Here is a 134,516-nt window from a genome sequence, read left to right as displayed (position 1 = left end):
CTGTCAGTGCTCTTTGGAGGGAAGACAGGGGTGCTAAAAGGTTTCTGTCCCAGGCCATAGGGCACCAGGACACCTGGGTCCATTCTGAGCGGATTCAGAGACTGCTATTTAGCCATCTCCTCGGCAATTGGGGCTATTTGAGGAATTGGGGTCAATTATAACCAGCCTTCACCTGTCTTGCTTCCACAGAGAACTGGAGCCAGATGGCAACCTGTAGGACTGGTCTCTCCCATTCCCATTCCAACTGGACAGAGGAACTTGGAGCTTGCAGTGTTACAAACCACCGTTCAACGTTGGTTTACATACAATGACAGAGGTGGAACAGGTGAAAAGGAGACATCCTCCCCTCTGGTGCAAGTCTATCTGCTTAATATCTTATACAGCAATAATCTCAGTAGATGCTAGGAGGCTGACCCCAAGCATCCCGAAATCCCGTCTCGGTTGTTTCTGCCCAAATTACAAGGCTGGTAAGTAAGTTTCAGTGATTCAGGCTGGAATTTCATGACCACTTTGAGATTAAATCTGCCGTAAATCTGGACATGTCCAGCCTGCAGCTACTCAAAAGGGTTTTTCAATTGTACAAGTGGATTTAGGGGGGTGTGTATGGGAATTAGGGTCTGAAATTCCATTTCTGCTTTCAGTAATCTCCCTAGCAGACTTCATCAACACCGTCATGTCTTGCCCACCAAATTCCCATGATGTGATGTCAATCTTTTCTTTATTATTGTTCTGATTAATAATACTGTTTCATACTGCATTGGAGAGCATGGTAGACTGAGCTGAGCCCGTTAGCCTCCCCAGGACCTCCTGTCCGCTCCTCAAAGTGTCTCGATGGCATTGGATCAGGGAATCCTTTCGTTTTAGGAGAGCCTTACAAAAAAAATAGGTGGTGAATTATAGCAGGACCAACAAGTCTGTTATGGCAGGACAAACAAATCTTACGCAGAAAGTGAAGCATCTGAATTTCCAAAGTAAAACTTTGGGTAATGCTGCTGGAGAATTACAAGAGCAAGGACCAGAGGGACCTGCAGTTTTGGTGAGGCCAAAACATGTGGAGGGGAGTTATAACGCATGCCCGCCTTTTGATTCAAAGCCATGAAATCTCTGGAGGAGGCAAAACTACTGGTGACCCTCCAGCTGGTGAAAAAGCAGGGTTGGTCTGGATGTTTGCCTTTCTCTGCAGTACTGTCTATGCATACGTCACACAAATAATTCCTTCCCACTGCCAGTGTCTTACTCTTTGGTGTCTCCTGTTCTTTCTCATGGGGTATTTGGGTGCAACTTGTCAGGTGTCAGTACACCAGAGGCTTCAGATTTTTGCTAGTAATTTTAGAAGAGCCAAAATTTCATCTGTGTGTCTGATTTTCTCCTGCCCTCTTGTGTTGTCATTGCACCCTTTGCAAATGTATTTAACCAGAGCAACGCTGTCTGGCACCTTGTGTCCTCTTTTTCCCTGCTGCCAAAAGTGACATAAGATGCAGTGGCCTTACCCTTAGCACAGACTCATCAGCTCTTGGATTTGCAAGCCTCTGGTATGATTCAGCAGCAGATCACACACTCACTCTGCCCTTTCAGGGTGATGTGCACAACAAACGAGCAAAGTAAGTGAAACTGGCCCAGTGCTCCCAGCTGAGGATCTGACCCACAATTTGATCATGGGTGTGCAGTCCAGCCTTCCCCATGCCACTCGAGCCTGGCATCTCCCAAACAGCCGCTCTCAGTTGCACAAGAAGAAACAAAAGAAGAGTGGAAGAAGTGAAATTAGCACCTTCTTTCTCAGGCAATGTCCCACTTGCAGTGGCACTTGCAGTGACATTGCCTGGACCCAGAGAGGCTGTCACTGGAATTAGTCTTTGGTCAAAGAATGTGAGATGTTTTTCAACAGTTTGAAAAATGTGTCAGTTCTGAGGAAATTGTCTTTCCAGCCTCTCCATGTAAGGCAGCCTCGCCATGCCCTCGATCGTGTTGGTTGCCCTTCTCTGGACTTTCTGTAAACTCCACGTCTTGAGACATGGTGGCCAGAACCGCACATGGTACTCCAAACACGGGCACATCGAGGTTTTATACAGCAGCAAAGCAGCACCCTCTGGGTTATCCTCAATACCACCTGCCTGGTGATACCAAATTCTCTTGGCTTTTTTGACTGCCACCGTATATTAAGATAATGATTTCAGAGAATTGCCAGTGATGACTCCAAGGTGACGGTCTGTCCTTAGCCACTCTACCAGAACTCTACCGGTTCTGACTTCAGCACTGTGTATGCATGGTTTAGATTACCTTTTCCTCGCTGTGTTAATGTTACGTACACTTAGAGCATTTGCCTGATTTTGGCCCACTTATTTAGTTTTGTGAGCCCCTTCTGGAGTTCCTCACTATTGGTGCAGTGTTTGAAAAAGAGCCAAGTGTCATCCTCAGACTCTCTCAGAAAGAAGCATTTTGTTGGGCAAGAATCAATTTACCTTTTTATTCCATTCCATTATAAATTCTGAAGGTTTCTTGCCTTCATTCCCTTTAGGAAGACTATTTATTTATTCATTTTTAGTTTCACTGTTTTCCATTAAATCAGAAAAAAATGGTTTTACTGTACTCTTCTTGTAACATCAAGTCTTGACATGATTCAACAGAAACAGATTTAGGGGTGAAATTTTGTTTCAGAATGTTTCCATTTTTCTTGTCATGTCCACATTGATCTGGAATGGGGAACGGGGCATAAAAGGGAAGAGCCCGTGCTCTTTGGGTTGCTTCCCAGCAAATGATTTAATTTATGAACACAAAGCCAGCCTTGCTCTCCTTGACAGTGTCCAGACCTCACCACGAATCACAGGTGTAGTTAAAAAGTAATTGGATAAAACTACTCTATAGTCCCCGTGAGTCCTTTCAGCAAAGTGTTTTCTATGAACGTGAATGAACTGAGGTCTGAAGAGTGAAGGAAAGCCAGGAGGAATAAGCACTTCTATGTTAGCTGGCAAAAGCTGGAACCAGCAATTTCAGCTCTGATTCTCTCCATCTGCCAGGGGTGCAGCACTGAGATGAAATTAAGGTAGCAATTTGGTCCTCTGCTGGAGGGAGGGTCGCAGCGTTTGGACAGGGTGGTGAAAGCCATTTGTGTTGCTTTATGCAAGACCAAGTAAATCAGAAGGTTTCCCCATCTGTGATGAAGTTAGAGCAGAGGACATTGCACGAGCAGAAAGTTGCCACCAGCCAAACCCGGCTCCTTCCAGAAACTTCTGTAGCACTTCTTGAGCAGAAAACGTACAAGGGAGGTCATGTGTCACTGATCAAGGGAGAGAGTCTTCTCTGAGGCCGCTCTTCAGCCCTGACCTCAAACCTTTGGGGTAGTCCAAGAGCCATTCCTGTCTGGGGTCCCAGTAGTCCATGTTTCACCATCTTCATCTCTTAGAAACCCTCATGAAGCCACACTGGGTTACAGCCGGCCTTTAGCACTTTGGAGGGCTATTGCTTCCTTAATTCCTTGGTGGCTGTCAGCAGAGCAGACAGGCCTGACGTGATCAGGAGAGCATAGCTTCCTGAAAGGTCCCATACCAGACACATCCTTGCATGGCTGATAGGGTCTTTGTGCCCCTGCAGGGCCAAGGTTCAGCATCACCCTGGCCAGAACCAGATTGCTTGAAGCAGGGCTGGACCAGATGGGTTGCAGCAGTGGCAAGCTCAGGCGGCTTGGATTATGAAAATCTGTCAACTTGCCATAGGAACATGGAGGGTTTCTGTTGTGTATGTCAGGACTGTGCCTTATAAACGGCAGGAATTGCTTATATAAACATTGCAAATTCCCCTTTTGAGTTTCGTGAGTTTGTTGTGTGAAAGACAATGGGAATTTGGTCCAAGGGAATACAGAGGGTTGGGAAGTTGCTGTTGTCGTTAAAACCTCTTTATTCCTCCTGTGACCACCAAGCACGAAGAAACCCACCTACAAAAACATTCACCTCATCTAGAAAGCCTGCTGCCAGGGCCCCAAGTGCACTAATAGACCTTAATGACCCTGGGCAGCCTCACCTGGGGGTCTCCACCCCCTCCCTCTGCCTATAGGCTGAGGAGCTCCATTTAAGCTCAGTCCCTGGGCTTGTAGTTTTCTTTGAGCTTTGTTGTGGGTGGGTGTGCTTCTGGCTTTGTCTACTGCATGGCTCTGGGACCTGTGCTGGAGGTAGCCTGTCTCCTAGGTGGACTTCTCAGACCTACCTTGTGGGTTTGTCTCTATCTCCTGCTCCTGACTGGATGCTCTGGGTGGACCTGGGACCCGACTGCTTGCTTTGCCTCTTTCAGGACTGCTGATGGACTCTGCTGGGATCGCCCTCAGCCACTGGTTTGACCTTGCTCTTGGAGCAGCCCTGCTCTTGTTCCTCCCTAGCATCCCCTTCAAGATGAATGATGTTCAGTAACAAGGAGGACTAATGCCACTGGAGCTGGTGGAGTTACATTGCAACACAGTTAGAGTTTGGCACTGTGGTCACGCAGCTCTGATGGGAGTAGTTGCAAAGATCTGAGTAGAGTACTGCTCCATGGATGAGATCTGTGTTTCTCTAGAGATGCTTCAGCTGCTGTTGGGTGAGACAAAGAAGAGACAACTTACAGGACTGAAGGAGTTATGAAAAAGTTAGTTTGGAGGACCAAATCAGATTAGGAGTGCCTTTTCTGTTCTGACTCTGAATATCTTACAAGTTTAAATAGAAAAGACAAAAGGCAAGAAGAAGAAATATGCTCTGGACTTATGCCCCTCATCTGTATAAATCAAAGTACTGTGCAAAAACTGGCAGCAGTTTCACTACATTACTTATGGAGGAAAGTGAATCAAAAGATCTTTAGGACAATGTGTGGAGGATTACAAGTAATCAGATTACTGCAGTTGTTCCTATTTTACATTTTAATGAACTGAACTACCATGGTTCAGCTGATGTTCAGTAATTCACTAAGCCACACTAATGAGATCATGTGCCGGCATCCACCCATACCCTTAAGTGCAGTGATTTTTTTACTTGGGACCCCTAATGTCATCAACAAGCTTCATGGGAGCTGGGGCAGATTAATAAACTGCCCTGAGCATGGTCTGCATTTGCAGCTGGGATGGAGTGAGTGGTGGTGCTTAAAAGGAGGGCTCCGCAAGAGCTGGGTGCTGCAGAGACCTCCTTACTTGGAGCCTTGCTGGAGGGCAGTGAGCACGCATGAACCTTGACTCTTTGGACTTAGCTGGTCAAGATGATGGTGCTCAGCCAGGCTTTTGGCAGGGAATGACCCACCTGCATGAGGGACAGGTGAGGTAAAGCTTCTCTTGTGCTTGTTTGGGTGATGGGGTGGGTCTTGCTGGGTAAGGGTAAGTCCAGCAGCCCCAGAACTGGGGAAATGCGCTGGGCAGGCTGGGGCTGTGAAATGTCGGCATCCTTGCCCTGCTCTATGGGGTAAGCAGCAGGTAGCTGTATAATGGTACAGGTTGTCTGAAAGGCTGGCTGTGTGTGCTCAGCTGGTCTGTAGGCTGCAAACCCAGCAGCTGAGCCCTCTTTCCTCCTCAGACCTTCCCCTAAAGTCAATGTTTGGCCCCATCTGACTGAGCTGGACACCCGCTTCCCCAAGGAAACCACCTCTTCTTCCAGTGGACACAGGTAAAATGTTCCTGACCCAAAACCCAGCATGGGTGTGATGATAATTCCCGCTCTGATTAGCACAAGGGAGCATTGGAACCGAGAGCAAGTGCATTGTGGATCTTGAACTTACCCAGCCAAGTACTGCATGTGTCCGTGCCCTCAGCTGCCTATGGGTGCTGTGGGGCCCTTGTCTTGGCCTGCGGTGCACTGGCACTTGTGGCACTCTCCCTGGCTGGCATCAGCAAGTGCTGCTGCTGGGGCTGGAAGACCTCCAGGCTTTGGCAGGGAGAAGGTTCAGAGCCAGCCTCGTGGTTTTGATGAAAGGTGAGGGCAGAGACCTGGAGGAATGCCAGCGGTGGGAAGTCCAGCCCTGTACACCTCTGGTCATTCCCAGGGCGGATGGAAACCATCTGGTACCCTTGAGACTGCCTGTGGTTGCCCCAGAGCTGCCACCCACCAGTGTGGTGCCTCCACGTGGTAGCGGCAGCTCGTCCGATGCCCTGGCCAGCCAAGCCACCTTCACACCAAGGGGGTCATGGGCCTGCACCTGAGAGTCTTTCTCTTGGCTCTAGCAATACCAGCTGCTGTTCTTCCCTCTGCTGGACCCTGTCTTTGAACTTGGGCAAGTGTCACTGGAGCAGTGCCTCTCGCACAGTTCTTCTTCCAGCTTCTCTTTGCAAACAGTGCCAGAAACGCTTTTACTAAGCGAAAGCGAAGACTGATGTCATCCCAAGTCTCTGTGAGCCAGGGAACTGAGCAAAGGCCTAGAGTGCCTATATCTTAATCCAACTGTGGTTGTTCCTGCTTTCAAGCCCTTATTACCTGCCTAATTCTGTGCTAGGATATTGCTCAGACATCTAAGGAGATGCAAGCTGGCAATTTCAATGCACTCCTAAACATCTCCAGCAAAACACCCGCCGGTGCCAAGCCCTTGGCTCCTGGCTCCTTAACCTGTTTCTACTAAGTAAGGAGATTTCCAGGGCGAGTCTGACTTGGCCCTGCAGGAGGCATCTTTTCTCCTGCCAAGGCTTCGGCTGGAGCAAGCTTCTCCTGAGCTGTCACTCAGGGAGCAGGAATGCAGGCGAGGCTGCCCTGTGGTTAGAAGGACTCCACCCCAGAGACAGAGGTAGGCGCCCAGGTACCAACACTGGAGACTTGGGGCGCATCCAGGGTTGTTGATGACAGGCACTGATCTGTTTCGTAACCCTTTGCCTGCCTGCCTGCCTTTGGCTTCCTTCTTTCTGGCTGTAACGATACCCAGGCGGTGCTGGCATCTCGGATTTGCCCTGTGCTGGGGTGGTGGTTGGTATGGGAGCAGTTGTTGGATGGGGCATCTTTAATGGAAAGCCAGTGATAAGTAGGGATCCAGTCCTCCTTCCTCTGTTCCCTGTGTCTAGAGGATGTTTCCCAGCTGGAAATTTATGTTTAGGGGAAGAGGTCCCTGTGCTATTTTTGTCCTGGAAGGCTGGAAAACTGTAGTGTGCTACAGCATGAATCTGGTTTGTTGTTTTGTTTGGGGTTTTTTTTTTTTCTTTAACACTTGGGGTTTGGGTTTCATGTTGTTTGTTCTGCTGAGGTCTCTTTGGAAGGCTCAGAGTCAAGCCAAAGATGGTTAACCTAGGAGTACTGTACTTTAATAGCATTAATTGTCCATAAAGCGAGCAAACCCAGTGTGTATCTTCTTCCTTGATGAGAGTCCTAGCCCAGGAGTTTTGGAAAGTCTGACCAAGTAAATGTTTCCCTAGCTCAGTCGCCCAAGTTTCAGTTGCACCTTTCTTGTGATGGCAACATCCCACTGGCCCCCAGGGACCCACGCAGCCCCAGAGGAAACCTGTTGATGGGCAAGGCTGGGGCTGGAGTGAACAGCCCAGCTGACTGGGGATGAATCCCAATTTAATGCCAGGGCCTAAAGTGTGTTGTGACCTTGTGTGCTCCTTTTGTCTCTAAGCCTCAGCTCTCCATCTCTAAAACAGGGATGGCTTTTGTCTGTCCTCCTTAGATGCGAAGTCCTACTCGATGTCACACCAGTACGAGTCCTCAGCTGGGGCCTGGAGACTCTACTGTTATCAATGTCCCATTGGTTGTTTTTTTGAAGTTGGACTCGATGATCTTAAAGGTCTTTTCCAACCTAAATGATTCTATGATTCTATGTAGCCTCTATGTGCTTAAGTATGGGGAAAGATAAACCTCTCTTCATGAAGCAGGGCAGGTGTCCTGCTTGGTTCTTCCCCTTGCAGATCCTGAGTATTAGGAGAACTGAGTTCTAGATTTTGGCCTGTCTTCCTAGCTGTTCTCCTTGCGTATTTGCTTAAGGTATCCATCACTGCAACATCTAAGTCCTTGCAGAACAGCTAAAGACTTGTGATTGGTCTTTGAATCTGTCTTGTGTGCTCTGAGGTGATGAATCCCATCTAGACCATGGCTATGTCAGCCCTTCCAAGGCACGTTAAATACACATCGCTGATTGTTTAAGGGAAGGGTACAGATCTTGCTTATTCCTTGTTTCTCTCCTGTTCCAGGTTTACAAGTCATGTCCCTAAACAGGCTTGTCCTCCACCGCCTCTCTCCCATGCTGAGAAGGTAACACATCAGTTTGTCTCCATGTGGGCTGTGAAGCTGTTTCTGCTTGTGTTTATGGAGCATTTTGCAGCTTGTAGCAGCAAAGTGACACAGAAAGGGGAAATGATGTTATTCAGGAATTTGTAGCTGTAGGTTTTGGGGCTTGTTTCTATTGGAGAGATGCTGCAGTGTGTCTTAGCCTGGTACTGTATCCTAAAATGCCCTTTGCAGGGTTTTCTCTGCTCCTTGAGGCAAAGCACTCGTCAAAATAAGGGATGCCTGTATCTTGCTGACAGACGCCAGCGTAATGCACTGACAGCCCCCACGTTGTGCCTACAAGCAGAGTGGCCTATAGAGAGTCACTGACGTTGAAGAGATTGTAAATAGCTGGGGAATGGGCTCCTTGCTCCAGTTTGCAATCAAATGCTCAAAGCCCCGTGCCCACCTTGCTGACCCTTCCTGACCCCTGTTGCCTAATGATCAATGTCTACAAGTCAAGAAAGTCCTCTGGAGACAAAGAGGAATTTAGCTCTGCAAAATGTATAGTGGCATGAGAGCTATTGGACTCATTCAGGTGTGCGCTGCCAGAGGACTGGGGCCCCAGTGCAAGCAAGAATTATTTCCTTGGGGCTGGCATGGGCGGAGTCTCAGTTCAGATGCCGTAGCAGTTCTCCTGTATCTCTGTCCTTTTGGCCAATCATTGCCTTTTGAGTGGTGTCCCAAGGATGTTTCCCATGTGCTGAACTGCTTTGTTCAGAACCCAGTGGAAAGTCTTTAAGATCCCCCTTTTTTCAAATGCAGCTTTAATGAGCTTGTGGATGAGGCTTCCTCCATCCCTAGTGTGGTCATCAAACATGTTATCGGACTTTTTATCTGCGAGGATGTATATTGCAATGAAAAATTAAAAATCAAACCCACCACCAGCACAAAAGACTAAATCCAGGCCATTAAGAAAGCTCTTGGGAGAAGTCCCAGTCCACAGGAAGGTTGTTGGAGGGAATTTACCTTCTTTCATCTTGGCTTTCCAGTGCTACCTCTGACGCGAGCACCGCCATGGCCTGAGAGCCCCTGTTGATTTTAAGAAGGAGCAAAAGCTACTGAGCTGAGTGTGGGTGGAAAGGGTTAACTGGGAGTGAACCAGTGAAGTCCATTTTCAGTCCGTAGACATTTAACTGCCCAAGGAAATAGCCAGTCTTCACGGTGGATGGTGCTGGCTCTGTTTGGATGGGGTTTTTGAGCAGAGCTGTCCTGCTGCTGCCGCCCTCATTTCCATGGGCATGTCGGGGTGACCCTGGCTCGGGGCCACGCCAGCCAGTTTTGGTGGGTATGTTGTAAGCCCTGTAACTTACAGCACGACCTGCTCCGTGGGCTTGGCCACAAACCCTCGTCCCGGGGTGATGTCATGGAGGACATCGCAATGTCATCTCATGCCGCAACATGCTTCTGCTGACACAGCTTGACGTCACGTGGGCACCGTGATCTGTTGGGCACAGCCGAGGATGAATGCTCTGCCCTTTGCTGGAAGCGTTATGTCAGCCAGAGGCCCTGCCAATGCTACCAGGGCAGCAAAGCCTGCATTCGCACCAGCAGCACCTTTTAGCTTGCCTGGTGCTGACACACCACTTTGAGAGCTGCCTGATGATTTGTGCTGCTGCAGCTTGGGTTTCTGTTTTATCCTCGCGACCTGGAAGCTCCATCGAGTGCTTAGTCCTGGGTTGGCTAGAGGATGGAGCAAGGGCAGCTGAGTTTGCTCAGTGGGAGCCCTTTGCATGGCTTGTGGTTCTGCAGGTGGGAGTTTTGCTCAGGTGAGTGATTGCTTGAGTGGCAAGGCTAGCCTGCTGCCTCCTGGCATCACTTGCCTGGTGGTGGTCTGATCATGGACACCACTTTGGCTGATCTTTCTGGGAGCATCAGCTGCATGTCACCCGACAGCGCAGAGCTGCTATCTGCTGTTGCATGCAACACCAGAGCCCGTTACTCCATCATTGCTCCTGGCTTACAAGTCCACGGCTTGTCTTGGGGGGTCCTTGTTCTTTATTAAAGATCATGCTGAATCAAGCAGAACTGGAAGCGAGCGGATCTCCGGGGGTCATTGACTCACATCAAAGGATTCCTCAGAGACCCCTGAAAGTCTGTGTCAATAGGACTCAGCGATTCTTCACGGCAAAGAGCCTCTTCTGAGTTCCCAGCCAGGCTTTCTGTTCAGTCCCTCTGCTTGGTCCTGTGTCCTTGTCAACAGCAGCTGGATGGGTGACTCCTCTCTCCCTGCTAGGACCCTCTGCTGGGAGCGTCCCAGTACCTACAGCTCCCACTGCACTTTTTAGGGTGTCTTTGTTCTGCTCAGATAATCACAAGGAGCTCTTTCTTCTCTCCGCGTTCTTTCATTTTGTTCCATTTCTTTATCTTGAGAACAAGCAGGCTATTCATCCCAGGGGAGGTCAGCTCCAGACCACCTACAAACCCAGCATCTGCAGGAGTGGCCATGTCTCATCAGCCTTTTCCTGTCAGCAAGGGCACTGTAATGTCACCTTGGGCATCCTCTTTTCTGACTCTCGTGCGGTGCAGAGCTGAACACCAGCCACCGGCTCAGAAGGCCCCTGGCTTGCCAGGAGGAGTAATTAGGACATCAGTGTTCTACTCTTCCATTAGGCTTTTGTGGCTCTTGGGGGGTTTTTTTTGGTACACTGAAGAGGGTTCAGCTGGTTCTTTATTCACCTGCCTTGCCTCGCGCTGGCAGGCCCACCCCATGCACCAGTACTTTCTGCTGATATCTCAAGTCCCGCCAGGTCTGGGAGCTGCTGTCAGCCTTGGTGTAGTCCTGTGCCCCAATGTAGCTTCAAACATCGTGCCCGGGCGCTCAGCCACCACGTTGTCCTCTGGTGCTTTCAGGATCCCAATGACTGTATTCGCTCATGGCCCCTCATTTTTGCATATTTTTTGGGAGAGGGGTGTTTAACCTTGAGTATGAGGAACTTGTGCCTCCATGTGTGGGCTGTGTGGATGTACCAGCCTGCTTGGAGCTAGCTTGGGGCTCACTGTGTGGTGTAGACTTGTCTTGCATCTAATTAGAGCCTCATTTCTCCCCTTCTTGTCTGTCACTCATTCCTCTCTTCCCCTTCTGCCTTCAGCACAGGCAGTCTAGTGAGAACAGGCTCCAATGCTGGCTTCCTCAGTCATTTTAAGTCCTGTGGTGCTAAGCCTTGCCTATAAGCTAAATGTGACCGGGGTTTGCAGCGGGCCAAGTGAAGCTTGCCAGCTAACACCTCTCAGGAGGTGGGCTTGGCATTAGAGACCTCACACTAAAGAGACAAGTGAGGCACATGAGTGGATATACCCCTTTCTTCTAGGAGTTTGAGAAACTCAAATGCAGATGGACTTACATCAGGCAGCTTGTAGCAGAGCCTTCTGTTGAACCTCTGTCCCCATGTTCCCTGAGAGCTGAGCGTATGGTCACTCCTTGCTGCCATCACTGGATGATGCCTCGTAGCTGAAGAGGGAATGCAAGCGGGCTGCACCGTGGGTCCTCAGTGGGGTGTAATATTGCCATGTTGTCAGAATATTTTGCAGAGAAACCTGTGTTCTGCAGGTAATTAAGATTTGGCTGTGACTGCTTTAGACATAAGAACATGTGCTTTGTAAACTAGGAAAGGATTTTTTTTCCTTGGGTGGTGTCATGACCTGGCATTATTTAAAAATGATTTTGTATCTGTGATTATTATTACTTGTATAATGTTACAGGCAATTATCTACCAATAATTATGTTGAATAATACCAGAAAGAGTTTATTTAACATAAACATTTAGAAAGCTAAACACTATGGATAAGATAGAGCCCAAGGGCTCAGGACTGCTGGATTTTATTTCCAGCTTTGCCGCTGGTCTTCTATACAGCCATGGCACTCAACAGATGTGGCTTCTGCAAATAGCTTGACTTCAGGGGGAAGGATTTTTGCTCTCTACCATCAAATGAGCCAAAATTATACTGCCAAGATTGAAAGGAGCTTGGATGATGCTCCACTGCCCCAATAATGCATGTGAAACATCCTAAGGGATCAGTTCTGAGGTGTTAGTTTCTTCTTTATAATAATCTAACACTGTAAAACACAACTCAAAGTCACTTATTTCAAAGTCAGCTCTGTTGTATTGCTTCCTTTTCCAACTCCCAGCCTACCAGAGCACTTTAAGAATCTGCAAAAGTTGATGCAGAAAGCCTGTGGAACAATTTGCACAGGGACCTATTTGTGTGTTTGAAGCTGGGCAGAGAGCTTGTCTGACAGAAAAAAAAAAAAAATCAAGGATGAAACAGTCACCAGAAAATTGACAGACATGCCTGGAAATGCCTTTAACCCTTATTTACTGTAGGGCTTGCGGTTTGAAAAGCCTGGAGTCTCATTTCGATGGTTTGGTCCCCACTAAAATTACAGAGGTGGGAAGAAACCACCCGACGAACCGATGGGCTCTGACAAACAAGCCCAGAGGAAAGGGGTTCGTTCCTGGGCCTGCTGTGCAAATTAAAAGCAGGTTTAGAGCTAGAGTTTATGCTTGCTCCTGCGATGATTGCAGTGGGCAAAGAGAAGGAATGCACCACTGGTGTCTCCAGAGCCCACGTTAACGTGCCAGCCTCTGCTTACATGGCACTGCCTTGCTGTAACTCCTGTGGGTGTGGAGTCCTAGTTATTTTATCAGAGGGACAGATTACAATTTCACTGGCACTGGAGTAAGCAGGAATAACTCACTGGAGATGATGGCATTGCAGCCTATGAAGAGTGGAGCCAGACTTGCTGTTAAAAACTCTTGTGAGTCCTGGCCTCTTGAGGTGCCACCATGGTGCAGAGCAGGGGAAGGAGCCCCGCACGTCCGTGTTCGTGCAGAAAAGGAAACTGAGGAATAAGAAGCGTCTTGCACAAGATTGCACAATGTGAAGGAGCTGGCAATAACATGCAGGTCTCTGGCTTCCCAGCCTTCCTCGAGGCAGGTTGCTTATGTGTTGTGGAGGGAGCCTGGTCTTGTTTGACACCAAAATCCACAGGAGCAGAGGAAAAAGTAGATCTGTCAGCGAGAAGCACCACTGCAGGGATGACCCTTGTCTTGGAAGCCGTATGGATTTGAAGGAAGACCTTGTGGCTGAATATATCCCCATCTCCAAGTGCATGAGATCGTGAAGATAGCGGGCAGTGGGGAACAAATACATCAGCCTGGTTTTTGGGGTTGTTTTTAACCATGAGCAAAATGCTCTGGGCTTTGCCGCCGTGGTGCTTTTGAGCAGCAAAGCAGAGCAAAACCACTAACTCCGAATCCTGAGGACTTACCAGGGTGGGGTCCGTGTGTGTCGCCTCTTTCTTACTAGTGAAAGGCAGGAGAGATCCAGCACGAGTGACAGCACCACAACTTCAGTCTCCATGTGACACTGCTTTGGGGTCCTTATAGCGCCCAGCCTGTATGCAGCCCAGGCTCTTCCTCCCTAAGCATCTTGGAGCCCTTCTGATGTCGCAGGCATCTAGAGACAGCTGCAAAGTAGCTGTTTCCTCTCCTTTTTGGGACTGGGGAGAGGAAGGAGGCTTGGAGCAACGCAGCTCCCTCATGGTGGCCTCCTGGGGTGGGGCAGGTTTTAACAGCGTGCCAGAGTATGTGGCTGTCCTTGGACATGTTTAATTTCCCATCTTCTCAGCACAGGGAAGGCTTGAATCGCCCTTTAGCGGTTGGGCACAGAAGGGGAAAGATCATTAACATACAAAGAGCTCTTCTTTCAACACCAGCGTTGCAAACTTCCATGATTTTAGCTCTGTCTCATTGCATTTGTTCTGTGTTGTACTTGGATTTGGCTTTTTAAAAGTCCTTGTTCTTGAAATTGGTTAAATGCATCAAAATCTCAGCTTTTGTTCAGGGCTCCTACTCCTGTGGCTGCAGAAGAAAATCACAGCTTCTAAAGATGCTACAAGTGGTGATCCGGCACAAACGCAGCATCCCTTTAGCTTATTTCTGATTCTTGCCGTATTCAAACAAATCTCTTTGTGAGGGGAAGAGGAGTGTGGGAAAGTTGTCACTTCTGATTGCTTACGACTGGCAGACTCGAATGGTGCCTGAGCTGCTTTGCTTGTTGCCACGGAGGATTACCACTTCAGCAGCATGGGTGGAAGTGGAAAATGCTACTCTCTTCACTTTTTAGCTTGTCTACTTTCCCTCTTTTTGTGTCACTCTCCCATCTCAAGGAATTAGGTTAGAGATTTGTGTCCACTCCTGGGAACATAGATAAGGGTTGGATTGGTATGGAGAATTGCTGCCTTCCCCTCTTGATTCATGCAGGACAGACGCTTTGCTGGGTATAAGATAACTTCTTTGGCTGTCTTGGTTTCTCAGGTGGGATTTGTTTATTGCGATGGCAAATGTTGGGAGTTTGAATCCCATTTTGTGTTGGCATAGGGACAACTGGGTTGAAGGTCCTGATATGGACCCATTCCATGTTTCTGCTGAAGATGCGACCCATTTAAGATCAGGTGTTTTGTGGGTATTGCCAAAGCTATTCAGGTTAAGCATCTTCATGTGTTCTTACGGCGATTCTGACAATGGGCCTAAGGGGAAATAGGTCAGGTACTTTGAGATCTGTGTCACTGTGTTGGCTGGAAGCATTCCTAAATGAAATCTGTGAGGAGATGCCAGAGTGCTGACCCATCACCTGCCACTACTGCAGGCTTCTCCTTCAGACATGTTGTGTTCTTCATTGGCAAAACAGCATAGGAGCTCGTTGGCGCGGAGGTACAAAAGGAGAAAAAACGATGCCTTCCCCCATAACATTTGTCTGCAGTCCTGTGAGCCTGACTCACCTTTTCAGGAATCTGGTTTAATCATTTATGCAGCTTCTGAAGGGACAGGCAGGAGACAGCATGAAAGCATAACGCCTTTGAAAAGTATTGCCTTTAAAGCATTTGCCTTCCAGGGGATCCTGTAGTAGTTGCTCCAGGGCTGTAATGATAAATGACACCAAAGTTTGTTCTAATTCTCTGTGGTTTTGCCTCTCGCTGGGCTGTTGAGATCCTGGCAGTGTTTGGTGTCTTTGCTGAAAGTCCTCTTGTTCTTGGCATCGTGGGAATCATAATGTTATGTGAGAATCTCGTACTTTTTTTTTCCCCCCCAAAGTAAATGTTAGTGTTTGGAATGGAGAGGAGAAAGAATTGGTTTAATACTCTTTTCTTTGATGCCTGTCTTTGATATGTTCCTTGCACCCAAAAGGCTTTGGTTGCTTATTGAAAATGACTGTTTTCCACAAAAAGTGTAATTTATTTGTTTAAAATATATATACAAAATGTAATGTATCCATTTTTTTGAATTGAGGCTGAATATTTTGTTACTGGTAGTTGATGTATCTTTGCTGTTCCTGCTCTCCTGTTTCCCATCTTTGCCACCATTTTAATGATAAACTTGAAATAGGAAAAAAAAAGTCAAAGTTGAGCAATTAGAAAGGTGTTTTTTAAGCAGAAATTTCAACCAAAATAATCTTAATGACCTTTTTCAGCTTTCTTTAACCAGAAGTTTTGAACCAAAGATGCCAGCCAGCGCAGCTCAGCTGTGCTAAACACGCAGGGCGTCCTTCGCCAGGCTGTTGAGTGCAGGTGAGTCCTGTGGTTCTCCTCTCCTCCCACGGGGACCTGCAGAGCTTGTGCTGCCCCGTGTCTCCACACAGGGTCTCCCTAGCCTTGGACAAGGCAGCCACTGCAGAGACGTTAATTAATCTCCATTTAGATCCGATGCTTTGGCCGTGGTTCTACCACTGTAGTCAGCAGACGTTTTGCTGTCAGCTCTAGTGGGAAGGGGATTAAGTGTTTAATAAACTGCAGGAACCCGGTGGTTTTCCAGTGCATGGGCTTGCACAGCTGTTTTTTTCTATAGCAAGGGATTTAAAAGCATCACACAAACCAGTTTTCACTGTGGCAGTGTAAGAGATGCATGGGGACACAAGTGTCAGTGCTAGTAGTTAGGACTCACAACCAAGGAGAAGCCTTCCAGGGCTCAGCTCCCCCGTAGGAGCCTGCAAACCCAGCTCTTGAGGGGGAACACCAGCTTCTTCCAAAGCGCTTGGGATTCACATGAAAACTGAGCTCTCTAGAAGATCCGGTCACCTTGAGGTCGTCAAGTGGAGCTGAGCTACCTTTAAGCTCCAATCCTGGGACAGGAAGGGGAAGCAGGAATGGAAAGGGAGATTGAGGATGGCAAAGGGAGCCTGTAAAGGAGAGTCAAACTCGAAGGAATTTGCCATTCCTTCGTTGGGAGGAACAGAGGGACTAAATGAACTCTTCGAAAGGATCAGCACCATGTGTACCTCTTTGGGAGCGGGAAGCATGTGCTTCTAATTTTTCTTGCTTGCTGTGTGCCAAGGGGATCTGTTTCCCATTGACTCTTGACCCTTCAAAAGAAAAGGGAAAAAACAGAAGAGAAATACCTGGCCAAACTAGTGCTGTTGAGGTCCATGGCAAAAATCCCACCAGCTTCAACAGGACCGTGGTTCAACCCAGAGAAGAAAAAATCCTTTCTGAGCTAGAGCATTAGAAAAATCTCTTGTCTTGGTTTGGGACACTGGCTGGACTGGAAGTTGTCATATTCCCAGCTTATCACAGTATGAGATCAGGCCCACCTAGAACTGCTCTTAATAAAAATGGATAAAATCCTTTCCTTTTCTGAAGGTGGAAAATTCTCTTGGAATGTGTGTGTAGTATCTAGAACAACAGACATAGTCTTGGAGAGGACCTCACTGGGAAATGGATTTGCTGTCCAAATAATATTCCTAGGTAAAAAAAAAAAAGCAAAGATCTAAAATCTTTTTTGCAAAACAAGTGCAGAAAAGAGAATTGTTTGGGTCAGTGAAAGTGGCCTTTATTCAATAAATTTGAAATGTTTAATTTAGAATGATTTTTTTTTAAAGTGTTACATGAAGTAGAATGAATAGGAAAAATGAGAAAGTGTGTTGAGAGGAAAGAACTCTTTCTATCCTACATTTGGGCCATTCTTTCCTGAACAGTCCTTTGCATCCTTTTCAGTCTCCTGTGAAAGTCTCTCAGGTAATGGAGACTTTCTCCATTTCTTTTCAGAAACTTCCACAACAGAGAAGCTCTGACTTGCACCCTTCCTTGGCTTAACCTTCTACCTCTTCTCATTATGTTAAATAATCCCCTCTTTGAGCATCATCACTCTTTGAAACTTTGACCTGCCTTGTAACATATCCTCTTTCAGCTTTCATTTTGTTCGTGTCAGAAAACCTCACTGTTCTTCCCTTGTCTGTGGTCCTTCTCTGTACCCGTCCTGGTCTGAGCTACCACCTCTGATGGTAACAGTGAGCTCTCCCCAGGGCACACCATGGTGCCATCAGCAAATTGCATTTTTATCTCTGTCAGTACCTTTACTGACGATATCGGAGAGGATTTCTCTCAAGGTCTTTTCCTGAAGAGCTCACTGGCAAATCCTCCTTGACCCGAGATTCCTCTTTCCCCACCACTCATCATCTCACTTTTGGCACTTCCATGCCCATGTCAGATTTCATGTGCTAATCCCCTTCTCGGAGCCATATGGCAATTGTTGCTATGCTCACTGCAGTCTGGATGAGCTTGTCTGTGTTTCCTTTGCTTGGAGTTGGTGACTCTGATAAAAGCTTTTTGGTAAGTCTGGCATCATCTTCCCCTGTTGCATTTTATTCCAATTTCTATTTCCTATGCTGTTTTGGATTACTCTTCCAATATAGGCTAGTGTTTGCCGCCATCAATGGATTTTCTTCCTCCTGAAATAAGAGTTGCAAACCATATATTGCTTCCACTTCCGTGTGATTAATAGGACCTTCTCTTCCTTCCCAAAATGCCCATTTGGACTGCCATAGCCAGGAGCTGTAATAGGAAGAGTTTGAGCAAAAACAACCCTAAAGCAGTGAAGGTAGCAGTAAGATTAGGTTCTCTGCTGAATCTTGCACAAACGTTAAAGCCACAGTGGTTTCCAGTGTGTTACTTGTTACACAGAAATATGAGTAAAGGGTGCCATGAACTGGCAACATGAAGGTGCTTCTTGGAGGTTTGCAGTCAATCCCAGGTATGTTCTGCCCCTTTGTAATACCTATATTGAATTATTTCAAGCAAGAAACCCCTCTAATTGCTTTGGTAAAGATTGCATGCTCCTTCCGCTCTTTTTTTTTTTTCCCCCCTCCATGAGTCTCTGTTGTTTCCTCAGTTGTCCCCCAGCAGGGACTCTTCCACCAGCGGAGCTGGATGGCTGCATGACTTTGGTGTCAGGTGGACCATGAGGTGCTTTTTTGCCAGGTTCCTGCCTGATGACAGGTGACTCAATGCCTCAGGGCTTGCAAGGAAGCCAACGAGCCAGCATCTGATGAAAGAGCCCAGCGTAGAGAGGTGCGAGGGGAGAGAGAAGAGGAGAAACCTCGCGGGATGCGATGGAAGTGAGTCATCTGACAGGTACTGCCACCGGGCCAGTCTGTAATTAAAGCTCACCTCGCCTGGTGTCTCCACTGGAGCATATGCCAATCATTCCCTGTGGCATTTTCACACTCCTTATCTGTCAGCCTAGAAATTACTTTTTTAGATCAACTTTGAAGGCTTAATTCTGGCAGGGAGACACAGGGGGCCAGACAGTCTGCTTTGCCACAGAGCGCCTTGCAAGGGGAGAAGCGATTGTTGCTTTGTGTGGACCAGATTTTCAAGAGATGGGAGCTGGTTTTTCAAGGTGGGACCAGGTTTTCCAAAGTGCTTGGGTCCTGGCAACTCCCATCATGTTTTTAAAAATGCACCTGATGAATTGCAGCTACTTCTTTAAAACCTCAGTGGGAGCCAAACTCCCTAAAAATTTTGGGACCCCAAAATGCATGGTCATGCAGAATGAAATGGTGGTAAGCGCATGGACATAAAATTCCTGTGATGGCTTCACAAGCTGGCGGTGAGTCCTCTGACCCACCAGAGTCAGTTATTTTGCGTGTTGCTCGGTCTCTCAACAACATACCTTCTGCAGGCGGCTTTGTGATCCCTTTGCAGATGGACCAAGTGCACTGTTACGAACAAGACTGATTAGCGAGATTAAGTTATACTTAATTAAGAAAACAGTTGATGGATTGGATTCAGCTCTTTGGCAGTGGTATCCAGGGGTGCAGCTTTGATAACATCTGTGGGAATTATGCCTGAGCTGGGGTGAATTAGGGATCGAATTCAGATTCTTATGCACACGGTGATGCTCTGAAATCAGGACCAAGTGAATGCCTCCTACTCTTTCAAAATCCTTTTGGCTCCTGTTAAATTAATGAAATGGGAGTTTTCTGATTTCCTATACTTGACTAAGAAAGGGCTTTGACGAAGCATGCTAGCAAGTCTGTGTCCCTGTCCCACTCCCCAGATGAGGTGCACATGTTGGGCAGCACAAACAACTCGCCTGGGATCACCCAAGGATTCTGGGGCAGAGCTGGACCAGAGGCCCTTTCCCCAAGCCAGCCAAAGCCTTCCTCACTGATCCTTTTCTCCTAGGAGGGCGGATGCTATGAATCCAACTGCAGGCGTGTGCGATGCACATGCACACAACCCCCCTCCCTCACGGGCAGTCGCTGCCTCCTGCAAACACACGAGGCTACGCTCCCCAGCACACACGCACACCCACGCCGAGTGCCCTCTTCCAATGGCCTTGCACGAGCACCCCGTGACTCTGTGCCCAGGAATGCTGCCACGGACTGATTGCCTGCTGGGGATTGCATCAGGCCCATAAACTTGTTCTGCACAGGATGAAGTGGCTTGGTGACACCTGCTTGTGTGCAATGTGGCACTTCTCCGGGGATGGCTGGTCACCATGGGCTTGGGAGAAGGGAGGTGAGGGTTCATTCATCATCCTGGCACAAGCAGCATGGGGTGATGTCCTACCAGCCTCCACAAGGTTTTGGGACCTTTTCCACTCCTCCCAGAAGGGGTTTCCCCAGTCTCCAAGATGTCTGCAATTTTTCCAGTTCTCCAGCTAGGAAGATGAGACAAGTCTGCTGAGCTAATCCAGCCCACATGCCTTAGGCTTTCTTGTCCTTACAACTCCAAGCCCTTCCTTTTTCTCCTTAAAAAGCTAATAGAGCCCCTGCTGTTTCTGCTCAAGGTCACTGGGCTGTGTTCTGACCTGGTCCAGCCTGCTGGCCTTTTATCTCTAAGTGATGCTTGTCCCAGGCCAGGGTGTCTCCCAGGGACATCTCAGCAATGTGCAGTCAGACACAGCCAAGTTTGTGCTGCTTCCCACTTATGCCTTGTGCGTACGTAGCATTGCCCGGAGACCTGTGTGATATCAGGCCTGGTTTCACCTCCCTCCTTTCGCACATCTCTCCCTGTCTCTGCCAGGCATCCTGCCTGCCTTTGTAGTCAACTGCGAGAGATCAGCATTTCTAGGGTTTCAGCTCTCACTAAGCGAGGTGCCTGCATTAGGCTGGGTGAATTACCAGAGCCCATTTCTCTCTATGGACTGTAGACAGAGCCTCAGGTGCTCTGCTCTCGGGTGCTCCATGCTCAGATGCAGACATTCTTACTCTGAACATCTAAAGCTGGGTGAAACAAACACCACCCTTTACATTTCCCACATACATTAAAGGCTAAGTGGCTGATAAGGAACCTGCTAGATTCTAGCCTAAATTTTTTAATGTCCAATTTATACAAACCTGTCCTTGTAGCCACATTGTCCTTCAACTTTACGTTGCTTTTCCACCCCCTGGCTACTTGGGCTGTGCCTTTCTTTAGTAGAACAAGACCATTCCCTTTTATCTCTCTGTGAAAGCCGAGGACTTCTAGCATCTTCCTTGTAAGAAGGGCTCTTCATTCCCTTCATTGCCCTAGTTCTCCACCCCTGATTTCTCGATCAAGGGTAACTAAAAGAAGATACTGTATTTCAGATGAGACCCCCGCAAAGCTGTGTGGAGGGAATACTCCTCTATTTCTACTGGAAAAGTTGAGCCTGGTCATCCTAGGATTATATTACCCCATGCACACTGCTGCACCATGCTTGGCAATTCACGGTCATCCTAGGGCTGCAACACGCACAGTGATTTTTCTCTCTTTGTGCTGGAGATGATTACTATCCGGCCCAATCTGAAATGCTCAGTCTCTTTCTGACCTAAGCCTTATGCCTGGACAACTTACCTCCAGGTGGAAAACCTTATCAGGAGTTACCCAACAACCTGTGGAAAGGCAACAGGATTCAGCCAACTCCAGGTCTGTCTTTAAGAACCTCTTGATGCAAGAAAAAAAAAAAAAAAAAAAGTGCTGAGAAGCCAAAAAGAAAATATTTTTCAAAACCGTGTGACCTTTGGGAAGAAATCATTCCAGAAAAGAAAATGTTACAGTGTAGAATGAAACAGGCATCACATTTGGCCAGACTCGCTGAAACAAAATACTCTGACAGCCCTTGAGTAGCTGGGTTTCTGCATGGGGCTGGGAGAGAGATTTGTTCTTTGCTGTTTATTCAGCTTTGGATTTTGGGAAACGTCAACATCATTTTTTTGTTTCCTTTCTGAAAGAGTTAGAAATTTCAAAATCCTGAAACTCTTCCCAAAATGAAACAGCTGGTTATTGCTCAACTCTTTCTGTTCCTACCTCCGCCCTCCCGATGAGTTATACAGAGGGTGTGACATTCTGGGATCACGTTGATCCCCAGGTTGCTGGAAAGGGCCACTTCCAGCAGCTTCTCCCGAAGTAGGGCTCAATCCCGCAGTCAGCTGGTAAACCTGTCGCTGCTGAAAAGAACATCTCTTCCCTTGGCCCAGCAGCTCAAAGGTGCAGCTCCCAGCAGCATTGCAGAGCCAGCTACTGAAGTTGCTCCCAACCCCACGTTATTTATCTGCACGGACTTCAGGGCATTGGTTCTCATTTCTGCCAGTGTAAATAAGAGCCAAATCAAGCTATTAGTGTCTCACACCTCAAGCATTAGGGCTTTCTCTGCGTTCGTAGAAAAGGTTGAGGTTATTACCAAAGAGGTGAAAATTAGATAATAGCTGATGTCTCAAGGGTGCCAGCCATCCTGGTCTTAAGTGATTCCTTATTTCAAGCACATCATAATTCGCTGGTGACTGCTAACTGGAGCCTGGTGTCTTACTTGCATTTATGGGCTGCTAGCAGATGATTATAGAAAATACAGTAATTAAATAAGTACTTCGGCTGGGTAGGTTTGGCCTGGGAAAGAGTAAAATTAGACGAGGCAGTATGAGCTGTTCCAAATTGTGAAGTCTGATTAATTTCACTTTCTTTTCTTGTAACATGTCCAGTAATATTCAGCGGGAGGAGGGGTCACCCAGGAAAGCCTCTGACTGGTGAAATAGAGCCAATAGGCTAAAACGCCCCGCATGTTCTGGTGATACTTTGCAGTCCCGTTCTGCAAGGTGCAATACAAGCAGGAGACCTGCAAGCTTTGGGGGCCAGAAGCAGTCCTAATGGCGAGGGAGATGATTTGACCAGAGCTGTGCAGCAGATCAGTGGGAAGCCATGGGCGGACCTCAGATCTGGCTCCATCAGCTGGGCAACGCTGCCTTCTCAGTCCTGTTGCCTACTCCCTTGGCCAGGCAACTGCTGGGACTCAAGAGTAAAAGTGGTTTGGGGGCCACCTATTTATGATATTTTATGACAGTGTCTCTTCAGGGGAAGCTCAGGGAAGCTCGCTGCTCTTCCCCTCTGCGTTTTGCATGCAGTGCTCCTCTTCAGCATAACAATTTCCAGCAGAGCCAAGGCCAGGGGTTGAACTGGCTCCAACCAGTAGGAACCTGCAATTACCCAAGCATCTACGGGATGCCATCAATGCAGGATTCCCTTTGATGAAGCGTCGTATCCAGGTAACCTGTTCCTAATCAAACAAGACACCTTGGTGTGCAGGAAAGGGCACTGCCGGCCATTCCGGGTGCTCCGGGAGTGTGCTGTGGGCAGAGCAAACAGGAAGCCGAGGGATGGACCACTGAGAGCCACTCCACCTTTGCCCAGGGGTGTTGGGCAGGTCACGAGTCACTTAGAGCAGGTCCTTCTCTCGCTCTGGCAGTGACGCATTGTTTTGAACGAGAAATTCCAAGAGCGTTGATAGTCCTTTTGCTTTAGGGACAGCGTCATTACTTGAGGTTTTTGGGGTTAAATCCACAAAGGTGCTGACCTTCCTCAGTCTCAGGAGCCCTACAGGATTTGGGGCCAGGGCTCACCCTATGAGCATTGGGTGTTGGAGGTGCCAAAGGAAGGAGGATGGTCACCAGAGCCTTCCTCTTGAGTAGATGGAGAGAGCAGCCATTCCAAAACATGTGTCATTGCACTTAGGCTCTGAACCACCCCCTTTGGTGGAGGCCACCTCTCTTTCTTTCTGCAGCCCATAGAGGGAGCTGATGGTGCTTTGAATCATCTGGCATGAAATCTGGCCTTGGTGCTTACATAAGAGTGGGATGCCGAAATACCTGTATGGCTTGGGCTTTTTGGAGCCACCCATGAGGCCTTTGGTCTCTCCTTGCCATGCGGCTCTTGCAGCATCTCATGATGCTGGTGCAGAGGGTTAGATAAGGTAACTGAAGGCGTTAAAGAGATGCTATTCAACATCTGTTCAGACTGCCCACTCTGGGGTTCCCTTCTCTGTTTGGGTTTCCTTCCTCTTCCTCATCCAATCAAGAGATGGACTCTTGACTGAATCTCTTGGAGGACTGGGTCTAAGGAGAGGAGATGTTCTAGATCCCAGAGGTGGAAAGATGAGTGGTATTTGAATATCATCCCTGCCGGAGCGTGATGAGATTCCCTCAGACGCGCATAGCTGCTGAAAACACTCAGGTTGAGACATGATGCAGCAATCCTAGGAGCACTTCCAGCAGACTGCCTCTTGGGCCAGCGTGCAGGGAACTGAGTCGGGGCCGTCGGAGCTAGCAGCAGAAGCTGAGCCAAAACAGCCACAGCTGTTTCTGGGGACCGACGAGCTCTGCAACACGGACAGGGACAAGGGTCTTCCACAGTCTCCTTGGGGATTGCTGCTCTAGACTCTTTCACTTGCCGATGCTTTGCTGTTCTCAGCGCCTTGCGAGTAGGGAAGGGCAGACATCAAAAGCTTGATGGGAGCATCCAAAAGTTCATCTGAAGCATGCAGACCTTTAGCGTTTGTAACGGGAAGTTGGAGAGATTTCAAGCACTCTCATCCCACCTCCTGGCGCTTCTGTTTCTGGTTAAGGCCAGACATAACCACAAGAACAAGCTTTCTCACGGTGTTTCAGCACATTTCCTGTTGGTCCTGGAAGAAAACTGGAAGAACGTTTGAAATTAAGAGGACATCTAGCCTTTGTAGAACCACAAAGGCTCTGTTTTGGAAATAGGCACAGGCTCTGAGTGTTGGTTAGGGGTGAATGAGTTACTTTCTTGAACCAGTTTGCACCATTCCGGCTAATAAGTGTCCCCCTGCCAAACAAGAAGAGTCAATTTTGTCTTATGGAGGAACGAGTCATGGTCCTGCAGTGCTCTAGTGAGATGGGAGCAATCCCGGGGTGCTTTGGGAGATTCAGATGGAGCAGCCTTGTGCAATGGGTGATTCTGGAGCCTGCAGAGGGTCAGAGGTGGGTGTGAGGATGGAATAACATTGCTGCGGAGGCAACGTCCTCCATCGTGCTCTCATGCAGGCCGGTGTTTCCAGGGAGGTTTTGTCAATCTTTTTTACTAGAGGGTATTGGACTGCATGAAGCAAAGGGCCATGAGCAGAGCTGGTTGGAAAATTGTGTATGTGTGTGGTTGTGGGGAGGGGACTGCATGGAAACATTTCACTTTGGGGAAGAGGAAGACATTTGAAAACGTTTTCATCAAACTGTTTATGTCAGAGAACATATGGGCTTTCTTCCAATGCAAGCTGAAGTTTGCCTGCATCTTCCTGAGATTGCTTTTGTTGTGACAGACATTTGTAATCAAATTAAATCAAACCACAGAAAAAACAGCCAACAGGAAAACCCTTCAGCTCAGATCACCCCTTGGTCTCAAAAGCCCTTGGAGGATCCTTGTGTCGTCGTCCCTGCTGGGGACTGGAGCATGAGAAAGAGGCTTTGGGCTGGGAAAAGGCAAACTGAGATCGCGCCGTGCCTTGCTGCCACCATGAGAGGTGAGCTGTGTCCATGTAGACATTCAGCCACATCCTTTTTGTTCCATCAAGTGCATGCTGCCCCTCTGGATGTAGTTTGGGGCTCATGAAGGAGCCATACCCATTTTTTTTGTGTATTTTGTTTGGGATTTGAATCCTCACAATCTAACCCTTTTTTTTTTTTTTTTTTTCCCCTGAAGATTAAACAGCACCACACCAGAGAAGTGTAGACAGCCAGCTAAAGAGTGTTGGGACACATCAAGAGAAGGATCAAAACCACGGAGCTGGGCTGGCATTTAACATCATCTCCCTATGAAGGGCAGGTATAGTTTACTTTCCCTGTTTTATCTTTGCTAAGTCTTAATCATGGAGTTGCTGCAATTCCTTCCATGAGGTTAAGTCAAAGGAAATCCCCAGGTCAGGTCATCCATCCTCTGCACTACGTTCTGATCCTATGCCTGTTAAATCCAGAGAGATGTGAACTGGGCTCAGCAGTGGGATTTCAGCTGGAGGCTTGAGTGCGAGCACTGCGGGATTGACCTCTGCCTTGTCCCTTGAGCATGGCAAGCCAGCAAGGGTGGAAAGATGTCCAGGTCTGTGTTGCTTCAGAAGGGGTTTCCACATCTCACCTTTCTCCCTTGAGGAGCTGTGTTTAGAAAAGTCAGAGCCCTGCATTTGATGGCAGCTGGGAACTCGGGTCCATTTTGTGGAGAGAATGTGAAATCTCCATTGCTGGCAGTCTGAGAGGGTCTGGAAAAACACCCGTCAGGCAGAGTTGTCCCTGCTTTGGGGTATGTGATGAGCAAGGCAACCTCTCGCATTCCTCCTGTCCAGCTCCATCCCTTCGCTACCTTTCCTCTGCTCAGCGGAGCTGCGCTCCTGACAGTGCTGCTCTACGTGGCGAGGCAATGCAAGATACTCACCTTGCCTGCTATAAACCTCGGGTCCCTGAGGACAGAAAGCCCACCTGATGCAGCACGCTCTGCCTTTGCAGAGGGCAGCTCTCCAGCTGGACTCACTGCGGACTGATGTCCAGCCAGAGATACCTCGCTAAGGCAGTGGGACAGGGTAAGGGAACTTGACCAAGACCACACAGGGGCTAGCAGCCTTGCTTGGAGTAGATCCCAAATCCCTAGGCTAGTTTGCTACCCGCAGGGCCACGCTACTTCCCTTGGGCAAGGGGAAGTTTCCCTGGGACAATCCTTTCTTCTTGTTGGCCTTTTTTTTTTTTTAATTAAATTAAATTAAATTTCTGTAGCATCTTTTTTTATTATTCTTATGTACCTTAGGCATTGCTCTGAGTCCATCAGGGAGAGTTGTATAACTCACTGAATAGACAGGTTGACTATCTGCCCACTACTCCTCCCTTCCTTCCCCCTCCTCTCCTCCGGCCACCCTAGAGCTACGCTGCGCTAAATGTGCTTCAGTTTCATCAATCCCCAAGCTGCACATCAAAGGCTGCGTTTGCTTAGCTGCGCGCTTCCCTGGCAGGCTTCAGGGATTAATCACACCCGAGCCTGCGTGAAAAGCGTGACCCTGTCACACTTGTTTGTCTCGGACAGGACAGGTGCTCTTCTGGTTATCTTGCAGCAAAACTAACTCGGCTGTTGGCCTTTATGGATGTGCCATTTCCAGTTTTATTTCTTTGGGTTACCAGCCACAACCGAGGCTGGCTGGAGGTGCCATACAAGCATAGTGGAAGATGCCGTTACATGTAGTTAATGAACATCCTTGATTTATTCGAGCTGCTGTAGCAGCCAGGAGTCCCTGGTACAAACCAGTGTCCTGCCAGGCTAGGTACAGTGCAAGCAACAAGAAGCGATTTCTGCCCCTAGAGCTCTGTAGCCTGGCAGAAAATGAGAAAAACAAGTGGGTACCTCCTAGGGAGCCTAAAGAAATCATGAGACAATAACGCTGGCTGCATGATCAGTGTCTGTCTCCATCCACCCCCAGAACAGGAGCTGTCAGCTTCAGAGGCTTGCTGGCCACCATGCGAAGGTTTAAAGCACCATTTGGAGAAGAGCGAAGCCTCTGCAGAGCAGGCTGGCACCTGGAGACGACACTTGGGAGTTGCCTGTGTGCTGGTGACAGCCCTGCACCGCCAGAGATTTGCATGGGCTGTGTTTGTACCCTCAGAGAATGAGAATCGGGAGCCAAAACTGCAGCTGGATGGAAGCAAGGATCCTTTCATTAACTTCAGCTGCTGCCTGGGTATGGGCTGGCGTGGAGCTGACCTCTGGGAGGGACCCAGGGAGTCTGCTCCGGTTTGTTTGGGTTGCACCGCCTTCCCTCGTGTACTGAGTGGCCTTTCCCGTAGCCTCCTGTGATAGCAGCAGTGCTGCAGGGTGAAGAAAGCTAAACTTCACCCAGAGTGTGCAATTTGTTCAGGATTTTCCTGGGGGTTGACCCTGCGAGTGCAGAAGTGCTCACGGAGATTAGCAATGGGATCCTGGTTTGAGTGGGATTGTAGCCTGTTTTTTTTTTTTTGATCTCGACGTCATCTCTGGCAAAAGCATTAGCTCACAGTTGCAGAAAGAAAACCCCAAGAGAGAGCAGGGCTCTGTATTGAGAAACAGGCACTGCCCCAAGGAGCTTGCAAAAAAGCTGGGAGGGGAAATAAACACAGCAGTGCTGGGCTGGGATTGCAGCACACTCCCCGTGGCCCCGTCCGGCTGCCTACACACGGGGCCCCGGTGCCCTCCTGGCTGCTTAACGCCCAGCACTGGCCTGCGCCGCGTCTGCGCTGGGCGACAGAGAACACCAGGGCCCCAGATTTGCGAGGGAGGTATCCTGCAGTAGGGAAAGGAGACGCCACGGACGTGAGGCTGAGCAGATGTGATGATCTCCGCTGGCTCGAGGCGGTCTGAGGACGGAGAAGGCCTCGGTAGCTGGAGGACCTGTCGCGGTTAGCAAGGACAGGGCAGAGCCGGTCATTTCCAATGTGCCTGCCATGGCAAAGAGCTGGAGCAGCCGGCTTGCAAAGTTGGAGGGACGTGTGGGACACTCTGCCCCAGGACTTGGGGGCCACGCGGCCGTGCCGGGGGAGAGGAGACACAGGGATCTCTTACGGGGATGTGGCTTTGGAGCAGCACAGCCTGAGCTGCCTGCGGTATCCCCGGGAGGATGCCTGGGTGCTGCTAGGCAAGGCCAGGAGAGGTCCTGCAGGATGCAGGCAGGGGAGGATTATGGCAGATGAAGTCATACCTATGGCCACGGGAAGGCTGTGCGGGATGATCTTGTTCCCTAGCTAATTTCCAGCTCGCAGTTTAAATCCTCTGCGCTTCCTCTTTCCCTTGACAAGATAAAGATCCTGGGCATGCAAGGGTGAACACCCTGCCATTGCGTCCTCTTCCACAATCAAACCAGGCATCGAGTGATGCCTCTCCCCGTGCGCGCCATGGGGAACAGGGAGATGACAGGGGGAAAGAGGAGGTGGCTGCCTTCCTGTGGGTGTGTTTTCCAGAGCAGGAGAGAAACCAAGACGGATCAGACACCAGCCAAACAAGGTGACTACGTTGTGAGGAATGTAGGCACAGGCTCTGTTCGTGTGTGAGATGCAGAGAGAAGATAGAGGGGCAGCTGCAAAATGCTTTTGCCAGCGCAGCCACGACACTGGCTTCTGAAAGGCAAGAGGAAGGGTCAGTGTCAGCATCTCCATCCAGAATGAAATAACGTGAAAGCGGTGCGAAACTCATTGCCGCAAGATGCTATTGCTACCAATGGCTTGGTAGGGCTAATAAAACTTTTAGACAGGTATTGAGATAGCAAGAACAGTGAGAGTTTTGAAATAGTAAGTCATAAAAAGATGAAGGGGTTGGGTACAGATAAAATCCTCATGCTTGAGCACGTAAATGGCAGCGCAGAAGATGAAGAGAAAGGCAGGAGCTTATTCCAGGGCAGGTAATCCCCAAACCACTTCCTTCAGGGTTCCCAGAGGAGGAACTGGAGGAATCCCAAGTCTCATCCTGGAGTAGTTCTCCTCCTTTGTGAGATTTTTCTGTGGTAATATTGGATTTATTCTCCTGGGTCCATCTGTCCGCTTCTCTACAATGAAACGGGTCTTGGTACCAACGTGGCAAAGCACGGTTCCCTCTGGGGTTGGGGAAAAAAAGACATTTGTGCAGGACTTGTAGGGAGTTTGTTGTTGGGATAGAACAGAATCATAGAATCGTTTAGGTTGGAAAAGACCTTTAAGATCATCCAGTCCAACCATTAACCTGCACTACCAAGTCTACTCTAAGCCAATCAAGGGTAGGCCAGACTAAACCATGTCCCCAAGTGCCACCTCTGCCCGTTGGATGCCTGTCTGTGTCAGCGGGGGCTGAGGCTCTTAACAAGCCTGCGAGGGAACAGGCCAGCAAACGCAGAGGGAAGGCCTGAGGTTCCTTTTCTCTGGAAACCAGGCCAAAAAAACGGTGTGCCCCCCGCCTGCAGAGCCAGCAGCGTGCGGCTGGCTGGAGATGACCCTGTTTGTCCCAGACAGGGGCTTTGGAGCTGGGACGTTCCTCTCTGGGCATCAAAAAAGCCCTGCTTGTCCCCTCGGACGGTTTTGGGGGGCAGGTGGCACGGAGAGATGAGCAGAGCAGCGGGTGCTGCCCGCACGGGCGGGCGATGGGCAGCGGGTGGGGGCAGCACTCCCCGAGGCATGGTGGGTGCTGCCTCAGGCAGGACCCCCGCCTCCGCTCCTGCCGGTGAAACGGCGAGAAGGGGCCTTTACTCTGCCTCTGGCCTCCCCACAGAGCTGAGGAGACGGGGAGAACTTTCCTGTCTTTCTCAAAAGCGAGCAGTTTGTCATGTCCTGTGTTGTGTGAGTGTTCACGCCTCTGCGCGTGTCCCCGTGCCCGATTCCCAGCTGGGGACCTGCTGGGGCCATTCTGAATTCGGTTCAGACGCAGCCCGGTGCGGAGACGAGCCGCGCAGGTACTCGGCCCCATCCGCCTTTGATCTTAAGCTCTGTCAAGAGCGATGCTTTGGCAGGAATCTCGCCCATCAAGTACCATCCATAGGCGGCTGCAGTGTCACAGCCGTGACCAAGCCCTGACAGCTCCAGGAGCTGAGGTGTTGCCAGGTTTAAGCCAAGCCTCCACCTTCTGCCCTTGGGCCGGAGGCAGGCTCCTTTCTGTGCTGTGCAAGAGCTCAGGGCTCCCTGCTCCTCTGCCTGGGGAATTCGGGGGTCCTAGCGGCTTTCAAGCGTTGTCACAGGCTGGAGGAGCTGCCGCTGATCCCCCCCATGCCCTGGGTCTGGCCGTGCAGGCACCGACCTGCTGCCGAGTCCCGGCTGGGGGCACGAGCCGCTGCACGGTCCGAGGTGCTGAGGAAGAGGGTGGGATGCTGCTGCCCGCGCGGAGAGGCCGAAGCTTGCCCATCGCATCCTCAGATGAGCCAAGCCCTTGCTGCTCCCTGTGCCGCCCGGGTGTGGGTGCCACCGGCGTGCCCCTGGGTGCCACTCGGGTACCAGCACCCCCGTGCTGCTTCACACCCCCCCATCCTCTTCCCAGATAATCCCGAAAGCGGCCTCCTTCCCTCGGCTCGGGGTGGGGAAGCCGCTAGATGGCAACGTTACCTGCAGCCCTACCGCCTCTCCGGCGCGGAGCAGGCTGGTGGGTCACCTCGGTGGCGAGGGTAAAGAGAACGAATTCCCTTCAAATCGCTTCAATTCCAGGTCATTGGCTTTGCCTGTAACAGCAAACGGGCTGCAGCGTCGTGAGGCGTCACCTCACCGGGCAGAGGGTGACGGCGCCGGGGCACGCGTCCTCGTACGCACATGTGTGTTCACTTATACGCATGCCGTCACCCCTGAAGACTCTGTTTTCCCTGCAGAATTTCTCAGGCAATCCCCAAAGCGTCTCTTGCAAACGTGGCTGGGTTTGACGCTGAGGAACGGTTTGGTCCGTGCAGCGCGTCCAGCCCTCGGTGGCCGGCAGAGACCCTTCAGCGCCCGCTGGTTTCTGCGAGTTGGTGTCATTGCTGTGGCTGGGAGCGCTGATTTTGCTGGTGGTGAGGGCTTTTAGGCATGACCGAATCAAGCTGGCTTTGAACCAGCCAGCGCAGGAATGCACAGCACCGTGTAACCTGCTGGGAAACACCCCGTGCCTTTCCCTGCTGCCTTCGGTTATCGTCGCGGCGTGTGTTATATCAGTGCCATAGTCAAGCCCTGTTACGCTGAAGGGCTTTAGACCCGACAGGTGGGTAGGGCAGGTGCGAAAAGCCACCCAGTGTTAACCCGGGCTTGTTCCCTTGGAAAGGCTGGGAAAAGGCTGCCGAGAGCCCGGCGGTACTGCAGGCACAGAGCCCGTCTCTGCTGGGCCACGTCCGACTGGCCGGCAAGTACCTGCAAGCAGAGAAGTTACCGACCTCAAGCCTGCACCTTTGTGTGCCTCAGTTTCCCCACATGATGATCCTTCTCTGCTTCCCTTTAAACAGGAAGAGGAAGAGGATGGAAGAGCGTGGTGGCACGCTTCTCCAAGGCAGCCAGCTGGCCTGAATGGAAATGCTAATTAACTATCCATCACATCGGGGCCACAGTGCACGAGGAAATGAAACCACAGCATGGCATGGAAGAACAGCCCTGAACAGCAAAGGGATGTGCTGTTCACCCAGGGAAAGATTTATGGGAGTCCTGAGTCGGAGCTCATAGTCCTACAGCTGGTAATATAATAAACACTGGAGGATAGAACCGTGTCTTCCTCCGCAAGGCTGCAGCGCCTGGAGGAGATGGACCATGGCGGACCGGGATGGGGAGGGAGGCAGGAGCACTACCCTGCCCACTGCTCTGCTCTCGCCCCTGAAGTCCTCCAGTTCCAGTGCGATGCCTCCAGGTGGTCAATATTATTTTTCTTCCTTTTTTTAAGGCTCCTCAGTCTCGACCCGCTGCCGTTCAAGCTCTGCAAACTGCAAGTGTGGAAAACAGCCTTTGTCATAAAATCGCCCACGTTCTTCCAGCTGCAAACCTTCCCGCTGTGTGCCCCGTAGTCGGAGCCTCCGGGAGGAGCCCCGAGGGTGAGACACCGCGTGCTGCCGGTCCCAGGAGAGATGCCACCACCACAGCACAGGAGAGGTGAGGTTTGGGCCACGGGGAAGGAGCGGCGGCCAGGAGGTCTCAAGACCCAGGTGCCTCCTCACGGCTCCTTTGCAGCGGAGAGCATGACGCTGCTCATCCACCAAGTCCTGCCCACTCTGACCTCTCCACCGCCCTGGCAGGGTTGCAGGTCTTTCCAGCCTCTGCGCCTCCCTGTGTGACTAACAGAGCTGGCCGGCTCCCAGGGGTGTCAGTCCAGGACCCCAAACAACCCCAGGGAGCCAAGAGGAACAGGAAAGCCCAGAGTCTCCTTCTTCATCACCCTCCTCCTCCTCACCGCCTGCCAGCTGCCTTCCTGGGCCAAGGGGTGGCCCTGGGTGGCCCCGTCTCCCGTTGGCGCAGACAGGAACGGCCGCTCCCTATTACTCACGGGGATGATGTGGGGGGATGCAGGGGCGGAAAGTCAGAGCAAATGGAAAGTGGGCGCTTGCCGCTGACCTTGTCGTCCCGTGGCCGCAGCTGGGGCTGAGCTCAGCCAGACGCCACGGGTGGCAGGCGGCTGGCGAGGGGACGCGGTGCTCGGCTGCGAGCTCAGCTGTGCATCTCCATGCCAGCCAGGGCGGGCTGCTGGGGGACATGGAGGGGAGAGCAGCCGCCGGGCCCCCGTGTGCGCAGGCGTGCACGCGTGGCAGAGAAATGCACCAGCCCGTACACGCACGCACGTGCGTGCAGAAGTGCCTTCAGCATCGGCCCATGCAGAGCTGTGCTCGGACACCCGCGTTCAGCACCCCTGGGTGTCTGGCACCCGTTGGGGGGATGCTCTGCCCCCCAGGAGAGGCGCGCATGGCTCCAGCAGCTCAGCCACCTCCCTGGGGGGAAGACGGCTGCAAAGGGGTGGGAGATGGGGCACAGGAGCTCAAAAACAGAAGTCTGAATTCAAGCTACAACCTGAGATAAGCCTCATTTTCCTGTTTGCACTGGAAACTGGCTAAGGCTGTGTCTTAGATCTTCAGAGGCGTTGGTAAGACATTTCTTCACCCCATGCCCTGGGATTCCCCCTCAGTACCCCCACCCATCCCTAGTTCTTTCCAGACTCATGACAAAAATAAACCCAAAAGTAAGGTGAAGGAAAACGCACCCTAGACGTGCTGGAGGTTCTCTGCAAATCTTCCTCCCCACCTGAGCCCTTCTCCAGCTCTGGTGGTACAAAGCTGCCTTGAAACCAAACCCACGCGCAGCCCGTAATGATGATCGCCCACCCCAAGCTCTCCAAAATTGGGACCATTATCCGTGTTTCCCAACAGTAAGGTTTTCTGGCATGATGGGTGGACCCTACAAGTGAATTTGTGGGTCATGTTGCCACAGTTTCAAAGTTTCACAATCTAGCTTCTGTGGGCTGGAGAAAGGGTCACTTCCCACCTCAAAGGCTTTCCAGAGCACCCAAATTTACTAAAATTAGTATTCAAAACTTCTCCTTTGCCGAAAGCAAGATTTTCCTACCTAAGCTGAGTTTCCATGATGGGGCAGGAAGGACCAGAGACTGGAGAGCTCGGGAAGGCTGGCATCTTCTTTGCAGAAGGCAGCAATGGTTTTTTTTACAGAAAATACATCTTTCAAGAAAAAGCTTTTGGGGTGAAGGACTTGGGCTGACTGTGACTCTGAGAGGGTGCGAGACGTGGACGCTCGCTGCTTTCCAGGTCCCAAAGTGGGGGCAAATCCAGCTGGTGGGAGGGGAACTGGGGAGCCACGGGGGTCCCCTCTCCTGCGTGAATGCCCAAGCTGCTAGTTATTATGGAAGGGACGCACACACCTCTGCAATATTTTGATGAGAAATTCTGCCTGGGTCAAAGTGAGCAGATATGTTCCTGGCAAAAATCATTATTTCCAATGAATCAACATTTTCCTGTTTAAAAAAACCGCAAAACAAAAAACTCCCAAACCCTCCCTCAGTCACTTTTACTGCTCAGTGCTGAGATCAGGGCGAGGTGGCAGCTGGACTCAAACCCACAGGCACGTTTTGGGCTACGAACTGGATGAAATGGGACCCCTGGAAAGCCTGACCGCGACCAGGTGGAATTTTCCAACCCTCCAGCGAGACAAAAGCTCAGCCGACCTCTGCACCGGCAAATCTCTATTGGGGTTCAAAGGGAGCGGTGCCCGCGGTGCCGCCCACCCTCCCGGGACCAGGAGGAGGTGAGATTCAGCTGCTGGTTAACGCCGGCGATGCCTTCCCGGCTTTGTGCCGAGCAGGATTGGGTTACGGGGCTGGGGCTGGGAAAGCTCCTCCACAGGTCGTAGGTGGATTAAGGAATTCCAGTCCCCATTCAGTGCCCGGTGAACCACAACTAATATGGGAGCTGTAAAGAGCAGGGGCAGGCGAGATGGGAGGTGTTGAATGGGAAAGGCACCTGCAAGGGAGGGTGATGCGAGCCGGACTGCTGGAATCCGGCGGGCGGTGAGGAAATGGTGTGATTTACCATCAAACCCGGCCTCAGCCTGCTTTTTTTCACTTTTGAATAGGGGCAGCCAGGGAGATCCCTGGGTGAAGGTGGCAGGGGAGGTTCACATGTCACCTCTGTAATGGGGATGCTTCCAGGGAAAGAAAAAATAATCCCCCAGCGCAGGTGGATTGTGGAGCTAGGTCGGAGCCAGGCTATGTCCCGGGCATGGCCGGAGGTGGGCATGGAGCCTGTGAGGGGCTGAACGAAGGGAACCTGGTGCCGGGGAGCGCGGTGGGATGCGGGCAGGTCTCCAGGGAAGACACGGAGCTCCCGCTGAGGGTGAGGATCTGGTACACCGAAAGCGCTGAGAGATGGGGAGGGAGTAGGCAGGGTATAGGAGATGGTGAAACTCCGAGTCCATGATGGTGCTAACGTAGGTCGGGCGAGCGCAACTCCCTCTTTCTGCATATTAAAATGCCCGTCTCCTCCAACAGCTCTGCTGAGCCACGTGGCTCCAGCCGGGTATCGCCCCGCCGAGCATCACCCTGCCGAGCCCAGGGCGCAGGCTGGACTCTCTGCTCCTCCGAGGTCAGTGGCCGCTTGCTCCAGCCCGGTCCGAGGGGGTTTGGGCTCAGGGAGCACCCTGTGCCTGAGCTGGGCACCCAGCCCACCCGCCTGAGCCGTCTGGGGACACGGTGACAGGACGGACGCCTGCTCTCAGCATCTCTGAAGTCAGAACAAGGCTGCAGGTGATGGGATGGGATGGTCCTCCCACACCGGAGCCGGGCTGTGGGAGGGATGCCCCAGCGCCGCGGGGACCCCGACAGTGCCACGTCCCCCGGGGCAGGTCCCCCCGGGCCCTCCTGGCCGTGCCTGGGGAGACGTTTGCACCCAAAAGCCGTCAGAGAGGCAGCGATCTTGTACACCCTGCTCCCCAGGAGACTCCTAGGCGCCTCTTAATAGGACTTTAATTATACATTTACCGCCACCATTTTTTTCTCCCTCTCGAGTTCAGCTTCCCCAGAGATGTAAATACCTGGCGCGTGCTGCGGGGATTGTCAGCTCCACTAATGACCACCTGCGAGTGTGCTGGGGAGGGAGGGTGGTGGCGTGGGGACGTTAGGTGACACCACCCAGCTGCCTTGGCAGTGGCTCCCCGGCTCGGCTCGGCAGTGGTGTCCCCGGGGCGGGCGGCTCTGCCTCCGGCTCTGCAGGAAAGGACGGGGGGTCGGCGAGGTGGCTGTCGCAGGAGAGGAGGACTCCGGTCCGGCAAGGGGACCAGGATGCAGGGTTGTCCCTGTGCTCCCTCCAGGCAGCAGGACGGTGCTGCAAAGTGGCTGCTAGCCCTCGGCCCTAGCCAGCCGTCAGATGGAGGTGGCCACCAGACACCTCTGCCCCCGGAGGGATCCGAGCTCCAGATGTGGCGAGCTCCAGATGTGGCACTGCCGGCTCTGCCAGCACCCGCCCTCGCAGCATCCCTGCCAGAGCCATCCCGCCTGCCTCGGATGGTGTCTGATGCCCTCGGCGCCGTCAGGTTGCTTTTCGAAGCTGCCTGGCTTCCCCTCGCAGCCCCCGGCAGAGACGTGCGTGATTCGGCAGGGACCGAAGCCTCCTTTGCAGAGGGGAGGGCCTCGGCCCAGTCGAGCATCGCCTGACACCGCTCCGCTCTGTGAGCGGGTACCACGGGCTCAGCCTGCTTTAAAGCGAATCGGAGGGTTGGCTTCTGCCCTTTTCTGCTTCTGAGCAAGGCCCCGACTCCTTCATTCAGGCAAAAACACACTGAGAATTTCACATAAGTTGAGCCTGGGAATTTGGCCCCAGAGGCTTAAATAATTCTTTCTACATGGTACATGCAAAGAACAAAAAAAAAAAAGCCAAAAAACCAAGCAAACCAGAAACAGCAATATAAGAGGAACAATTTCCTTTACCACTAATTTTCTCTCTGTTAATTAGCAAGAATGTGGGGTCACTGATTATAATGCTCTTAATGTCTCTCCAAGCCCACAGGTCCCAGCTGGGGACAGCAAGTGGCCGTGCAGCGCCGAGCCTCCCCGGGCCCCCTGGCAGCCTTGGCATCACGTGGGGCAGGAGGAAACCTTGCCTGCAAAGGCTACGTGGGTACCCGGGGCCGGACTCTGCAGCTGCCCTGCTGTTACCTCTTCTGTGGGTAAATCGAGGACTCTGAGGTGACATTTTTTTCCTGAGGCTTGACCTGAGTCTGCTCCCTCTGAAACTCATCGTTGGCTGCAAAGGAGGAGCAGGGAGCCAAGCCTGGGGCTGTTAACACGGCGTTTTTCATCAGTGCTGAAATATAGAGCTGGCATATGGAGAACGCAGCGGGTCCAACCCAGGGAGCTTCTCCCCACTCCCCTAATGCTGTGCCTGGCATCTCCATTCCCCTGAGCACACGCAGCCACCGTCCTTGGCACCTTCCAGCAGCAAACCCACAGGAGCGAGTCACTGGGATGGGTCGGAAAACACCCATTTCTCCAGAGATGTTGAAGCTTTTCTGATGTATTGCTCCTTTCCCTCTTAAAAACTCCTGAAATAATTTTTTTTCAGAGTCTTCACCACCAAAAAAAAAGGCTGTTTTGGGACTCTGCTTCTCATTAAAGCATTGAGGGACTTGGTGCGTGCATTTGGGGTTTTGGTGGAAGGCTTGGGATTTCGCCAGATATGGGAAATGTCAACAGTATCTATATTTTTCTCTCCAAGTATTTGTTGAAAGGTTTCTGTTCCATCAGTAAAATATCACAGTGATAGCCCCCCCCCGCCCTTCTGTTCACCTGCTCGTGGACTTTTGCCATGGCACTCCGGTGTGGTTCCTTGCAAGCCACGCTTGGCTCACCCCCGAGCATCCCCCATAGCCACAAACTGCATCTCGAGCTCGGTCTGACACTAAAAACACTTTCTGCTGAATATAAATCCGGGGAGGGGGGATGAGTACATCACTCATCTATTTTCAGCAGAGAGAGTAGGTGCGGGGAGGGCTGGGCTCCCCCCGCCGCCGAGGAGCCCTCTTTGCCAATTCAGGCGAGCGCCGCAGATTTCCCGTCACTCAATCCCCACAACCTGGGCAACAAAGCAATTTTCTGTCACCAGCGAGGCAAAGTGCTCACAAACGAGGACAGAACGTGCAGTCAGCTGCAAGCTCAAGCCCTTCCTGTCAGCTCTTTATACGTTCGGCAAATTCTTCCCCCAACCTGCAAGCCCCAACACGTCCCGCGGCACGAGACGGGCACCACGCGTCAGGTGTGGAGGATATGGGGTCGTCCATGCTTTCCCCTTCCCGCGCATGTGTCCGCCTGCAAATGCAGCTTCCAGCGCTTGGGAGAGGCTGGGGTGGGCTGGGGGGGCCCAGGTGCTCCGAAATGGGGGATCCCGGTGTTGCCCTGCGGCATCTGGATGTGGACACGCCGCTCCGGGCCAGCGGTGCCGATGCTCCCACAGCTGGAGCATCCCCACCGCGTGCCCCCAAAGTGAAGAGCCCCCAAGTCTCCCGGCTTGCTCTGACTCGAGATCATTCCGTGCCATTTCTCCACACCAAAAAACAAGGACAGGGATTCCTCTGTGAGTCTTCGTTCCACCGGTCCGGTCAGTGGAGTCCCTGACCCTGAGACACTGGCCTTTCCCCAGGTTTTTATGGTGCTCCTGAGTGGCCGGGGCAGGGTCGGATTCCAGAGGACGCTGCTGTGTCTTCCTGATCCCTTACAAAACCAGAATGAAAACATCCTACAAATGGTGAGACACCCCCCAACCCTTCTGACCCATCAAAATGTTTTGCTTTGAGAAAACAGAAGGATTTTGTTCCGCTTACTGAAATTTAAACAGGGTTTCGCTTGTTAAAAAAAGTAGCTTGGTTTCAAAGTGAAAAATGGCATCTTTTCACTGCAGTGAGAGAAGGGGCTCTTCTTCCCAGGGGCTCAGCGCTTCCTCCCAGCCTCTCGGGTTTTGCCTCCCATACACCCCCGAGCACCCCGGACTTTCCAGCTAGGACATTAAAAAACAAAACAAAAAAGAAGATTAATAACAAAATAAAAAAAAACCCCAAAGAAAATCTGTGGGTTTAAAATTCCATCCTTGGCCAAGCCTCTTTCCAGAGAAACGCATCAACAGGCGCTGCGGCCAGCGGCCTGGAGCGGGATGCTCGGTGGGAAACGGGGATTTTCATTCCTCCCACCCGATGGACAGAGAGGAGCGGAGCTGGCCCCGGCGGGACTCCGGCCCCCGCGGCAGAGCATCGCCCCGGGGATGCCGGTGTGCGCAGGGACCCTCCTGCGCGTGGGTGCTCCGCAGGCGCCTGGGATGGAGGAGGGGGAGGGGAGGGAAGCCCCGCCATGGGCACCGGGCACGGCGGGAAGCGAGGGGAGGCTGTGCCAGCAGCGGGGTACCAGCCGGGCACCTCACCCCTCCAAAAACACCGCTGCAAACCCCCCTCCTGCTTTTCCAGTGTGGCAGCTACGCAGGTGGTAAAACTGCTGCCCACTTCAGTCCTAATCCCAACGTTGACAAAGTTTCTCCTTTAGAGACGTGGGCCTGCAAGAGATTGTTTTAAAACAAATTAGTCAGGCTTATTGGCTCAAATTCTCCGCTGAGAGCCCAGCGCTCGATCGCTCTGTTTAAATGCTGCATCTAGCCATTGCGAACTGCCTTGGTACGTTGTTGAAGTTGCAAACCCCTCGTGAGTCTCGCTAGAGGGAGAAGAGCAGCTTCTCCAAGGAAGCGCCTGCAATAGGAAAGGAAAAGACCATTTATACAAGGAAGAGTCCCCTGGAAATCATGTGGAAAACCTGGGCCAGATCTCAACGGGGCTTGCTGGAAGGCTCACCCTGGGGGGACAATCAGCCTCCAAATGGTTATCTAAAAAAAACCCCAATCCAAACCGATATTGTTCCTTATTTAAATGCACAATAAATTCAAGTTATCTAAAAAAAAAAATCGAAACCAATATTTCTCATTATTTAACTGCTCCGCTTACCACACAATGCAGTCAAGCTATCCTTTTTATCTGCTCCGCCCAGAAAGAGCCAATGCGGCACGACGCCAGCAAGGGCAGCCGAGGCGGGGAAGGGGCCGGAGGGGAAGAGCATCAGGTTAGAAACGGCGAGGAATTTCAGCCTGGTGCCAATCCACAGCCAAAGTCCAAGCGACGGAGCTTTGTGTGAACGGGAAGGAAATGTAGCTGGGGTTTTTTTAATACTTTTTGGAGCATCCCAAAGGATTTTCTGGGTTTGCATCAGCAGACAAGGTGCTTTCGCAGAGCCGGCCTCCTCGCTGGCTGGGGCAGAGCTTTGCCAGCAGCCGCTGACGGGGAGGCGAAGCGTTTCGGGCTGCGACGTGTCGCCGTCGCCGGCAGGCCAGCGTTCAGCTCCTTTCCAGCTTCGGTGCTCTCCCGCTCTCCGTGTTAAGGGTGACGGGAAGCGAATGAGGGTTAAAAAGCCTCTTTAACTGCTGCTCTTGTCAAATTAGCAGGGCAAGGCGCTGAGGCCGGGGCTAATGAATGGAATAATTGATTAAATATGTCATATTTCTGCCTAGCAGGTTCACACCTTCCCCAAAGGTTTCCAGATGGGGCATAATTATCCCCCAAACTGGCTTCACACGCCAGGGCACAAGGGGAGGAACAGTGACATGGGGAATTTAGACAGCAGAAAATTGCTCCCGCAATTAAGCCCAGGCACTTAAGAAACTCACCAAAGAACAGCAGGGACGGGCAGGGACCCTCTCGGGCTTGGCCCTCCGCGGTGCCGGTCAGGAATAGCTGGTGATGCTCGGGCAGATTTTCAGCCTCCGCGCGTTGCTGGGGGAGCAAAGCCGGCGCCAGTTTTGCTGCCCTCCAGACCAGATGCCGTGAGGGGAGCTCGCCCCTCTCCCGTGCTCCCTCTCTCATCTGTCCCAGGAGGGGCTGGGGCGATGTAAATCAGGGGGGCTACGTGCCCCTCGGTGGATCGCTGCTGATCTGCATCAGGGTCCTTCTACTCCTTTGATTTCCACCCGCAGTCCCCATGAAAATCAAACCCAGACCAGATCTATGTCCTGGAAAATACTTTAAGTTCTCAAACAAAATATTTGCTTTACTGAGGGGGGATGAAGCGGGGGGCGGGGGGGGTGACTACTTGTTTTAAGAATTTTTAACATCTATGTGATTTCATCTCAGCTCAAACCGGCGACGAAGCAGGGCACACATCCCGGCCGGCGCGGCGGCTCTGACCGCAGCCGCGCTGTTGGGGAAACGCTGGTTTCCCCCACCCGGCCGGTGCCTTTGGTGGCACCGGGCTGACCCGTGCCCGCCGCAGAGCCCCTGGGTGCTGGAAAGCGAGGGACCCCCGAGCCCAGGCCGGGGAGCTGGGCTTCAGCCGGCGCAGCCCCGGCCAGGCTGGCTGCTGGGGCCGCGCCGTCTGCGACCAGCCAGCTCTGAGCATCTTCTTGCGGAAAACCCTTCCAAATCCCTCCTGGAGGTGTTGGAGCTCTGCAAAGGTGAGGGGGGAAAAATATTGGTGTTAACTTTCTCTTCCTTTGTGTCCCTCCAAAACGTCCCTGCTGAAGCTGGCTCCCAGACCCTCCTGCGAGGGCCACGTCGCTGTCCCCTCCCCGGTGCGTGTGTCCCCGGGCCACCTCTTCGCCCTCAGGTCACCTCCCCATCCGCAGCTCCCATCCCGCCTTGCTCCTGCCGTGACCCATGGCAGGGACGAATGGCGCCGGGGCGCGTGGGGGGTGTCTGACCCCGTCCAGGGGATGAACCCCGCTCCTGCCCGTGACGGTGCTCCGCTCTGGGGCAGGATCAGGCCCTGGGAAAGGAGGCTGTCGTGCAGCACAGCCTTTCCCCGGCACTCTTACCGGCTCCAGCCCCCTCCCGGGGGATGCTGCCTTTAAAGGTCCCTTCCAACCCAGACTGTTCTATGACTGCACTCCCAAACAGCCCCTCATCCTCCCCGTCCCCTGCCCCGGGACGGCTTTTGCTCCAGCCAACAAACCGAAAAAGCCGGGGGAGAAGCCCGGGCAGAAGCCAGCGCCGCGGCTCGCTGCGCAGAGGAGCCGGGCTCGTGCTGGCACCCCGTCTCCCCGCGCTCCCCCGGGATTATTGACGGGGCTGGAGATAGCGCGGTTGTTCGTTAGTGTGGCAGCGGTGGCGTGTGGGAGGGCAGACGCCAGGCTGTCTGCTCCCACTTTGTTCGGCTTGTTATTAACTTCTCCTTGGGCTGCCATTAACCCAGAATTCCTGTACTTGGCTTCAGGCTTTCCCCGCGCCGCTCTATCTCCAGCGCGTAATTACAGCTGTTGGGATCTCCCTTTATCTTGGAGGATCTTGTAGGTTTGTTACCTGGCACATGCTTTCCTGCCCCCCCACACGCCCTTCCCTGCACCCCTTTAATCCTTCCTGCTTTCATCAGCCTCGGCAGCCGGTGCCGGCAGGTAAAAACCCAGAGCCTCCATCACCTCGGCTTTGCACCGGCGAAGCCGCATCCCGAGCGCCTGCCGCCACAGCGAGCGCATCGCCGGGCAGGTGAACGGCAGCGGCGCGGCTCCCGCGTGTCCCGGCTGGCAGCGCCCGGCACCCTCCCTGCCACCGCGTGGGGCTCGGCATGTGGCAGCACCTTCCAGCCCCGAGACCGAGACTTTGAATTGGCTCCAAGCGTGGCCTTGATTTATTTTTTTAGTTTAATACGAGTTGACTTGATGTATTTATTTTGGCAGCGGGTTACCCCTCAAACCCCAAACCCTGTTAAAGCAGCACGTTCTGTCCCTGCCAGCCCGCGCCGACACAAACAGGAGGGCTGGGACCTGTCCCCCGGGCACGCGGCCCGCGCTCGTCCCCGGGCAGGTGCCTGGGTGGCACCGGCTCCTGCCCTCGAGCTGCCGGAGCCGCTGGGAACCGGCCCCCGGGCGAGCGCTGGCTGGGAGCTGGGAGTTTTTTACCGCCTGAAGGTTTGGTGCCAGTTTCTTACCCCGTCTCCCAAGGGAAGGCGGAGCGGGTTGCGCTGTCCCCGCGCCCGCCGCGGTGGGCTCGGAGAGGGGGTGTCCCCTCGGCACAGGGTGGGGCTCAGGGATGCGGAGATCGACGCCTGCAGACCCCTGATGGAAAGCTCCGCCCGTGTGAGGCTGGTACCGAGTCGGGGAGGAGGAAGAGGAGGAGGAGGAGGAGGAGATGGGCTGCCTCTCTGGTGTCACCGCCGCCTCGTTGCTCGCCCGGGGCTGCCCCACGCTGTGGGACCTGCTTGGAGATCCCCAGGTGGGGGGGTCCACTGGCTTTGCAGCCCCCAGGCATGGTGGGGCGGGATCCCTCCTTGGCAGCACCAGTGAGGCAGAGCTGCGACACCTTGCCCCAGGAGGGGCTTTGGCCCTGAGGGTCCTCCCCCTCCTGCCAGAAGTCACAGATCGCCCCAAAACACCCATGGGGACACTGTCCTTGCACCAGCACCTGCCACAGGCACCCTGGCTCCTCTGCTACGGGGTGAACATTTCAGGGTACTTATGTTTACATTTAATGATGGGTACTCATGCCCACCACGTAGCAGAAGGGTGGGAGAGCACAGGGAGCTGGAAGGGGGTCCGGCTCCCCTGAGCATCTGAACCCCCCGGCCCCAGCCCTGGGAGCCTCCCTGCCACCACGGGCAGCCGCTGCGGTACCGGGGGAGCAGCCCCCAGCCCCAGCATCTCCCTCCCGCCCTCAGCGCCGGGGCGAGGAGCACCGGAGGGAGCCGAGCCCGCAGTAGCTCATCCCGGCAAGCTGGCACCCGCCCCCGGAGCCGGTGAGAGCTGAGTCACCCCGACAGGGAAAGTGAGGAGCCGGGATAAACGCAGATCAGCGGAGGCTTCCTTTGATACTCACAGCGGCCACGCTTCACCCTCTGTGCCGGCCAAGCCGGGCTCCCTGGGGATGCCTCGGCCAGCCCGGGCAGGGCTGGAGAACATCTGGATTTCTCCTTGTGCCTCTTTTTATTTGCTGCTTTGCCCCCGATTTTGCCTGGGTGGGGTTGGGAGATTTTCCCCTGGAGTTTGGTGGCCTGGGCAGAGGTGGCAGGACAGCTTCTCCCCATGCCCAAATTTAGGGCTCACAGAGGACTTTGAGCCCATGTCATCCCAGAGGACAGTCCCAGGGATGCTGGCGCTTTGCCCAGCTCTGTGCTGGGATGGAGGGCCATGGGGACCCCAGAGCCTGCGCCCAGCACCGAGGGGCCGGTCTGTGAGTCCGGCTGTGCTGGAAACGATCCTTGCGGTGTCGCGAGCGGAGGTTTAGGGGTGTTGGGGTGGGGAGAGAGGGCAGAAGCCATCAGCTATGGCGGGCGAGAGGAGGGTCAGAGGAAGGGCGGTCGTATCGGGAGTCTGGGGCAGGACACGGTCCCAGTGTGGCCTGGGGTGAGCCAGGAGCTTGGCTATTTATACTGGAGCATCTGGGCCCTGCTCGGAGTGACTCAGACCCGGCACCACGGCCAGATGGAAACATGTTTTGAAGACGGTCTGATGGGAGGGTGGGGATGGGGGACCCTCCCTGCCCGCATCCCCGGCCGCCTGTCACCCCCTCTCTCCCTCGGGGCTGCTCCTCCCGGGCAAACCCCGCGCCCGGTGGCAGCTGAGACCTCGCGGCCGGTGCTCGGCTCAGCACAGGCCACCTGGCTCCCTTCCCCGCTGCGTCACCCCAGCGTCCCCAAACCCGTCACCGCGGTGGCCAGGGCTCACGGACCCCGTCCAGGGCTTGGCGTGAGACCTGGGATTGCAGGATGAGCAAATCCTCCCCGCCAGCCCCGTCCAGGGCCCCGGCCGGCTGTCCCCAAAGGCGGTGACAGTGTCCCCCGGCCCTGGCAGGGGTTCTTGCCCCCAGTTTGCCCTGGCTGGCAGCCGGGGTGGAGGCTGCGGGGCTCCTCCGGGCCCCACGCACCCCGCCAGGGTCAGGGCTCCCGGGGCAGCGGGAGGGAGCGGCCAGGCAGGTCGGCGCCTGCCGCGGGGAGCGGGGCCCCGCGGGGACGGGGTGCTGCCGGCGCCAGGGGAAGGGGCCTCCCGTCTGCCAGGGCGGGCGCCGGCCGGGTGGCTCCGGGGCTCCCACCCCCCCGGCACCCTGGGTGTCCTCGCCCAGCGCCCGTGAGCACTGGGGGGGACGGGGCGTGCCCAGGGCCTCGACGCCCTGCGTGCCCATCCCTCCGTCTGCTGTCCGTCCCTCCCGCGTCCATCCTTCTCCCATCTTGGCACATCCCCCGCCTCGCCCCCGCACGGGTGAGCTGAGCGCGAGCGGCCTCAGCTCCTCCTTGCCCAGGGTCCGTGCCCTGGGCGCCCAGGGCTGCCCCGTGCCCCCCCTCGGGGGGATGCACCCCCCGGGGCCGTGTGCATGGGGGGTCACCGTCCTGTGCCCCCGAGGGAGGGGGGGGCCCTGAGAAGGGGTCCCCCCCAGCGCAGATCAGGGGCAGGAGCACGCGGGTTGCCCCCCCCCGGGGAGACTCAACCAGGACATGGGGGGTCGGGGTCTCCCCCCCCGGGGTGGGGTGCGTTGCTCCGGGCTGGGGCACAGACGGGGGGGGGACCCTGGGGCGGGGGGGGGGAACACAGAGGGGGCTGCCCATGGGGGGGGGAACCCGGGGTGTGGGGGGTGCCCGGGGCGTGACGTCACGGCGGGCGGGGCGGGGCGGGGCGGGGCGGGCAGGGGATCCCCCGGGCGCGGGGCCGCGGGGCCGCAGCGCGGAGCCCGTCGGGGGGCGGCGGGGCTCGGCGCGGCACTGCGGGCTGCGGGGGCTGCCCGCCCCGCCCGGCCCGGCCCGGCCCACCATGACCATGAGCTCCGTGGCCGAGAGCCTGCTGGGGCCCGACCCCTCCAAAGCCGCGTTCCTGGAGCTCGGCCGCCCCTCGCCGCCGCGCTACCCGCTGCACGGCCTCCACCCCGGGCACCCGCAGCACGACCCGCCGCCCTTCGCCTCCTACGGCCGGCCCGGGCCCTACCCCTACCCCGGCGGGGCCCCCCCGCCGCCCCACGGCGGCCCCTACCTGCCCTACCCGCCCCCCGACGCCCCGCACCCCCCGCCCGGGCTGGCCCACGGCGCCAGGCTGCAGGACGCAGGTAAGGGGGGCGCGGGGGGCTCGGCGCTGCTCAGCCCCCCCCCGGGCGCCCGGCCAGAGCGGAGCGACCCGGCCCGGCACGGAGCCGTCGGAAGCGCCATGGGGTGCGCCGGCCCCCGGGGGCAGGGCGGTGCGGGGCGATGTCCCCCCCCGCTCCCAGAGCGCCCCGACCTGCCGGGGCCCCGTGCGGGTGGGGGGCTGCGTGGGGGCAAGAAACCCCGGGGATGGGGAGCATCAGAGCCCCGGCTGCCCGCATCCCGCCCCTGAGACCCCCGGCTGCCCGCATCCCACCCCCTGAGACCCCCGGCTGCCCCCTGAGACCCCCGGCTACCCGCATCCCGCCCCTGAGACCCCCGGCTGCCCATATTCTGCCCCCTGAGACCGCCGGCTGCCCCCTGAGACCCCCGGCTGCCCGCATCCCACCCCTGAGACCCCCGGCTGCCCCCTGAGACCCCCGGCTGCGTGCATCCCGCCCCTGAGACCCCCGGCTGCCCCCTGAGACCCCCGGCTACCCGCATCCCGCCCCTGAGAGCCCCGGCTGCCCATATTCTGCCCCCTGAGACCCCCGGCTGCCCCCTGAGACCCCCGGCTGCCCCCTGAGACCCCCAGCTGCCCGCATCCCACCCCCTGAGACCCCTGGCTGCCCATATTCTGCCCCCTGAGACCCCCAGCTGCCCACATCCCACCCCCTGAGACCCCCAGCTGCCCCCTGAGACCCCCAGCTGCCTGCATCCTGCACCCCGTGCCCGCCCGGGCCGGGCAGGCTCTCCCCTCTGTCCCACCACCACCATGCTCCCAGTCTCAGCTCCCTGCCCCATCGCATCCCCGTTCCCCACTGTTTTCCCCAAAAGCTGATGCACGAAACTGCAAGCTGAGCCACGCCGGAGAGAAGAAGCCCCCGGGCTACCCCACGGAGGGGTCCTGAGCCCAGCTGAGCCCCCGGGCCCTGTCAGAGCCGTGGCTGTGGCCAGAGCAGACTGTGCGCGGGGCGTACGCGGGTGTGCAGACACGCTGGCCGCCGTGCCCTGCGCTCACCCACGCCGACCCTGTGCCACTGAGCCGGGGACCACCCTGTCCCCGGTGCCCCTCGGAGCCCCGGCGGGTTCCTGCCCCGCACACGTGGCCCCAGAAGGACGCAGGGATGCACAAAGGCACGGAGCGGGGAGGAGGTGGCCCCGGCTGGGGGCACAGGCTCACGGCGAGGGGCTGCCCGGGCGCTCACTGCAGCCCCGGGGAGCGGCGTGCCCGCAGCAGGGACCCCCGGCGCGGGGGAGCCTGTCCCGCTGCCCCTCCGTCGCCCCGTGGGGCCCTGCCCGGCCCCCACATGGGGTGCATGGCAGAGGGGCCTGTGGCCTGCCCGCTTTTGGGCTTGTGTAGTGATGCTGAATGAATAACCCCATCGCTCCCTTCCTCCTCCTCTTTCCCCTTTGCTTTACCTGGGCCTTAAACAAACCCGCGCAGCAAAAGCAGGTCCCCCCTGCTTATTCCCCCTCCCCTCCAACGCTAACCTCCAAAAACCAAAGCCCGCTGCAGCCCCCAGGACCAGGGTGGGATGGTTTGGGGTTTTTTTGGGTTTTTTTTTCACCTCCCAGCATGTTGGTTTAACTCTCTGCTCCTCTCCCACCCCAAGAGCACGAGAAGCCCCCGGCCGTCGCCAGCGGGGAGCTGCGCATCAACGGCAAGGGGAAGAAGCTGCGCAAGCCGCGCACCATCTACTCCAGCCTGCAGCTGCAAGCCCTCAACCAGCGCTTCCAGCAGACCCAGTACCTGGCGCTGCCGGAGCGCGCCGAGCTGGCGGCCCAGCTGGGGCTCACCCAGACCCAGGTACGGCCCCGGCGAGGGGTGCGGGGACGGTCACGGCCCCGGGGCTGCGCCGTGCGGGGGGCTCGCGCCCACCGCTGCTCCAGGAGCGACTCGGGATTGAGGCCGCGTCACGATGCCGGGGCGCAGCTGGAGCGGTGCCGAGCCGTGCCGTGCCGTGGCAGGGGAGCTGGCGCCGGTGGGCCCCCGGGGCTCGGGTTCGGGGCGCCCCTGCTCGCACCTCCCAGCGGCACCGGGACTTTCCCAGCCCCGGAGCCTGGCTGCCGGCCCGGCCGTGCCCGGCGCTGGGCGGCCCTGGGCCGCGGGACGGGGCGAGTGGGTTTTTGAAGGCGATGGGGAGAGACAGGCAGGCGGCAGCGGTGCAGCCCGGAGCCAGGGGCGAAGCGAGCTCATAAAGCCAGGGAAGAGGAGGCAAGTGGGAACCTGCCGGCAGCGCGGGGGGGACCGCGGGGAGGAATGAGCGGGGCCACCACCCCAGCGCGGCGGGCCCCACCGCGCCACGCCCCGGCCCAGCCCCGGCACCCGGCACCCGGCTGGGCTGGTGGGGGCCGCAGCCCGTGCCGGAGGGGGGGGACGTGGGGACACACGGGGATGTGCAGGGCTGGGGACTCCTGGCTTGCTCGCCATTCATCGCACGTTCTTCTGGGCTCCCCTGCCTCTTGCCCCAATCTCCTCCGGCTGCCCTCCATGGAGTCGCTGGTGGCTTGTGAAGGGTTGGGCTCAGAGCCCGGCTTAGCTCGCAGACCCCCACGCCAAATCGGCTGTGGCCCCGGGAAAGGGCAGGTGTAGATGGGGGGGACAGGGACCCCAGAGGGGTCTGTAACTATTGATGCTGGGCGCCTACGAGGGGGCGTTGGCCGCAGACCCCGTCCTCCCCGCTCGCCCCTCTCTCCCGCAGGTGAAGATCTGGTTCCAGAACAAGCGCTCCAAGTACAAGAAGATCATGAAGCAGGGCTCGGGCGCGCCCGACGGGGAGCACCTCCACACCGCCACCTCCCTCTCCCCCTGCTCCCCCAACATCCCCCCGCTCTGGGACATCCCCGTGCCGGGCAAAGGGGCCCCCCTGGCCCCCAGCAGCTACATCAGCAGCTTCGGAGCCTGGTACCAGCCGCACCCACAGGACGCCGTCCCCCGGGCCCCCATGATGTGACGCTGCCCCGGCTCCAGCACCCACCGGCTCCGGGAGGGCCGGCGAGGGGGATGTGCTCCGCCGCCGCCCCTCGAGGGACTGGGGAGCCCTGGGGGCCCCCAGCAAATGGAGAAGGAGGAAGAGGAGGAGGAAGGTGACCGCGGTCTGCAGGGACCCGGGGATCGCCCGCTCCATCGCGGTCCGAAGTGAGGCAGCTCCGGCACGACGCCCGGCGCGCCCGTCCCAGCAGGATGGGACTCGGCCTCCGGCCACAGCCCCGGCTCCCTCCATTCATGGACGTGGGGCGGGGGGGCCCGAGAGGGGCTGGGGAGTCCCCGGACCCCCCGGCCTGGCTTTATTTATAAATACCGTCCGTGATTGTATGTGCCCCCCTTTATAAATAGGCTGTACACTTGTAAAGTAAAGACTGCTCCTCCATGCCTGCCGCTCCCTTTGCGGGGGTCTGTCCCTGCTCCGGGGGAGCAGCTTCAGCCCGGGTCCTCGGAGGCTCCCGTCTCCAGAATCTCCTGGGAAAACGGCCCCATGGGGATGGGGGCACTGGAGCAGGGGGCTGGGGCTGTCCCCCGCCCCAAACATCTGCGTGGGACCCGCCGCTATTTTCAGACATGCAATCGCTCCCCCGAAATGGAGGCGCAATTATAGTAATTGTGGACCCGGGCCCCTCGGTGAGGGGCTTCTCGCCGCCTCCTCGGGGTAATTATGGGCAATTTGGAGCTGTTGAAGATGTCTCCCTTAATAGGGGTGGGAGAGGGAGGGTGGGGGGACGCGGGGCAGGCTGGGGACCCCGGAGTGGGTCGAGCCCGGGGTTACTGCCCCACGTCTCCAGCAGCCCTGGTGAATACCTGGCGCTGGGAGCAAGGGCGTTTTGGGAGTGGGGGATATTTTTCCGCTGCGGGTTTGACAGCGGGTGACCTCTCCCTTTGTGCTTTTCAGCGGACAGAACCCGGCTAGACAATACATTATCGTTATTTCTCACTTTTCCCAATCCTGCTCAGTGAGCGTCACCCACGATGGGGACGAGACCCGCGCTGGGGCTCTCCCCAGCAGAGATTTGTGCAACGGGTCCGCGCCGAGGTTTGCTCCGTTGCACAAACATGCCATGATCCTTGCTCCAGATATTCCCACCTTGTATTTCCCCCACTCCAAGGGTCCCTTCCTGCCCTGGGGACCATGTTTCCTACCCCAGCCGGCAAGGTCGGGAGGGAGCGATGCCGCGATGCCGCGATGCCGCGCGTGGCTCTGTTTGCTTTGCACCTTCGGCAGCACGTGGGGCCAGAGTTTTTCCAAACACCTGGCTCCCACCTGAGAAGTCGGGTTTCTGAACGAGCAATCGATAGCTGGGAGACGGGCAAGGCTGGAGATCTGGCGCGGAGCGTGGGAACAGCGTGCCCCGGGGCCAGCGGCGTGCGGGAAGCCCCGGGTCCCTGCCGGCAGCCGCAGGGCTGGACACGAGCCCCCGCCGCCCTGCCAGCCGATAGCAGGTTTGATCCCTCGGCCAAGAGGTTTGGGGTGCTGGCAGCGACGCCGCCGGGACGCGGGCACTGCTGTCCCTGGCCGTGTCCCGCGACGGCCGCGTTGCAGCAGCGGGACGTGGAGGACGTGGAGCCCACGGGCTGGCTCGGCACCCTGGGGACACCGCGGCCGGGACCGGCTGTGGGCCGGGGCCAAGGCGTGATGCGTGGGGTCCCCTGCGTGGGCGGATGGGGTCCACGCATGGGGCTGAGTCTGGCAGAAGCAGGGGTCTGTGCAGGGCAAGGCTGGCTTTATTTTCCCCGAGCGATGGAGTGCGTCCTCCCCACCGAGGCTTTAGGGAGGCGGACGGATTTGCTTTGCACCAACGCTGGGGGAAAGGAGAACTTCTCACCCAGAGACCGGGAAAAATCCAGCTGCTGGCAGGTGGGATTTACCCTGGGTGGGGGCTTTGGGCTGGAAGGGGCGGCTTTCCTCCAGGAATTACTCTCCAGCTGCGGGAAGGGACTGAAACGTGGTGTGGTCTTGGCTGCAAAGGGCTCTCGGATGGCTCGGGGTCCCGCCATCGAGGAGCCGGGTGCTGGGTGCCATCCCAGCCCTGTGCGTTTGGGGTGACCCCCTGCAGAGCCGGCGGTGGGCTCGGGGGGGCTCGGCGGCACGGCTGCCTGGCAGGGGAAGCATCTGGCGGGAGGGGGGAAGCAGGAGGCAGAGGCCGCAGCGCCCGCTCAGCTTTCCCGACGGATGTGCTGCCAAGGACCTGCAGCCAGAGCCGCTTGCAGGTCCCGTCTTGCAGCGGGAGGGAGGCAGCAGCCCTCGGCTCCCGGGGCCAGGATCCGGCCCGCCCGGCACTCGCGGTGCGGCCGGGACGGCGGCTGGCGCCCGGACCCTGCGGGGGGGCCGCCTGCGCCTGCGGCTCCCTCCTGCACCCGGCCGCGCGCATGGGAGAGCCACGGCCGACCCCTCCTGCCCTGGTGCGCGGGAGCAGGTCCCAGTGAGGGCACCCTTGGGTGCAGGGAAATTCCTGCTCCAGCCCATCTCTCGGGCACCCAGGGGAGCCCGGCCGCCGCTGCCGCCCGTGCTCGCGTTGGGCTCGGGGAGCTCCTGTGGGATTGGGATGGGGCCGGGGTGGGGGTCCTGTGCCCGGAGGAGGGGGTTTGGGGGCTCTTCTGCCCTTTCCTCCACAGCCAAACCAGCCGGGGACCCCGCTTTCCTCCGCACCCCGGGAGAGGGGTGGCGTTGCCGGCACAACGTCGCTGAAGCTGGGCTTGGCTCTTCTCCGCCGGCCAAAAGCGTCCCCAGTTGGGGACACTCAGAACAGGCCAAGAGCCCCCCGACAGCCCCGTCTGGATGGGAGAAATTCCACTGGGGGACGGGGGTGTCCCCGGGCTTGTTCGGGTCCCTCTTCCCTCCACCTGCGCAGGCTGGAAATCCCACCGGCCCCCTTCGAATTCCCAGGGCAGGTTTGGGCAGTGGGGGGGACTTGGTGTCCCCTTCCCGTCCCCAGCCCGGGCGAGGTGATGGGACGTGGACCGGGGCAGGCAGGGAGCAGAGAGGTCCCTGAGGCCACTCGGAACGTGTTTCTGTCCTATTTTCCAGCGCCGACACGGTGACGGAGCCCCGGCTGGCGGCAATGTCGTGGCTGCCCGGCGTCGCTCCTCGGCTCTGGCTGCTGCGTGCCGGGTTAGCCAAGAGCCAGGGAGGGGATGAAGACATGGCAGATGCCAGGCCAGGCCGTGGGCGGGCAGCTGCCCCCGCTCTTTGTGCTGGCAGCAGCGTGACGCAAGCGGCTGGAAGCGGCGTGTTGCAACGGGGCAGGAAACGTGTGCCGCGCTGGGAGGGCTGCGCGCCGGGGCTTGCGCGCGCGGGGCAGAGCCGTGCAGGGATGCCGGTGGGACACCGGGCACTGCTGCCCCACAGCTTGGACCCACGGGAGCTGGAAACCCTCGGGCTGAGGGCTGAGCCCTCGTCCTGCCCGTAGCTGCAGGCAAAATCCCCTCTGAGGGGGCTGAGCGTCCCCAGCATCCCCGTCCCGGTACCATCCGGTGCCGCTCTCCATCCCTGGTGCCGGCAGGGGATAACCGCGACGGCCGGCATGATGCAGGACGCTCACCGTATTCCCGTGCCAGGGCCGGGCGAGGGATGCCGGGAGGAGCGGGGTGACGGGGGGATGTCCCCACCCCGGGGGGTCCTGCCTGCGGCTCTCAGGCCCCCGTTCTGCTTTCGGGAGCACGCTGGGGCAGCAGCTGCTGGCGGGAGGAGCGGCCTTGTCCCCGGGGAGGGATGTCTGCGTCCCGCACACCCTTTTGGGGAGCTCTGGGGGTCTTGGCCACCTCTGGGCTGGGGGAGCTGCGGGTGATGCTGGCGGTGACCCCCCCCCCGGCTGTTGGAGATGGGGCTGAGCAAGGAGGACGGGGGGAAGGCAGCCAAGAGGGGCCCGTGCCCGGCTCTGCCGCGGCTCTTCGGGCAGGTGCAGGGGGCTCCTGGCACCCAGCCTACCCCACGGGCTGGGGATGCTGCGGCCCCCAGGGCCCCCCCAGCCCCACGCAGGCTCCGGGATGTGCTCTGTGGCCGGGATAGAGGAGTGGGACAGGAGGGACGGCGGGGGGGCTACACGAGCGCAAACTCTTCCCCGGTGCCCATCCCCGGGGCGTCAGGCCTGGCGGCACAGGCTGCCAGGGGAGCCCGGCTCGCGGGCAGTGCTGCCGGAGGGGAGCAGGATTAGCGCCTGTCCGCGGGCAGCGATGCACCCAGCATTTATATAATCCACAGATATGTAATCTTCTTTCTTTCTTTTTTTTCTCCTCCCCCCCCTAAATTAAAAAAGAAAAAAAAAAATAAATAAACCGGTGCCAGCTCATGCCGTGCTTCTCACTCCAGGCAACGCCGCTCGGTTTCCTCCTCTCCCAACCCGCCGCCTCCTCGCTCTTGCTGGCAGCCTCCCCCTAATAACCCCGGTGTCTCCAGCGTGTCTGCCCGCCTGCCGGCTCCGGGGCGGTTTGCACGCAGCCTCCAACCCCAACCCCAACCCCAGCGCCGGGGGACGGGGGGCTGGCAGCACCCCTTAATTCTTTGCAACCGGCCTGGTCATGCAGGCGCCGTACGGGGATGCCCAGAGGTCCGGCTGCGCCCGATGCTGGCACGCCGGGGGCACGGGATGGGGACGGGGAGCCGGCGGGTGCAGCCCGCGCTGGCGATTTGGGGAAACCCCCGCAGGTGCAAGGTGCGAGGTTGGCCCCGCGTGGACTCGGCCGTGGGAAGCGGGGGGACGTGGGGACACCCCTGGGGATGCTGAAGGCCGGGTGCGCCCTGGCCGTGCCCGGCGTGCCGGCGCCCCGCGGAGCTGGGGGGTGTCCCCAGACGGTGCAGAGGGACCACCCCGCGCAGCGCCGGGTGCCGCGTGGGGAGCAGCGCCGGGGGCCCCTCCGCGGCCGTCGGGGGACGTGACGCGGGGACCAGGGCGGGTCCCCTGCCCGCGGCGCAGCTCGGTGGGGACAGCGCCAGGGTGGGGCGCCAGGGCTTCAGCCCCCGACCCTTTGCCGCGCTCCCACCCGTGAAACAACGCCGGCGCGAGCGGGGACGGCAGAGCAGGGCGCCGGCGCGGTTCGGCCCGCGGGGCTGTCCCCATCCCCGTCCCGAGGCCACACGTCTGGGGGGTCGTTGGGTCACTCGGGTCCTCCCAACCCAACCACGCCGATGGGGAAAGTCACCGTCTCCGCAGCGGCGGTCCCACGGCGCCGGTGCCGTGGTGGGGGTCCCGTCCCCCCGCCAGCCCTCCCTCACAGCACATCCCCAACGGGGGCACCGGGGCAGCCCGGCCACCCTCCAGTTCGCCCAGCTGGGAGCCCACCGACTCCCAGTACGGGGAGCAGGAGGGAAGCGGCAGGTCTCCGCGGCGGTTCGGGGGAGACCGCTGCAAACCGGGAATAAAATCCCACCCACCCCCCACGCCCCCCCAGACTCCCTCCCGGCGGGGCAAAGCGGGACTGGGGGGGGAGCCGGGCAGCAGCCGTGGCCATCGCCCGGTGCCGTCCCCCGTCCCCGGCCACCCCCAAAAACGGGGGCGCAGGGGGCGCGGGGGTTTAACTCTGGCATTTACCCAAGCTGGGAAACTCCTGAGCTCCTCCCTGCTCACCGAAAACCTCCCAAAAAATGGTGTTTGGAGCCTTCAAATTCGCAGCGCTTTTATTAGCATTTATAGCTCAGCTTTTGTTCACCAGGAAAGCAGCAAAGGACGCTCGGAGGAAGCCCCCCTCCTTAGAGGGGGCTCCCATCGACCAGGGTTTTCGGTTTTTTTTCCTTAAAAAAAAAAAAAAGCGAACAAAAAACCAGACTGAAACCAGTTTGGTTTGGATCAACTTTATACAAACGAACCTTATGTACACTCTCTTTTTTCCCCCATACACCCCTATTTATATAAGGCAACATAAATAAGATCCTCGGGACTGTACAACACACATATGAACACTTCTTAAACTGCACTTTCTGCTTTTAAAAAAATAGCATCATTCTCTTAAAAAATAGTAAAGAGGTTTTTTTTTTTCCTTTAAAATATGTTGTTGATTTATTTAAAAAATAGGCATTCTGCTTCGCCGTTAGCTTAACTGACACAGATGGAGGCACTGTTAGAAAATGGACATAGCATGATTTTTCTCTTGAAAAAATAACTTAAGCCATTCCTGAACTGTTTAAATATTAAAATATTTTCTCCCCCCCCCCCCCCTTTTCATTTATTTTTAAATAACCACCTTTTTGTCTGAGCATTGTCCCGGGCGATTCCCGCGAAGCTGCCACGGAAGCGGCTGGGCTGGGGGTCCCGGTTTGCTCCCGTGGGGCAATCCGCGGCCCCCGAAACCGCTCCCGGTCCCCGGATTTCGGGTGCCACGAGGGCAAAGCGCATCCCGCTCCTTTGGCATCGGCGATGGGCGCCCGCACGCCGCGACGCCGCGTCTTCCTCCCCGCGGGCTCCGTCCCCGCTGGGCGCAGGTGCTCTGGGTGCCCCTCGGGCCCCTCCTGGGTGCCCACCCGTGCTCGGGGGGCGGCGGCGTGGGGCGGCCCCCCCAGGGCAGCTCACTGGGGTGGCCCCAAGAAGCAAAGCTCCGGCGAGGGGACCCCCGGCGGGACGCGGCTCCTCGGGGGCAGTTTTTATTAGGGGGTGATGGAAAAAGAAAAAAAAAAAAAAATGCATAAGAAGAATTCACCACCTTTTCCTCGGCTGCCCTGGGCTGGGAGCTAACGAGTTTAACCCTTTGCAGTCCTCTTGTTCCTGAGATGAGCTGGGAGAGGATAGGATATATAAGTGTATATCTAGGGGTGCGTGTACATGGGTGTCCTTTTTTTTTTTAAAAAAAAAAAAAAAATAGGGGGGAAAAAAAAGGAGGCAAAGGAGTTCTGCCACTGTCTCTCGTTCCTTTTCTCGCTCCGGGCTGTTAATAGACGGCGCCGGTGTTGGGGGGAGGCCCCGGGGAGGTGTGATGCATCGTGGTGGCCGGCGGCGGCTGGTGGGGTCCGTGGGGTCCGCTGAGGGTCTGGGGGTGATACCAGGGGTTGTGCTCCTCCAAAAAGCCGGGGGAAGAGCTGTAGGGAAGCGGCTGTGGGAGCGGGGGTCCGGCCCCGGCGCGCTGCCGTGTGAGTTACTGTCCCAGACGGCCGGGGAAGGCGGGGAGTTGCAGGCCATGGAGTCGCTGTTGTTGGGGCTGTGCTCCCAGCGGCACCTCGCCGTTCTTGTACAGCTTCTTGAACTTGGAGCGGCGGTTCTGGAACCAGATCTTCACCTGGAAGGGAGGGAGACGGGTCAGCGCCCCACCAGCAAAAGCGGATGCTTGGGGGGGGCGCGGGAAGGGGACCTGGGGTGGGGGCGACGCAGGGACCCCGGGCACGCGGGGAGGGACACAAGGGACGTGGGTGTCACGGGGAGCCCGGACACACGCTGCTCCGTGGGAAGGGACCCGGGACATGGGTGTCATGGGGAGCCTGGACACAGGGCGTGCGCCGCGGGAAGGCACCCAGGACCCGGGCACCGTGGGGACCCACGCGCATGGTGCATCGCGGGAAGCCCCTGGGACGCGGGTGTCATGGGAACCCCGGACACATGGCGCATCGCGGGAAGGCACCTGGGATGCGGGCGTCACGGAGAGCCTGGACGCATCGTGCGCCGCGGGAAAGCACCCACGACGGGGGTGTCATGGGGACCCTGGCGATGCGGTGCATGGCGGGAAGCCCCCCCCCCGGGGACATGGGCGTCGCGGGAAGCCCGTCACGCCATGCATCACAGGACGCCGGCCTGGCATGCCGGGCGTCGGGAGCGTCCCCGGTGCTGGGTGAGGCGGCGGCGCTGGACGCCCTTGGCCCCCGGGGAAGGGGTGGGGGGGGCGGTGGTTGTCACCCAAACAGGATGTCCCTCTGGGAGCGGGTGACGCGCTCCGTCAGCCCTTTGCCGAGTGTCCCCGATTGCTTCATCGCCCAAGGGAGGAGGAGGAAGGCCGGGCGCTGGGGAGCGACGCGCCAAGGGCGGCACAAGGGCGCCGGCGCCGGCCCGCAGGCAGGGAGGGCGCCGGGGACGGGACGGGGTGCGGGGGGAGTCGCGCACGGCGGTGACAGCAGCGACAACGCGCTCGCCCGCACGCCAGCACATCGCGGGGACGATTTGTCCCCACGTCAGGCAAGACCCAAAAGCGAGGGTTTAGCCCCAAATCTGGGTGGCTCGTTGGGAGAAGCCCATCGCGCCCGTCCCTGCTCTTCCAATCCAGCCTAAACTGCCACCCCCAGCACAGGGTCCCTTGCGGGGCACGCGTCTCCTGGCCCAAATTCCTTTCTCTGTGCCTGCCCCAAGTGGGACGGGGGAGCCGGCGGGAGGACGGACACAAGGGGAGCCCCAGAAAGCCCGGCCGGGGGGAGCAGGGTCCGGCCCCCAGCACCCCGTGCTCCAGCTGGACTCAGGACCAGAGCCTGCTGCCGGGATGGGGTGTCCTGAGCACCCTGTCCTGAGCACCCCGTCCTGAGCACCCCATCCTGAGCGCCCTGTCCTGAGCACCCCGTCCTGAGCACCCCATCCTGAGCACCCCATCCTGAGCACCCCTTCCTGAGCGCCCCTTCCTGAGCGCCCCGTCCCAAGCACCCCGTCCTGAGCACCCCATCCCGAGTGCCCCGTCCCGAGCTCCCTGTCTGGCCTGGGATTTGGTGTCCCGCATTCCCAGGAGGCCGGGTGCATTGCTGACCCAGCACCCTCGCAGGCACCGGGGCAGGATTCAGCCCCAGACCCTGCCGGGTGCCTGAGGTCTGGGATGGGGCTGGCTCCGGCAGGAGGGGGATAAACCCCAAAACCTGGGGAGCGGGGCACGGCTGGGCTCCGTCCCCTCTCTCTGCTCCTTCCCTCCTCCCCACCTTTTCCTCGGCAGCGCAGATCTGCTCCGCGTGGGGAAATCTGGCGGCAGGGACCCCTGCGCCCGTGAGCGAGCGGGGAGCACCTGTCTCCGGGGACCCCCAGACCCCTCCCGGCTCTCACCATCCAGCTGTGCCCAGACCCCTCTCCCAAACCCCCACTGCTTCGGGTTTTGCAAGGGGGGCAGCTCCGGCTCCCCCTCTTGCGGATCCCTCCTGCCCGTGGCTGGGAATTGGGGGCGGCGGGGGGTGTCGGGGGGGGGCTCAGCCCTTACCTGGGTCTGGGTGAGCCCCAGCTGGGCGGCCAGTTCGGCCCGTTCGGGCAGCGCCAGGTACTGGGCTTTCTGGAAGCGACGTTGCAGAGCCGCCAGCTGGTAGCTGGAGTAGATGGTGCGGGGCTTGCGGATCTTCTTGGGTTTCCCGTTGACCATCCGCACCTCCGGCTCCGGCTCCTCCTTCACCGACACTGGGCAGAGAGCGGAGGCGTGAGGTCAGTGACGGCAAAGTGGTCCCAGCGCAGCCCCCCCCCAGCTCAGGGCCATCCTCTGCGTGGTGGCACTGCCCCGGCCCCCGGGGCATTCCCCCGGCCGGCGGCATCCAGCACGGCTGCATCCCGCTGCATCCCCCCAGCAGCGCCGGCGATGCCGGAGGGGGCTGAGCCCTGCCCCAACATCCACCCCATCCTTCGGCAGCAACAATGCCGCTTTCCCCAGTCCCGCGGGCGCCCCGTCCCCCACTTGGCGACACTTAGAGGGGTGCAACTTTGCGAAGCTCCCGCTGCAATCCCAGGGGACCGGCGGGATGGACGCAGCCCCTCTCTCCAGAGCATCCTACCTGCTTCTTGGGCTGGGAGCTGCTGGTCCCTGAAGTGGCTGTACTGGCGGTAGGAAGGGCTGTAGGAATAGTCGGATTTGGGCGAGTAGGTGCCGGCGGCGCCGATGCCGTTGAGGTTGAACTGGTGGTAGGGGTAGTGGCTCACGGGCTGGCTGTAGGACTGGCCTGGGTAGTAGTCGTGCTGGCTGGTGTAGTAGCCCAGATCGGTGACGGAGGACTCGGGCAAGGTGGGAGAGTCCTTGGAGGCGGCATGGCAGCTCAGCGAGCCCGAGAGGTCGGTGAGGATGCTGGAGAGCTTCTTGTCGAAAGAGCCGCTCATCGCTGGAACTGGGGGTGGGGGGAGCTGCTCGCCTGGCTGGGGACCCCCCAACCCGGCGGCTCCGGCTGCCCGCGCGTCAGGCCTGGCGTACCCAGAGCCGGCTCCTCCGCACCGGCTCTTGCGAGGAGCAACCAAGAGACTGTGCCCAAACCTCCAGCCCCGGCCGCCTGCTTAAAGCCTTTAATTAGGGAGCAGGGCAGGGTGGGTGCGCATTCCGATTGGCTCCAGAAATATTGCCTGGGAGGCAAAACAGGCTCCTGCCTCCTCTCTCTCTGTGTGTGTGCTTTTTTTTTTCGGTTTTTTTTTTTTTTTTTCCTTCTTTCCCTCTCTCAAGAAACAACAAAGAGTGGGTGAAGGAGGGAGAAGGAATAAATAAAGATCGCAGGCTCCCATCCACAGGAGCAGGGGCGGGAGCGGGGGGCGGCTGGCAGGGCCTCTGGGGACGCCGTGCCATTCCGGGGGGGCTTTTTTGCGAGGAGATTGGTGGCCCCCCCCGGGGACTCTTGGTGCTGAGGGGGGATTTGGAGGGGGAGCAGGGTGGGGCGGTGTTTGCTGGGGTAGGGGGGAGGAAGGGTTGGGTTAGGGAGTAGGATGGGTCCAGGCTGGGGGCTGGGTGCCTATGGGGGTATGTTTTAGACACGCATCCCCCCAGCTCCCAGCTTCTCCCAGTAGTTACCAGTGTCTCCCAGTTCAACGCCATCCCCAAGGCAGAGCCCCCCAGCCTCATGAAGCGGGGGACCCTCACGTACCCCAAAACTTGCCATCCTCCACCTGCCTCGTGGGGACCCCAGGGCCGTGTCAAGCTTTGATTCTGGGGACAACCCCCCCCCCCCCCCGCCCCGGGGCCCTGCGCCCCTCTCCCAGCCCCAGGCAGGGCCCTGACGCACCCCCCCCAACCCGTGGTGCCCAGCCCAGGGCCCCAGCCCAGCCCCTGCGACCCCCCCCCACTCGCAGGGCTGTCCCCAGCCCAGCACCGGGGGGGGCTTTGGAAGGGGGGACTTCTATTTTGGTGGGGGGGGTCCCTGGCAGGTCCTTACCCCCGAGGGGGGCCGGGGGGCTGGGAGGGGGCTGGGGGCGGATCCCAAAGCCTGGCCGGGGCTTCTCCCCCCCACGTCCCCCTGTCCCCCCCTCCCGGCCCCCCCCGGGGACCCCCCGAGCACCCGCACTGCCGCGCGGTGCAATGGCGCCACCTGGCGGCCGCAGTGGGGAGCTGCGCCACCGCCGGAGCCGCCGGTTCGAATCCCGGCCCTGCCGCCACCGCCGGGGCCGTGAGTAAAGTGGGGAAAAAATAAAAAATGTGACCGGAATGGCAACAGAAAGAATGGAATAGGAATAGGAATAGGAGTAGGAATAGCAATAGCACTAGGAATAGGAATAGGAATAGGAATAGGAATAGGAATAGGAATAGGAATAGGAATAGCAGTAGCACTAGGAATAGGAGTAGGAATAGGGAGTAGGAATAGGGGTAGGAAAAATTAGAAATCGAAATCGAAACAGCAATAACAGAACTGACTAGAACTCGAGATCAGAGCCAGAGGCAAGCAGAGGAGACAGGAGCGCGCCCCAGAAGCTGCGTGTGATGGCGCGGGCTCGCCGCCCGGCATGGGAAATGTAACTCGAGATTTGAGGAATTAATCCAGAGGGGACCGAAATGTCTGGGACAAGCCCGGCCCTGCCGCCTGCCCTGCTCGGAGCGGTGCGGGGGCCTCCCCGGGGGTTTCCCGAGGCCCCGCAGCAGCCGCCGGGCCGTGCCCCGCTCCCCGGGCCGGCCGTGCCCGCAGCCGGGCTGTCCCCGGGGCTGGCTCCTTCTGGGACGGGGATGCTCCAGCAGGAAAAGCCGGTTCGAGAGCTGCAGGCCGCGGAGCGCGGCCCGGGAGCGGGGCGCAAACAGGGAGCAGGTCTGTGCAGTCCTGAACCAGTTTGGGACTGGGAGGCACTGGTGCCTCCGGCTGCCGCGGGCTTCTCGGCCGGGCTGGCGCTTGTGGAGCCCCAAAAACCCGGGAGCCCATGGAGGGGGGGAATGGGACGGGGCGGGGGGGGGGGGGTGTCCAGTTTGGGTGAACTGGGAGAGTGGGGGTGGCAGAAGTGTCGCGGCGCGCCCGGGGGTCTCTGCGGGTGGGTGCACGGGGGGGCTGGCAGGGCTGACCACGGGGACAGCCAGCACCCCCCGCCCCCGCTGCCCCCACAAGGCCGGGGGGGGGGTCCCTCCCCTGTGCCCCCCACAAGGCCGGGGGGAGGGGGGGGGTCACCCCCAGATGCCCCGGCTGGAAACGGCCCCCGCCCAGGCCGGCAGCGCCCACGGGAGTCCCCTCGTGTGCCCACCTCTGCCACGGGTGCGGGGGGTCCCGGGGGTGGGGGGGGGGTCCCGGGGGTTGGCGGGGTCCCGGGGGTCCCCGGCGGACCTGGCCCGCCCCGCCCCCCCCCGCAGCATCCTTGGGCGGAGGGCGCCATCTAGTGGCCTTTCGGGGTGATGTCACCCCCCTTTGGGTGCAGACACCCCCCTTTGGGTGCTGTCACCCCACTTTGGGTGCAAACACCCCCCTTTAGGAGCATACAGCCCCCCTTTGTGTGCTGACACCCCACTTTGGGTGCAGACACCCCCCCTTTGGGTGCTGGCACCCCCCTTTGGGCGCAAACACCCTTCTTAGGGTGCTGTCACCCCACTTTGGGTGCAAACACCCTCCTTTGGGCACAAACAACCCCCCTTTGGGTGCAAACACCCCCCTTTAGGAGCATATAGCCCCCCTTTGTGTGCTGGCACCCCACTTTGGGCGCAAACAACCCCCTCTGGGTGCAAACACCCCACTTTGGGTGCAGACACCCCCCCCTTTGGGTGCTGTCACCCTCCTTTGGGTGCAAACACCCCCCTTTAGGAGCATACAGCCCCCCTTTGGGCGCTGGCACCCCCCTTTGGGTGCAGACACCCCCCCTTTGGGCACTGGCACCCCCCTTTGGGTGCAGACACCTTTCCTCCGGTGCAAACACCCTTCCTGGGGTGCTGCCCCCCTCCCTGGGTGCTGGCACCCCCCGGGCGGCAGCCAAGGCCGCAGGGCGAACCACCGCGCCGCCTGACGGGCCAGTGGGCAGAAAGGGGGCCCCGCCGCGCCCCAAAATGTCCCCAAGCCGGAGGGCGGACCCATCTGCCCGGCCAGGGCTCTTTGTGCCCGTGCCGGGGGCTGCGTCACCTGCCAGAGAGAAAAATCCACCCGTCCCCGGGGAGACGGCGGTGCTTGGGGTGCTGCAGGGCCAGCCCACGCTGGGGGACAGGGACCGGGGATTGGGGATGGGGGACAGGGACTGGGGATGGGGGATGGGGATTGGGGATGCGGGACAGGGACTGGGGATGGGGGACGGGGGACGGGGACTGGGGATTGGGGATGGGGGACAGGGGATGGGGGACAGGGACTGGGGACGGGGACGGGGGACAGGGACCGGGAATTGGGGACAGGAGACAGGGACCGGGGATTGGGGATGGGGGACAGGGACCGGGGATGGGGGATGGGGGACGGGGACGGGGGACGGGGGACAGGGGACGGGGGACAGGGACCGGGAATTGGGGACAGGAGACAGGGACCGGGGATTGGGGATGGGGGACAGGGACTGGGGATGGGGGATGGGGGATGGGGATTGGGGATGCGGGACAGGGACGGGGGACGGGGGACAGGGGATGGGGGACAGGGGACGGGGGACGGGGGACAGGGGACGGGGGACAGGGGATGGGGGACGGGGACAGGGGCCGGGGATGGGGATGGGGGACAGGGGACGGGGGACAGGGGACGGGGGACGGGGGACGGGGGACAGGGGACGGGGGACAGGGGACAAGGCCCGGTGCCAGAGCCGGTGCCGGCTGCCGGCAGGCCTGCCCTTGGGCCTGTCCTGTGCCGTCACTCTTTCCAGTGACATCGCGCGGGAGCTGTGCTGGGGTGCGGGGACATCGGGGCGGGGGACACAGGACATCCTGCAGCCCCCCCCACCCGGGTGGGGGCATTTCCCCCCTGCTCCCACCCAGGGCTTTCCTGGCACGGGTGGGAGCGGCGCGATGGCTCCCGGTGACCTTTGCCGGGGTCGGGGACCGCGGCAGCCGCCGCCGCCAGCCCCCCGGGAGGGAGGAGGCGATGCCGGGGCTGCAGCCGCCTTCCCCGGGCGGGACCCCCCCGCAGCCGGTACCGGGTGGGAGACCCCCACAGCCGGTACCGGGTGGGGAGCCCCCGGGGAGCCCATTCTGGGCGGGGAGCCCCCCGCAGCCGGTACCAGGCAGGAGCCCCCCGCAGCCGGTACCGGGTGGGGAGCCCCCGGGGAGCCCATTCTGGGCGGGGAGCCCCCCGCAGCCGGTACCGGGCAGGAGCCCCCAGCAGCCGGTACCAGGCGGGAGCCCCCCGCAGCCGGCACCGGGGGTCCCGGGGGTCCCGGGCGGGCAGGAGCCGTGGGAGGCCGGGGATTTTCTCTCCCTCCCGTCCCGCCCCGGCAGCTCCGGCCTCCCGGCGGGGCACGGCGGGGGCTGCACGGAGGAGCGGGGGGCCCATCCCAGGGGTCCCATCCCAAAGGGTCCATCGCGGGGGGCCCATCCCGGGGGTCTCATCCTCGGGGGGGTCCGACCCTCGGGGGTCCCATCCCAGGGGTCCCATCCGGGGGGTCCCATCCTCGGGGGGGTCCGACCCTCGGAGGTCCCATCCCGGGGGTCCCATCCCGGGGGGGTCCGATCCTCGGGGGGGGGGCCATCCCGGGGGTCCCATCCGGGGGGTCCCATCCGGGGGGGTCCCATCCTCGGGGGGGGTCCGACCCTCGGGGGTCCCATCCGGGGGGTCCCATCCCGGGGGTCTCATCCTCGGGGGGGTCCGACCCTCGGGGGTCCCATCCGGGGGGTCCCATCCGGGGGGTCCCATCCCGGGGGTCTCATCCTCGGGGGGGTCCGACCCTCGGGGGGTCCCATCCGGGGGGTCCCATCCCGGGGTCTCATCCTCGGGGGGGTCCGACCCTCGGGGGTCCCATCCGGGGGGTCCCATCCGGGGGGTCCCATCCCGGGGGTCTCATCCTCGGGGGGGTCCGACCCTCGGGGGTCCCATCCGGGGGGTCCCATGCCGGGGGTCTCATCCTCGGGGGGGTCCGACCCTCGGGGGTCCCATCCCAGGGGTCCCATCCGGGGGGTCCCATCCCGGGGGTCTCATCCTCGGGGGGGTCCGACCCTCGGGGGTCCCATCCGGGGGGTCCCATCCCGGGGTCTCATCCTCGGGGGGGTCCGACCCTCGGGGGTCCCATCCCGGACGGGTCCTAACCGGGGGGTCCCATGCCATGGGGGGGTCCGATCCTCGGGGGGGGTCCCCTCCCGGGGGTCGCGGGGGGGGGGGTGGGTGCCATCCCGGGGGGTCCCATGGGACAGCGCAGAGTGCTGGGCAGGGCACGTGTGTGGGGGGGGTGGGGGTGTTCGTGCGCGCGCACCCGCCCGCGCTCGTGCCCCTCCGCGCGTGGGCGGGGCGGGGGGGGGGGATGGAAGTTGCGGTTGCGGCGCCCGGGCGCGGGCCGGCGCGCGTGCTCCCGCCGCCCGCCGTGCACGCGCAGGTGTGTCCCCGCCTCCCCCCCCCCCCCCGCGCGCGCGGACACGCACGCGCGCGGCCCCCTCCCTCCCCTCAGGTGCCCGCGGGGGGCGGACGGGGGGGGGTGGGGGGGTGCGGCCCCTTTAAGGGGAGTGCCCGGAAGGGCGCGCGCCCCGCCCGGCCCCGCCCCCGCCCCGCAGCGCACCGGTACCGGTGGGGCGCGGTCGGCGGCGGCGGCGGCTCCGGGGGCGGCCGGTGCGGGACGTGGGGGGGCACGGGACATGGCGGGGCTCCCCGCGCTGCTGCTGCTCCCCGCGCTGCTCGGCGCCGCCGCCGCCTTCAACCTGGACCTCACCTTCCCGGTGCTGAAGGCGGGCGCGACCCCCCGCTCCTTCTTCGGCTTCTCGGTGGCCCTGCACCGGCAGACCGAGCGGCAGGAGCGCTGCCTGTGAGTGCGGGGCGGCCCGCGGGGGTCCCGGGGCTCGCGGCGTGGGCTGGGGCAGCGGGGGGGGCTCCCCACGCGGGGGGGGGTACCCCCGGGGCAGGGAAGGGGTCCCGGGGCTGCGCTGGCTGCTGGGGGAGGAGCTGGCGGGGCTTTGGGTGCAGGGAGAGGGGGCGTCCCGGGGGTCTGGGTGCTGGGGTGGGCGTGGGGGGGTGCTGGGGGGGGTCTCTCGTGGGAGGGAGCGGCCCCAGAGCAGGGTAAGGGGGGGCGGGGGGGCTATCAAATGGCTCCCCGGGCGCTTCTCCCCGGCTCGTGGCGCGGCTTTGCACCCCTTTATCGGGCGGGGTCCCATCCTGACCCCGCGGTTCCCCCCCCCACCCTCATTCCCCGGGTGCTGAGCACCCGCTGCGGGGCCCCCCCAGCACGGGACCCCGGGGACACGGGGCGGCTGGACACGGGGGCGCGCCGTGGCGGCACCGGTGGGCACGGAGCCTGGCAGGGGGCCATCCCCAGCCGCCTGGGCCTGCTCGGCGCTGCCGGCGCCCACCCTCGCCGGGGCGGTTGCGAAGCCCCTCGCGTCCCCCCTTCAGCCCCGGCTGCTGCCGAGGCTCCGTCCCCTCCAGCAGCCCCGCTCCTGCCAGCGGAGCCCCGGGGAACCTGTTGAACTGCGATTCCTGCCGCCGAGCAAAGCCCCGACAAAAGCCCTTTTCAGCCGGTGCATTCCCCGTGCCATCCCACCGCTGTCACTCGCCACGTTCCCTGCTGTCCCCCCGCCACCGCAGGCGGCATCCCCGGCTCCAGTCCCTCCGCGCCGGAGGTGCGAGTTGCGTGTGCGTGCTGGGGAGAAGGCGCAGGGCTTGGGTTGGGTTTCTCTTGCTTGGGGGCACAGGTTTTTGCTGGCTCACCCTCCCGTGGAACTCCCGGCGGCGGGGCGGGGCGTGGGGGGGCTTTCGGAGACCCGGAGCGCTCCCTCTTTTCCGCCGTGCCCGTGGCAGAGGGACCGGTGGCAGCTGCCTGACGGAGGCATCTGCTGCTCTGCATTCCAGAGATGCATTTTGGCCGCTCACCCCGCCGTGGGACGTCTTGTTGTTGCTTCAGCCCAGGAGGGAGTGAAGCCGTGCCCTGCGGAGCAGCTGCGGGGGGTGCGGGAGCTGGCCCAGCACCCCGGGGACCCCCATTCCCTGCGGGGACTCGCTGGCTCCCATACGTGACCGGGTTCCCCCAGCTCCGGTGGCATCCGGGCAGCTGGCGGGGGGGTATTGAAGTCAGGGTCCCGGCTCGCACTGGGGCAGACCGGCTCCTCCGTCTTCCCGAGACGTTGGCAGAGGCTGTTGGGGGGTTTTGGGGGGCTCTTGGCCCCTGCAGGGGCTTGCAATTCCCCCGCCGCGGGCCACGTGGCCTGTGCGTGTCTGAGCGTGATGCTGGCAAGGCGCAGAGGCTCCGCATTCTGTGGGGGAAAGGCTTTGGAGCGCCAAACCCCCGGGGGATTTGCACCCCCTTCCCCGGCAGCCCTCCGCTGCCTGTCCCCGTTGGGGGGGGGACAGGGGACCCTTGTGAGGGGCTGTGGGATGCCGAGCGCTTCCCTGCTTCCCCACGGGGCCTTGCATGTGGGCGGCGGACCTGGAGGGGCTGTGCTCTGCCCGCTCGGCACGGGCAGGAGCATGGCAGAGGAGCCGCAGGGTTTGCTCCGTCCGTGGGGGTGGCCCTTGGCTCCGACGCCCCTGGCTGGGGGTGTTCCAGGCGGATGCGGTGAGGTGGGACCGGTGCAGGCATGCCCCCCGCCCTGGCTCCCCCCATCCCAGGGCTGCCAGGCCTGCACTTCCTCCCTGCAGCTGAGCCGCCGGCCGGGGCGGGGGTGCTGAGCCGGGCTGCAGCACCGTGGGGGTGAACCCGCTCCCCTCCCTCGGCCCCGCGGCTCCTCCTGCCCTTTGCTCTCCGGGCGGGCCCTCGCAGGTGCAGCCCTGCCGCAGCCGGGGTGGGGACAGGAAAGGGACGCTTCCTGCCATCCTTGCCCCCAACGGCGGCGGGGGTTGTCCCCTGCTTTTCTGGGGGCTCGAAGCCTGGCCTCGCCCCGACGTGGCTGAGGCCACCGGAGCGTGTGTGGGGATGGCGGTGGGGGCGAGAGAGACGCTCCGGAGCACCGCTGGCATTCCTGACCTCCTGGCAGGGTTGGGAGAGCCGCTTCTTGGCTGGGCGCTGGCCGGGCTGGCACAGCACAGCCGGCGTGACGCCGGAGCGTTGTCCCCCCCGCCACCACTGGAGCGTCGTCCCCCCGCCGACGTGTTTTTTGTACCCCGGGGCTGTGCCCATGCAAAGGTTTGTTTGCTCTCTCCTCCCTGGGCCAGGTGAAGGCGAGGTGGACGCAGCGGGCGGCCTTATCAGCCTCCCTGAGATTAAGAAACTCCTTTGGCTGTCTGCGCCGGGTCCGGCCGCTCCCCGCGGGCTCAGACGGCGGGGGAGGCGGTTCGGCTCGCGGCCGTGCCAGCGGGACCCGGCGCTGCTGGGGAAACCTGGCCCGTGCAGGTTTGGCGTCCCTGAACGACACGGGGAAACGGGCACGGTGCATCCGTGCCGGGGAGGCGGGGGGCCCTGTGCCTGCAGCCTGGGGGCAGGCGGGAGGCAGCACCTACGCCTGCGACCTCCTGCGTGCCTCAGTTTCCCTCCCATGCCTGGGCGAGCAGGGGTGCTGCCCCGGCCCTCGGGGTCCCTGCTGGTCCCGGCTGGCCGGCGGGGAGAGGGAGAGCGGGGCTGGCAGCAGGGCCGGGTGAATTCCCAGCTTTCCCTCCCCCTCGCCTGGTTTTCTGCTGATTGCCAGAGCCGGCCTGGCTGCGCTCCCCCCCCCCCCGCCTTGGCCGGGGGCCGGCGAAAGCTGCCGGGGTCCGGCGGGGCTGCAGCTCCTTGGCAGGCGGAGAGGGGACGGATGCGTTGCGGCGGGGCCGGCGCCCAGGGGGTCATCCATCCGTCCAGCGATGGATGGATCCCTTGCTGCTTCGAGGAGGCATCTCTCCCCCTCTCCCGCCTCCTTTCCGGTGTGGGCATCAGCAGATTTGGCTGCTCCGGGCTCCCCGGGGCGGGGGTGTCGATGACCGCAGGGCCCCCCCCATTGCGAACACCGCAGCGGCGGAGAGGAGTCAGGGGGCTGGTAGTGGTTTGGGGGTGGCCTGGGGCTCAAACCCTTGAGCAGGGGTGTGCTACGCTGGGGCCACCCCTCGGTTGCCCACCTTTGGGGGTTCGGGGGGTTGTTGGGGGCTGCACCCTGCAACCCAGTCGCGGAGCTGAGCTCTCAGAGCTGGAGCTTGGTCCAGGCCCAGCGTGGGGTAAGGTTTGGGGTGTGAAGCCTCGGGGGGGGTCCCTGTGCCATCGCTGCCTGTGGCGGGGGGTGAGGCGGGATGGGGTGCTGTGCCGGAGCCCCCACCCTCCTGCTTCCCCTCCTGCCTCTTGGCGCTTGTCGCTCCCGGAGCGTTTCGGGAGACGGCTGGGGCGTGCTGCTGCCGTCTGGGGGGAGCACGGCCCCACGCTGCTGAGCCCAGCCCACCGTCTGGGTCGGATCCCCCTTCACCATCCTCACCAGATCCCTCCCACCCCAGGGGCAGCCGCGTTTTGGTGCAGGGTCAGTGCCCCGGTGCGAGACCGTCCCGCAGCCGCCCCTCCGGGCTTGGCCAGCGCCGGCAGGAGCCCCCATGCCGCTGTCCCCGTCCTGTGTCCCATGTCCCGTCCGCCCCCCCGGTTTACCAGGGCGGATTAGGACGGCTCGGCCCCTCGCATTCCTGCCTCCCTCCCTCCCCAGCGCCGCTGTTTGACCCTCCCTGCCTTCGCTCCGCGGCCTGAGCGCGAGGCCTGGGCTGAGCCCCAGCTCCTCGCCCCCCTCCCCGCGACGGGACCGCTGCCACAAACTGCTCCTGGCCTCCCCGAGATGGGACCCCCGCCATCCCGGCTCCTGGTTGTCCTGGGTCTTGAGGTAGCTGGGCCCCGTGTGGCACCTGGGGCCGTGCGCGGTTGGGGGATGCCTGTGCATGTCCCCGCCCCCGCTCTGGTGGGCTCAGAAGCCCCCCGCATCCCGCAACCCCCCCCCCCCCCCAGGAGCAGAGCCTGCGGGTGGGCTGCCGTGACGGGAAGTCTTGGCTGGAGGCAGCGAGACGCCAAAGCCGCTTGGCTTGGGTCGGCTCCCCCCCCCCCGGGAGCTGCGGGGCACAGCCCCGAGGAGCGGTGGTGGTTGGGAACGGTTTTGTTTGGAGCCGGGGTCCGGCCGAGCCAGGACCACCCGGGAAGGCTGGGCGCAGGTCCCGGCCGTGGCAGCCTCCAGCAAGGGGCCGTAGGCGCGTCCGTGCCCCCGGGAGCCGTGCCCGGGGGGGGGGCAGCACCCGAGGGCTGCGGGTCCTGCTGGGGCCCGGGGTGGGGGGGCAGGACCCCCACGGCTGGGGCAGGACCCCCCCAGCTTCTCCCTCCAGCCCCGGGTCGGAGCGGGGCTGCCCTGAGCCGCTGCCCCTCCGGGTAAGTGGGGACAGCGGTGCCCCTTGTCCCCCCAAGTCGCTCAGGTGTCGGAGTGGGGGGGGCAGGAATTAGGGGGGCAAATTCCTTTGTGCCAGGCCGGAAAAACTCAGGAGGCGGCGTCCTCCCCTCTCCATGCCCTCGCCTTCATGCCCGGCGGGTCGCGCTTTGCCGGGGGAATGTGGATGCCGCTGGCACCCCCAGCCCAGCACTCCCGGGGGAGGCGGACCCCCTCTTGCACCCCTCTGGGGGCTGTTCTGGGGCTGGGCGACGCCGTCCCCCCACCTGCAGCGGCGGCTGACTCAACCGCAGCGATGCCGCCGGCGGTGCCCGTCACCGGGTGGGTGTGGGACAGGGGGGCCCGGCGTGCCGGGACGGGGGCTGCCTGGGGCCCCGCATTCCTCCTGCGCCTGGGCTTTGAGTCAGCCGCCCCGGCGCTGCCCGGACGCGCCCGCGCTCCCGGCCTCGCATTGCGCAGCCCTGCCCGGCGCGGCCTCCCGGGCGCTCCCTTCCCGGTGGCGGCGGGATGGGGACAGCCAGCCTTGGCCCTGTCCTCGCCGGTGGCCGGGCCGGCCGCGCCGAGGACTGGGCCAGCTCGTTACCCCAGTGCCCTGCCATAAGGTTTTGGGGGCTGCGGCAGCTACCTGGGTGCCTCGGGGCCCCCCCAGCCTGCCTCCGTCCTGCCTGCGAGGGGGGACGCGCTTCCTCTGCTGGCACGCTGCGGCCGTGCCTCCTCCACGCCATTGTCCTTGCTATCCCGAAGGACTTCCCGGCGGAAAGGCTGGACTTTCCGGAGCCCCCTGGGCACACCGGGTCCTCCTGCCATCCCCCCGACCTGCGCCAGGGCTGCAGATCCTGTGCCCGGCTGCTACCTGGGGGTCCCCAGCCTCTTCCCTGCTGGGGTGACGCTTGTCTTGGGGCGCGGGGGGGGTCAGGTGGGCGCTGGGGTCCCTTTTATTCTCAGCATCACCTTAAAGCCCCCGGGGGATGAGCACACGTGGAGCTGGGCCGCGGGTGCTGCACCCCCAGCCCGGGCACCCCTCCAGGGATGCCGATGTCCTCCCCGCTGCATGGCACCACCGTGACTCAGCCAGGATGGCGCTCCCCCTCTGGGGGTCTGAGTCACCCCCCTGAGTCACCCCCGGAAGGCTGCTGCCTCCCCCGGGACCCCCGGTGCTGCCCGGAGGAGGGGAGGCGAGCCCGGAGCCCTCCTGGGAAGAGGGGTGCACGTGTGCCCATCCCGGAGCTGGTCCCGGCTCACCCTCCCTGCTCCTGGGGAAGGGGTCTCCCGCCTCGCCGGGATGCCCGGTGCTCGCAGCATTCCCTGGCATGGCAGCGGGAGGCGGCGAGGCCGTCTGCCAGACGTGCCGCAGCTGTGCCGCAGCAGCCCCGGCCTTGCCGCCGGCTCAAAGGTTGGCCCGGAAGGGCTGCGGCTGTTTACACAGGCGTGGGGGCCCTGGTGCTGGCGGCGGCCGCGTCATGCCGAGCGGGCTCCCCGCTTCGCCGTCCCTCGCGGCGTGGCCGGCGTGGTGCGCGAGGTTTGCAGGCATCAGCCTGACCCCCTGCTCCTGCACCCCCCCCATGCACCGGGACGGGGGGCTCAGCCATGAGCCCCGGCTGGGATCGGGTCCCGCAAGGGGTGGGGGGCAAGGAGCGTGTCCGTCAGTCTGTCCCCCACCCAGCGCAGGGAGGTCTGTCCCTTTGCTGTCCCATGAGACCCTCCAGCGTGCTTGTGCACCCGCGTGCTGGGGGTGAGAGGCTGGTCGCTGCCAGCCCCGTGCATGCCCATCCAAGGGGAACCCCCCTTCCTGCTCGGCAGATGGGGCTGGGGGCCCACCTCCCCCCAGTATTTGGGGGTGTGGGGCCGGGGGTCCACCTCCCCCTGGTATTTGGGGGTGTCAGGGCGTGACGTGCTCCGGCGAAGCAGCTCCCGTCCCCTCCAAGCGCCTCCGTCGTGCCCCACCGCCCGGTCCCTGGGGCAGCCTGCCTGGCTTTGCACCCCCAAAATGCGGCGGAGGGCATTGGGGCGGGTGGACCCACTGCCCCCCGCCGCCGCTCACCTGTCCCCCCACCTCTGCCCCCCAGGCTGCTGGTGGGGGCCCCCCGCGATGTGCATCCAGCCAACGGCACGCGGACGGGCGCCGTCTACGCCTGCCCCCTCACCGCCTTCACCGGCGACTGCCAGCGGCTAGACATCGAGTTGGAGAGTACGTGAGTGCCCCGGGGCGCCCCAAAACACCCCCCGGCTCGCGGGGGCTCGGCAGGGGGGTCCCGGCTCTCATGCTGTCTCTTCCTCGCCCAGGTGAGCCGGACAAGGCCATCATCGATGACATGTGGCTGGGGGTGACCGTGGCCAGCCAGCGGCAGCCGGCAGGGAGGGTGCTGGTGAGTGCACGTGCGCCCCGAGCCTTTGCACGCCCGCGTGCCGGCGGCGAGCTGCCGCCTTGCACGACTGCACGAGGGCACCGGGGAGCTGCCTGTGCTTTCGCCTGGGCCTTGCACGTGTCCCCGGTGCGGTGGCACCGGGCAGAGGTGCTGCGGGGGCTCCTCCGTCACCTCCCTGTCCCCTGGGGCAGGGAGCTGTGGGGTGGCGGGGTGCTTGCACCCCTCCCCTGGTAGCGTGTACCGGTGCGGAGAGGCTGGAGCTCTCGGGAGCGTCTCGGAGGCTCTCGGGAGCTCTCAGGGGCCGGGGCAGCGTTGTAGCCTATAGATCACAGTAGCCAGGGTAACGCCGTGACGTATGGGCTGCGTTAACGGCAGGGCAGCACCCGCGGATCCCTGACGCCGGGATCGGGGCAGAGGCAGCACGTGGAGTGGGGGGGTGGCCTTGGGAAGGAAGGGGCCGTAGGCCCTCATTTTTGGGGGTGCTGCAGGCGCTGAGGCGGGTGCCGGGCTGTCCCGGCAGGCCTGCGCTCACCGCTACACCAAGGTGCTGTGGTCGGGCAGCGAGGACCAGCGGCGCATGGTGGGCAAGTGCTACGTGCGGGGCAACGACCTGCACCTCAACATCAACGACGAGTGGCAGACCTACCACAACGAGATGTGCAACTCCAACACGGACTCGGACGAGAGCGGCATGTGCCAGATGGGCACCAGCGCCGGCTTCACTGCCAACATCATCTATTTTGGGGCGCCCGGTGCCTACAACTGGCAAGGTGCGTGTGCCTGGAGCGTGTGTGTGCCTGGAGCGTGTGTGCACGTGTTTGCACACTTGTGCATGAGGATGTGCCTGAGCGTGCCACACGTATCATGTGTGTGCACCTCTGCATGTGCTTATCCACACACCCATGCAAACCCTTTGCACGTGGTGAGTGTGTTTGCATCTGCACGTCTGTTTGCATCTGCACGTCTGTTTGCATCTGCACGTCTGTTTGCATGTATATTATATGGGCACGTGTGTCCTCACGCACTGTGGGCGTGCGAGGGGAGCGGGTGCCGAGCCAGGGGTGAGGGGCTGTGCCCCGCTGCGGGGTTAACACCCCACCACCCGCCCCGGTCGCAGGTACCGACTACATGCTGCAGCGGGAGATGTGGGACCTGCACGACTTCTCCTACCCCAACAACAGGAGCGGCAATACCTATATAGGTGGGGGGCAGCAGGGCAGGGGGCTTCCCCCCGGTTCCTTGGGGGGGATTTGGGGTGAGGAGGGGGCTTGGGGGATGTGGATTTAGGGGGGACCTTGGGGGTGGATGTTAAAGGGGTGTGGGGTTTAGGGGGGCTCGGGGACTGCCCCAGGGATGGTGTGAGCGGGGGGGGCCGTGGTGACACCGTCGCATTCAGGAGGCTGGAGGGGGTGATGGGGACGGAACATGGGGTCTGGGGATGTTGGGGGGGTTCCCGTGCTGGCCCCCATCTCACCGGCTGGGTTTGGCGACAGGGTACGCGGTGGAGGTGGGCAGCGCGGTGCTGCAGCAGGACGCGGTGACGGTGGTGACGGGCGCTCCCCGGTACCAGCACAGGGGGGCCGTGTACCTGCTGAGCCGCAGCCCCCAGCAGACGCTGCAGCAGAGCCTCCTGCTCCGCGGGCACCAGGTCGGCTCCTACTTCGGCAGCGCCGTGGCCCTGGCAGACCTCAACAATGACGGGTGAGGGCGGGCGGCCGGGACCCCCCAGCTCCTGGGGGTTGGGGGCAGTGGGGGGTCTCTCCTGGGGCATCCCGCAGCTCGAGGGGGGTCTCTGTGGGCCATAGCATGGGGGCATAGCTCAAGGGGGGGTCTCGATGATTTTTTGGGGGAAGGGTCATGTTTTTATGGATCTGGGGGGGTCCCCAGCACTTCTGGCCTGTCGGCGGGGGGTTACGTGCCAGCCCTGACCGGCCCCTCGCCCCGCAGGTGGCAGGACCTGGTGGTGGGAGCCCCCTACTACTTCGAGCGGAAGCAGGAGGTGGGGGGCGCGGTCTACGTCTACATGAACGAGGTGGGGGGCTTCCAGCCCAAAGCCAGCCTGGTCCTCACCGGCCCCAGCTGCTCCGGCTTCGGCTTTGCTGTGGCCAGCATCGGGGACATCAACCAGGACGGCTTCCAGGGTGAGGCGCTGGGGACCACTGCGGGGGGAGCTGTGGCGGGGGGTGCAGCAGGGCTGCCTGTGGCGGGGGGGGGGGGGGGTCTTCAGGTAGGAGGGGATCCCACTTGAGGGGGGTGTGGTGGGTCTCTGGAGAGGTTTGGGGTGAAGGGAAGGAGATGGGGGGCATTTGGGGAGGGGGCGTTCAAGGAGGAGAGGGGCTGGGTGAGTGTTGGGTGCTGGCGGGGGGATTGAAGAGGGGTTGAGGGGGTGTGGAGGTACTGTGGGGCAGCCCCCACCCCATTCCTGTTGGGCTGACCCTGCTCTTCACCCCACAGATATCGCTGTGGGGGCTCCTTTCAAGAAGCCCGGCAAGGTGTACATCTACCACAGCAGCGCAGGAGGGCTGCTGAGCAAACCCCAGCAGGTAACAGCCCCACGGGGAGCCCCTCACCGGGGCAGCGGGCCTCCGGAGCCCCTCCGAGCATCCCATGCGCCGGGGTGGGATGCAGCGGGTGGATCCCCAGATCCATGGGGCTGGTGAGCAACAGGTGATACCCCCCCCCCAATCCAGGTGATCAGCGGATCGGATCTGGGCCCTGCCAGCATGCATACCTTCGGGTACTCGCTGAGCGGGGGGCTGGACATGGACGGCAACTCCTACCCTGATATCCTGGTGGGCAGCTTGGCGGACAGGGTCGTCCTGCTCAGGTAAGGGAGCTGGCACCCGTGGGCGTCCTGCAGCCCTCCCTGCTACCTCCCAGGGACGGATCCTGCCTCCGCCAGCGCCCCAGGGCAGCGAGGGAGGTGGGCACAGAGCCCAGCACGCAGCCATGTGCCCGGCTCCGGGAGCTGGCGCCAGGCAAGGAGGGGCTGTGCCGCCGCGGGGGGCTCAGCCGACCCCCCGTCTCTGCCCAGAGCTCGGCCCGTGATCAACATCTTGAACAAGACCTTCACGGTGACCCCCAGCAAGGTGGACCCGGCCCAGTGCACGTCCTACTCCTGGTGAGCCCCCCCAGTGCAGCCGGTCCTGCTCGCGGCACGGCGGTGCCGGCGGCTCCGCTCACGGCCCCTTTCCCCCCACCCAGTATCACGGTGACCGTCTGCTTCTCCTACAACCAGAGCGCTGGAGACCCCAAGTACAAGGAGAAGATCAGTGAGTGCCCGGGGGTGCAGGCGTGGGTGCGCGCATGGGAACGTGCGGGAGACGCACACGATGCCCGCCAGCCCTCGTGCGAGGGCGCGCGCGAGCACGCGTCTGGGGAGGACATGCGTGCGTGTCAGCACGTGGGGATGCACACGGGTGTGTGCGGGGGATACGCACGCGCGCACAAGACGTTGCGTTGGAGGCACACGCGTGTGCGACGCCCATGGCACTCGGCTCTCCCCGCAGCCCTGGAGTACATGCTGGAGGCTGACAAGGACCGGCACCCCCCCAGGGTCAGGTTTTTGGGGACGCACTCTGCCACCTACCGCGGCAACTTCTCCATGCCCGAGATGCGCTGTGAATCCAAGGAGCTCCTGCTGCTGGTGAGCGTGTGCGCGCGTGCGCCTGCGCACCTCCGCGTGCGCTGCAAGTTGCTCTGCGTGTGGCACCGGAGCTGGGGGACCGGCTCCGGGGAGAGGGGCGGTGGGGGCCGGAGGGTCTTGGGAGCAGCGTGGGCAGGAAAAGAGGTGGAAATCCAGCCCTCCATCCACCCCTCCATCCTGTGATGAGTTTGTCCGGTCTCGCAGGCAGGGTGTGAGCAGGAGCTGGTACCCCGGACGTAGCAGGGGGCTGCCTGGCTGTGGCTGGAGTGGGGGCCGGGGAGGGAGCCGGGGCTTTGCTGTGATTTCTGCCACCCTGCAGGAGAACATCCGAGACAAGCTGCACCCCATCGTGCTCTCCATGAACTACTCACTGGTGGAGAAGAACAGGACCTTCCAGCTGGGTCCCCACTCCCTCGACGCCTTCCCCGTCCTCAACCAGGACCAGTTGCACAAGAACGAGACCAAGGTGCTGGGGGGGCCATGGAGGTGCCGGGGGGCCATGGAGGTGCCGGGCTGCAAGCGCCCCGGCGAGCCTGGCCTGGGGGGTGGGAGAAGGCTCACGGGGACGTCCCTGTCCCTGCAGATCGAGTTCCAGAAGGAGTGCGGCTCCGACAACAAGTGCTACAGCAATCTCCAGCTCCAGAGCAGCTTCGTCACCGACCAGAACCAGTCCCTGCCCAGGTGACCGCGGGTCCCTCCAGGTCCCCATCCACCTCTGCCTCCCGCTGTGCCACCCTCCTTGGCCACGGGCCACCCCTCAGCCCCTGCCCCGGGCTCCATCCCCCTGGGGTGGGCCACCCGTGAGCTGAGCGGGGACGTTCTCTGCGCAGGCTGAACGGTACCCAGGTGCTGCAGTACAGCCGGGACGTGCGGAAGCTCTACCTGAGCATCAACATCACCAACGTGCCCACCACCCCCTCCAACGGCGAGGACGCCCACGAGGCGCTGCTCATCGTCACGGTGCCGGCCAGCCTGCTGCCCTCCTCCGTCCGCCCGGTAGGCGATGGCGTCCCCCCCCCCGGCTGGAGAAGGCACGAGGAGCAGGGGGGGCTTTGCTGGGACGTTCCTCACCCTCTTCCCCTCCCCAGAGCGGAGCCTGTACCTTTGCGGAGACGGTGCTGTGCGAGCTGGGCAACCCTTTTAAGAGGAACCAGAGGGTAAGCGCTTCTCCCTAGCCACCCCCCAGCCCTGCCGGGGGGCCCAGCAGCTGGGCGGGGGTCCGGCGAGCTGCTCCACGGTCCCTCTGTGCCGCAGGCAGAGCTGATCATCACTTTCGAGGCCATTGAGATCATGCTGGACACGCGGGAGATCTTGGTGTGGCTGGACCTGTCCACGTGAGTGTCCTCGGGTGGGCTGGGAAGGAGGGTGCCTGGAGCGGTGTCGGCTCCTCCTGCTGCTGGCGGCGGAGCGGGATCGTAGCCGGTAGTGTTGCTGGTCCGGGAAGGACGGGAAGGCAGGGGGGAGCTGCTCAACCCGGCAGGGCCGCGGGGTGGGCAGGACGGGGACCCCGTGGCTCCTGCTGGGAGGGTGGGGGCTGTCCCGCGCCGTGGGGTGGGAGACGCTGACCCCGGTGCCTCGGCAGGCAAAGCACCCAGGAGGGGCTGCAGCCCGTGCTGGCCAAGCTGCTGGTGGACTACAGCATCCAGTCCTCGCTGACCACGTGAGTGCAGCAAGGCTGCGCCCCCCAACCCGCTGCGCCCCCCCCCCCCATCCCCCCCACCCCGATTTGGCCGCGTCGGGTGCGGGCACGGCCCCGCCGCGTCCCAGGAATGGGGCAGAGGGATGCCCCAGAGACGCTCCCTGCCCCCTCTGCCCCCCTCGCCATGCCTGTCCCCCCCGTCCCGTCCCCAGAAACTCCTCCCACGTCCAGTCGCACTTCAGCGGGAAGGTGGTGGGCGAGTCGGCCATGCGGAGAGACGAGGACGTGGGCAGCGCCCTGACCTTCAACTTCGAGGTGAGCTGGGGGGCGGCCGGTGCCCGCGGCGGGGTCGGGAGAGCCGGGCTCTATCTGCTCTGCCTTGCAGGTGACCACCAAGGGCGAGTCGCTGGGCACCCTGGGCACCATCCTGCTGGGCTTCGAGTGGCCCTATGAGATCCCCAACGGCAAATGGCTCCTCTACCCCACCGAGATCCTCCTCGTCAACAGTAACGAGACCTGCCAGCCCCCCGGGGGGGTCATTAACCCCCTCAACCTCACCGTGAGTGACCTCGGCCCTGCTGCTCTGCAGGGATGTGTCCCTGCCCCGCTGCGGGGGTCCTGCCGGCCCCGTCAGCCCCGGGTGGGCAGAGCTGCCCGGGCTCTGACGGGGCTCGTTCCCCCCCGCAGCTGCTGGAGGACCCGGCTCCGTCCCGGCAGCGACGGGAGCTGGAGGCCCCCGAGCCGGCCGAGCCCCCCATCACCTGGGCCACCAGCAAGAACACCAAGCCGGAGGTGGTGCTGGTGAGTGGGGGGGCTGCAGGGGGTCCAGCACCGTGTGCCCCCCCGCCGGCACCGTGGCACGCGCTGCTTCCTGGCACTGCCGCGGTGCGCTGCGGGCTCCGCTTTCCCCCCGCCCGACCCCCCCCTTATCTCCCAGAGCTGCTCCGAGGGCACCGCTCGCTGCATCTGGTTCGAGTGCCCCCTCCTCCACACCCAGCGCCCCACCAGCTTCAGGATCCGCGCCCGGGTGTGGAACAGCACCTTCATCGAGGTTGGTGCAGGGGCCAGGGCTGGGCTGCCGCCGTGGGGACGGTGCCGGAACAGGGCACTGAGTTTGCCAGCTCTCAGCTCACGCGCGTCCCTTACCCCCCCGACATCCGTGCCCCCCCCAGGAGTACAGCGGTTTTGACCGGGTGAAGGTGGAAGGCACAGCGACGCTCTTCCTCCGCACCCACGTCCCCCTCTATCAACATGAGGAACCACACGGTGCAGGTGGGCGACGCCGGAGCCTCTTGCCGGGACAGGCCGGGAGGGACTGGGGGCACTGGGAGCTCTTCCCCGACGCGGCTCTTTTCGGCCCTTCCAGTTCTCCGTGAACGTGGACTCGGAGCTGACGGAGGAGCAGCCGACCAAGATCGCGCTGTGGCTGGTGCTGGTGGCAGTGGCGGCCGGGCTGCTGCTGCTGGGGCTGATCATCCTCCTGCTCTGGAAGGTGAGGGGGTGCCCGCATCCCCCTCCCGGGGAGGGGCTGCAGGAGCCGTGCTCAGACCCGACGGGCTTGCGTCGCCGGTGGCTGCCGCCCTCCCTGCCTGGCCGCGGGATGCTCGGGAGCGGCGGGCGGAAGGTGCCGGGCTGCTGAGCGATGAGGAAGAGGAGCAGAGAATGCTGACTTGCCCCCGCCTTGGTGCAAAACGTTTTGGGAGCTGCAAAAAAAACCCCCCAGCCAGCGCAGGGCTGGACGATGGCACCGCCTCGCCCCGTGGCTCCCACCTCCCCCTGCGCTGCAGGGCCTGGGGGGTCTCTGACCCCCTGGGGGGACCATCAAGACCCCCCCAGGGACCCCCAGGCCCCCCAGCTCCCCGAGGACCCCAGGAGGGGTTACGTGGGTCTGCAGGGCCACCCGCCCGCAGCATGCCCGGGGCTGAGGGTGCAATGGGGCAGCTCGCTGCCCCGGTCCCCCCCACCCCACGGGAGTGGCCAGGAGCCCCCCCCGACCCCTCTCGCCTCCTTCCCCGCAGTGCGGTTTCTTCCGGCGGGCCAACACGCGGGCCATGTACGAAGCCAAGGGGCAGAAGGCGGAGATGAGGATCCAGCCCTCGGAAACCAAGCGGCTGACAGACGACTACTAACGGGGGGGCAGCCCCACGGCCCCCCCCCGGGCACCCGCGCCACCCGCTTGGTAATGCCCCGCGGGGCCGGCTGCAGCGGTGTCTTCCTCCTCTTCAGCCTCCTCTCCTCTTCCTCACTGCCTCGCCTCTCGTCTGGGTCCTGTGGGGTCCCTCGTGGGCACAAAGGCTCTGAGGGGTCTCCAGGACTGCTGCTGCCTTTGCCTCTGCTCGTCGCTGGCTCTGGGGTCTCTCTCCTTCGCCCCACGCTGACCCTCTCCAGCCCCGCACTGACCCTCTCCCCTCCCTCTCCCCGCAGTGCGACTTCTTCCAGCGGACCCGCTACTACCGGATCATGCCCAAATACCACGCGGTGAGGATCCGGCAGGAGCAGCGTTACCAGCCCGGCGGCCTCCTGCCCCGCCGGCGCAAGAAACACTGGGTGACCAGGTGGCAGGAGCCGGAGAAGTACTACTGACCCCCCCCCCCCCCCCCCCCCCCGGCCCCCCGAACCCCTGCGAGGGGAGCACCCAGGCCCCTCTTTGACTTTGCACAAGCGCATCTCCCCGTGCCCCGATCCGCCTCCACCCTCGGACACGGCCACATCCTGGCACTGGCTTCTGCGCCCTCCTCGCCCCCCGCCCTGGGCTCACTGGCGTGCAGCCCGGCTCTTGCACGCTCGTGCCTTGCACGCTTGTGGGGACAAGCCCTAAACGTGCCCCCCCGCCCCCCAATCCCCTGACGTGACCGCTGCTGGTCTCACCCAGTGCCTTCCCCCCGCGCAGACACAGACACTCCTCCCGCCGTGTCCCGCACGCGTCCTCGCACGCCCAGACACGTCCTCACACGCCAGGACACGCTTGCCCCCCCCCCCCCCCCATGCACCCCCCTTTCCTCGACACCGGGCGCGGGCCTCGCCTCGGCTCTGGCCAGGGCTGTGGCGGAGAGGGGGCCGAGGGGAGCTCGTTCCTTCCTCCCCTGCCTCCTCCTCCCCAGGGGCCCGATCCTGCATGTTCACACCCCCCTCCCCTGTCTGCATCGGACGCAGCTTTGGCTCGGGGGGGTGCAGAGCCGTGGGGCCGTGTCCCCCCCACCCCCCAGCCTTGTCCCCCCGGGGGTCTGTCCCCCCCCCCCACGGACGCTGCCCCAGGGGTTAAGTTATTCCGTGTCTCTGGCCCGTGGTTCGGTGTGGAGCCCCGGAGCGTGGTCGGTACTGGGGGCTGGGGGGGTCCTGCGCCCCCGGGCCCCCGCTTGCTCCCCCCACCCCGCCCCCCTGGGGCCCAATAAAGCCTCGCTCTGGGATTTGTAAGCTCTGTGTCCCCATGTCACAGCCGCAGGCGTGATGGGGGTGAGCTGGGGGGAAAGGGGGGGTTTGGGGCAGGGCAGGGACATTCCCTGGGCAGGAGGGCGGACCCCGGGTGGGCAGGGGTATGGGGTGGGTAATACCCCAGGTGGGCGGGGGTACGGGGGGGGTAATGCCCAGGTGGGCGGGGGTACGGGGGGTAATAGCCAAGGTGGGGCAGGGGTACGGGGGGCAATGCCCCAGGTGGGCGGGGGTACGGGGGGCAATGCCCCGGTGGGGCAGGGGTATGGGGGGCAATGCCCCAGGTGGGGCGGTGGGTAATACCCCAGGTGGGCGGGGGTACGGGCGGTGACGCCCCAGGAGCACAGGGCTATGGGGGGGTAATGCCGGCGCGGGCTCAGCCCCCCCGGGCAGCGAGGGGTTAAGCGCGGCGGATCCGCTCCGGGCTAGAAGGGGTTACAGCGGGCGGTGTGGCTGGGGGCGTGGCTAGCGGCGAGGGAGGCGTGGCCTCCCCGCCCTCGGGGGCGGTGCTAGCGGGCGGGGCGGGGTTAGCGGTGCGGCGGGAGGGCGGGCGGTGATTGGCGGCGGGGCGGGGTTAGCGGCGGGGCGGGGCCGGCGGGAGGGCGGGCGGTGATTGGCGGCGGGGCGGGGCGGGCGGCGATTGGCGGCGGGGAGGACGGCGATTGGCGGCGCGGCGGGGCGGGGCGGGCGGCGATTGGCGGCGGGGCGGGTTGTTTGTGCGCGGCGCGGCGGGGGCGCGGCGGGCCGCGGGCGCCATGCGGCTGCTGCGGTGCCTGGGCAAGCGGGCGGCGCTGGCCGGCGTCCCCACCTACGTGGAGCACTTCAGCAAGTTCTCGCCGTCGCCGCTCTCCATGAAGCAGTTCCTGGATTTCGGTAAATACCCGCCCCGACACCCCCGGCCGCGGCTGGGTACGCCCGGTACCTCCCTCCCGAAATCCACCCGGCCCGGGGGCGGTGCTGCGGGGAGGGGCCTGCGCGCACTCCGGGGCGTCCACACCCCCGCCGGGAATAAACACGGGGGGGGGGGGGGGGGGGCTGTGGGTGCTCCCGTGGGTGTCTGGGCCTGGGTAGCCGCAGCCCGCCGGTACCCGGGTATTTTGGGGGGAACCCCCCAGGTGCTCCCCGGCCTGGGTAAATACGTCTCCTCGCCACCTACCCCCGCCGGAAAATACCCGCTCCCGGGTAAATAACCGGGGCTGGGGACTGGTCCCCGACACGCACCGGCGGGGGGGTGTCTCCCCCCCATAGCCACCCACAGCGGGGTGCTGCACCCCACGGGCCAGTACCCGCCTGGGGCAGTCCCGTCCCCCCCCCCGGAGCGGCCGGGTGGGTAACTGCCCCCCCACCCCGGGTAAGAACCCCCGTGGGCACCTCCTGTCCCCACCGGGTACGTAACCCGTGGGACCCCCGCCTGGGCCTCCCCTGCACCCCCCGGCCCCCCCCCCGCAGCCGGGGAAATACCGGCCTGGTCCCCAGCACCCCGGGGGTGGGTGACACGGGTACCCCCCAAACAAACACCCCGGGTGATCGCCCCAGGGAGGTGGAGATGCCCCCACCCATCGCTGTCACCCGTCCCGGCCCCCTCCTGTCCCCCCCCGGGGGGTTTAATTCACCCGCGTCCCCCCCGCACTGTCCTGGGCCGAGGCTGGCGGCTGCGCCCTGGGGGTCCCCAGCGCTGGGACCCCCCCTCGAGTCCTCCTCACGTTTCGGCTCTGTCCTGGGGACGCTTCAGTGCGTCCCCGTGGCAGGGGTTCTCCGCACCCCGGGCTGAGGGTCTGGTTTGGGCGTCCCCGGCCCTGACAGCGGCCCGGGTCCTCGTCCCCTCAAATCACCCTCGGGGGGCTGCCAGCCCCGCTCTGGGCCGTACCGGGCTGCGCTGGGACCCATCCTGCCCTCGAGCGGGCTCAGCCGTGCCCCCCAGGGCCTCCTCCAGCCGAGGGCAGGGACCTGCTCCTGCCCTCCCAGGACCCCCCGGCCCCCGCCAGCGGAGCAGCAGGGGCGAAGCCGGCCCTGGGGCTGGGGGCATCGAGCCGGGGGTCACCCCTATGTGTGTCCCCCCCGGCCAGGCTCTAGCAATGCCTGCGAGAAGACCTCCTTCGCCTTCCTGCGGCAGGAGCTGCCCGTCCGCCTCTCCAACATCATGAAGGAGATCAACCTGCTGCCGGACCGCGTCCTGCGCACCCCCTCCGTCCAGCTGGTGCAGAGCTGGTGAGGTGGGGGATCCCGGGGCGGGGGGTCCCAGGGTGGGGGGGGCACTGCCGCCAGCGCTCCTGCAGCCCCCGGGACCGCCCGGTCCCACGCGCCGTTGGGTGCGGAGCTGCCACCGCCGTCACCTGTGTGGGTCCTGCTGCCACCGCGGGTCCCGCTGCCACGGGTCCCACCGCCGTCACCCAGAGGGGTCCCACCACCGTCGCCCACCCGGGTGCCACCACGGGTCCCACCACGACTCCTGCCACCACCGCCGCCTGGGGGGTCCCACCACCGCCTGTCTTTCCCAGCCAGACAGGGGGGACAGGGATGGGGATGGGGGGGCTGGCAGGGCAGCACCCAGCTGGTGCCACACCGTGCCCTGAGGTGGCAGGGGCTGGGGGCCCTGAAGTGTCCCCAGACCTCGGGGGGGTCACCAGTGCCACCCCCCATGTCCTGCCCCAGCCTCCTGCCCCAAAAGGGCCAAGCCAGCCCTGATGACCGAGGGGTCCGTGTCCTTGCGGGGGGTGTTCTGGGTGTCCCTTTAAGCGCCATGTCCCCGTGCCAGCTCGGGCAGCGTGAGCCTTCTCCCGGTGCCGCCACGTGATGCCTTGTTTGTGTAGTGTCCTCAGCCCCTGCCAGCCCTGCCTGGCCCTGCCAGCGCAGGCAGGGAGCAGGATTCGGCCGTGTCACACCCCCGCAGCCCTCCTGCGGGGACCCTGGATTGCAGTGACCCTTGTGCCCCCCGCCCCGTCGGGGGGGCTGCGTCCCCACGTGTCCCCAAGGGCCACCGTGCTGGGAGCAGAGCAGGACAAGCTTGGGCCCCTAGCCGAGCACCGGGTGGCTTTGTGGGGCAGAAGCTTTTTGGGAGGGGGTCCTGGGGGAGGGGGTGCTGAGCCCCGCTCCCTACGTGGGGCAGTGCCCCACGGGGCACCCTGTGCCCCCCAGGCTTGGGGTCCCCTGGGTGCCCTTTCTCTTTGGGGGGCTCTGGGTGGGGGGTAACCGGCTCCTTCCCCAGGTACGTCCAGAGCCTGCTGGACATCATGGAGTTCCTCGACAGGGACCCCGAGGACCAGACCACCCTGGGACAGTAAGTTGGGGGGTGACGGTGTGGCCGTGACGCCCCTCGTCCCCGATCCCAGGGTGTCACCTTCTCCCAGACTCCCACTGGTGGGAGCTGGCGGCACCCTGGCACCCTGCACCGTCCCCAAACTGCGTCCCTAAGCTGCCTCGCACCCCGCTGTGCCCCCGGTGTTCTGGTGCCACCGGACCCTGCTCGAGCCCCTGGATCGGGGCTCTGCTTGGACCCGGTGCCCCCCAGCTCCATCCCGTCCCCCCCCGTCAGGTTCACGGGCGCCCTGGTCACCATCCGCAACCGGCACAACGACGTGGTGCCTACCATGGCGCAGGGGGTCATCGAGTACAAGGAGGCCTACGGGGACGATCCCGTCTCCAACCACAACATCCAGTACTTCCTTGACCGCTTCTACCTGAGCCGCATCTCCATCCGCATGCTCATCAACCAGCACAGTGAGCAGCCCCGGGGGTCCCCCCTGCCCCGGCACCCCCTGCCCCGAGTGTCCCCATCGGCCCCGAGCATCCCGCACCCCCAGGGCATCCCCCCCAGGCAGGTGTCCCCCCTGCCCCGAGTGTCCCCCCTGCCCCGAGTGTCCCCCCTGCCCCAAGTGTCCCCCCCCAGCCCCAGGGACCCTGCCCTGAGCATCCCCGTTCCCCGAGTGTCCCCCCGGCCCCAGGGATCCTGCCCCAAGTGTCCCCCCACCCTGCCCCAAGTGTCCCCCTTCCCCAAGTGTCCCCCCCCAGCCCCAGGGATCCTGCCCCAAGTGTCCCTGTTCCCTGAGTGTCCCCCCCTGCCTCGAGCGTGTCCCCCCAGGTCTCCTGCCCTGAGTGTCCCCCCCAGCCCCTGGGCTCCTGCCCAAAGTGTCCCCCCCCCCCGCCCCAAGTGTCCCCCCCCAGCCCCTGGGCTCCTGCCCAAAGTGTCCCCCCCCTGCCCCAAGTGTCCCCATTCTCTGAGTGTTCCCCCTCAGCCCCCAGGCTCCTGCCCAAAGTGTCCCCGCCTGCCCCAAGTGTCTCCCCCCGGGCTCCTGCCCCGAGCATCCCTATTCCCTGAGTGTCCCCCTCTGCCCCAAGTGTCCCCCCCCAGCCCCTGGGCTCCTGCCCCAAGTGCCCCCATTCCCCAAGTGTCCCCCCTGACCCCAGGGACCCTGCCCCGAGCATCCCCATTCCCTGAGTGTCCCCCCCAGCCCCGAGTGTCCCCCACCAGGGATCCTGCCCCAAGTATCCCCCCCCAGCCCCTGGGCTCCTGCCCCAAGTGCCCCCCACTGCCCGAGTGTCCCCCCCTGCCCCAGGGCTCCCTCCCTGTCCTCAGCTGCCCCCCGCGTGTCCCTGTGCCCCGTGTCCCCACCGTGTCCCCCCCGTGTCCCCTCGCCCCGGGAGCGGCGGTGCGCCCGGCCTTGGGCACAGCCGAGGGTGGGGGGCGGTGGGGGTGGCCCCGGGTGTCTCGGGGGGGGCCGGGGTGGGGTCCCCGCTGCTCACCGTCCCCCCCGCAGCGCTGCTCTTCGACGGCAGCACCAACCCCGCGCACCCCAAGCACATCGGGAGCATCGACCCGCACTGCAGCGTGGCCAACGTGGTGAGAGGTCGGTGGGGACCGGGGGGCTCCTGCCCCGATGGGGGGGACACGAATTGGGGCGGGGGGTCCCCCTGATCTTCCCCCCTACCCCAGGATCTGTGCGTTTGGGAGCCATCCCTGTCATGAGTTTGGGCAGGCCTCAGCCAAGGTGTCCACAGTCCCCTGTGCTTTGGGGTCACCGCAGAGGACCCCAGAAACTTGCTGGATTTGTAGGAATGGAAAATATTGGGGGGGGGAGGGAAGGGGGCCCCAAATCCTCCCCTCACCTTCGTGCTGGGGGTGCTGATCCCTCCGCCTCCCCCGCAGACGCCTACAACATGGCCAAGCTCCTGTGTGACAAGTACTACATGTCCTCGCCCGACCTGGAGATCGAGGAGGTGAACGGTGAGGCCGGGCTGGGGGGGTCCCTGCGGCAGCGGGGGGATTCTCGAGCGGCTCGTTTGGGGCTGGGGAGGGCGACGACGTTGACAGCTACTCCCCTCCCTGCAGCGAGCAACTCCCAGCAGCCCATCAGCATCGTCTACGTCCCCTCGCACCTCTACCACATGCTCTTCGAGCTCTTCAAGGTAACCCCAGCCCTGTCGGGGTGGGAGGGAGGTTGGGGAGGGGTCCCCTAAACTGCAGCCAGCTCCGTGCCCACAGAACGCCATGCGAGCCACCGTGGAGAGCCACGAGAACAGCCCGCGGCTGCCGGCCATCAAGGTGATGGTGGCTCTGGGCCAGGAGGACCTCTCCATCAAGGTGCGCGCGGGACCACCGGCTCCGTCCCCGCCGGGACCCCCCGCCCAGCCCGGGGGACGCTGAATGCTGGCGGGGGGGGTGTTCAGGAGCGGGGTTGTCACCCCCCAAATGCATCTTGCAGATGACTGATCGGGGCATGGGCGTCCCTCTGCGGAAGATCGAGCGTCTCTTCAGCTACCTGTACTCCACCGCTCCCACCCCGCAGCTGGGCACCGGGGGGGCCCCCCTGGTAGGTGCCATGGGGGCCCCCCCAGCCCTCGGGGATGGGGGACAGGGCACGAGTCTGTGGCTGGGGGTGGCCTGGGGACATTTGGGGGTGGCCTGGGGACATTTCAGGGTGGCTAGAGTAGCATGGGGGTGCTTTGGGGGTGGCATGGGGAAGTTTGGGGGTGCCTGGGGTGGTATGGGGAGGTTTGGGCTTGGCATGGGGACTTTTGGAGATATTTGGGGGTGGCTTGGGGACATTTTTGGGAGTGCCTGGTGGGGGTGTGGGGACATTTTGGGGTGCCTGAGGGTGCCATGAGGATGCTTGGAGATGGTACGGGGACATTTTGGGGTGCCTGAGGGTGGCCTGAGGGTGCTTGGAGGTGGCACGGGGACATTTTGGGGTGCCTGAGGATGCTTGGAGGTGGCACGGGGTCATTTTGGGGTGCCTGAGGGTGATGTGAGGGTGCATGGAGGTGGCATGGGGACATTTTGCAGTGCCATGAGGATGCTTGGAGGTGGCACGGGAACATTTTGGGGTGCCTGAGGGTGCCATGAGGATGCTTGGAGATGGTACGGGGACATTTTGGGATGCCTGAGGGTGGCCTGAGGGTGCTTGGAGGTGGCACGGGGACATTTTGGGGTGCCTAGGGGAGGTTTGGGAGTGGCGTGGTGACCGCTGGAGGTGGCGCGTGGACGCTCGTGGGTGCGCGTGGTGCTACCTGGGGAGGCGTGGGGTCCCCTGGGGGTGCTGACCCCAGCACTGGGGACCCCCCACCCCATCTCCCCCCACCCCTAGGCTGGCTTTGGCTACGGCTTGCCCATCTCCCGCCTCTATGCCAAGTACTTCCAGGGGGACCTGCAGCTCTTCTCCATGGAGGGCTTCGGCACCGACGCCGTCATTTACCTAAAGGTGGGTCTTTCACCCCCGGGACGGGGGGTCCATGGCCTCTGGGTGGGGGGTCTCAGGGCCCTCCCCAGCCCCCCGTGTCTCCCGTAGGCCCTGTCCACGGACTCGGTGGAGCGATTGCCGGTCTACAACAAGTCGGCATGGCGGCACTACCAGGCCAGCCAGGAGGCGGGGGACTGGTGCGTCCCCAGCACCGAGCCCAAGAACACCTCCACCTACCGCGTGCCCTAGGGCCCCCCCCGGGGGCTTGCAGCCCCCCCCAGGTTGTCGATCGCCCCTGGGGCCCCCCCGGGTGTTTTATGCCAGTGTGGTGTTTTAGGGTCCCGTTTCTGCCTCTCGCCGCCGCGGCTGTTGGGGCTCACCGGGAAGCGTGTGAAACGTGGGGTGGGGGGGTCCCCCGTGGGGTGGGGGGTCCCAGCACCCCCCCTGCCTTGGTGGCACTTAGGTACGTAGCTGGGGGCAGCGTTGGAGCAGCGTGGAGGAGGTAGAGCCCCTGTTGCCCTCCTCCCCCTTGGCACTCACCCCCAGGGGGTGCACCCCAGGGGTACCCCAGGGGCAGCGGGGGACAGATCCCTTCCCAGTATGACCAGTAGCACTTCCCTGCCTCCCCAGCCCTGACGGGGTGGGGGGGACCAGGCCTGCGCCCACCCCAGCTCCCTGCACCGTCCCTGGTATTGCACTACTGAGTTGTTCCCCCCGGCGTGTGCCCCCCTCGGGGTGGGCTCCCCACACGTGCTCGGGAACCTCCCCTGCCCCCCAACCCTCCCCGCTGTCAGTAAATTGGATGTTGACCGAGCTCCTGGCGTGGCGTTTTGGGGTCCCGGGCACCGCACCCCTCCCTGTGCCTCAGTTTACCCACCCCGGGGTCACCTGGGCTGCTGCGGTGCGGTTGCGGGGCGGCACGTGGGGACACGGGTGGCTCGGGAATGGGGAGCCGGGTCCTGGGGTGGGTGCCCAGACTCTGTCCCCCTGCCTCCGGTTGCCCCCCCAGCCTGGCACAGAGCTCCCCCTGCCCCATCTTGGCCCCCCAGCCCCATCCCCATCCCAGTCAGGCTCACGCTGGTCGCGCTGGTTTGCACTGGCCCTCGATACCCTTTTATTTCCTGGGGTGTCCCCCGGCGCGCCGTATTCGGGGCTGGGGAGGGGTCAGTGTTCGCTCCCCGCGCCCCGCCTGGGGGGGTGTGCGTGCCCGGGGGGGGTCAGTCCATGCACTGTCCTCGGCCGGTGCCGCACCGTGCCGGGGGAGCTGGGGCGAGGGGGTGGCTGTGACCCCCTCGGAGCCGGGGGGGTGGCGGGATGGGGTGGGGGGGATCCAACGTGCCATTTGCATCCGGAAAAGGGGCCCGTGGGGGCCCAGACTGTGCCCGTGGGGTGTAGGGGTGCAGGTGGGGAGGGGGGCGGCTGGAGGAGTGGGGGGCACGTGCTGCTCCGTACCCATCTCAGCCGGGCGCCGCCATCCCTTGGCCACGGCAGCATGTCCCGTGCCGGAGCCGGCGGCCCCCCGGGTGTCCCGGGGGCTGTGGGGGGGGAGGGGGTGCAGGGGCGCTCCCGGCCCCCACCTTAGCTCCGCCGCTGCTCCTGGTCCCTCTTCTTCTGCTTCTCCCGCTGCTTCTCCGCCTTCTCCTGGGCCTTGCGCTCCTTCTCCACGGCCAGGCTCAGCTCCTTCAGCTTCCGCTTCAGCACCGTGCGGTCCTGCGAGCTGCCCACGCCCAGTGCCTGCCGGCACAGCCGGGCGCTGGCAACGGGGCCACGCGACCCTCCCCATGGCCTTGGGGTGCCGGCACCCCTCTGCCCGATGGACTGGCTCGCTGGGGTACCTGGAGCCCCCCTGCACTGCCTGCCCATCAGGATTATCTTGCCGAGGTACCTACAACCCCCATGCACTGGCCCCTTGGGGTACCTAGAACCTCCCGTCTGCCTCCTTGACTCATCTATTGGGATACCTGGAACCTCCCCCCACCTCCTGCCCCGTGGAGCAGCCAATTAGGACAAGAGGTCTTAAGTACCCTGTGATGAGCCCGTTGGCGTACCTAGAGCCCACCCAGCCCTCCTGCCCTTGGAGCACCCGGTTGGGGTACCTAGAACCCACCCAGCCCTCCTGCCCTTGGAGCACCCGGTTGGGGTACCTAGAACGCACCCAGCACTCCTGCCCCATGGAGCACCCCGCTGGGGTACCTAGAACCCACCCAGAGCTCCTGCCCCATGGAGCACCCCGCTGGGGTACCTAGAACCCACCCAGAGCTCCTGCCCCATGGAGCACCCCGCTGGGGTACCTAGAACCCACCCAGAGCTCCTGCCCCATGGAGCACCCCGCTGGGGTACCTAGAACCCACCCAGAGCTCCTGCCCCATGGAGCACCCCGCTGGGGTACCTAGAACCCACCCAGAGCTCCTGCCCCATGGAGCACCCACTTGGGGTACCTAGAACCCACCCAGAGCTCCTGCCCCATGGAGCACCCCGCTGGGGTACCTAGAACCCACCCAGAGCTCCTGCCCCATGGAGCACCCACTTGGGGTACCTAGAACCCACCCAGAGCTCCTGCCCCATGGAGCACCCACTTGGGGTACCTAGAACCCACCCAGAGCTCCTGCCCCATGGAGCACCCACTTGGGGTACCTGGAGCCTGTCGTCCTGTGATGAGCCTGTTGGGATACCTAGAACCCTAGAGCTGTCACATGGGGCACCCTGTTGGGATACCTGGAACCTCTTGCCCTACAACTGTTGGGGTACCTGGACCCCCCACGCCCCAGCAGAAGGGACCCGCCTCCCCAGCCCCGTACCTTGAGCTTGGCCCCGTCGAGGTGCAGCAGCCGCGGCCCATCGACGCCATGTGCCGAGAACTCCTCCACGTACTGCTCCAGGTTGAGGCTCTCCAGCCACTGCCCCACCTGCCGGCACGTCCAGCCCGCGGCCGCGCCGGGCGGCTCATCCAGGAACTGAGCACAGGGGGCCGGGCATTACCTGGGGGGGTCCCCACAGCACCTAGCGAGGGTCCCACGGCCCCCCCGGGCTCACCTCGTCCGAGGACTGCGACAGGGTGTGGTAGGGGTAGGAGCACTTGGCGGCGGTGGGGCCGGGCAGGCGCGGGCTGGCGCTGGGCGGCGGGGAGTCCTCGCTCAGCGTGGAGTCCTGGGGCGGCACGAGGGGCGAGGGCGGGGCTGGCCCCGCTGCCCCCAAAGCAGCCTGCAGCCCCCCAGCTCCCTCCCTACGGCCACCCTGCCCTCAGGGCTCTGCCTCCCTATGGGGCTACCAGACCCTGTGGGGCTTGGATCCCCCTAAAGCCGTCCTTGCCCTATGGGTTTGATCCCTCGCCCTAGAGTTACTGACCCTACGGGGCTCTGAACCCCACTCATAGCTGTCTTGGCTCTATAGAGCCTTGATCCCCTCCCCTATAGCTGTCTCAACTCTATAGAGCTTTCATACCCTCCCCTATAGCTATTTGATCCCCTCCCCTATAACTATCTCAACTCTATAGAGCTTTCATACCCTCCCCTATAGCTGTCTTGACTCTATAGAGCTTTCATACTCTCTCCTATAGCTGTCTCGACTCTATAGAGCTTTCATACCCTCCCCTATAGCTGTCTTAGCTCTATAGAGCTTTCATACCCTCCCCTATAGCAGGCTTTGACCTCTCCTATAGGTACCAGCCTCCTCTACAGCCCCCTGGCCCCACAGGGCTCCTGCACCCTCCCCTGCACCCACCCCCCCCACAGGGCCAGGACCCCCCGCTCCCGGGCACTGACCTGGGAGGCGGATTTGGCGGGGCTGAGCCCCTCGTGCCGGGGGGAGCCGGCAGGGGACGCGGAGCCGGGGGAGGCTGAGCCCCTCGCACCGTCCGAGAACCAGGAGAAGGGCAGGAAGGGTGACCCCGAGGGGCGGCCGGGACCCTCCACCGCCTCCCTGGGGACAGAGCCACGTTAGGGCCCGGGGGCCGGCCCCGCGCAGCCCCCCCGGCCCGGGGGTCCCTCACCTGCTGCCCACGGACAGGCGGTTGCTGCCCTTCTCCTTCCGGGCCTTGCTGGAGGACGCGCGGCGCAGCGTCACCCTGGGGGGGGACAGGTTGGGGGGGGAGTGGGGTGCCCCCTCCCCCACGGCCCCCAGCACCCTGCCATCCATCCGCAGAGACCCCTCCATCACCTTCGGAGGGTCCTCCTCCCTCCGTGCATCCCTCCCTCCATCGTTCCATCCCTCCATCGTTCTGTCCCTCCATCTATTCCTCCATCTTCCCATTGCACCTCTCCATCCCTTTGTCCATCCCTCCCTGCATCCCCCCTCCACCCCTTCCTGCATCCCTCTATCCCCCTCCTCTATCCCCCCCATCCCTTCCCACATGCCTCTCTCCCCCCCATCCCCCTCCATCCCTCCCCTGCCCCCCCAGGGCCAGGTCTCACCCCAAATCCAAGAACTTCCTCCGCGTTTTCTTATCGAGCCCCACGGTGGGGCTGGCCGGCTCGGGGGGGCTCATGTCCCGGCTGTCGTCTGCGGGAGGAGGACGGGGGTGTCACCCACTGCCCCCCGGGGGGTGCCGGGGTCCCCGCGTGCCCCGGACCGGGGCGGGGGGGCCTCACCTTCGCTGTGCCGCTGGGGCCGGGCGTCGCGGCGGGCGAAGCCGGGCGAGCTGTCGGAGCTGTGGCAGGACTTGGGCGAGGGGGTGCCCGCCAGCCCCTCCTGGGACGAGGCGTTGGTGAGGGGCCGGTAGCGGCTGAGGGGCGGCGAGGGGGCCGGGGGGTCCCCCAGCACCCGCCGCACCGCCCCCGCCTCGAAGGAGAACTCGGCGCTGCGGGAGAAGGGTGAGGGGGCCGGGGGGCCGCCATCGCCCTCGGCTCCCTGGGGGGCACACGGCATGGGGGGGGTGTCAAACCCCTGCGGCCCCCTTTGGGGGGCCCCCCATCCCCTTCTACCCCCAGCCACGGGGTGTGCGTCCCCCCGACCCCTGCCCTGGCCCCAGGGTGCCCCCCAGCTCACCGCCGCCTCGGGCCCCTCGTCGCCCTCGGTGGAGCTGGCGCTGTCTCGCAGGCGGGAGCGCGAGGGCCGGTGCCGGCGGCCTTTGGCTAGCAGCCGGGCGCGGGCCTTCTGCAGGCTGCTGTCCAGGCGCGGCGTCTCTGGAACCACAGCGGTAAAATCTGGGGGTGAAAGAGAGACCGGGGCAGAGAGAGAGAGAGAGACGGACAGACGGACGGGGTGGGCAAATGGATGGGGAGGGATGGACGGGCAGGGAGAAGGGAGGGAGGGATGGGGACGGGGAGAAGGAGACGGATGGACAAACGGAGAGGTAGGGACAAGGAGATACAAGGAGGGGATGGGTGGAAGGACGGATGGACAGGGAGGGACGATGTGGACGGACGGACGGATGGACGAACAAACAGGTAAGGAAAAGGAGACGGTGGACAAACAGGGGGAGGGCCCAGGAGATGGGGAGGGAGGGAGGGAGGGATGCATGAGGCCAGGCAGAAGCGACGGAGGGACAGACGGATGGTTGGGGACAGCGAGACGGGGACGGGAGAGGTGGGGACAGGCAGGAGGGGGCCGGCCCGGCGGAGAGGGGACAGAGGGGCGCGGGGAGGGGGCAGGAGAGTCCAAGGAGGGGCAGGGGACCCCAGCGCGGAGGGGGACGGGGAGAGGGGGGCGTTGGGGATGTGGGTGAATGGGGCAGGGGACAGGGGGACAGACAGAAGTGTTCAAAGGGACGCCCCGGCACGGCGGGGGGCAGCCGGGCTCCCCGGGGACAGAGCCGGGAGCAGCCCCCGCCCCGCCGCGGCCCCCCGCACCCCGGCTCCCCGCACCCCGGCCCCCCGGAATGGCTCTGGGCCACATCCCCAGCTGTGTCCCCATGTCCGTGTCGCCCTCTGCGTGCCCGTGTCCCCATCCCACGCGTGTCCCCACCATCGCACCTGCATATCCGTGCCCCACGTGTGTCCCCACCCTCACACCCCCGTGTCTGCGCCTCACGCGTGTCCCCACCCTCACACCCCCGTGTCTGCGCCTCACGTGTGTCCCCACCCTCACACCCCCGTGTCTGCGCCTCACGCGTGTCCCCACCCTCACACCCATGTCTGCGCCCCACGCGTGTCCCTGTGCCACCCTGCCCCACACGCACCCTTCTGCAGGTGGCTGCGTGCCCCTCGCCTGTCCCTGTGTCCCCAGGTGCGTGGTGTCCCCAAACCCAGCTATGGAGCCCCCCCCGTCCCTGCTGGTGGGCAGGAGACGCCCAGGGCAGGTGGGGGCCCGCGGGGGCAGCACCCATGGGTGGCTCTGCACCCCACGGGCCCGCGGGGACTCACCGAAAACCTCATCTGCATCCTGCAGTTTGGAGACCGACATGGTGGGACCGAGCTGGGGGCAGAGGGGACAGTCAGGGAGGGGGGGCCCCACGCGGGGGGGCGAGGGGGAGCGGGAAGGGAACCCAGACCCCAGCGTGTCGCCCCCCCACACCCTCCCAGTGTCCCCTCGCAGCGCTGGGGGGGCACAGGGCTGGGGGGGGTGGGGGGCCGGGGGGCGGTGGGTGCTGGGGGGGGTTGTAGGGCAGCCGGGAAGGGGTTAATCCCCCGTGCGGGGGTCTCGGGAGGGGGGGGGGATGTCTGGGCTTGGGGGGGCAGTGCCGGGAGCGGGGGTGTCACTGGGAGGGGACAGCGCTGGGGGGGCTGTACCGGGGGATGGGGCTGTACCGGGGATGGGGCTGTACCCGGGGGGGCTGTACCGGGGGACGGGGCTGTACCGGGGATGGGGCTGTACCGGGGGATGGGGCTGTACCCGGGGGGCTGTACCGGGGATGGGGCTGTACCGGGGATGGGGCTGTACCGGGGGGGGCTGTAGGGGGATGGGGCTGTACTGGGGGATGGGGCTGTACCGGGGATGGGGCTGTACGGGGATGGGGCTGTACGGGGATGGGGCTGTACCCGGGGGGCTGTACCGGGGATGGGGCTGTACGGGGATGGGGCTGTACCGGGGGACGGGGCCGTACCGGGGGATGGGGCTCTACCGGGGATGCTGTGCGGGGCCGGGGATGCTGTACCGGGGCCGTACCGGGGCCGCTGTCCGGCGGGTGGGGCCGCACCGGGGGTTACGCCCTGGTCCCCCCCGACTCACCCGCGCTCCTCGGGCATCCTGGGCGCTCCCGCCGCCGGGCCGGGCCGAGGGCGCCCGGGAAGCGCCGGGGAGCGGGGCCGGGCCGGGCGAGCGGGGCGGGGCGGAGCGGGGCGGAGGGCGCTGCGGAGCCGGGCCCCGCCGGGCCGGGGGCCGCGGGGGGGGACAGGAACCCGGAAGCGGCCGGGAGAGGCGGGGGGGGGACCGGGGCCAGCGGCCCCGCACCGCCCCGCACGGCTCGGTCCAGGCCCGGCCCAGGCTCGGTTCAGGCTCGGTCCAGGCTCGGCTCAGGTCCGGCCCAGGCTCGGTCCAGGCCCGGCCCAGGCTCGGTTCAGGCTCGGTCCAGGCTCGGCCCAGGCTCGGCTCAGGCTCGGCCCAGGCTCGGCCCAGGCCCGGCCCAGGCTCGGTCCAGGCCCGGCTCAGGCTCGGTTCAGGCTCGGTCCAGGCCCGGCCCAGGCTCGGTTCAGGCTCGGCCCAGGCTCGGCCCAGGCTCGGTTCAGGCTCGGCCCAGGCCCGGCCCAGGCTCGGTTCAGGCTCGGCCCAGGCTCGGCCCAGGCTCGGCCCAGGCCCGGCCCAGGCTCGGTTCAGGCTCGGCCCAGGCTCAGCCCAGGCTCGGTTCAGGCTCGGTCCAGGCCCGGCTCAGGCTCGGTCCAGGCCCGGCCCAGGCTCGGTTCAGGCTCGGTCCAGGCTCGGCCCAGGCTCGGCTCAGGCTCGGCCCAGGCTCGGTCCAGGCCCGGCTCAGGCTCGGTTCAGGCTCGGCCCAGGCTCGGCCCAGGCCCGGCCCAGGCCCGGCCCAGGCTCGGCCCAGGCTCGGTCCAGGCCCGGCTCAGGCTCGGTTCAGGCTCGGTCCAGGCCCGGCTCAGGCTCGGTTCAGGCTCGGTCCAGGCTCGGCCCAGGCTCGGCCCAGGCTCGGTTCAGGCTCGGCCCAGGCCCGGCTCAGGCTCGGCCCAGGCTCGGTTCAGGCTCGGCCCAGGCTCGGTTCAGGCCCGGCCCAGGCCCGGCTCAGGCTCGGTTCAGGCCCGGCCCAGGCTCGGCCCAGGCTCGGCCCAGGCCCGGCCCAGGCTCGGCCCAGGCTCGGTTCAGGCTCGGCCCAGGCTCGGCCCTGGCTCGGCCCAGGCCCGGCCCAGGCTCGGCCCAGGCTCGGTTCAGGCTCGGCCCAGGCCCGGCCCAGGCTCGGCCCAGGCTCGGTCCAGGCTCGGCCCAGGCTCGGCCCAGGCCCGGCCCAGGCTCGGTCCAGGCTCGGCCCAGGCTCGGCCCAGGCCCGGCCCAGGCCCGGTTCAGGCTCGGTTCAGGCTCGGCCCAGGCTCGGCCCTGGCTCGGCCCAGGCCCGGCCCAGGCTCGGCCCAGGCTCGGTTCAGGCTCGGCCCAGGCTCGGTTCAGGCTCGGCCCAGGCTCGGTTCAGGCTCGGCCCAGGCTCGGTTCAGGCTCGGCCCAGGCTCGGTTCAGGCTCGGTTCGGCCCCGCTCGGCCCGTCCCGTCCCGGCCGCGGCGGTGCTGAACGGACAGCGCCTGCGGGGCGGGCACAGGGGCGCGCGCACACCGGGCACGCGCACACACACCCCGGGCACGCGCACACACACACCGGGCACGGGCACACGCACACACACACTGGGCACACGCACACACTGTGCACACGCACACTCACACACACACCGGGCACGCACACACTGTGCACACGCACACTCACACACACACACCGGGCACACACGCACTGTACACATGCACGCACTGTGCACACGCACACTCACACACGCCGCGTGCAAGCTCACACTGTGCACACACGCACACTCACACACCGGGCACACGCGCACGCACCGGGCACACACGCGCACTGTGCACACCGACACGCACACTGCCTGAACACGTTGCACGCACCATGCGCACACTCACCGCACGCGCACACACACACACATATACGCACACTCTGCCCTCCCCAGCCCTCCCATGCCCCCATGGAGACACTGCCCTCCCAGTGCCCCCCCAGTGCCCCCCCACCATTCCCAGTGCCCCCAGTGCCCCCCCACCATTCTCAGTCCCCCCCATCCTTCCCGGTGCCCCCAGTGCCCCCCCACCATTCTCAGTCCCCCCCATCCTTCCCGGTGCCCCCAGTGCCCCCCCACCATTCTCAGTCCCCCCCATCATTCCCAGTGCCCCCACTCCTCCCAGTCCCTCCCTCACCGTTCCCAGTGCCCCCCCACCATTCCCAGTGCCCCCAGTGCCCCTCCACCATTCCCAGTGCCCCCCATCCTTCCCGGTGCCCCCAGTGCCCCCCCACCATTCTCAGTCCCCCCCATCCTTCCCAGTGCCCCCACTCCTCCCAGTCCCTCCCTCACCATTCCCAGTGCCCTCCCATCATTCCCAGTGCCCCCCCCGTGCCCCCCGCCGGCTGACGGGCGCGGCGAAGCGAGGCGCGGCACGAGCCTAGGTACATATATATATAGTATATACACCCACAGGTACACGTGTGAGATTAAATAACCCCAGCACCCCCCCGGGGCTCTCGCTCCCCGCCCCCCCCTTAAATACGCCCCCCCCAAGTGGCTCCAATCCAGTCGGACCCCCCCTCCCCGCCCCCCCGCCTGCCCCCCTCCTCCCCCTCCCAGTATAACCAGCTCTGGCTCCCAGTTGCCCCCACATCCAGTTACTGTCGGAGACTCGGTACTTCGGGGGGGGGGGGGGGGGGCAAAATAGAAACAAAAACTAAAGGGGTCCCCCCTGGGCCGAGGGGCTGGGACCCCCGGCTGGGGCCGGCCGGTGGGGGGGGGTGTGTCCCAGCCCCAGAGAAATACTGTGATTTATGGGGGTATGTACAGTGGGGGCGGGGGGGGGTACCGCCCCCGCCCTGGGGGGTCCCGTGTGCCCCCCCGCCCAGGGAAGGCGAAAGCCCCGGGCTCGGGGAGGGTGCTGGGGGGGCACCCCCCGGCCGTGCCCCCGCAGCGGGGGTGCCAGGCAGCCCCCAAAACTCGGGGGGGCCGCTGCCCCCCCCATGCCCGCTGCGGGGGTTGGCAAAGGCCGGGGGGGGCAGTGGGGGGCGGGGGGGGCATTTTGGGTCCCCCCTGCATGGCAAAGGCCCGCAGCGTCCCGGGCACTCGAGGGGGGCTGGGGTCGGGTCGGGGCGGGGGGCCCAAAGGCAACCGGTGCCCCCCCGGCCGGTGCTCAGGGAGGGTCCCAGGAGGAGGAACTGGGGCTGGGGGGGCTTCCAGCGCACCCCTCCCGCTCCCCAGTATGGCTCACATTTGGGGGGCATTTCTGCCTCCCCCAACCCCCAGCGTCCGAGCGGGGTGTCTGGAGGGGGGGGTCACGCCGAGGGGAGGGGGGCTCTTGGGGCGGGGGGGGCCGTGCCCCCCCCGATCGGCCCATCACGTCACCACGAGACTCACACTGGACACAGACACGAACGCGGGGTGTCCGCCCCCCCCAAACCCCCCAAAACGCACCGCAGCCCCCCTCTCCGCTGTCTGTGCCCCCAGGGGGGACGTGGGGGGCACCAGGAGGCCTTGGCGGGGGTCTCGCCTCCTCCCCGGGGGGGAAGGGGTGGTGGTGGGGTGTGTGGGGGGACGGGGCTGGGGGGAGAGGGGGCCCCCCCCCGGAATCGCTGCGGTTTGAGGGTGGTTTAGGTCGGGTTGGAATTTTTCAAAGTCTGCAGCTTGGCCTCCAGTTCGGAGATCTGAAAAACAGCAAAGGGGAGAGGTCTCAGCGGGGGGGGCCGGGGGGGGCACGGGGACAGGGGTGGGGGCAGGGTGACGGAGGGGGGAACATGGGGGGGGGACAGGGCAGGGGGGACAGGATGGGGACACGGGGATGGGGGGGACACGGGGATGGGGGGGACAGGGATGGGGGGCACAGGGATGGGGACACGGGGTTGGGGGGCACAGGGATGGGGGGGACAGGAATGGGGACACAGGGATGGGGATACGGGGGGGGACAGGACAAGGGGGGCAGGACATGGGGGTGCTGGGGTGGGGGGAGAGCAGGGCTGGGCGGAGGGAGGGGGACACAGGGACGGGGGGCAGAGGGACAGGGATGGGGACACGGGGATGGGGACACAGGGATCAGGGGGGCAGAGATGGGGACATGGAGATGGGGGGCACAGGGATGGGGACACGGGGACGGGGGGCACAGGGATGGGGGCACGGGGACAGGGGCAGGCGGGGGGCACAGGGACGGGCGGGGGGCTGCAGGCAGGCGGTGGGTGAGTCTCTGTGGGACGTCAGAGGGACATTTTGGGGGGGACGGAGGGCACATGGGGGGGCTCTGCTGGGTGCTAGGGGACCCCCCCCCACTGCCCGCCTGCGCCCTGGTGCCCCCCAGCCCGGCGGGTGCCGGCCCCCCGCTGCAACCCACGGCAGCCCCCCGGGCACTGCAGGATCCCGGGGGATCCGGTGACCCTGCGGAGGATCTGCTATGACCCAGCACAGCTCTGGCCCCGCCCACTGGGGGGGATCCAGCGTAGCTAGCGTGGGATCCGGGGCGATCTGTTGTGGGATCCAGCATGGCCAGCATGGGATCCAGCTCCCAACAGAGGATCGGGTGCGACCCAGAGCCTTGCGCAGATCTACCAGGAACCACTGCGGGATCCCGCGCAAGCAGCCCGGGGTCCAGTGCCCAAGAAGGTCTCGTTTGATCCGTTACGGGACGTCGGACCCTGAAGCAGGATCCACTGGGACCCAATCCCTAGGCAGATCCACTGCAATCCAGTTTGGGATCCAGTGCCAGGAGGAGGATCGGGCGTGCGCCAGCACCCGAGCCAATCCACTGCGATCCGGTGCGGGGCACGGTGGCGGGAGCACGATCCGGTGGGAGCCGGTGCCCAAAGCAGATCCACCGCGATCCGGCGTGGGATCCAGCGGCCAGAGCTCAGTCCAGAGGGGAGCCAGCACCCCACGCGGCTCCGCTACCGCCCAGGGTGGGATCCAGCGGCTGGCACGAGCCGGCGCCCGAGCGGATCTGCTGCGATCCATCCTGGGATCCAGCGGCGACGGGAACCCACGGGCCGCGCCGGCGGCGTGGCGGGGAGCGGGCGAGGTGGAGCGGGGCTGGGCGGCGGCGGGGGGCCGAGGCCAGGGCTGGACGTGCCCGCGGCGCTCAGGGGCAGCCCGCGTCCCGGCGCCCGGTGCCCACCTTCTCCCTGCAGCTTCTCCATCTCCTCCTTGTGCACCAGCTCCGACTCCTCCAGCACCCGCCGCTGCGCCGTCTCCTTCTTCAGGAACTCGATCTCCCTGCAGGGGCCGGCACGTGGGTGCGCGTCACCCCCCCACCCAGCACCGGGGGGACCCCGGGGAGGTGGGGCGGGGCGGGGGGGACCCCGGGACTCGGTGTCAGGGAGGGACCGTGCTCAGCGGGGTGGGTCGTGGTGCCCGGGGATCAACAGGGAACGGTCCCTGCCCAGGGGTGAGGGGGGTGAGGGATGAGGGGTGCCCAGGAAGGAGGGGTGCCCAGGGGTGAGGGGTGCCCAGGATGAGGGGTGCCCAGGAAGGAGGGGTGCCCAGGGGTGAGGTGTGCCCAGGGGTGAGGGGTGCCCAGGAAGGAGAAGGTGCCCCAGGGAAAGTTTTTCTGCCCAGGGGATGGTCCCTGCCCAGGGGTGAGGGGGTGCGAGGGATGAGGGGTGCCCAGGGATGAGGGGTGCCCCAGGGATGAGGGGTGCCCCAGGGATGGTTCCATGTCAAGGGGGAAGGTCCCTGCCCAGGGGTGAGGGGTGCCCAGGATGAGGGGTGCCCAGGGATGAGGGGTGCCCCAGGGATGGTTCCATGTCAAGGGGAAGGTCCCTGCCCAGGGGTGAGGGGTGCCCAGGAGTGAGGGGTGCCCAGGAAGGAGGGGTGCCCAGGAGTGAGGGGTGCCCAGGAGTGAGGGGTGCCCAGGAGGCAGTGGGTGCCCCAGGGACAGTTTCTGCCCAGGGGATGGTCCCTGCCCAGGGAACAGTTCATGCCCACGGGACGGTCCCATGCCCAGCGACAAGGGGTGCTCGGGAAGGGGGTGGGTGCCCCAGGGATGGGTGCCCAGGGCCCGGCGCTGCCCTCACTTTTGCTGGTACTCCTTGATGAGCCTCTTGGCCTTGCTGTATTTGCGCTCCAGGGTCTGGTACTGGGCCTGCGTCTCCTTGAGGTGCTCGTCCACGGCCTGGCAGAGGTTCTGCGCCTCCATCCAGTACCCCTCCAGCTTCTCCATCCGCTCCTTGTTCTCCTCCACGCTCTGCTCCAGCTGGGCCTTCTCGGCCCGCCAGCGTGCCTTCTCCTGCTCCAGGCACTGCAGCTGGGGGACAGCGGGGTCAGGGCATGGCACGGCATGGCACGGCACAGCCAGGGAGCAGGCATGACATGGCATGGCATGGCATAGCACGGCATGGTGTGACATGGCATGGCATGGCATAGGCAGGGAGCAGGCATGACATGGCATGGCACGGCACGGCATGGCATAGCACGGCATGGCATAGCACGGCATGACATAGCACGACATGGCATGGCATGGCATGGCACAGCACAGCATGACATAGCATGGCACGGCATAGCCAGGGAGCAGACATGACATGGCATGGCATGGCACAGCACAGCATGACATAGCATGCCACGGCATAGCCAGGGAGCAGACATGGCATGGCACAGCACGGCATGACATGGCATGGCACGGCACAGCCAGGGAGCAGGCACGGCATGGCATGGCATGGCACGGCACAGCCAGGGAGCAGGCATGACATGGCATGGCAGGGAACAGCACAGCATGACATGGCATGGCACAGCACAGCCAGGGAGCAGGCACGGCATGGCACGGCACAGCACGGTGAGGGGTCTCGGCGGGAGGTGTGGGGAGCTGGGAGGGGCTGGGGGAGGTGGAGATCCAGGGGGGCCGGGGGAGATGGAGAGGCCCCCCCGCCTGCAGGGAGCTGGGGCACCCGGACCCGCTCACCTTCCTCTTCAGCTGCTGGATCTCAGCCTCGGTGACCGCGTGCTTGATCTGGAGCTGCGAGAGGAGCCGGGCGTTCGCACGGAGTGGGCACGTCCCCGCACCACGCCTGGGCGTGCACCCAGGTGCGGGCATGCTCCCCTGGCACCCCCCGTCCCCTCCTCACCTCCTTGAACTTGTGCACCAGCTTTTCGGGGTCCATCTCCACGGGGGAGAGTGTGTCCTCGTTCTCGGCCAGCTCGAACACCTCGATGGCCATCTCGCCACTGGGGAACATGGGGCTCATCTCCTCCTCCTCGTCTGTGGCGTACTCGCCCGTCTGCAGAGGGCACGGGGTGGCGTTGGCACGTGGTGATCCCCAGCCTGGCACCCCCTCCCCACCCCACCCGGCGAATCCGAGTCACCGGCCCCGCAGCGGGTGGGGGGACCGCGCCTGTGCCCTCCTGCGCGGGTGCCGTCCCACTCACCTCCTCGTCATCCTCGGTGTACTGGGTGTAGCGCTGCTCAATCATCTCCCGCTGCCACCGCTCCTGTTCCAGCGTCTGCTGGATCAGCTGCGCCACCTCGCTCTGCTCCCCCGGCTTCTCCCGCCCGATGAGGAACCTGCAGGGACGGCGGGGCTCAGCCGGGGACGGGGGGCTCTGACCGCGGGGGACCTGGGGGGACGCCCGGGTGGCACAGCCGGGGGACATCCCTGCTGGTCCGGGCGGTGCTCCCGGGGGTGGTGGATTTGGGGGGGATGTTATGGGGCCTGTGGATGAGCTGGGGGGGCTGGGGGGACCCTGGGCTGATATGAGGGCATTTATGGGGCCTGTGGATGAGTTGGGGGGCTGGGGGGACGCTGGGCTGATATGAGGGCATTGGGGGGGCAGAGGGCACTAGGCTGGCACAGGGCGGGCAGTGGGCATGGGCACTGGGGGGGCAGAGGTATTTTGGAGCAGCGGGACAGCCCAGCCTGGGAGCCGGGGTGCTCTGGGGACAGGCTATGGGGCAGGGTGCTGCAGGGTGCCCTGCACGGGCTGTGGGGCTCCCTCGGCCCCCCCAAACCCCTCAGCCCCAGGCCCTACCGGACACGGCCCTTGGTGTTCCTCAGGACGGAGGCGGCGAAGCTCTGCGTCACCCCAACCAGGCTGGTGCCATCCACCTCCACGATGAGATCATTCACCTGGATCCTGGGGACGAGGCGGCCGTCACGGCAGGGCCACCCCTTGCCCGCCTCCCCAGCATCTCCCACTCCGAGGAACATCTGGCACATCTGCCTGCTCCCACGCCAGCTCCTCCACCCCCGCCCAAGCCTGCGGGCGAGCGGCAGCAGGGGCCCGGGTGGGCGTTTCAGGCCAGGCAGCCCTTACTTGCCGTCCCGGTGGGCCGCCCCGCCCTCGGTCACCGTCTTGACGAAGATGCCCAGCTTCTCCAGGCCCATGTCGGCCCCTGCGCCCATGCCGATGATGCTGATCCCCAGCCCTTCGGAGTCTGCGGAGACAGAGGGCCGTGTCCTGGGGGGGTGGCAGCGGCCACCCAACGCCGAGGGAGTCACCTCCAACCCCTCCCCGCGGTGCTGTGGGGGCCACGGGGCGCGGGACGGGGCGAGGACCCACCTTTCTCCAGCTCCACGGGGAAGAGGTCGAGCCGCTCCACCCTCTTCTCCAGCTCATACTCGGCCGACGCAGCCATGGGATCGACGTCTTCATTGCGGCGGTCGTAGTCTTCGTTGGAGTAAGTGCTGAAGACCTGCGGGGTGGAGGGAGCTGCTCAGCGCGGCGGCGGGATGGGGTGGGCAAACACCACAGCCGCCCACCGCAGCCACTCACCGCCCCCGCACCAGCAGCACCCGTGGCCAAGGGGGCATCCTGGGGCAGGGGGGTCCCAGGCAGGGGCATGGGGGTGTCACTGAGCCTATGGGGCACTGGAGAATCCCCCCAAGTCATGTCGTGGAGCGAGGGGGAATCTGAGGAAGCACAGAGGTTTGGGGTGGCCCCGGGAGCAGTGGTGCCGTGCCCTGCGCCCCATGGCAGGAGGGATGGGGGCTGGGGTGGGTGGAGAGAGGGACGAAGGGGTGGATGGATGGAATGGCAGATGGATGGATGGATGGATGGAGGGATGGATGGACAGACGGATGGAGGGAGGGAGGGATGGGTGCATGGATGGATGGATAAAAGGATGGGCAGAGGGATGAATGGATGGATGGGTGGAAGGATGGATGGATAGAAGGATGGACAGGTGAATAGAAGGATGGATGGATGGATGGATGGATGGATGGATGGATGGATGGATGGATGGATGGATGGATAGAAGGATGGATGGGTGGATGGATGGATGGATGGACAGACGGATGGATGGGTTCATGGATAGAAGGATGGATGGGTGGATAGATGGATAGAAGAATGGATGGATGGATGGATGGATGGATGGATGGATGGATGGAAGGATGGATGGGTGGATAGAAGGATGGATGGATAGAAGAATGGATGGATGGATGGATGGATGGATGGATGGATGGATGGAAGGATGGATGGGTGGATAGAAGGATGGATGGATAGAAGGATGGATGGATGGAAGGAAGGAAGGAAGGATGGATGGAAGGATGGATGGATGGATGGAAGGAAGGAAGGAAGGATGGATGGAAGGATGGATGGATGGATGGAAGGAAGGATGGAAGGATGAATGAATGACGGGATGGATGGGTTGCAGACGGATGGGTGGGGTGTGTGAGCACCGGCTGTTCTCAGTCACAGTTTGGGGAGGGCAGAACCGCCTTGTTCCCCCGCTGCTCCCCTCACCCCTTCCCCAGCTCTCAGCCCAGCACCGTCTCGTGGCCCAGGCTGCCCCGCGGGAGCAGGGAGGGCTCTCCCTGGGCACAGCCCCTTCCCTGCACCTCGCCCCTGCCTGGGCACCTCCAGGCAAGCCCGGGCTGCCAGCCCGGAGCCGGGGCACCCAAGCCCCCCATCGTGCCTGGGAGAGGTAAATCCCACCGTAAGTTTGGGGTTGGTTTATTCCCCCAGTTTCCACCTGGCAGGTTCAACCTCTGCCTCCCTGTGCTCACCTGGAGGTCTGGGCACAGGGAGCACCAGGGGCTCTGCGGCCCTCGGGGGTCCCCCGGTCACCCCCGTCCCCAGGTCTCCGTCCCCCCCGTGCCCACCTCTCCCCATCGGGCTTCCCTTGCCTCTTTGGGCACCAAAGAGGGGTCAACCTCGGGGCTGGGGCTGCACACGCATCGTCCTCTAACATGGTGAATCCCTGGGGACACTGACGCCCAGCGCGGGATAGCCCCAAATCCTCCCACGCTGGCTCCGGAGGGGCTGGGGCACCCCCCCCCCGCTCACCCCAGGGCTGGGTGCCCCCGTGCCGGGCACCGAGGTGCTCCTGGCCGAGGTCGGACGTGCCACGGGATGATGTCCCCGGCCCAGAGCCAGAGGGAGTGGGGTGCCGTGTCCCCGCACCCCGGGAGGCTGCCAGCACCCCTCTCCGGATGGGGCCAGGCGCTGAGCCTGGCAGATGTCCCCAGAGGAGCCCCGGCCCGGCGATACCGCCGGGATTAGGGATAACATCGCTTCGCTAAAGCCTCCCGACAAAGGGTGTCAGGGATGAGTGTCAAGGGCCATCGCACAAAGCCCGGTGACACCCCCAGATGGGCAGCACCCCCCCGGCTGGCACCCCGGGGTGCCAGGGAGGAGCGGGGCAGGGGGCCGCACACGCTCCCCGGGGGGTTGCGGGCACCCGTCCGCACATCCCGGCTGGCCCTGCTGTGCCCCCCACTCCTGTCCCCGGGTCCTGGGGGCTTTGGGATGTGGAGGGGGCCTGGGGTGGGTGCCAAGGGAGAGGCAGCCGGAGCCAGCACATGCCCAGGGGAAGGGGGTGCTGGTGGGTGCCCCCATCCCTGGGGGCAGGGTGCCTGCTTTGGGGCGCGTGATGGGGCTGGGTGGGGGTCCCCAGGACCCCCAGCCTCCACCCCCACAGTGGGTTTGGGGGGCTCAGCATCACCCATGTGCCGGGGGGGAAAGCTGGGGCTCTTGGACGCCGGGGTCCCCTCCCCACCTGCACAAGGGACCCCCACCCTCACGCTGTGGTGGGCCGCGGGTAAAAGCGAGCGGCTGAAGGCAGTGCTGGGGGGGAGCGGGGCACCCCAAAAAGCCCGGCTGCCCATCCATGGAGGGGGGGGACACCCTTCCGAGGGCCGGCCTGGCCGGTTCCCACGGGATGGAGACCCCCCCCCTCCGCAGCAGCCACCCGGCTCGCTGCCACCACTGTCCCCTGCCCGGGCCACGGCGGTCCCCGTCCCCCTGTCCCAGGTGGGGCCACCCACCCGCTCTGACTCAGAGCCAGAATATAGGCCGGGGCTCTAAAAATAACCCAGCTCCGGCACAAAGCAATTGCTGCTCCTCCGGTCGGGGGGATTCGAGCAGGAGAGAACACCCCGAAATAGCTGCACGACCCCTTCTCCCCCTGCCCCATCACCAGGGAGCACCCGAGATGGGGACCCCAACCCCAGCCAGGGTCCCCGCCGGGGAATGGCGGGGGGACGGGTGATGCTGCCTCCCGCCTGGCCATGCCACCAAGACACTTCCCCTTCCTCCACTTCCCGAAACGGTGCAGAGTGCCCGGCTGGGCCCGTGGTGGAGGCAAATACCCCCCCCCAACCGCCACTTCATCCCCGGGGACCCCCGGTTTGGGAGGAGCCCTGGCACCGAGGGACCCCCGAGGACCAAGGGCAGAGGGTGGCAGTGGGGCCACCGCACCCAGCGCCCCGCACCTGCATATTTCGGGCATCCCCACCCAAAATATGGGGTGGGTCTTGGCGCGTCCCAGGCATGGCGGTGGGTTGGCGGTGGGTGCCATGGCCCACCCCAGCGGGTCCCGGTGCCACCCCTCCCCGTCACAGCGGCCCCAGGGTGGTCCCTTGCTGGCGGGGGGGTGGCCCAGGCCATGCCAGCGCAGGGCCCTTCGTTAGCGGGCTCGTTAGCCAGGCCCAGGCGGCCGCCCTCCTTCCCCCAGTGCAAGGGCACAGCCAAGGGACACCGAGCCCCATGGCTTGGGGGGCACAGACCCCCATCCCACATCCCTGTCTCTGGCTCCAGCCCCCCTAAAAGGGTGGTTTTGGGGGGGTCACACACCCCACCCTGGGCAGCCCCACCCCCGGGGGTACCCCCCAGCCGCCCCCCGCCATCCCCAGGCGGTCTCACCTGGATGGGGGCCGTGCTGAACTGGATCTTGCGGTTGGGGACGGGCTCCTCTTCCTCAGAGAGCCCGGGGATCTCCACGCAGCCCGACTCGGGCTCGTACAGCCCTTCGGCCTCCTCCTCCTCCTCCAGCCCGCTGCCCCCCGAGTCCTCCCCGAGCCCGCTGTAGGCACTTATGTCCACCAGGTCCGCCTCGGAGAAGTCCTCCTTCTTGGCCTCCTCATAGGCATCGCCCTCCTCCGCCCGCTCGCCCTTGACGCCCTCCTCGCCTGCGGCCGCCCCCAAGCCCCCTTCCAGCCGGGGGGCGGTGGGCGCCGGACCCTCGGCCCCCTTGGCCGGTTGGGGCGTGGGCACCTGTTCGCCCGCTGCCGTCGCCTCCTCCTCCTCCTCCTCCTCGGCCTCGCCGCTCTCCTCCACCTCCACCGGCTTGATCTTGCAGACCTCCTGCACCCGCGGGGCAGCTGTCTCCTTCTCCGCCGGCCGGCTGGTCTTCCCCGCTGCCTTCTCCTCCTCCGGCGGCCGGGCACGGGCCGGGGCGGCGTGGCCATCACCCAGCCGTCCAGCCTCGGGGCTCGGCAAGAAGACCCGAGGTCGCTTGCCCACCACCTTGGCGTTGAGCGGTCCACCTGCTCGCCCCGGCGCCTTGTGGAGGTTGTTACGGAGGTCGGCCTTCTCGAAGACGGCGCTGAGCTGGCTGACGGTGGGCGAGACGGCTTCGGTGTCCAGCTTGTCCAAGGACTCGGTGCTGCCGTTGAACCTCACCACCACGTCCAGCTTACGGTCCTGGAAACCGGCTCGTTCCTTACGCAGCAAGAGCTTGGTGGTGGTGGCCTTCTCCTGCGGGCTCCTCTCAAAGATCTTACGGGTCTCCTGCAGCTTGGAGAAGGGCTTGTCGGGTTTGGAGTCGAAGCGGCTGACCCTCTCCGAGACGCTGGTGCCCAGCTTGAGGAGGTTGCCCTGGTCCATGCTCTCGCTGAGGCTGCCGGCCCGGGGCAAGGAGAGGCGGACGGGCTTCTCCTTGGCCTTGGCCAGGTCACAGGCGCCCTCGGGGCCCGGCGCCGTCCCCATCTGCAGGAACATGTTCTTGATACGGTGAACGTTGGAGCCGTACTTCTTACCCCGGCTTTTCTTGCCATCTTCGCCGTCGGCCTCCTTTGTGGGCGCCAGGGCCTGGATGGTGGCCTCGTAGGCGTTACGGTGGGGGGACGCGCTCCGGAGACCCCCGCCGCCCGTCGCCCCGCCAGACGGGGACCCCCCGCCGGCGGCCGCCCCGCCGCCTGCCTCCGTCCTCAACATGCCGCCACCGGGCCTCCGCACCGCATCGCCCGCCGCCGCTGCCGCCACCGCCGCCGCCGCTCCCCCCGGTCGCGCCGCAGCCCCTCGCCGGCTACAGCGGCATGGGGAGGGGGATGCCGCCGGGGGGGGGCCACCACCGGCACACCTGCACCGGCCCGCGGGGGGCTGCGGGGCCCGGTCAGGCCATGTCCATCCCGGGGGGCCCCCTCCGCCCTGGCCCTCCTTCCTTCCTCCCTTCTCCTCCTCTTCCCCTTTCTCTGTGGCTGGTGATGGAGCCGCTGCTGCCTGCGATCTGCCCGCCCCGCTGCCCGCAGAGCCCTCTGGGTCTTAGCGGCGCGCTCGCTCTTCCTCTTCCTCGCCGCCGCGCTTCGGCCTGGCCGCCGCCACCGCCTCGGCCCAGCCACGGGGACCCCCCGAGACCCCCGCGGGCCACCGAGATGCCCCACGGTCCCCTCCCCACACCCGCACGGGGGTCCCCTCCCTTGGCACGTCCCCGCAGCGTCCGTGCCGTGCCGCCCGCGTCCCCCGGCTTGCCCGGTGTTGTCACACCCCCCCAGCTCTGTCCCCATGTCCCCCCCCAGCTCTGTCCCCATGCCCCCCCCCCAACTCTGTCCCCCCACCATGCCTGTCTGCTTCTGCCCCTGTGCCCCCCTCCCCCAGTTTTGTCCCTGTGGCCCCCAGGCTGGTCCCTACGTCCCCTCAGTCCCGCCCCTGCACCCCCCAGTTTTGTAGCCACGTCCCCTGGATCTGCCCCTACACCCCCCCATGCTGTCTCCATATCCCCTTGCTTGTACCCACGTCCCCCCCATCCCATCCCCATATCCCCCTGCGTCTGTACCCCCGTCCCCCCATCCTGTCCCTGTATCCCCCCGAGTTTATATCCATGTCCCCCCATCCCATCCCCGTATCCCCCAGACTCTGTACCCCCGTCCCCCCCATCCTGTCCCTGCGCCCCTCCTGGCTCTGCCCCCGTGTCCCCCTGCTCCTCCCCCTGCATCCCCTCAGTTTCATCCACGTCCCCTTGCTCCCATCCCTGGGGACCTCCACACACCCATGCCCAAAGTCCCCCCACCCCGAGGTGTCCCCACGGGGACCCTTTTACTTTCTGTCCCCATAAATCCCTCCTCGGGGTGCGGCACGTGCCCCCCGGCGCCTCCCCCCCGGGGTGGCAGGAGGGGAAACTGAGGCAGGGGGACCCTGGGGCAGGGGCCGTGGGGCTGCTCCCCGGCCTTCCTGTCGGGTTATATTTTGGGGGGTAATTTGGGGGTTTGCTGTCTTCCCAGCAGGCACCGGGGTGGGGGGGCCAGGGCCGAGAGCCTGGGGCCGTGCTGGGGGTCCCTGCTGCGGGACGAGCCCCCCGAGGGGCCGGGGCACAGGGTGGGGGACACCCCTGCTCCCACAGGCGGGGGAGCGCGCGGGCGCCAGGACCCTGCAGATGCCCCGCGTCGCAGCCTCCCGGCCCTTTGTGCGTGACGCGGCGTGACGAGGCGTGACGTGACGCGACATGACGTGACACGGCACGACGTTTCCCCCCCACGCGCGCACACACACACACGCACGGCCACCCCCTTCCCCTTCCGCCGCCATCCGCAGGGCCTGGCCCCCCGCCACCGCCAGCCCCGCGGTACCCAGCGCCCTGCGCTTCGTCCCGCCGAGGCCCCCGTCCCTCCGCACCCCCGGGCACGCACACGCGTGGGCACGCGTGGGCACGCGCGTGCTGCCGTCATGGTGCCATGCAAGGGCACACGCGTGTGCGGGGCAGCGGCGCTGGCAGGCTGCCTGCCACACCGGCGTGTGTGTGTATGTGTGTGGGGGTCAACCGTCCCCAAATGTCCCCCCCACCCCGCCGTGCCCCACCGCGCCCCGTCCCGTGCCCCCGATGCCGCCCCGCTACCCATGAGTGGGGTCGCCAGGGCGAGCCCCCCAGGGACACCCCCACGGGATGCGGGAGCCAGAGGGGTTCGGTGCCACGGGGCCTTGGTGGCGGGGACGGGGTGTCCCCCGCCGTGTCCCCGGTGGGACCCCCCCAGCGGGCCCCCCCCGGCCGGGCCAGCCCCGCTGCCTCCGTCAATCAGCCCTGGCCGCGCTCCCGGGCGCTGGCGAAGATGGAGGCCCCCGAGCTGCTCCGGGTCTGGGTGCTGGCAGGCGAGTGGCAGCCCCCTCGCCCCCCAGGGGGGACGCGGCCGGGCCGGGGGGGACCCTGGCGGGGAGGGGATGGGGGGACCCCCAGAGCGGGGTGGGGACAGGGGGTGCTGGCGGGAGGGGACGGCGGGGATGTGGCTGCGACGTGACCGAGCTAAATAAAGCCGTCCTGTCCCTGGTGCCAGCCGGGTTTGGGATGGGGGGGACCGAGCGGGACCTTGTTGTGGCGGGGCCAGGGCGAGGGAAGGTGCTGCCCCTGTCCCCCTCCCCGTCCCCATCCCCATCCCCGTCCCCATCCCCGTCCCCTCCTAAATACAGCCCACCCCGTTGTCCCGGGACACCTGGCACCCCAGGGATGTGTTTCGGTGCCAGCCGGGTGTCCTGGGAGGGGCGACGGGCACCTGTGGGTCACCCTGGGGTCTCTGGGCAATGGGGAAACTGAGGCAGGCGGCAGCCGCGTCCCCCAGCCCGGGCTCCAGCCCCCTGCCTGGCTGCAGCTGCGGCCCTGGGGGGGTCCTGGGCCACCCTCCCCGACCACCGCGTCCTCCCCGACCACCGCGTCTCCTCCGAGACCGGAGCCATCTTCGTCCACGAGCTGGAGCGGGAGCTGTTCCAAGAGGCCTTCCTCACCGGGCACGAGGATGACGGTGGTGAGGGGCAGGCCAAGGGGGTGGGGACGAGGGGGTCCTGCGGTACCTGGGTTGGGAGGGGGGTCTGGGACTGTTAATGGGGGGCACTGGCTAATGCGTGCTCCCCAGCAGGCACGGCCCCAGCTGGGCCATCTGTCCGTCCGTCCGTCCGTCCCTCCATCCGTCCATCCCACCCTCCATCCATCCATCCCACCCTCCACCCCATCCTCCACCTCCCTCCCCCACCACCCTTCCACCCACCTGGGGACCCCCGGCCACCGCCCCATCGCGCTGCTGAGCCCCCCCGGGCACAGCGCCCCGACCGAGGGCTGGGGGTCGCCTCAGTTTGGGGCCATTCGGCTCAAAAAGCGGCTCGGGACCCTCCTGGGGCAGAGCCGGCGCAGGGACCGGCCACGCGCCCTTGGTGGGAGCGGTTGGGTGGGGCAGGGCCTGCGGGGCGGGGGTCCTGTCCCCATGGCTGTGTCTGTCCCCACCCATCCGTGTGTCCCGGTGCCCAGCAGCCGCCCCCATCACCTTCCAAGCCCACCTCCGGGACCACCCCAACCTGCCGCGGTGGCTGCGGTACGTCCAGCGGGACCCCCACCAGCCGGGCTACCTCTATGGCTGCCCCACGGCCGCCGAGGTGGGCACCCACACCATCGAGGTAGGTGCCCACCCCCACGGCCCCGTGCCAGGGGGGGACACGGGGGGGGTGGGGGCGTGGAGCCGGCATCTTCGGGGGTCTCCGCGTGGCTTGCAGGTGCTGGCATACAACCGGCACACCTACGGTACGGTGGCACAGCGGCTCGTCATCACCATCATCCCCGCTCCAGGTAAGGGCTGTGCACCCCCAAATCACACCGGGCTGTCCCGGAACCCCCCAGGCTGGGCGCGGGGTCTGCCCACGGGCGCCACGTGTCCCCCGCAGACGGGGAGCCACCGTACCAGGGCGAGTTCCTGGTGGGAAACAGGGACGTGGAGGAGCTGCTGCCGGCGGACGCGCGGGAGATCTTCCTGCAGGCCACGGCCACTGTCTGGGAGCGGGACGACCTCCACGTCGTCAACGTCACCTCTGCCCTGGACCGGGGCGGCCGCGTGCCGCTGCCCATCAAGGGGCACAAGGAGGGGTACGGGCAGCCCGGGGGGTGCTGGGGTTGTTCCCGGGCAGACCCCCAGCTCCCGTGCGTGGGTTTTGGGGGGCCACCTCCAGCCGGTCCCCCCCTACGCAGGGTGTATGTGAAGGTGGGCTCCCGCGGCGCCTTCTCGCCGTGCCTGGCGTCGGCCGCCTCGCCGCAGAGCCGCTTCCGCTGCAGCCTGGGCCAGCAGCCCCTCGCCTCCTGCTACGACACCTTCGCCCCCCGCTTCGCCATCCGCTGGTGCAACCTCACCCTGGTGAGACCCCCGCCCCCCCCCGCCCCGTGCAACGGCCCCCACGGGGACCCCCCGCCTCCCCTAACCATCACCCCACTGCAGCTGCAGGTTTCGCCCAGCCCCACGGCGCCGGGGCCAGTGTGGGGTTCCGGGGTGCTGGAGGAGGACGGCGACTTCCAGCCCCCCACCGAGGTGCCCCCCCGGGACCTGCTGCCCGGGTACCTGGTGACACTGCTGGTGCCGCTGGCGGTGGCTGCGCTGCTCTGCCTGCTCCTGGGCCACCTCATGTGCTGCCGCAGGGAGGGAGTGTGAGTCGGGGGGCTCGCTCAGGCCGGGGGTCCTCCCGCCCCACCCCAGCCAGGGCACGGGCACCCCAGACTGGGTGCCCCTTCCCCGGCCATCGTGGCCCCAGGACAACCTGGGGGTGGTGAGAGCCCTTCTCACCATCTTTTTTTTTTTTTTTCCCCTTTTCCCTCTGTTTTGCAGACAAAAACGGAACCTGCAGACGTCTGAGTAAGTCCCTGCGCCCGGGCTGAGCTGCGCGGGTGCTGGGGGGCTGCTCAGGGGGCTCTGCCGTGGCCAGGCAGAGGGAGGGCTGGCGGGGATGGGGACGGGGACGGGGATGGGGACAGGACAGTGGGGATGGGGACAGGATGGTGGGCAGTCGGCTGCCTGGGGGATGTTACAGAGGTGGGGGACCCTAAAGGTCTCCCCACCCCAGAGGGGCCCCCCAGCCCCCCTCCTCCTCTCCCCACCCCTCGGCACCCCCCAATAACCCCCCACAGACGCGGGCTGGAGCACAAGAGCTGTTTTACTTCAATAGCCTCGGCTGGACTCAACACCAGAAAGGAAGACCCCAGTGATGGGGTGCAGACCCCAATGAGGGGTGGGCAGACCCCCAATGATGAGGGACAGACCCCAACGATGGGTACAAACCCCCAGTCATGGGGGACAGACCCCAAGTGATGGGGTGCAGACCCCCAGTGATGGGTAGGCAGACCCCAGTGGTGGAGGGCAGACCCCAGTCATGGAGGCAGACCCTACTGATGGGGTGCAGACCCCCAATGACGGAAGGCAGACCCCAATGATGGGGTGCAGACCCCCAGCGATGGAAGGCAGACCCCAGTGATGGTAGGCAGACCCCAGTGATGGAGAGCAGACCCCAATGATGGGGTGCAGACCCCCAGTGATGGGTAGGCACACCCCAGTGATGGGGTGCAGATCCCAATGATGGGTTGCAGACCCCAATGATGAGGTGCAGACCTCAACGACAGGGTTCAGACCCCAATGGTGGGTTGCAGACCCCAGTGATGGGGGACAAACCCTAACAATGAGGGGGACAGACCCCCCCCCCAGGCCCCTCCCCAAAGGGATGCGGGTGGGAACGCGGGGCGCAGCACCCAGTTGTCCTTCCCCCTCAGCATCCAGCTGGTCCACCACACCAGCATCCACGGCGACACGGAGGAGCTGAGGCGCATGGCCGGCAGCCGGGACGTCCCGCGGCCCCTTTCCACCCTTCCCATGTTCAACGTCCGCACGGGCCAACGCATCAACCCCATGCCCACCCCCCGAGACGGTGCCCGCGTCCCCCTCCTCCCACAGTGAGCCGGGGCGGCGGGTACCCGGGCGACGCCAGGATGATGCCAGGGATGGGGATGGACGAAGGGGCGTCATGATGCTTTTGGGGACACTTCGCAGGGGACAAAAGCCCGGCAGCGGGCAGAGCCCAGCCGGACGGGCGACCGCCCGTCCGGCTGGGCTCTGCCCGCTGCCAGGCTATTGCCTGGCGCATTTTGGGGGGGGCTTCCAATATTTGGGGAGGGGTCATCAGCAGCCATGTGCATCAGTGGGGCAATACAGGACACCTGCGTCCTATTCCCACCCCCTCCAACCTCATCTGTCCCACCTGGCCCGATGAAACCCTTAAATAAGAGCTGAGGGAGCATTATAGCCCCTTTTTGGGGGGGGGATAGGCTGTTTTCTTCCTGTTTTCCAGGTAATGTGGGTGGCTGCCTTGCTGTCACCTCTCTGGGGGGCTGATCCTGCTGAGATCTGGGCTGGGGGGGGGGGGGTTGGCTGATAAAGGAGCTGTTTAGCGATGTGAGGTGGCTTCTCTGCTTGATTTTTGGTCCCCTGCAAGCAGCCCAGCCTGGCCCCAGTGGCTGTGGTGGTCTTGGGGTGGGAGGTTTTGGGGTGCTGCGCTGGGCTCCTTCTGGCTGCGAACGGTGCCTTGAGTTTGCCGGTTCTCTGCCGCAGCCAGCCCCAAAGCTGGATGTGCCCTGGGGCTGGGGTCCTGCTGGGGGGGGGGGGGTTTCCTGGTCTGTCCCTTCTGTTTGGGGGGGTCCCGCTCCCCTCTGTCCCCCTCTTCAGCTGCTTTGCTCCATCTGCGTGCCCTGCTTGCACCCCCTCCCACCCTGCTCCGTCCGAGACCCCCTGCAAAGTTTTGGGCTGACCCTCTGCGTTCCCCCCCCCCAGCCCTGTGAGGGGAAGGGGCTCGTGGAGAGCAGGTTGGGGATGGGGACAGGGACAACGGGGGGGGACGCAGTCCCAGGGACCCACGATGGCACCCCCCAACATCCCCCGGCTCACCTGGGTGCCTGCGTCCGGCAGGATCTTGCCTGGAGCCCCCGGCCGCGTGCCCCTTCCACCGCGCAGACCCAGGCATCCCGCTCGGCACCCCCGTAACCCCTCCCCGGCCCCCCCGGGGGTCCCCCCAGCCCAACCCCGGCCCCTCGCCTCCGAAGAAAGGGCCTCTTTCAGGGCAGCCCCCCCTCGCGTGGGGCAGGCGCCAGGGTGGGGGTTAGGAAAACACGGGGGCCGGTGAGGAACAAGGGGAGCCATTGACGGGCCAGGGCAGGGAGGAGAAAGGCGGCATTGAGGCCCCCTCCCGCTGCCCGCGCGGCCCCCGCGCTGCCGGGGTCTCGCTCGTGCCCACCGTGAAGGTGCCCCGGGCAAGGCGAGCGTGGCACGTGGTGGGCACACGCGTGTGCTGCTGGCGCGCGGTGGGCACGGCCCGCCCTGGGCACACGCGTGTGCTGCTGGCGCATGGTGGGCACGGCCCGCCCTGGGCACACGCGTGTGCTGCTGGCGCATGGTGGGCACGGCCCACCCTGGGCACACGCGTGTGCTGCTGGTGGCTGCCCGGCTCCCTTTGCACGAGCGGGTGTGCACGGCGTGTGCTGGTGCGGGGGGGACACCCACCGTGGGTGCGGGGGGCTTGCGCCGTGGCACGCGCCGTGGCACGCCTGTTGCAGCCCCGGGTGAGCAGAACCCCCTGCCCCAATTTTGGTGCGTGTCTCTGTGCCCTCCCTCACCCAGCTGCAATGTCTGTGCCCCCCCCCCCTCCAGCTCTTCCTTTTGGGGGGGCACCCTGGGCTGAGTGCCCCCAGCCTGGCACCAGCCGCCCCCCAGCCCCTTGCTGTCCCCCCCACGTCCCCATTGCTTTCCCCCATTTGGGGAGGGGACGCGCAGCAAGGTCCCCTCCACCGTGGGTGCACAGCAGCTCTGCCCCCCCCAAATCCAGCCCAACCCTCCTTGCTGGGGGGGTGGTCCCCCCTTCCTTCCTCTCCCCCGCCCAGGGCAGCGGGGGCCGAGCGAGGAGGAGGAGGAGGAGGAGGGGGCTGGGGGAGCCGCGCTGGGGTGGGAGGACGGGGAGGACGGGAGCGCAGAAGTGCGGTGGGAGCAGAGCGGGAGCAGCCGGGACAGGAGCGGGACCAGGGGTGAGGGGCTCCCAACTTCGCCGCACCCCCCGCCCACCCAGGACCCCCACCCGACCCCCGAGAGCAAGAGCCGCCGGTGAAGAGCACCCCAGGTTTGTTGGATCATTTCACATGCTTTATTTCAGCAGTCAAAAAAAAAATAATTAAAAAAAAAAAAAAACCAAAAAACAATTTCAAATTATTATACATATACAAACTAGGTACAGACTCCGGGAGAGCCCGGAGCATCCACCGGGAGATGGGCCGGCAAACGGGGGTGGGTTCGTGCCCCTCCGTGCCGGGGGGATGGATGGATGGGGATGGATGGATGGGGATGGATGGATGGGGATGGATGGATGGATGGAGAAAAAGCTGCTGGAAGATGAGAGCGGAGCTGAAGATCTACCTGCTTAACCTGGAGAGTGGGGTTGTCCTTCTTCCTTTTCGAGGTTTTTAATTTTTTTGGTTCTACCTCGCATTTGCTCCGGGATTTGCTCGCGGGGTGGGGCGGGGGGTAAATAGCACCTTTAGAAAATTCACAAGTTCAGCTGGGCAGCAAAGAAAGGGGTGGCGGGGGGACCCAAAAGAGAGAGGAATTAAAATAAATCAAGCTGAGTCGCGTCTTCGGAGGCTGTAGCACCAGGCGGTCCCGGGCTCGGGTGTTGCGGAACCAAAATAAAAGAGAATTAAAAAAAATAACAGGATAAAAATCCTGGGGGGAAGAAACCTCAGCGACTCCCGAGGGACCTTGAATGGAGGAAAATAAAAGATCAACAGAGCAACAAAACAAAGAGGGGGGGGAATATTAGAGGAAAAATTAGCACCTTTGCTCTGAACCTGGCAGGAAAGTCCCGGCATGGCTGAAAAACCCCAAATGAACCTAAAACTACTTGAAAATGAAACAAAAATAACCCTAAAATTAAAAAAAACACCCCAAAGCACAGCGGTGAGGTAGCCTTCCAGAAAAGCAGAGTATGCAGCGAAGGGTCGGGTCTGCTCCCCTGATGTGCTTGGGATTGAATTGATTTTGCTGCCTGAATAAAGATAAAATAAGGAAAAAAAAGAGAAGAACCAAAAAACAGAAACAAGGGGAGGGAAGAGAGAGGGAAAACAACAACAAAAAGCAGATTATAACCCAGAGTTAAACATCTTCCTTGCAGCAAAAAATTAAAGTACTAATGAGATGCAAGAAGCAAAGAGGCCAGCGGGGAAAGGTTGGCTGGAGGGGGGATTCGGCCGGTCCCGGTGCTCCGGGCTGGGGCTCGGTGCCGCGGGGGGGCTCGGCGTGGCCACGGCGGTGCTTTCGGTGAGCCGCGCCGCGCCGTCTTCGGGGCTGAGGAGTGCCCGACCCCGAGGAGAAGAGGAGGGCAAGCAAGCGAACCCACTTCCTGGTGATTTTGTTTGAAAAGTCATTTATTTTTTTTTTTTTGGTTTAATGCTTTTTTTGGGGGGGTTTTTTAGGTTTTTCTTTTACGGAAACGCAAATAGTTTTAGAGACGCTGGATAGAAACCGACACAAATTCAAGTCCATGTGAAATTTTCTCCTTTTTTTTTGGCTGTTTTTTTTTTATTATTATCATTATTATTATTATTACTCTCTCCTGTTACGCGTGGGGCGTCCAGTTTACAAGAAGCAGACGGGGCCGATGTCGATGCCAAATTCCTGGTCTGGAGCGCCAACGTCCATGGGAGCCAAATCGATGATGGGCAGGCGAGAGGTCTTCGTCGTCTTGTACTCAATGACTGTCTTGCCCCAAGCACCGGTGTGACTCTGCGGGGAGGTCAGGATCAGCCCCGGCCCCGTAACGCGTCCCCACCACCACCGCCGTGACCGTGCCCCGGACCACTCACCGTGCAGCCGTCCTCGGTGACGCCGTAGGTGAAGCGGCTGTTGCCTTCGGCCCTGATCTCGATCTCGTTGGCGCCTTGGAGGAGAAGGGCCTTCTTCAGGTTGCCGGTGTCCTGGTCCATGTAGGCGACGCTGTTCTTGCAGTGGTAGGTGATGTTCTGGGCGGCCTCGGTGGACATCAGGCGGAGGAAGGTCAGCTGGATGGCGACGTCGGCTGGGTTGGAGCCCTCACCACCATACTCGAACTGCCGGAGAAGAGGTGTTAGGTGCTGCGGAGCTGGTTGCCCATCCCAGTTGTCCCCCCCTCATCGTCCCCCTGCTCACCTGGAAGCCGTCGCTCATTGTCTCGCCAAACCAGATGTGCTTCTTCTCCTTGGGGTTCTTGCTGAGGTACCAGTTCTTCTGGGCAATGGTGGCCTGGGTGGGGTAGACGCATGTCTCGCCCGTCTCCATGTTACAGTAGACCTTGATGGCGTCCAGGTTGCAGCCTTGGTTGGGGTCGATCCAGTATTCGCCTGTGGGGCAGAGGGAGAGGGGTCAGGGAGCGGGGAGGGAGGCAGGCGGCCACGATGGATGGGGAGCAGCCATGAGGGGTAGAGGATGGAGGTGGGGAGCAGCCATGAGGGGTGGAGGATGGAGGTGGGGAGCAGTCATGAGGGGTAGAGGATGGAGGTGGGGAGCAGCCATGAGGGGTGGAGGATGGAGGTGGGGAGCAGCCATGAGGGGTGGAGGATGGAGGTGGGGAGCAGCCATGAGGGGTAGAGGATGGAGGTGGGGAGCAGCCATGAGGGGTGGAGGATGGAGGTGGGGAGCAGCCATGAGGGGTGGAGGATGGAGGTGGGGAGCAGGTAGGAGGGATCTGGGGGGTGGAGCATGGAGCTGAGCAGCAGCCATGAGGAACAGAGGACGGAGGTGAGGAGCAGCTGTGAGAAATGGAGGATGAAGGGATGGAGGATGGAGGTGAGGAGCAGGTAAGAGGGTTGGAGCAGCCACGAGAGGTAGAGGATGGAGGTGAGAGCAGCCATGAGAGACAGGATAGAGGAACGAAGGTGAGGGTCAAGCAGGGGGGATGGAGGAAGGATGGTGGTGAGGAGCAGGTAGAGGGGACAGAGGGGTGGTGGGGAGAGTATCCCAGAGGGACGTGGGGACTGGTGGGGACACTGACCGCTCTTCCAGTCGCCATGGCACATCTTCAGGTCACGGCAGGTACGGGCAGGGTTTTTGCGGGTGCCCTCGGGGCTGCGGATGTTCTCAATCTGCTGGCTCAGGCTCTTGAGGGTGGTGTCGACCTCCAGGTCCCGGTCGCGCATCACGTTGGCGTCGTCAGCTCGGTAGTAGCGCCCGCCGTCGTGGGCCTTCTCCTGGGGCGGCTGGGGCAGGAAGCTGAAGTCGAAGCCGCCGCTGGGGGGGCCGGGAGGACCAGGAGGGCCAGGTGGGCCAGGGGGACCCTGCGGGAGGAGGAGGATGGTGAGCAGGAGATGAAGGCAGGCGGCTCTGGGCGGGCAGCGGCGGAGGGGCCGATACGTACGACTGGGCCGACGTCGCCGGTGCGACCGCGGGGGCCGGGGGGGCCGATGGGGCCGGGCAGCCCATTGAGACCGTCTTTGCCGGCAGCACCAGCGGAGCCGGGAGGACCCTGTGGGAGAGGAGAGGGGGTGAGTGCGACTGTCCCACCTGGGCAGAGCCGTCCCCTCCGGTCCCAACCCACGTCCCCATGAGAAGCCCAATGGCAGCGGGACACGGCCCTGCTGCGGGGACCCTCTCCCCCCTGCTCCCCCCGGGATGCTCCAGCCCTGGCTGGAGGTCGCGGCTCAGCCAGAGACTTACTCTTGGACCGGCGGGGCCAGAAGCACCGGAAGGACCTTGTTCACCAGGGGAGCCCTGTGCAAAGCAAGGAACAAGAAGGGGTCCCATCAGCATCTCGCTCTGCTTCCAGGACGTGGGGCAGCACCCGGGGCTGCTGGCACCCCGCGGGACTTACAGGAGGACCAGGTGGGCCCTGGAGACCGGAGAAGCCTCTGTGACCCTTCATGCCTCTGTCACCCTGTTCACCGGTTTCACCTTTGTCACCACGGGGACCTTGTGGACCCTGGAGGAGGAGGATGAAGAAGATGTGTTGAGCGGGGTCCAGGCCAGCCATTGCCCCTGCGCCCACAGGGATGCAGAAGCGCCGAGGACGATGGAGGAGAACATCAACTTACAGCAGGACCACGAGCACCAGCAGGACCAGGGGGGCCAGCGGGACCTTGGGGACCCTGGGACAGGAGAGAAGGGGACAGGTTAGAACATCCTCCACCTTCTGCTGCCCCCGGCTCAGGACAGCGTCTCCCCGAGTGGGGCGGTGGGATGCCCAGCTTCCCAGGGAAGCTCCTCCACGGCAAGAGCTGAGCCCGGGGCTGGACCCTGGCCCGCCGTGGGATGGGGGAGCAGCTCCTTGCTCCACAGCTGGGTCGAGCCCAGGGTGAGCCCTGGGCCAGGGAGGGGTGGAGGGGGGTCCTGGGCCGAGCATCACTTACGGTCTCACCACGATCTCCGTTCTTGCCAGCAGGACCGACGGGGCCGGGGGCGCCGGGGGCACCGGGAGCACCAGGGGGGCCGGAGGGGCCGGTCTCACCACGGTCGCCCTGTGAGGAGGAGGAGAAGGAGGAAGAAGAAGAGGAGAGGTCAGTGTGGGCCAGCGCAGCCCCGTGCCCCCTCCCGCAGCCCCCTCACCAGCCCACTCACCTTGGGACCAGCAGCACCATCGCGACCAGGGGCACCTTCAGCACCGGGAGCACCCTACGGAGGAGCAAAGACCCCCTCGTTAGGGCAGGCGGGGGCTAACGAGGGCCTGGATGGCACCGTCTCCACTCAGCCCACCGCGGGCCTGGCCGCCCAGCAACTATGGCAGCATCCACAAGTGCCACGAGTTGGCAAGTCCTCGGCGCAGCAAACCCCACACTGATGTGCGGGGGGCTCCGTGCCCCCCAACACCAATGGTTGCCCACGGCCACTCACCTCACGTCCAGCTTCACCGGGGGGTCCAGCCAGGCCGGGGGGGCCCATGGGGCCGGGAGGACCGCGCTCGCCAGGGGAACCGGAGGGACCTTGCTTGCCAGGTTCGCCCTGCAGAGAAGAGAGGACGGGGGGTGTCGGAGGCCAGCGAGCATCCTCCCCTCCGGCACCGCGGCCGCGGGGGCTGCGCAGGTGAGTCGGATGCTGAGGGCATCCCCAGCATGCTCTCGCCACCCCGGGTACTCACAGAGGGGCCGGGCAGCCCAGGGAAGCCTCTCTCGCCTCTCTGTCCGGGGAGACCGACGACACCGCGCTGGCCGGCGATACCTTGGGGTCCGGGGGTGCCGGGAGCGCCCTGCGGGGACAAACGGCACCTCAGGGAGGTGGCGGTGGCGGGGGCCCCCCTCCCGGTGGAGGGGACGGCTGAGGGATGCCGGGCTGGGGGGAGCACGATGCTGCCTGGCATCCCCGGCTCCGTGGAGGGGGTCTGAGTTGGGGGGGGACTTACAATGGGGCCGTCAGCGCCAGGAGAACCCTTCTCGCCAGGGGGGCCGGGGGGGCCAGCGGGGCCAGGCTCACCGGGGCGGCCAGCGGGGCCGGTTTCACCGCGGGGTCCTTTGCCGCCTTCCTTCCCGCTGGGGCCGGGGGGGCCGGGGAGGCCGATGTTCCCCTGGGCGAGGGGGGGGAGGCGATGCCGTCAGGCAGCAGCCCGGGACCCCCGCAGCTGCCAGCTGAAGGGTGGCCAGGGGCGTCCTGGTGCCAAGTGGGACAGGGCGGCCACGCGGAGCCGCCTGGACCCCTGCCCGGCACCTCCCGTCCCGCATCCCCCCACCACCAGCCTCCTCCCGGCCCCCCACCTCTCGCCCTGCCGGGGGTACTCACAGAGGGGCCGGGGGGACCAACTCTTCCAGCAGCACCAGGGAAACCGGTAGCACCCTGGAAGGGAGAAAAGCTGGGATCACCAGGGGCTGGATCCAGGCATCACCCGCCTCCGCCGCGGAGCAGGTCCAGGGACGGTCCCCTGGCTGGGGGCCACCGCGGGGAGCCCCGGGGCCAGCAGCCAGGAGTAAAGCGTCCATCCAGGGGGGAGCCAGGGCTGCTTTGGGGGGGATAAAGGCAACCACCCCTCTTTTCCCCTCTGCTCCATCCCCACCATGGGATGAAGCCACCCCAGATCGATGCCGTGCTCCCAGGTGGTTTTAGGGGTGCAGGCCTGCAGGTGCCCTCTGCCCTGCAGTGTGGGGGGACGGAGCGAGACGCAGCGGGGAGAGGAGCCGCCATGGGCGTGTTTGTGCCTGGGGGAGAGTTCTCCGGGGGGCCACAAACCCCCCCACCCCAAGACTGGTACTTACAGGGGGTCCAGCGCTACCGCGAGCACCTTTGGGACCGGGAGCACCAACAGCACCCTGTGGAGGAGGAAGAGGAGGAGGAGGGGGGGGGTGAGCCGCAGCGTGGGGCTGGACCCCGAGTGGGTGCAGGGTGGGGGGCACAACTTACGGCGGGGCCAGGAGCACCAGTGGGGCCGGCAGGGCCGGGGGGACCGGCATCACCCTTGGCTCCAGCATCACCAGTTTCACCTTTAGCACCAGGCTGGCCGTCGGCACCCTGCGGGCGAGCGGAGTGGGGGTGAGCTGGGGTGGGGGGCACAGCATGGCCCCGGCGGGGCAGGGTAAGGGCCCAGGGGCAGGGGGGAGCGAGGCCGTCGCACTTACAGGGGGGCCAGCAAATCCAGCAGGACCAGGAGGACCAGGCTCGCCGCGGTCGCCCTAGGGCAGACGGTGAGGACGGTGTCACCCCAGGCAGGGGATGGCCACCGATGGCCACCAAAGGATGGCCACCCATGGCAGGGCCATCAGCCAGGGTTGGGGGACACTTACGGGAGCACCACGGGCACCAGTGGGACCAGCAGGACCGGAGGGACCAGCTTCACCCTGGAAAAGGAGAGGAAAACCAAAAAACAGGAGGTCAAGGCTGTGGTGAGGAGGTGGCGGTGGGTACCAGGACGCGGTGGTGCCCGGCACAGCGTCTGGTCAGGGGACAGCCCTACCTTGTCACCGGGAGCACCAGCAGGGCCGGGGGGGCCGATGGGGCCAGTCAGACCTCGGAGACCGTCTTTGCCAGGAGCGCCGTCAGCACCTTTGGGACCGGGGTCGCCCTGGGAGAGGAAGATGATGGCGGGTTACCTGGGGAGGTCCTCGCCAGGGGTGTCACCCCCTTTTTCCTCCCCCCTTTGTGCAGCAGCACTTGGCACATAATTCTTCCTTGGAGGAGGCTGGGACCTTCCTCCTCCTCCTCCTCCTGGGCTCCAGGGAAGAGCTGGGCTCAGCTCCCAGCTGGCAGCGAGGGACGGTCCCCAAGGGCCACGCTCAGGGGGGACAGAGGTGGCACTGAGCATCCCCTCCCTGGGGGGCTGCTGCCCACCAGCCTTGGCTTAGGGAGTGCATCCAGCCCTGAGGGGACAGTGGAGGGGGGACAGGGATGGCCGGGAGCAGAGGACCAAGGGGGGGATGTCAGGATTCTGGGGGACACGTACTCTGTCACCCTTGGCGCCTGGCAGGCCGGCAGCACCACGCTCTCCGGGCATACCCTGCAGACCGGGGGGCCCTTGACCTCCGGGGGCACCGGGAGCACCAGCATCACCCTGGGCAAGAGAAACAGAAAATGTGCATTAGCGAGAACCCAGCGCTTCCTCCACATGGCAAGGTCCATCCCGGCTTCAGCCACTGCACAGGAGCCGATCCCGTGGGACTTACACAAGCAAAAAGGGGTGCAGCCATCCCCCCCCCCCCCCCCCCCCCCCCTTTACACCTGCAGCCCAAGAGCTGCCTGCCGGGACCGTCACCGGTCACCCGGACATGCCCAGCCCGGCGCGGCAGAGCTGAGACCTCGCACCCACCTTAGCACCGTCGTTACCGGGAGCACCGTTAGCACCACGAGGACCTTGGGGACCGGGGGGGCCTTGGACGCCGCGTTCTCCGGGGAAACCTCTCTCACCCTGGAGGGGGAAGGCAGGAGAGGGGCCGAGGCCGTCAGGGGGGCGGCGGGCACGGGGGGGTGCCCAGAGCCGGCTGGGGAGGGAGTGGGCTTCAACTTACCCTGGCACCGGCGGGACCGGGGGCACCGACGTCTCCGGGGACACCCTGTGCGGGAGGCAGAGGGTGCAGAGTCAGCGCGGGAAGGGGCGGCCCTGGGGAGGGGTCCCCGGGATGCCCTCAGGGGTGGGGAGGGAGGGGGTTCCGCAGTCCTGGGGCCACGGGGAAGGGCTGGGGTCCCCACGACTCCCGGGGAGGGGCTGTGCGGAGCACATCGCCTCGGGGTGCGCTGGGGAGCACCCATCAGCAGCCCCCAGCCCCGGCTGGGGAGGGGTGGTGGGGGGCACAGGGACAGTCCCTCACCGTGGCCATGTCCACCCACACTCACCTGCTCACCGGGCTTGCCAGCCTCACCGGGGGGGCCAGCGGGGCCCGGCAGACCCTGGGGAGGAAGAAGAGGAGCGATGAGACACCATGGACCAAAGCGGACGAGGAAAGGGGCAACGCCAGCCCCACGCTGGATGGTTTGTCCCCTCGCAAGGGAAGGGGACATCCCTCACCTGGAAGCCAGGAGCGCCAGCGGGACCTTGTTCACCTCTTTCTCCAGCGGGACCCTGGGGGAGAGGTGGCAAGCGTGAGGGGGGGCAGTGGGCTCCTGAGCCCCTTCTTCGGTGGCCAAGCCGCAGCCACGGGTGGCCAAGGGCTCGTTGATACTTACAGTGGGGCCGGGAGGACCTTGGGCACCAGCTTCACCGTCTTTGCCAGCAGCACCCTGCGGAAGAGGGAGAAGAGGGTGCTCAGAGCGCAGCCCCGACCTGCAGCCCAGCGATGCCCCGCGGGACTCTGCACCCCCCCCAAACAGGCTGCAGGGCTGGATGCGGCTGCAGCATCCTTCGAGGGACGGAAGAAGCCGCGGCGAGCTGCCCGCAGCCACGTCACCTCCCTGCCGTCCCCGCTCCAAAGCCACTGGCAGCCACCAGGCTGGAGTCCCAGCCACCTCAACCTGCTGCCATCCCTGGCCTCGGAGCCTCCGCCAGCCCCAGCTCGGCCGCCCCAGCCCCAGCCCCATGGGGCGAAGCTCCCTGCCAAGCCCTGGCCAGGCTCTGGCGGATACTTACGACAGCGCCGGGGGGACCAGGAGCACCTCTCTCGCCAGGTTTGCCGGGCTCACCCTGAAAGCAAGAGAGCAGGATGAGACCCATGATGGGGCCACAACACCGAGGGGCACGAGCCTGCAGGTTCGGGCGGGCTGGAGGACGGACCAGCGCAGCCTTCCCAGGGGGGACGCATCCCCTGAGCCACCCCTCCGTGGGTGCCTGCTCCATGGGAGCCGCGAGCCCACTTGCAGCCACCGTCCTGGGAGGTGGCAGTGGCTGGGGATCAATCCCTCGCGGACCAGGATGCCGGCATCTGCCGGGCAGCACCCCCTCCAGCAGCCCCCCGGGGCGGGCAGCGCCCGTTCACACTCACCGCAGCACCTTTGGGACCGGGGAAACCCATCACGCCGGCTTGACCTCTGGCTCCGGGGGGGCCGGGGGGGCCGGGGCGGCCGTCTTGACCAGCGGGACCCTATTATGGGGGGAGCGGGCGCCCCGTTAGCAGAGCCCGTGGCGAGCCAGGGGAGGAGCGGGGCGTCGGCAGGTACAACTTACCGGGGGGCCAGTCTTGCCGTCGGGACCGGGGCTACCGGGGCTTCCAGTCAGACCCTGCAAGGGAGCGCGAGGTGGGTTAGGAGCTCAGGGCTCCACGAGATGCTCCAGCGAACCGGAGCATCCTGGCAAGCGGCTTCTCTGCCGGCGCGGCAGCTGGCACCTGTATCCAGAGCCGGGCCACCAGCGCAATGGCCGTGCTGAGGGGGCTCGCGGCTCCTCCTCGTAGGCCACCGTGCCCACCACCCCGCCGCACTCACCTTGGCACCGGGGAGGCCGGGTTCCCCAGGGCGTCCAGCTTCACCAGGAGATCCTTTGGGGCCAGCAGGGCCAGGGGAGCCGCGCTCGCCGGGGGGACCCTGGGGAGGGGGGGAGAGGGGACAGAGGTTACCCCAGCTGCAGGACATCACCCAGGGCCGGGGACAAGAGCCGCGTCACCGGAGGCGGCGGTGGCACAGAACCGGCTTCGCCACCACACGGGGACAGGTGACAAATGCCCGGTGTCCCCAGCACCCCCGTTGAGGCTACGGCGTTGTCACCCAGACAGGCAGGAGGGAGACGCGGGCACCTACCTTGGGACCAGCGATGCCGTCAGCGCCAGGGAAACCGCGGCTGCCGGGAGCACCCTGCGAAGGACGGGAGAGGGTGAGTGTGGTGACACGGGGTGACCTCGGGGGGTTTGGGGGTGCAGGGGAGGGGGGTGCCGGCGTGGGAGCAGCCTGGCGTCCCTGCTGAGACGCTCCACTGCAGACCTCGGTGGGGCATCGGAAGGGGCTGGGGATGGCACCACGGTGGGTGCCTGTCCCCGAGCACCCACGAGGCTCAGCCGCTGGATGTTGGGAGATGGGAGGAGGGTGGGGATGGGGACAGGGACGTGGCAGGGGTGGGACAGGGACTTCTACTCACACGTTCGCCAGCAGGGCCAGGAAGCCCAGCGGGGCCGGGCTCACCACGAGCTCCTCTCTTGCCTTCCTCGCCGGCTGGGCCGGGGGGACCTTGGACACCAGCGGGACCCTGGGGAAGGAGGCGAAGGGGTGAGCACCCACGGGGTGCGAGGGAGCCAGGAGGGGCCGAGGCCTCGAGGAGACGTGAGGGGGGCACTTACGGGTTCGCCTTTGGCACCAGCGTCTCCCTTGCTGCCTGGAGCACCAGGTTCACCCTGGAAGTGGAAGGAGAGAGGGAAAAGCCATTTAACACCTGACTGACGAGCAAAGGGGGCCCTGAGCCGCGTCCTGCCCAGCCCCGCAGCAGGAGGGGGGATGCTCAGCATCTGCCAGCCGCCAGCACCATCCTGCGCTTGCAGGGCTGGAGGGGACAGGGGATGCCAGAGGAGACATCTCCAGGTGGGACAGCAGCTTGCTGGAGGAGAAGAGGGGATCTGACCCCGGGAGGAGGCGGGCGGAGGTGTCCAGGGATACTCACGCTGTTACCCTTGGGACCAGGAGCACCGCTGGGACCCTGGGGTCCGGAGGGACCGCGGGCACCGGGGAAGCCGGGAGCGCCAGCGATGCCAGGAGCACCCTAGGAGAGGCAGACGAGGCGGTGAGGGAGCAGCACGGACCCTCATCCCAGAGCCAGGCGGGGGGCTAAGGACACTTACGGTTGCGCCCTTGGCACCAGGTTGACCATCAGCACCGGGGTTGCCCTGCGGAGAAAAGGAGGAGGAGGAGGAGGGTTACACCAGGCCCAGCAGGACGTGAGGCCGAAAGGCGAGGAGGAGCGGTCAGATGCCACTTACAGCAGGACCAGCAGCGCCAGCAGGGCCGGGGGGCCCGGGCTCGCCGCGGGCACCTTGGGGACCTTCGCTGCCACGAGCACCCTGGGGACCAGTTTCACCCTGGGGAAGAAGAGGAGGGAGGAAGAGCCGTGAGCGCGAGGGCTGCCCTGAAACCGCTGACACGGCCGATTTGCCCCCACCGTCTGCAGCTCCTTTCCCACGGAGGCAAAGCCGGGCGATACGCCCGCGGGACTTGGCTGGGAACATCCCTGCCTGCCCCACCGTCCCAGGCAGCAGCGAGCCTGCAGAGCGTCGTGTTTTCTCATTTTTGGGCCACGTGGGGAACCCATTCGATGCTGGGGCCTTCTCCCCTCACCAGCTCCCAGTTTCCACCAGCTTCTCCCAGCCCAGGAGACGCGAGCCGGGAGCGGGTGGCCAGGCAGGTCCTACCTTAGCACCAGCAGCACCGGGGAAGCCGGGGGGACCAGCGGGGCCAGTTGGACCCTAGAAGGGAGACAGGGCACGTGTCAGAGGAGGGAACCCACCTCACACATCTGGTGCCGAGGAGTTTTCCGGGCGGCAGAGCTCTGGCCCCCAGCCAGGATTTCCCAGCCGCGGTGGAGCCGGGAGGGGAACCTCCCGCCGAAGAAGCTGGAGCTGATGCCGGGTGCTGGTTGGGGGGTGGGTTTGGGGGTTACTTACGGGAGGACCGGCAGCACCGGGAGCACCGTCGTTACCGCGAGCACCCTGCAGGAGAGGGGGCACCCGTTAGTGATGCCCACCAGCAGGAGGGGTGGCCCTCGCCCCCCCTGCGCCCTGGGGCAGGGGGTGCCCAGCCCTGCCCAAAGCAGATACTCACAGCGGGGCCAGATGGACCGGGACGGCCTCTCTCGCCGGGAAGCCCACGAGGACCCTGCGGAGGGGAGAGGACATGTTCTCATAGAATCACAGAATCGTTTAGGTTGGAAAAGACCTTTAAGATCATCAAGTCCAACCATTACCAAGAGCCACTTTCCCCTTTTGGGGCCCCCTCCCATCCCTGTGCCTGCCCCACTCCTGCCCACAGCGACGTTTCCAGGGGGTTAAACCCCCTCCTCGCCCCACTCCCTGGGGAAGCATCCCTGAGGATGAGCTGCTTCCCCACCATCCCTTGTCCCCCATCCCCGCCCCCTTTGGCTGGCCCAGGCCAGAGCGGCCCCGCGGTCCCGGGGGGCTGCAGCACTCACCATCTGCCCAGGAGCACCGTTCTCGCCGGGGCTGCCGGGCTCGCCCTAGGAGAGAGGAGAACATTGAGGGACCTGCGCCGGGGGAGGGAGGGAGCAGCAATAGCTTCAGCAGGAGAGCGGGGCTGACGCTGCCACCGCGCCTCACCTTGGGGCCAGCGGGACCGGGCTCGCCCTTGGCACCATCCAGACCACTGAAGCCCTGGGGAGCGGGAGAGAGAAGGAGGGGGGGATCAGGAGGGAGCCCCCGCTGAGGGTGGGCTCCCCCTTCCCCTAAATCTTGCAAGCAGGGGACTCACTCTGTGACCCTTCATGCCTGGCAGACCAGCAGTTCCTGGGAGACCGCGTGCGCCCTAGGAGAAAAGGGGAGATGGTGATGGAGATGCTCGGGGGGGCTGTCCCTGCACCCCTTACCCCCGTCCCTGGGGGGGGGCACAGCTGGTGTCACATCCTTGCTTTGCCACCGGGCAGGACACGGTGGGGGTGTCCCCTGCTGGGCACCCCAGGGAGGGGACCCCAGCACCAAGCATCTCACCTGGGGGCCGGGGGGACCGCGCTCGCCGGGACGGCCGGGCTTTCCAGCTTCACCCTAAGGAGCAGGACACTGGGTTGGTGGCATGTCCCCAAGCCAGGCGGCTCCTGCTCACCTCGGGAGGCTGGCAGGGCCACCAGGCCCCAAACCGGGGGGGGAGACCCCATCCAGAGGCCACTTACATCATCTCCGTTCTTGCCAGGGGGGCCGGCGGGACCACGGGGACCCATGGGACCCTAGGAGAGATGCAGGGCGGGGATGAGGATGCTGTGGGTGACGGCTGTGCCCTGTCACCCCAGCACCTGGGCTGGGCACTGCCAGCCCCATTGCCATCGATCCCGGCTGAGGTGCCCATGGCAGCCTTGTCCCCATCCCCGTGGGATGCCAGGCCGGAGGAGGAGGTGACAGGACTCACAGAAGCACCAGGCTCTCCGGGTTCACCAGGGGGACCTTGGAAACCTTGAGGACCCTGCAGGATGGTGCAAAAAAAGAAAAAAAAAAAAGGGAAAAAATGGGTTAGAAAATGAGAAGATTGGGCTGAAGACCCCAGTGGCAATGGTGGTCCCCCTGCTACGGTGGCCTGAGGACGCGCGTCCCCTCGTGGTCCCGTACCCGTCGGGAAGGGTGGGACGCCCCATCCTGGGCCTTGCCCCATCCCACCCCACTCAACCTCCCACCGCCCGAAGGGGCCCTTGGGGCCGCTTGTCCCCAGAGCGAGAGGAGCAGGAGATACTCACAGGAGCGCCGGGAGGGCCGGGGAGACCGCGGGGACCAGCGGGACCCTGGGCAGGAGACGGGAACGTGGTGATGAGTGGCTGCCATGTCACCCTGTCCCCAACCCTCTCCCAACCACTCGCTTTCCCCATCACCACCCATTGCTGTACCCATTGACACCCCATCACCACCCCACCACCACCATTGCTGTCCCCAACACCACCCATTTCCTGTCCCCATCACCACCCATTCCCTGTCCCCACCACCACCATTGCTGTCCCCACCACCACCCCATCCCTGTCCCCATCACCACCCATTCACTGTCCCATTGCCACCCCATCCCTGTCCCCATCACCACCCCATCCCTGTCCCCATCACCATCCATTCCCTGTCCCCATCACCACCCCATCCCTGTCCCCATCACCACCCCATCCCTGTCCCCATCACCATCCATTCCCTGTCCCATCACCATCCATTCCCTGTTCCATTGCCACCCCATCCCTGTCCCCATCACCACGCCATCCCTGTCCCCATCACCACGCCATCCCTGTCCCCATCACCATCCATTCCCTGTCCCATCACCATCCATTCCCTGTTCCATTGCCACCCCATCCTTGTCCCCATCACCATCCATTCTCTGTCCCCATCACCACCCCATCCCTGTCCCCATCACCACCCATTCCCTGTCCCCATCACCACCCATTCCCTGTCCCCATCACCACCCATTCCCTGTCCCATTGCCACCCCATCCCTGTCCCTGTCCCCATCACCTCCAGGACCAACATCCCTCCCCACCCCCTGCCACTTGGCAGCACCCTCAGCACCGCCGGCACACGAAGCACTCCCGGCGCCTCGCCCGGCTTCACACCTCCCCCGACCCACCATGTCCCCCGCCCAGGGACCCGTGCCACCCCGGCACTCACCATGGGGCCAGGCACGGCCATGCCGCCAGCTTTCTCGTCGTAGCCATAAGACATTTGAGGAGCGAAGTTCTGCGGGCAGGAGGGAGAGCAGGGGGTGAGCGGGGCGCGGGCACACCCACGGGGGTCTGCAGCGCCGGGGACCCCCCCATACTCACTCCGCCGAGGCCTGGAGGACCTGGAGGGCCTGGGGGTCCCGGGAGGCCAGGCTGTCCAGGGATGCCATCTCTGCCAGGGGGGCCGGGGAGTCCCTGGGGGGAGAGAAGAGGAGGGTGAGCCCCAGCAGGATGGGGGTCCCGGCAGAGCAGGGGGGCTCTGGGGGGCCATACCCACCCTGTCTCCTTTGGGGCCGGTGTCTCCCTTAGGACCCTGTCGGGGAGAGACGAGACGGGTGGTTAGAAAAGGGGTTCCCCAAAAATAGGCGGGGGATGTCACACGGTTTGGGGGGGGCAAGGGAGCCCTTACCTCTACTCCAGCGCTTTCTGGGTAGACAGGGGAGGCTGCAGGAGGAAGGACGGGCGTTTAGAGGAGCCGAGTGCCACCCACCCCCCCCCAACCCGCGCCCGTCCCGCAGCCCCGACACCCAGGGGAGGGACGCCGAGCCGGGGCAGGGTCCAGCCCCGCAGCTCCCCGAGGACCACCAGCCCGTGCTGGGATGGGGACGGGAGGGACACGGTACCGTCGGTGTCGGGACAGATGGGGCAGCACTCTCCGAAGGGGATCTCGGCATTGGGGCAGTCGGAGGTGTCCTCGCAGATCACCTCGTCGCAGAGGATGTTGCCGCTGTCGCAGACGCAGATCTGGCAGGGTTCGGGTTTCCACACATCCTTGTCGTTGTACGTTAGCCCATCCTGTATGCAGCTTCCAGTTTGGACTGGGAGAGAGGGGCAGGGGGGAAGCGTGAGGGCGGGGGCGCGGCGGCAGCCCCCCGCACGGCCCTTCTCTTGCTCTCCCCCCGCCTTCATCCCCCCCCTCCTCCTGCAGCGTTTCTCCCTTCATCTGTTTCTCATCAGCCCATCGCGGTGACACAGGAAAAGCACCACAATAAACTCTTCCCACATACGCTGGAATTTAAACAAAAACCTCCAGCCAGTTGCTATGTCCCGCGGCGGATGGGGCCAAGGCAAATACCCCCGCGGCGGGCAGGGGGCTGGCACCGGGGGTCCCCGCTGCCCATGGGGGACGGAGACGGGGATGGGACGGGGATGGGGAGGGGATGGGATGGGTGGGATCGGGCAGGGTTGGCCCCAGCGTCTGGGCTGAAATTAGATCCAGGCGGCTGCGGGATAGGGCTGGATCAGGCCAGATGGGTTGGGAAATGAGTCCAGAGGCTGGAGGCAGGCAGGGGCTGACGTGGGGCGGGCAGGGCGGCGCGCCAGGGCCCGGGGCTGGCCCCACGGTGGGCAAGGGTCCCGGGGAGGGGGCGCGGGGCTGTCCCGGCCCACGGCCCCCCGCTCGGCCGGGGTGAAAGGCAAAAGGCAAAAATAATACAAAATGCAAAAGGCAAAATAATGCAAAAGGCAAAATAATGCAAAATGCAAAAGGCAAAATGCAAAAGGCATGTTGCAAAAGGCAAAATGCAAAATGCAAAAGGCAAAATGCAAAATGCATGTTGCAAAAGGCAAAATGCAGAATGCAAAAGGCAAAATGCGGAATGCATCCTGTCAAATGCAAAATGCAGAATGGGAAAAAAAAGAAAAAAAAAAAAAGGCATAAAAAGAATCCCCCCTCAAATGACAAAACCAGGCAAAATGCGCGGGGCGCCCCAGGCCTGGCGGGGTCCCAGGGTCCCCCCCGTCCCCACGCCTGCAGGTGGCAGGCGCAGGCAGGAGCAGGCAGCCCCGTGGGCGCAGGGGGGGCCCTGGGGTGGGGGGCTGTGACCCCAGCCGTGCCCCCAAGCCCCCCGAGCCCCCGGCCCCGGGACGGCCCCGCGGGGAGGCCGTGGGGCGGCATCCCTGTCCCGGGGCGGCCGAGCGGGGCCGTCTGGCCAGCCCCGACTTTACGGGCTGCCGAAACATTTTCCTTATGAATCATCCGAGACTTTTCTAATTCTTTCCTGATGGCTTTTGCAGATCCCGCTGCCCCCCTCTCCCCCCTCGCCATTCTCTCCCGCGCTCTTTCCCCCCTTTCCCTTCCTCCTCCTCCCCTGCTTCCCCGGCTCCCCCCTTCCCCGCCGGCTCCCCCCCACCCTTCCCTCCCTCCCCGCTCTTGGCAGGGTGCCCCGACGCCCCGCGCCGGCGTGGACCCCCTAAAACCCCTTCACCCCCCCGACCCCAAATCCCCCCAACACACTTTTTCCTCCTTTTTTTTTTTTTTTTTTTCTTTTTTCCTCCTAATTCCCCCCAACATTTTTTTTCGCTGCCGGGTGCCAACCACCCTGTTATCCTTCCCCAACCCATGGCAGCAGGACCAAGCGTCGACGATGCCGCCCGACCCCGTCCCCACCCACCGCCCCGCATCCCACGGCGGCGAGGGCCGTCGCCGACACCGGCTACTTACTGTCTTCTTCTCCTTGCCCGCGGGTGAGTAGTACAGTCGCTGCTATCAACAGCAGTAACCGAGAATCCACAAAGCTGAACATGTCTAAATATTAGACATGTAGACTCTTTGGGGTCTCTTTTGTTCTTAGGTTGGGGTCATACGGGGCCGATCCGACTCTGGAGCTCCAAATCCAGACCCCAGCAGAAACTTCCTACTGCCCTTGCCCACTCCTTCGCCTCCCCTTATATACGATGCGGCGGCGGGGAGAGGTGGGACCCGTCGCAACGGGGGAATTTTGGACGGCCCCTCGGCCAATCAGCGGCACCCAGCGAGTCGGGGGGCACCCTTTGCACCCCCCCCCGTCCGTCCGTTCATGCACACGCATACACAGACATGCACACGCGTGTCATCCCGAAGCGGGGCTGGGAGCGGTGGTTGCGGGGTGGATGGGAAGGGGATGCTGGGGTGGGATGGGGGTTTGGGTGGGGGTTGAGGGTTTTTGGGGGGGGGTGGGGGTTCTAGGGGGGGGTTGCGCATCCTGAGGTGTTTTGGGGGGCTGGATGTGGCCGGGCGGGGTGCGACAGGCGATGTGGCACGTGGCACTCTGGGGACCCCGGTGCCACGCGACGCCGGGTGCCGCAGCGGGGGGTCGGGGCGCTGCAAACACCCGTTCCTGCCTGCGCCCCACTGCCCATCCCTGCACCCAGGGCTCCCCACCGCCCACCCACCGCCCACCCACCACCCACCCTTCCCCACCGGGACCCTGGTGCAGCGGGACCAAGCCCCCAGCACAGTGCAAAGGCCAAGGGCATGAGCACCAGGCACCCAGAGCATCCCTTGGGCGAGGACCCCCATGTGCGACCCCGACCCCCAAGACCCCACCAAGAACCACTCGCTTTATTGTTTTTTCCCCTTTCTTTCCATCTTTTCCCTTTCTTTTCCTCAATGCTCTCCCTGCTCGCTGTCCCGCTCCACTCTCTCCCCCCCTGGCACGCCTCCACGGCCGTTTCCACATTTGAAGGAGCCACGTTGGTTGGAAAAAGCAAAAGCTCGTTGACAATAATCCACAATCTACCGTGCAATTTGGGGAGGGTGTAATTACATGCCAAAAAAATATACGTATTTACCAGGGCCGGGAGGGCCGCCTGGAGCTCGGGGATGGAGGGGGGAAGGAGCCCTGCAAAGGCAATGTGGCACCCAGGGGGGTCACCCCCTCTTTTAAGGGGTGATTTTTTTGTAGGGAAAGGGGTGGGAAATGGGGCTGGGGTCTTGCTGGGGGGGGAGCAAAGAGCTGGGTCCAGCCCGCACGCCTCCGCTTGCCCCCCACCATGCTGAGGTCTTGCGGGCTCATTGGAGCACTGGGAGCACTGGGAGCACTGGGCTCCTTGCAGAGGGAAACACGTCCGAGTGGGAGCTCCCACTAAATTACTTCTTTTTTTTCTCCTTAGGAAAAAATAAATCAATGCAATTTAACAATGAAATAACGGGGCCAGGGTGGGGGGGGAGAGACACGTCGATAGAGAAATAAAAAAAAACCACCCTCGCGCTGGTGACCTCTCCAGGTCTTTTTTTCCAGCCTGCAATTAAATGCAAAGAAAAAACCCACCCCAGGAGGAGTTATCTGCGCGGGTTGCACACACACACACACACACACACACACGCATGCACACGGGGACATGCGTGCGCGCGCAGGGAGCAGCTGGCCGGCTTTCAAGCCCTGTATCTATGCATCCGAGACACGTTGCAGGCGAAGACTCCTCCAATCATGCCTCGGCGACTCGAAAACCCCTGGCCAGGCTCCAGCCTGAAGATGTGTCTTTAATTTTTGCAGCATGACAGAAAAGAAAAGAATGTCATCGTGTTTTTTTTTTTTTTTTTTTTTTTTTTATATGCATGGAGAGGGAGGGAAAAAAGGGGGGGGAACGGGACGATGCCACCTCATCAGCCCCCGGCCGCCCGCCCCAGGAATGCAGGAGGGTTCGGTGCAGGGGCTGGGGGTTGGGAGGGAAAAGGGAAGAAATCCCACTTTTAAAAAAAAATAATAAATAATAAGAATTTTTTTTAAAAAAGGCCTGGAAAAGTCATTAGGATCCTAGGAAGCGGAATGGGAGACGCCAAGCATAGGCCTGGGCCGGCTCCTGTGGGTGCGGGATGGGGGATGCCCGGGATGCC

At 63.5% G+C, this 134,516-nt stretch overlaps 8 protein-coding genes across 9 annotated transcripts; 4 read left to right on the top strand and 4 right to left on the bottom strand.

Moving 5' to 3' along the window:
• The first annotated feature begins 45,430 nt into the window (after positions 1–45,430).
• On the top strand, positions 45,431–48,689 carry DLX4 (distal-less homeobox 4). The gene is made up of 3 exons (XM_075722955.1): positions 45,431–45,719; positions 47,349–47,542; positions 48,438–48,689. The coding sequence occupies exons 1-3, from the start codon at positions 45,431–45,433 to the stop codon at positions 48,687–48,689; spliced, it is 735 nt and encodes a 244-aa protein (XP_075579070.1).
• Positions 48,690–55,585: 6,896 nt separating this feature from the next.
• Positions 55,586–58,689, bottom strand: DLX3 (distal-less homeobox 3). The gene is given in 5 exon segments (XM_075722954.1): positions 55,586–55,765; positions 55,768–55,860; positions 55,862–55,930; positions 57,812–58,002; positions 58,371–58,689. Coding segments are annotated over 5 exon segments (852 nt in total).
• Positions 58,690–64,501: 5,812 nt separating this feature from the next.
• On the top strand, positions 64,502–79,403 carry ITGA3 (integrin subunit alpha 3). Its single transcript, XM_075722951.1, is given in 26 exon segments — positions 64,502–64,668; positions 71,236–71,357; positions 71,453–71,535; positions 72,056–72,305; positions 72,653–72,736; positions 73,029–73,236; positions 73,483–73,676; positions 73,990–74,078; positions 74,226–74,362; positions 74,570–74,656; positions 74,740–74,807; positions 75,045–75,181; positions 75,501–75,647; positions 75,765–75,862; positions 76,012–76,177; positions 76,270–76,338; positions 76,436–76,515; positions 76,764–76,841; positions 77,033–77,135; positions 77,206–77,379; positions 77,508–77,621; positions 77,758–77,871; positions 77,993–78,058; positions 78,060–78,092; positions 78,187–78,312; positions 79,245–79,403. Coding segments are annotated over 26 exon segments (3,153 nt in total).
• A 1,601-nt stretch (positions 79,404–81,004) lies between these two features.
• PDK2 (pyruvate dehydrogenase kinase 2) lies at positions 81,005–87,172 on the top strand. Of its 2 annotated transcripts, XM_075722630.1 has the most exons (11): positions 81,005–81,122; positions 82,316–82,457; positions 83,455–83,526; positions 83,782–83,966; positions 85,004–85,093; positions 85,393–85,470; positions 85,576–85,652; positions 85,729–85,827; positions 85,949–86,056; positions 86,831–86,944; positions 87,032–87,172. In XM_075722630.1, the coding sequence occupies exons 1-11, from the start codon at positions 81,005–81,007 to the stop codon at positions 87,170–87,172; spliced, it is 1,224 nt and encodes a 407-aa protein (XP_075578745.1). The 2 variants fall into 2 exon arrangements, with proteins under 2 accessions (XP_075578745.1, XP_075578746.1); XM_075722631.1 differs by lacking the exons at positions 86,831–86,944; positions 87,032–87,172 and adding an exon at positions 86,530–86,595.
• A 1,329-nt stretch (positions 87,173–88,501) lies between these two features.
• On the bottom strand, positions 88,502–93,262 carry SAMD14 (sterile alpha motif domain containing 14). The gene is made up of 9 exons (XM_075722953.1): positions 93,223–93,262; positions 91,907–92,064; positions 91,510–91,768; positions 91,333–91,420; positions 90,912–90,986; positions 90,685–90,841; positions 89,957–90,070; positions 89,722–89,877; positions 88,502–88,657 (listed from the first exon to the last, which is right to left on the bottom strand). Exons 1-9 carry the CDS (start codon positions 93,260–93,262, stop codon positions 88,502–88,504), a joined length of 1,203 nt encoding a protein of 400 aa, XP_075579068.1.
• Positions 93,263–97,636: 4,374 nt separating this feature from the next.
• Positions 97,637–107,393, bottom strand: PPP1R9B (protein phosphatase 1 regulatory subunit 9B). Its single transcript, XM_075722952.1, has 10 exons — positions 106,101–107,393; positions 102,519–102,651; positions 102,273–102,393; positions 101,988–102,092; positions 101,388–101,523; positions 101,087–101,239; positions 100,924–100,977; positions 100,043–100,272; positions 99,134–99,242; positions 97,637–97,690 (listed from the first exon to the last, which is right to left on the bottom strand). Exons 1-10 carry the CDS (start codon positions 107,391–107,393, stop codon positions 97,637–97,639), a joined length of 2,388 nt encoding a protein of 795 aa, XP_075579067.1.
• Positions 107,394–109,423: 2,030 nt separating this feature from the next.
• Positions 109,424–113,140, top strand: SGCA (sarcoglycan alpha). The gene is made up of 9 exons (XM_075722956.1): positions 109,424–109,538; positions 110,033–110,185; positions 110,683–110,828; positions 110,925–110,997; positions 111,093–111,291; positions 111,394–111,556; positions 111,638–111,843; positions 112,022–112,048; positions 112,957–113,140. Exons 1-9 carry the CDS (start codon positions 109,499–109,501, stop codon positions 113,138–113,140), a joined length of 1,191 nt encoding a protein of 396 aa, XP_075579071.1. The 5' UTR covers positions 109,424–109,498.
• Positions 113,141–116,857: 3,717 nt separating this feature from the next.
• Positions 116,858–132,444, bottom strand: COL1A1 (collagen type I alpha 1 chain). The gene is made up of 51 exons (XM_075722690.1): positions 132,363–132,444; positions 130,543–130,737; positions 130,329–130,363; positions 130,197–130,232; positions 130,022–130,114; positions 129,867–129,935; positions 128,967–129,011; positions 128,645–128,698; positions 128,412–128,465; positions 128,233–128,286; positions 127,997–128,050; positions 127,846–127,899; positions 127,701–127,745; positions 127,334–127,387; positions 127,177–127,221; positions 126,925–126,978; positions 126,496–126,594; positions 126,358–126,402; positions 126,180–126,278; positions 125,863–125,916; positions 125,664–125,771; positions 125,330–125,383; positions 125,018–125,116; positions 124,761–124,814; positions 124,579–124,677; positions 124,227–124,280; positions 123,827–123,880; positions 123,669–123,722; positions 123,497–123,550; positions 123,172–123,216; positions 122,973–123,071; positions 122,610–122,717; positions 122,124–122,231; positions 121,954–122,007; positions 121,789–121,842; positions 121,574–121,681; positions 121,429–121,482; positions 120,959–121,012; positions 120,585–120,746; positions 120,324–120,431; positions 120,080–120,187; positions 119,807–119,860; positions 119,599–119,706; positions 119,284–119,337; positions 119,064–119,171; positions 118,910–118,963; positions 118,611–118,718; positions 118,248–118,530; positions 117,407–117,597; positions 117,085–117,327; positions 116,858–117,004 (listed from the first exon to the last, which is right to left on the bottom strand). The coding sequence occupies exons 1-51, from the start codon at positions 132,442–132,444 to the stop codon at positions 116,858–116,860; spliced, it is 4,362 nt and encodes a 1,453-aa protein (XP_075578805.1).
• Between the last annotated feature and the right edge of the window lie 2,072 nt (positions 132,445–134,516).

The sequence above is a fragment of the Pelecanus crispus genome, chromosome 18 (assembly GCF_030463565.1).
Source record: "Pelecanus crispus isolate bPelCri1 chromosome 18, bPelCri1.pri, whole genome shotgun sequence".
In the NCBI taxonomy this organism is placed as follows: Eukaryota; Metazoa; Chordata; class Aves; order Pelecaniformes; family Pelecanidae; genus Pelecanus; species Pelecanus crispus.
This window is presented reverse-complemented; position numbering and strand designations above follow the sequence as displayed.

Bases quoted from the DNA above. Each gene is read 5' to 3' on its own strand.
- DLX4 (XM_075722955.1), top strand. From the start codon at position 45,431: ATGACCATGAGCTCCGTGGCCGAGAGCCTGCTGGGGCCCGACCCCTCC. The intron at 45,720-47,348 runs GTAAGGGGGGCG...TCCCACCCCAAG, and splicing joins CGCCAGGCTGCAGGACGCAG to AGCACGAGAAGCCCCCGGCC. The intron at 47,543-48,437 runs GTACGGCCCCGG...TCTCTCCCGCAG, and splicing joins TGGGGCTCACCCAGACCCAG to GTGAAGATCTGGTTCCAGAA.
- PDK2 (XM_075722630.1), top strand. From the start codon at position 81,005: ATGCGGCTGCTGCGGTGCCTGGGCAAGCGGGCGGCGCTGGCCGGCGTC. The intron at 85,471-85,575 runs GTGAGGCCGGGC...CCCTCCCTGCAG, and splicing joins GGAGATCGAGGAGGTGAACG to CGAGCAACTCCCAGCAGCCC. The intron at 86,945-87,031 runs GTGGGTCTTTCA...TGTCTCCCGTAG, and splicing joins ACGCCGTCATTTACCTAAAG to GCCCTGTCCACGGACTCGGT.
- SAMD14 (XM_075722953.1), bottom strand. From the start codon at position 93,262: ATGTCGGTCTCCAAACTGCAGGATGCAGATGAGGTTTTCG. The intron at 90,987-91,332 runs GTGAGACCTGGC...GTCCCCCCCCAG, and splicing joins AGGAAGTTCTTGGATTTGGG to GGTGACGCTGCGCCGCGCGT. The intron at 90,842-90,911 runs GTGAGGGACCCC...CTCTGTCCCCAG, and splicing joins CGCCTGTCCGTGGGCAGCAG to GGAGGCGGTGGAGGGTCCCG.
- PPP1R9B (XM_075722952.1), bottom strand. From the start codon at position 107,393: ATGTTGAGGACGGAGGCAGGCGGCGGGGCGGCCGCCGGCGGGGGGTCC. The intron at 101,240-101,387 runs GTGAGTGGGACG...TGCCCTCTGCAG, and splicing joins ACACCGAGGATGACGAGGAG to ACGGGCGAGTACGCCACAGA. The intron at 100,978-101,086 runs GTGAGGAGGGGA...CTCCTCTCGCAG, and splicing joins TGGTGCACAAGTTCAAGGAG to CTCCAGATCAAGCACGCGGT.
- SGCA (XM_075722956.1), top strand. From the start codon at position 109,499: ATGGAGGCCCCCGAGCTGCTCCGGGTCTGGGTGCTGGCAG. The intron at 111,292-111,393 runs GTACGGGCAGCC...CCCCCTACGCAG, and splicing joins ATCAAGGGGCACAAGGAGGG to GGTGTATGTGAAGGTGGGCT. The intron at 112,049-112,956 runs GTAAGTCCCTGC...CTTCCCCCTCAG, and splicing joins CGGAACCTGCAGACGTCTGA to CATCCAGCTGGTCCACCACA.
- COL1A1 (XM_075722690.1), bottom strand. From the start codon at position 132,444: ATGTTCAGCTTTGTGGATTCTCGGTTACTGCTGTTGATAGCAGCGACT. The intron at 123,217-123,496 runs GTGAGTGTGGGT...CCTCCCGCACAG, and splicing joins CTGGCAAGCCCGGTGAGCAG to GGTGTCCCCGGAGACGTCGG. The intron at 117,598-118,247 runs GTCAGTGTCCCC...TCTGCCCCACAG, and splicing joins CCATGGCGACTGGAAGAGCG to GCGAATACTGGATCGACCCC.